We start from the raw sequence: 128,920 nt of genomic DNA, 5'->3' as shown, positions 1-128,920 counted from the left end.
GTAATAAATTACGCAGTTTACGTAGAGAGCTCAAATCAGTTTCCAAATTGGGACTTCTCATCCTTATTCCTGTTAGGACTTGCATAATATGTATGTATTCCCTTTAGGCTCCCTTTACACAATGCCCTGTTGGGTCGGTAAGGTATTTTGAAAAAATTAAATGAATAAATAAATAAATGTGTTAGTAAAAACTAGCCAAAACCGTTTCAGGGTCCCTTTAAACAAGGATGTAAAAAGAAGTGAAGGAATGAAAGAAAAGGCTGAAAGAGAGAAAATACGAAGATGTAGGCAGAGAGGGAGAGAGAGAGAAAGCGAGAAAGGCGACTGCAGATTTCCCCTGGGCGGATCAGCCCAAAGTGCCGTCTACGTGTAGCCGGGGCCAAAGGGGTGTGTTGCCTCGGCCGGAGGGCGTTAGAGTTGCAATCACCCGACGTCGGCTGAACCCCCAGGATCCCCTTTTCTCCAGACACGGCAAAGCCACGCATAGCTAGGCACGGTAGAAGACAAAACTCCCCGTTAGCTCGAGTCCATAGTGTCGCTACACACCAAACGCCTGCTTGCACAGATGCCCCTTCGGGGTACAAAAAAAAAAACAATAATTCATCACATATGTACAGTGAACAAAATCTCCCGTGATAACCATCATGTCAAACATGAAGAAGCGATGCACAGGCGAGAAAAAAAATAAAACTTTTACATAACATGATTTTGCACTACCACCTACTTAATGCATACATCACATCATTTACTGCAGAGAATCAAGCGTCAAAACACTAAAATCTACCTGCCACATGAAATTGTTATGATTCTGAACACTCAATCAGATTGATTATGAAAAAGAGCCAGAACTCATGACTTTTTACGTTGAAAATATTCTACGTTTTTATTCGAAATTTTGTAAAGTTTCATAATTCCTTACAGCCTCTGCTAAACCATTCCAGTCTTTTATGATTCTAAGAAAATAAGAGTATGCGTATGTGTTTACCCGAGATTCGGGCATTCGAAAGTTGCTGCGGTAGTCACTTCGTGGGTGTTGGACATGTCATGAAACTAGGTACTTTGCTAGACTTTTGACCACCTCGGGTTCTTAGCGTGAACTCAAATCTGAGCACGTGGGCCTACAACACTTCCGCCTCCATCAGAAAAGCAGCCGCTGCAGCCGGGATTCAATCCCGCAACCTCCGGGTTTAGCAGCCGAGTACCATAGCCACTAGACCACCGCGGCGGCGCTGGACAGCCCAAATAAGACGTGGGCCTAGTCCTATTAAGGCCATGTTTGTGATCTACTGTCCCGACACCTTGGCATGCACATTTCTGACTCCGAAATCCCAGGTGGTTGAAATTTCCGTAGCCCCATACAAAGGCGTCCCTCATAATCATATCGCGGTTTTAGGACGTTCAACACCACAAATCAGTCAACATTTTTGAATGAACATTTCTGATCATGAACAAAAAAGCTTACGTTTACTGCGCAGAAAGCGATAGCGTTTGCGAAATCGATTCACCACAAGCTGGGGGCAAGCAATCTTTTGAGTCGGCACGTGGTGATACTCCTAGCGCTTCATAGCTACGTCTGTATTGTTGCTTCTCAGGAAATGCCTCTTCTCTCTTTTTGAAATGTGCGCAGCGTCCTTAATAAACGCGTCGAACTGTCTTCTGCTATTGGTTCCTGTTGCGCGGATATTGTTGGTCTGACAGAAACTTGGCTTTCTGCCAAATTAACAAAATAAGAAAATCTTGGATTGTGAGGAGCGCTATAAATTTCACCGATGCGACCATGTTTACCGGTCTGACGGGGGTGTTCTGCTGGTGGTTGCTGATAAGCTTGCTTCTCACATTATTCCGGTTATGTCTTCACTTGAAGTTGTTTGTGTGCACGTGTTTAGTGATTATTGTAAAATAATACTTTGTATTTGCTATTCGTCACCAACAGTATCATCATCTTTTCGCAATGACCAGCATGATGTTGTTATTCAGCTGTTAGTCAGGTACCCAAGATCACCTTCGTTCGTTCTTGGCGATTTGAACTTTCCCGAAACATGTGGGATTGATGATTGATTTGTGGGGTTTAACGTCCCAAAACCACTATTTGATTATGAGAGACGCCGTAGTGGAGGGCTCCGGAAATTTTGACCACCTGGGGTTCTTTAACGTGCACCCAAATCTGAGTACAGACAACATGTGGGAAAGAGACCCGGTTACAGTAAAGCACAACTTAATTAAAAGTAGCGAATTTTTATTTCCTTGCCGCAGTTTTAACTTTATTCCGCTTGTTAACTCTCCCACTTGCGTTACTCCCACTTCCGCTGGTGTATTAGATTTAGTACTCACTACTACACCAGATCTAGGTTCACCCCTTACTCGTCTACCGTGAATTAGTGGCCAGTGTATAATTACTTTAAAGTAAAAGCACAAGTTTACATCAAGAAATCAAAGAAAATATTCAAGACTATAGCCAAGCAGACTTCGATAAAATGAATGCAGAGGTCCAATCTTTTGCTGACCTATTCTTCACTGGTTTCGAGCAGCGATCAGTTGAAGAGAACTGGTTAGCACAGAGAAATAAACTGCTGGCTCTAATTGACCGATTTGTACCTAAGAGGACAGTTTCATCTAACCAACGTTCTCAGTGGCTCAATAGCACGCTTAACGTCATGCGCAATAAAAAGAAGCAGCTATCCAGGCGCGCAAAATCAACATCCAAAAGAGACCATTATTTTCCTATCAGACATGTACCACAAAATTCCGTACTGTGCTTTCGAAAGCCAAAAAAGTATTTTTCAATGAAACTCTTCCTTCGCTTCTGTGCTCTAATCCACGTAAGTTTTGGATCATCATTAGGGGAACTAAAACGTGAGATATCCAGTTAATCCAGTCAGACGTTGCAGTCGCTCCTAGCGAGTGCTGCAATGTTCTAAGTACTATCTTTTCGGCGCACTTTCGTAACAGCACCCCCATTTTGTATCCTCCTTCAATGAGTGCCAGTTTCTTGCCAATGGACCCCAATATCATTGACGCAGTTGGTGTCGAAATACTTGTTGTAATTTTGAAAGTGTCATCATCAGCTGGCCCAGATTGCATTTCGTCAAAAATTTTGAAGTGTTACCAAGTCTATTTTTCTTTATTTTTGTCAAAATTTTTCAAACGGTCATTACAGACGTCCCCGCTGCCATCCGACTGGAAAGCTGGAAAGGTGGTCTCTGTGCATATATCTGGTGATGTACATTCCCACAATAACTACCAGCCCATATCGTTGACATCGATTCTAGTAAAAATCTTTGAGCATGTCATATACTCACACCTCGTTAAATTTCTAGAACCTAATTCCTTCTTTAGCAATTATCAGCATGGCTTCCGAAAAACAGTGTCATGCAAAACACAATTGCTGTGTTTTACTAACGACTTGTTGATTAGCGCAGATCTTTAATTTGACACTGATTGCATATTCTCGGATTTTGCAAAAAACTTTTGACTCTGTTTGACATGAACTACTCATTTTCAAACTTACTCAGCTGAACATCGACCCCAATGTATTTACATGAATTAAAGAATCCCTCTCTATCCGCAGTCATTGCGTGACAGCTAACCAATTTTGTTCACCTAATTCCGCAGTAACAGCTGGTATACTGCAAGAATCCATTTTAGGCCCGTTAGTTTTCCTAATTTACATTAACGATGTTTTTTCTTGCGTTTTCTCCTCTACTTTCCTACTCTTCGCAGATGACTGTGTCCATTACCAGAAAATAACCAGTAATGTGGATCATCTTAACCTTCACTGTGACCTAGATCACATATTCGCATGGTGTAACACATGGTTCATGACACTTATTATATCAAAATGCAAGAGCATGCAAGTTTCACGTCGCACTACCACTCACTGTCTGCATACTTGTTCAGTCAATAACATTCCATTACCATCTGTGGACACTTATAAATATCTTGGTGTTCACATATCTTCTAATCTTTCCTAGAATAAACACTCGCAATATGTGAATAACAACGCTAACCGCATCCTTGGTTATCTGTGTTATAACTTTTATTCTGCTCCTTCGTCACTCAAGTCAACATTGTATAAAACATTGGTCAGATCGAAATAAGGGTAAACATGCGCCATGTGGGCCGACACTTATGCCATTATTATTCGATCTGTCGAAGCCACTCTAAATCGCGCGGCACGTTTCATTTTATTGAATTATTCAGGTCATTCCAGTGCCGCTTCCATGAAGAGCACCTGAAGCCTGCCTGACCTTTTATTGCACCCAAAATTGTTATGCCTTGACCTTTTTCACAAAATCTATCATTATAACAGCGATTTGAAGGACATCCTTTTTCATCCACCTCGGTTCATATCACCAAGGGCCGACTGTCGCTTTAAAGTTGGCTTACCCTACTGTCGCACGAGACTGTATGATGATTCATTTGTGCCAAGGACAAGTACCGCCTGGAACAACCTTCCCGCCTTCCTCGCCTCTATAACGGACCTAAAGGACTTCAAGGACCCTTACATATTGCCCTGTAAATGTTTTCCCCGTTTTTTTCTTTTTTTAACTGCACTTGCAATTATTTACACCACTTCTTTCTGTAGTGCCTTCGTACTTTGAAAGTACTTTATTGAATAAACAAATAAATAAATCTTATCACCACCGAAACACGTCATTTTTATGCATCGCTGACTGAACCTCCTAGCGTTATCGGTGGTGTTCGTGTGAGCTAGAGAATAAGCTTGACTATACGTGGGGATAAATTTCTGGGGCATTTGAGTTATGACTACAGAGTCAAACCACGCCATTTTGATAGTTTTGCTGTGCAGCTAGTAGTCCCCCCAGACATTCATTTGCTGTGTGAAAGGTATTTATCTGAGAAATTTACAGGTCTTCTTTTAGTCTGAAATTTATGATCTCACACATTTATCAGCTGGATTATATAAAAATTATTATTTTACATTTTAGGGGTTTCTCTGGTCGGCTGTTTTCCCCGGATATTGCACAGGTTTCCATCAAAAACATGGCCTTTTTGTCGACTGGTAGCTCGTCACGCAGTATTTCCAAGAAGTGTGACAAGTAAAAGCTGCCAAAACAAAACAAAAGAATACATATGGTCTCGAAAGTGTGCGCCAAAAGGATATCGACGATTGGGGCCCTTTGGCGTTTCCGCTTTTCGTTCGATCAGCTAGTTTACCCTCGTAAACGAGGCAAGTTCTCCACGCAAATAGACAGATGATTTTGGCGGTACCATGGTTGAACCAAATGAAGCGTAGTAAAAGAGTGGACTTATTTCAACACTCTTTTGGTGCACACTAGAAGCACATTTTCAGTGTACCCACTACGCCATAAATGATAATTTTGTGCAGTTGCGAGGCCCGAACTAATGAAAATTATGGCATATGTGCAACAACTATGCCATTTTTCGTCATTCTTCGAAAAAGCATGGTACCTGCTACACGCTTGCAAGGAATTGCGTAAATTTTTAAACCTGTGACTGACGATGATGTTTTACGACGATGAAGTGGCTGATGTTTTATTGCGATAGCAAACTTATATGGACACTGTCGGTTGAACTTCACTGCTGGCGTAAGCGTCGCCGTCATTAACCATATATGTATACGTATCGAAATATATCAAAACGCAAGAAAGGAAAATAATGAAGGAAAATACTTCGGCGCGTGGAATGAATGGCCTGACTACGGCAGGATTCTGAATAATTCAGCCTCCTGAAGCGCAAACTTCCAAAACAATGCTTGAACAAAGACGGCATCATGCAAGGAGCCTGCCTTGCTTCTCTGATCACATATTTTCATAAGCGCTGTGCTATTGGATTATGACATTTGGTTCCTTTGAATCCGTAAAGTGCACGAAACTGGCTCAGTTCTTGGTTTGAAACAAATTTCTAAGCCCATGTAGCTAATTATATTTAACCTATTCCATTTCGGTAGTCATTGAAGAGGAAATTTGAGAGTATGTACGTGCTAGTGAATCCTTATGAGAGCTTGTTTTGGTTCTGGTTTACCTAATTTAGAAAAAAAAACTCCTCATGCAGCTTTCTTAATTGGCCCAGAAGTGGCCGTTGGTGCTTATCTAGGATGACAACATCTGCCACATTGAAACCCAAGTTTTCCACCTCCGCGAATCCATCTTCCCCCACTGGAATGCCATAGGAGGCAATTTCACACATGTGTGAGCATAAGTCTTTTTGCTTCAGATGCATCGATTTCGTTGTCGGCACGCCATGGTCCACTTTCAAGTTGGAAAATTTGAAACTCTGCAGCGAACGGTGCCTTTAAGCGATAGACTTGCATATATTTCGGAAATAACTGTGGCATTCTGCAATAGGTGTTAACTACTGGTGTTTGGCTCCTTATTGAACGTGCCCGTACTGCTTCAGTGGGCCATGTTCAGTAGTAAAGCAAGTGTAATGATTAATAAACTGCCCTTTCAGAATATTATCATGGGGTACAGAACCGTGTAGTAAGATTAAAATATGCCAAATGGTCATGATCGATCATGTCAGCAAATGCGGTATCTAGAATGCACTTAAGAGGTAGGTATACTTCCCAGTGTCCATTGCGTGTAGGGATAGTATCTCTGCAAATACAAAAAAAGTGTTTGTACTGGCAACTTCTGAGAAGCTGTACCCTTGCATGAATTCGGCGTACTCAGGAACGACCTCACAACTTCTTCCGGTATGTTCTCTTTGTTGCGAAGAGGAAATGTGAATGTGCAATTGCGATCGACGTCTAAGTATCCAATTACCCTAGCATTATACAGGCCTTGCTTATAGGGCTCTGATACATCTTGGCAGCCCCCTAAATCACATCGTTGAAGTCCAATGGCAACTACACTGTCACATCAAAATACGCAAGTCTATGAGTGGAGATTTATTGTTGACAACATATAGAGCTACGATCAAGTACTTACTTACCTGAGCGTTAACGTTGTTCTCGCTTTCGCCGGGGCGTCTGCATCAGCTGTGCCCGCACCCGACACACGAACCCTGCAGCATCGTCTTGGGCGCAGCCAAGTTACCTGCCGAAAATACGCACGAACCAATGAACGTGCAGCTTCCGAGAGCCTCGTGAGGGCACCTGGCACAGTGCATTGTGCGCGGAGTCTATCCGCTCGTCTTTGTAAACTCGGCGCCTGGTATCGTCGCCGTCGCCCGATTTCAGAGGAACGCGCTTTTTTGAGCGCTCATTTTTGAAACCTGCGAAGATGTCTCCGCAATCCTTCTGGACAACTTGCAGATATAATCATGCCGTCTACAAAAGCCATCCTTAAGACCTTTATGTCCTGCCTCATGAAGGAAAGTTGCGGATCTAGTTTCTCAGACAACACATCTAACTAGTTAAACAGCAATGGTGAAGGTGTGTCACCTTGACGTATTGCAGCTGCCGAGTTAAGTAGTAGGCTCTTGCTCTGAAACGTTAGCACAGCTGAGGACACATCATCAAAGTCAGAGATGTAATAAACAAACCGCATGCCCTTTTTTCCTCTTTGGTCGCCGCTGTAGTGGCAGATGCACCATTTTATTAATTTTCAGTTAGGGACATGATGCCATGCAGAGAGGGCATTGCTGCTTCCTTGCCTCATCAACCACTGTAGCAAGCAACGTGATATTATTTGCCCGAATGAAAGCTTGCTGCAGCTGATATAGGTCTATCTGCCACAGGAGTCGATAAAATACAGCTCATAGAGAAGTCGCACAATGTTGTGCAAGATAGTGAATTGGCGATGGTCAGAGGGTTGTGAGGTGCTTACGACATCATACATAAGTCTGGTGCTTGCTGGCATAACAATACCAGCAACCATTTCTCCAACATCCATGGGTATAACTAAGACTACCATCGGCACTCCACAGATTTTTCCCCCAGGAATTCTTCAGGTTCCGAGACTGAGCTAGATAAGAGCCAATGCCGCTTTCATCTCGGCCACTGTGATGAGCATTTGTGGGTTAAACTTAGTTGAGGGTGGTCGACTTCGGACAAAATGGTTGCCATCTGCCTCGCTTCCACTATCCGTCTTCAGTGTATTAGAAAACCTGGAGTGTTCCTGACACACTATTTTGGTGATCCGTTAGGGATATTGTGAGCAGATCGGGTTTCTGCCTTTTTGAAGAGGTGCTGCGCCTCCGCCCACTCTCTGTTCTTCCTCTGATAGTTACTCTCGGCTTGGGGCACTCAGGTACTCGGCAGACTAGTCGGTGATCGTGAGAAAAAACATGCTATGTGTAGTCGTTCGCAGACTGCGTCACTGTATGACCAAGAAAGCATTTGGTTACCTTCCCAGTCTTGCTGCTAGGAAGGACTTTGGATGTGGTTGCTGTGTAAAAGCTCCCTCTTCGCCTACTCTCTTCTGTAACGATCCGTTGGTCTCTTTTGTAGTGTGCACCTCTTCGCCTTCGTCTGCAGTGTTCCTGTGGGTCAGCTGCCATTGCACAGCTCGCACAACTCTCCGCATATCTACAGGCTCCTTCACCATGTCTCCCTAGCCGTAGGCCCGGCGATGAGATTTTATGGCATCAAACGTTCTTTGCTGCAGACGCTCCACCAACATCTAATTTACGTTGTGCATCATCTGTCTATATAGCTTCGCCTTAAAGTTTTCCATAATGTAGTTTTCCTCTCATGCCAATTTCCGTATGCATTTCGACGTTTATATCGGCATCATTTGCCTCCAGATTATTCTGCCAGTAGTGCAACCAATGTGAATTCTGTCTTGAAGGCTCGACTGCACTCGGGACACATTTCATGTTCCTTTGCTCTTTGCACAACTGCCCCCCCCCCACCTATCTATGAGCCTCTGTCCCACAACAACTCTACTATGCACCAACAGCAATTCATCTTAATGTCTCTCGTACATACTATCACTTAGAACATCACTTTTCCTGGACTGGCAACTATGGTTCTCTGTTCCGCCACATCGCTGCTTGTGACGTGCATCCAATTGAGATATCTACACAACCATTTTTCTATATTGGCCATGACCTGCTAGGCTCTCTTCCTATGTCAATCTTGTCAACTTTGGGCAATCTTGATCTTAAAAGATTATGTCACGTGTCTTGATTGATTGATATGTGGGGTTTAACGTCCCAAAACCACTATATGATTATGAGAGACGCCGTAGTGGAGGGCTCCGGAAATTAAGACCACCTGGGGTTCTTTAACGTGCACCCAAATCTGAGCACACGGGCCTACAACATTTCCGCCTCCAAAAAGAGAGATTGGAAAGGCAGTCGCCTTTCCAATCTCTCTTTTTGACTTTTTACCTTCCTCTCTTTCCTCGCTGTCCTTCCTCCTAGTCTCAACAATTACTTTTCATTTTTCGTAGGTTGCTTGCGTTAACCTTTTGCAAATAGCCAACCTTGGTCAATGTGCATTCAGTTATAAGAGCGATGTGAGACTGGCGTGAGCATGTTTTCAGAGCCTCGAGTCTTGTAGCATTCCCATATCGGGCTTCATAGTGGGTGACCACCACCGCTGCAAAATTCAGTCTCAATATCGTACGTCGAGCATTCCTTTTACTTAAAAATCGTGCCGCTCTAAAGCTAGTGGGTACCGATGAATTTTCTCTTTGAGCCATTCCCAAGAAATATTTTCCCACTATCATGTTGGCCATAGTGGGAAACCTAACAAAACAGCTGGAACTGTGTCACCCTCCATAGTATCCCGATCACTGACAGCCACCTTAGGAGTTCGTTATCAAGTCACATAAATGGTCACTGGAGACCTCCTTTTTGAACTTCATGATAAGGAACACTTTAAAAAACTATAGAGTCTGCTTTTGGTGACATCTTTATAACAGCAACACCGCACCTACTCATGAACTCTGCACGTGGAGTTGTATTGGACACAGATCTCCTTGACTCATCAAAAACAGAACTCTTCGAAGGCTGGAAAAATCAGAAATATACAAACACCAAACGAATTGTCATCCGTAGATACAACAAAGAAAGTGCAACAAAACACCATCTACTTGCATTTGCTACCACCTCACTATTACCAGCAATAGAGACCGGCTACACAAAGGCATTTGTCCATCCATATATTCCGAACCCCCACCGATGCTTTCCATGCCAACGATTTGTCTGTGACTCTCAGCGCTGCTGGGGCTGACCCACATGTGCAAAATGTACAACGAAAGGCCACATTGCGTGAACTGCGACGAAGACCATGTGGCGTACTCGCATTCCAATACGCATTGAATCAAAGAAAAATAGATCATTGTCCTGAAGGCCTCGAAAACATCTAATTTATAGAAGCGCGCTCAAGGTGTCCCGCTTTTTATTGCACAATCTATGCTGAAGCGGCGCGTCAGCGCGCAGCGTGGCAGCAGCTATCGCCACCGGCGCAGCCCACGCACATTGAGGGGTCTTTGGGGTTACCTGCCTCCAGGGCGGCAGTAGCTAATGGCGAATTCCATAGAGAGAGCAGGAGCACTTAAAAGCATGCTGAAAGTGCTCTCTTCATAGCCGGCGTGTTTCGGTGGTCGAAAAGGTGCAGGAGCACTGTCATCCATTGGAAAAGCGAGATTGCTTTTGCTGTGCCGAGAGCAGCCAGAAGCCGTTTGTAGTGCTTTCGTCTGAAAAGCGGAGTAGGCGGAGTACCACGAATCACTAGGCCCTTGATCGTCACAGTTTCCGAATTTTTTTCCAGCAGGCGAGCGCGGTGGCAATGGTAGCAAACATGTGTGATTTGACACCGCTGTTTTGTACGGGTGGCTACACTGATAGCTGGACGTCTTCCGAACGGGTCATTGCACAAACATACTAGGTATTAGAGAATGACGAAAATAAGGCTGTGCATTTTCACGCGTATTTTGCTGCTGCCCCACACTGAATATGCCGGGGCTTTGAATGTTTCAGCCACATGGTCTTCCCACTCATTACTCCTTCAACTGCCCTCCGGGAGCACAACGCATTCCAGTGTCAGTTGGAGTGGCCCTGCTCTCAGTGCTCTGCTCCTCAATCTTTACTGCCCTGCCCCTCTACTTCTTTTCCCTCGATAGAATTCGCCATAAGTCTGCTGTACCCAAACAGCAACCAAGCTGGCCTACCACAGGGTTACCGACTTGAAGTCGATTATTAAGGCCATCCTGCGCCACCCACCGCGAAAACGCAGAAACATCAAAAGTCCCGGCGGTTGCTGACCACTCCAGCTCATTGCTAGTTCTTGTAGCAGCAGGCAGGGTTTGGGACCAAAATAAAGCGCCATCGGTCACCGGGCCGAAGGGCAACAAAGGATCGTCCTCCGAGGCGAGACTTTCACAAAAAGTTTTTCATTCGCAGGAGCGCATGTCCGGCACTTCGGTAAATGCGATGGACACTCTGCCTAGTGTGCCGGTGCAACATGAAAGGACTGCTGAGAAACCTTGACGATGTCCAGGAACTAGTACACAAACACTCGCCAGAAGTGCTGTGTGTACAAGAAACACATTTAAGACCAAAAATACAAACTTACTATGGCATAATGTTGTATTTCAAAAGAACTGGGATGATGCTTGGGCGTCATCTGGTGGCGTAGCCATTATTGGTAACGAAGGAGTCGTACGCTCAAACTTATCTATTTAAACTTGTATGGGGGCAGTGACTGTTGAAGCCGTCCTTATGAATACGAGCATCGCCATCGGTTCTCTCTACATAACGGTATCATGGTATCAGCTACAAAAGCATGAATTACAGGCTCTTTTATCGAGCTTTTAGAACCTTATCTGGTATTTGGAGACTTCAGTGCACGTAGTATTTTATGAGGTGACCATCTCTGCAGTACATGAGAACGTCTAATCAAATAGCTTTTTTCTCATCCGGTGCGTGTGCCGTGATTCGTAAAAAGAAAACTTACTATAGCCTGGCAAACAATACCTAGTCGTCCGTATATGTCAGCATCATATCGTCAACTTTTATACCTCTACTATACTGCAAAGGTATTATGAATATTTATGAAAGTGAGCAGTTTTCTGTTATACTGAGTACACGTTTAGGTTATGAAGGTCCAGAACAATTTCTCGGATGGCAGATAGGCCAGGCCGACTGGAAAACATGTCGAAAAACTACTTGCATAGGCTGGACAGATATGTGTGACTTAAGCATAAACGCAGCTGTCGAGTACTTTACAGCTTCCCTTATTGATGCTACCACAAAGTGTATGCCACAAACTAGATTGTCTTCCAAACGACGCGTCTTTTGGTGGAACAGTGAAGCAAAGTAAAGCATGGAGGTTCATTCGCAACTCACGGACAGCCTAAAATCTTGACAGCTTGAAGAAAATTAGGTCTCAATGCAGAAGAACGCGCAGACAGATGAGAAGGGAGAGCCGGCATAAGTTTTTATCCGAAATCGATTCATACACACAAGAAGCGAGAGCTGGGAACATGGTCGATAAGGTAGCACGACAGCAATTTCATTCACTTCCATTTGGGAACACACATAAAGACAGCTTGGATGATCAGCTGACCTCTCTCAGCACACAATTCGAACAGGTCTACAGCTCGTCACATCACACCGTATTATTACAACGTTTTGAAAGAATGATCGAAAAATAGAAGCTTAAGGTCAAATCCACAAAACATGAAGCATATCATAAACGTTTAGTCTTTGCTGAGCTACAGCTATCTTTAACTTCTTGCAACAACTTTCCCCCAGGCCCGGGGCGTGTTCTTTATGAATTATTAAAACGCCAGGTCTCTGAAGCTCAAAAAGTCCTTCTCATTGTTCATAATATCGTTTGGTTTTGCGGCGAGGCCCCGTTTGCCTGGGAAAAGCCATCATTCTCTCTACTTTAAAGCAAGAAAAAGATACGTCTTCCGCTGCCAGTTACAAGTCATTCGCACTGATAATGTCCTGTGCAAACTTTTAGGAAGGATGATTAACCCTCTGCTTCTACACGTTTTAGAAAAAAAATATACTGGACCTATACCCGTGCAGATTTCGCAAAAGTAGGTCTACTACTGACTACTTGTTACGAACGAAGGCGCAAATTTGTGATTCTTTTGTCAATAATGATTTTTTTATTTTGATGCTTCTCGATATAGAAAAGCCTTGCGACACTACCTGGCACTTCGGTATACTGCAAGACCTCTAACACTTAGTTCTCCGAGGTAAAATGATGACCATGATTGAAAGTTGTGTGTCCAGCTACACTTTCCGAGTCCGAGTTCATCTTGTCATGAACGTTTGTCCAGGGACTGGAGTGCCGCAAGGTGGTGTGTCGAGTTGCACAATTTTTATAGTAAAACTTATTATACTACATTCTTAAATTCCACCCAACAGGGTTCTTTGCACATAAGTCAACGACGGTCACATCAGTTTCAAATCCTGCAATCTCGCAATGTGTGATTGGCAGCTTCAACTTGGTTTGAATAGGGTTACGAAATGTGCAGCCGAGAATCCGTTCACTCTTAACCCGCAAAAGAGCACATGCGTTTTCTTTATAAAAAAAGAGAGGTCTCTATACCCATCCGAACATTCGACCTTCGTGGCGTACAAATAGCTGTGAAAACTGAACACAAAACTTTAGGCATGATTTTAGATACAAAATTGAGACTAGTATCCCGCATAAACATCCTAAAACATATGCCAGAAAGCTATAAGTGTACTAAAAGTGTTGTCGTGAACATCATAAGGTGCCATAGACTGATGGACGATCGTCCATCAGTCTATGGCACCAAGCGGTTTCAAAATGTTTGATCCAGTCCATAAGTTGTACATCCGTCTCTTTACGAATATTTTTCGTACTAGCCCCGTAAACGTCTGTACTAAGAATCAATCGAGGGGTCGTTGCAGCTGCCGAGAACTTACATGTCTTTTGCGTATCACCTCAGAGTGAACGCACACAAGAAGCATGCCTCACACTCCACAATCAATGACTTGGCAAGTTCCACCCGGTTTCATAACCATCTTTCGTTTCAGTAGCCCTGCTCACTTCTTGTGAGAGGCGTCGCTGCGGAAACTGAAATGCCACCTTGATCGGTGTCTGATGGCTCGAGCGGCACATCTGCCACTTCGGCAATGACAGAAGATAGAATGTGCTAAATACTTTGTGGAAGTTACGAAACACGCACCTGTGGCTTATATATTCGCTTCAACACAAGTAGAACTGTGCCTACTTTTTTACAGATGTCTCAAAATCACACGCTTCTGTGTCGTACGCAGTAGTCCACCCATCTTTTTCTGATGCGAGCTTACTGCACTTTGGTACAAGCATCTTCACCGCAGGAGCTTACGCGTTCTTTGTGGCTGTTAAAAAAAATCAAAAAATTTAAATTGCAAAAGACAGTAATCTACACAGATTCATTGGGTATGATAAAAGCTCTAAAAAATCTTTAGAAAACACAAAAACCCCGTCTTTGTTTTGCTTCACTCAATAATACGCACAGTATAAACACTCAAACAACAAGTGATAATGTGCCGGGTGCAAGAACAACGCAAGACCCAAGGTAATGTGACGGTGAACCAGCTAGATGAATTCGTTCACGAAAACACTGCCAATACATCCTTAGCCATCCCCACGCCTGACCTCAAGCCTTTTCTCAAAGGACAGCTCAGAGCCCATTGGCAAAGCAGATGGGACACCCAAATTGAATATAAACTACACATTATCAAGCCGCACCAAGGTCACTGGCCGCCAGTATCGAAGTCACGCCACGCAGACGTAACACTCAAGAGGCAGAGATTTGGACACACGCACAGTACATATTCACATTTTTTGTTCGGTGGTGATCCACCTTCGCGCGTGAGATGTGGTGAACCACTCACCATTCTCCACATTTTAATTTAGTGCCAGGAATTACACACCTGAAGATAAGCACTTCGCGTAACTTTACCGAGAACAAATACCAATTCATCCATCTATACTCACTGGCAGGGATCTACTTTTTCGTCATCAGTCCCTATTAGCGTTTTTAAAGGATGTTGCTAGTTTTAATGTCATTTACCTTGGTAATCTATTGCACGACCCACTAAATAGAGGTCGTTGCTGTGGATGATAGATTACAAAGTGCCTGTCTCGCGGCCCTTGGAGACAAGGGCATTGAGAGACATTCGTGCTGCATTATCTTTCCGTATTCTCATTATCAGAACTAGTAGCCACTCAATTTCTCTGTACACATCTGACGTCGCTCTCATAATTATATTACCTTTATGTTTTACCCACCGTTAGGGCGAAGGATATTAGTCCCCTATACAGCCAGTCATTACACCCATTACCAGCATCATCTGTCTAATATACTGCCGCTCTTAGGCCATTACATGGTCTTGCGTCAATAAACATCGTATTCCGTAATCATCACCATCATCCCTCAGCAGCTGTTTACCTACCAAGGCAGGTACTTCTTGTCACATGTCGGGGAATGCATTCGCCATGCCTGCTCTACTGATCACAAGCCTACCGATGCTCAACATCGACTGATGGAAGGACTTGGCGATCATCTGAGCTATATGCCTACTCAAATTCTCGCAATGTACGTTTCACCAGATTGCTGTGACTAGGACAGCGCATTCCAATTTGGCACGCTCAAGTCAAATCTACTCGATATATAACAACAGGTTGTTCACTATTTTATTTGTTATCTGGCTGAGATACTGAGTTACCACTCGGCATGATCCTTCATTCGTCTGCACCCTTTTGCACTGAAAACGTGCCATAACCTGAATGTTTTACCGCATATAGCTTTTCAGCTTTGCCGTTACGAACTATACCTTTTGTGTGAATATAAAAAACGATTGTTACTATAGCCGGCATCGAAGCATTCACTTCACGCTAGGACCTCTGGCACTGCTCTGGTCATCATGCCACCTTCGTGTAATCGGAGACGATTCTTTCCTATTGTTATAATGCATTAGGCCAACTCACCAGGGAGAGTTGACATCAAAGCCTAGGCTCTAGATAAATTTGCTTCAGGTGGACGTTGTGCACGTTTTGATATTGTACACATATTGCTCTGCTAGTTTCTCCAAGAAATGGGAAGTGACGAGACGGCACTTACACTGTGGCAAAGTGATGCTACGGTGTGATATTGACGTAAACCAGGGCTGGGATTTTCAAAGATGAACATGAGTAGGCATGAGGTGCTCACATATGAGGTTCAATAATATTAATTTGTGGATGTATGCACTGTCGTAAATATTGATTGAATGCACATCTTGTTTCTATCTGAGTATAGAATGTTTAAACATAAATGCAAGCATGTGCTGTTTGAAAATGCCAAATATTCATTTCTGCTTAGGACTGTCTGAAGCAAATCAATAGACTATAAAATTATAATATTATCTGGGATGTGACGTCCCGAAATTACGATATGATTCTGAGTACGCCGTAGTGGAGAGCTCCGGAACGTTCAACGATCTGGTGTTTGACCTGCACTCACATGACACAGCACACGTGCCTCTACCGTTTTGGCTGCATTGAAATGCGACCGCATCTGCCGGAATCTCTCCCGCGACCTTCTGGTCAGCAGCCGAGCACTGTGGTAACTATTCCACCGATGTGGACGATTATAAAAGTAAGGACTCCTCTTAACAGCACGTCGAGTGCTTGTGGTTAAATATATGAGACTTTTCCATTCCTTCTAAACGATGAGGAGTATTGCAATAGTATGATTTTATTATTCTTGTACATACTTGTGTCGACATGCTCTTCTCTTTTCACAACTTTCTTCCTAATGGGCTATTTCAAAAAAGCTGTTTTTTTATTTACAAGCTTTTGGGCAGTCTAAACTTCTTGTAAAAGTGTGTTTTTTTCAGTACACTAAAACGCCCAAAAACATTGTTCTTTGTGTCTTCTTCAGAGTACGCGTTAATTTTTTTGTTGTCACGTGTGACAGGACTTCTAGAGAATAAGTAACCTGTGATTGAAGGCATGTGCAACTGGGCATGAGCCAGTGTTAAATGCATGACAGAGAAGCAGAACAACAAGCAAGAAATAAATTGTCGACAAAAAACCAGTACTTGTTTCCCGCATTTCAACAAGTTTAAGACTCTATCTAATAAACTAAAGCCACTGACACTGCAGACAGCCTGCCAATATCAAAGAACACTTGATGGCTATAAACTTCGTTTCAGTCAAGCCAATAGTTGAACGTCACAAAATGCGGAAGTGTATTCGAATATGTCTTTACAAATCATCAAAACGTGTTCACGAACCCTAGGCTTGCCTTTGGCAAAGATGATAGCCATGACCAATGTCGAAAACAAACGCAATGCGATTCAACGCTTTTCCCTAAACAGCACACCGAACCTTGCGTTTCCTTGATGGATTTTAAAAATGATGTAAAAGTCTAGCATAGGCATATATCTATCAAGTGTTTTTCAAAAGAGCTCGCTCACTCGCCATTTTACGAAGTCGACAGCCATGCGAGGCTTACGATAATTGCAGGTGCCATTATATTTAGCGGAAGACGAGTGCGCATTCACCATGCTTTGGAAGCACGCTTCCACTCGTTTACAGCCCAACCAAACACCAAACATTTACACATGTGCAGGAGCAGCGATAGTCCTAAGTGTTATAGTTTTAATCGGCGGCGATTCACTGAGATTGGACAGCTGACACTCAATCACTGAATTCGTCGGCACTGCTTGAACTCAGCAGGAAACCACGTCGCACTGGTGTCACTAACGGTCTCTTACCGTGTCGGTATCGTTGCGAAGTGGCCCCTCAAGAACATTTGCAACCGTAGTTTCCACGCCCGTTGAGAATTTATTGTTTGCTTAACTGCGACGGCCATTAGGCGTAGCTGCAGGAAGTGAACGAGTGGAAATGAGAGCACTATATCTCGAGGGATCGCAACGCATCCCCCGTCTACGAACGACGCGTTTAACAGTTGCTTGCTTACGCGAACCAATGGTCTGTCAAGCTGCATCAAGAACTTCAGCCATCCGCCTTGTTAGTATGTGTAAGGCATTTTTGATTACGTGGTGTAAGTCGATTTCAATCAGGTACGTGTCTTCAAACGTCCCACTTCGGGTTTTTTATCTTGTCACACAAAACTCTTAAAATTGAAAATTAAATTGTGACATTGATTTATTACGTACCTGCTCGATATGTGGAGTTTACCATTCCAAAACCACCATACGAATATGAGAGATGACATAGTGGAGGGCTCCGGGAATTTCGACCACCGGGGTTCCTTAACGTGCACCCGAATCTGAGCACACGAGCCTACAGCGCTTTTGCCTCCATCGAGAATGCAGCAGCCGCAGCCGGGATTCAATCCTGCGAGCTACGGATCAAAAGCCGAGCTCCTTAACCACTAGTCCATTGTGTCGGGGCAATGCGTGCCTGAGATGTAGTGGTCAGTGTCATGAAACGCCTTTCACTCGGAGATTAAGGAGTAATTTTGAACTAGAGGGAGTTTTTAGAGGTAATGAGTCCCAGAACACCCAAACTAGGATAGGTTTTGTTTACTGTACACTCGTGAAAATTACATGAGCAGCTGAAAGTTTCCATAGTATAGCTTATATAAACGCAATCACGTGGGAGCTTAAAATTGAGAGTGAAAAGGTTGGTGCAGATCGTCAAGACATTCGTTCTCATCGCTTAGCACGAGAAGTAAGGGCTAAAAACAATTACACTAGTGGTTTTAATTTCATTAAAAAACAAACTACATTGTAGTTCATCTGCATATTTTACGAGTTATTTGTCAAAGTTGCACTAGCTGCTGCAGGAGACATTAAGCAAAATCTTCTCACGAGAAAGCACTTAAGTTCACGACATTAACCAAAATATTGCCACACAAAAAATGTTAACACAGATATTGAGATGTTAGTATACTTCAAATATGTAAATTTGTCTTTTAAGCACTCACATGTAAATATGAATCCGTGCACCCCAATTTCTATGTACTCCTGACCCAATCAACCCCCGCGTCACAAGCAGTGATGTTTATACCACGTGAAAGCTTTACTGAGAGCAGTATTTGCAGAAGACAAAAACAGATATCCATTAGAACTGTTTCCATAGTGCTCCAGCTGACATGGCTTATTTATTAATAATAAATAACATTTGCCCCAAAGAGTCGATGCCTGGTCTCGCATGTCATGTTCACATGAAGGCTGATGTAGCGCATGGGAAAACAAATGTAAAGAAAATAAATTTATTTGCTGACTATCTGTACTGGTACTTAAGACTGTAACCGCGAAGTTGTTGTGATGCTGCATGAAGTTTCTTCAATTAACCTCAACTTGCTTTTGTAGTCAGATGAAGTGCCGAAGTGCTGAGAGGCTTAGCACATTTACAGCCGAAAATTTTGTTGCGTCCGATGCGGAGTTCTGAACACTGGCACATCCCCCGACCGCGAACAAATTACGGACTCCAAATGCTAAGGCATTCTGTTCCCAATATACTAAATAAGTTCAAGCTCACAGAACAGCAATTGCGTCTCCTTTCAAGTAGTGATATATTAAACCTGTTTGTATAAGTAGCTATAAACCCAGAAAAATTACACCCAGTACTTGTAAATGCATGAAATTTTAAGTGTACCCCTTTCTGTTATAGCGTCTTATTTTGGTTGCCTTTTTTCCCAAAAATTGTTTGTTTGTAAACACCCAAGTGTGCACCTATTCTGTACTTCATAAACAACCACTAGAATGTTATTTTCTTTTCTTTTTTCTTTCAATCATACGTGAGCACTGTATGGAGTTTGGTGTGCCATTGTTTCTGTTGCCTTGTACAAATGGGAGGTGGGGCTAGTGAAGCTGCTATAGCGCAGCTTTTTTCCTACTTTCCATGCCACAATTGTTTCTTGTTTGTGTAAATCACGGTGTATCGTTGTGGTGAAATAAATTTCAACTTTCAACTTTCAACTTTCAAGTCATGCAAGGAAAGCGTGAAACGAAACTACATGGTGAGCGAGCGAGAAAATTATGGCGTCTCCCGCTAAAGGAAACCATGTGTGGATGCGAAGCAGTAGGTAGATGGTGAACGGCACCAACAGAAGCTCGTCTGCGTCGCCTTAAAGAGGTGAACTAACATTCAGAACTTCTGCACTCTTAGAAAAAAATGACAGTAAGTATTAGGTAAATTAATGTATTTACTAGTTTTGAGCGTATTTTACTACCTTTGCGGTATACTTTTACTATTGAGCTGCTAGTACAGCTTGTGCCTTTTGCTTACTAACCATAAAAACTGCCTTAGCGTTTTTAAGTAACCACTAAGCCACCTATGTTGTCAGAGTTTTGGTAGATGCCACAGTACATTTAGCCGCAATCGTGACACTGCAGAAAAAGTTAGGCAGAGTGTATCATGATTGACTACCTTCAAATATAAGTTTCGGGCTACGTGATGGCACACACATAAATTATTGGAAGGGCACACGATGATGCACAAACAACATCGATAATCGTCTAAACTTTATGGCTGATAACCAATAAACGATATGCAATACCAAATCAGGCTGATCATTGCTCTTCATGTTGCTGCGTTAAGGTGGTGCGGTAGGTTACGTGATAAATGTCAGTTTTAACATAATTTAGAAGCGGCTGCAAGTATTCCCATAAAGTCGCACATGCTCACGAATAATGCTACTGGATATAAAGTGATACATTTTTATAACTTCGTGACCTATCCTTCCTATGGCCCACTCCCAAATGTTAGGGCTGGTTTACTTAACTAATGTATCTATGTCCTGCAACCACCAAAAAATAGTAATGATAATCAGCTCGGTTTTTGTAGCTACACGTAGGTCCTTTCTGAACTAAAACAAATAGGACATCCTTAGGTAGTTACTCTAAAAAAAATAAAAAAACTGCATTCAGAAAGGCACAGAGGTTATGTATTGCCCTGTAATTTTTAACAGCTTCACTTTTGTTTCCACCTTGCTGTATCTCATGCATGCGAAGTTTTATCTGAATGAAATCAGTACTTTTTGAGAAAAGGTACGTTGAAGTTTAAAAAGGCAATAAAATATCATTTCAGACAAACGAAGTTTTATGTGCGCCTACTGCTTCCGCCAAAGAGCGTGTGGCGCATTTTGACACGGCATATAAACTGCTTGGTGTGGCCCCTTGACGTCGAGTGTTCAAAGGTTTGTTCCTCATAGTGCAGTATATTTTCTTCTGTCAAAACTTGAAATTTGACTTTGGGGGGTTTACTCTGCCACACTTCTACACTTCGGCTATTTCTGAGACTTCAACTTTATGCATTAGCGCCTTGGTTTTCGATTGTGATTTGTTCAAATGGGTTCACATAGTGATCTGATCATATGCTTACATACTCATATGTGACTATGCTAATATGAACAAATGAAGTATTATATAAATATTTGATTCTTTATTTCAGCATTTACTTACAAGAAATGCTAGGACAGGGGCAAAAAAGCCGCTATTATAGTTGCTTGACGAAGGCCCCTGCCCCTAAATAATTCGGAAGGACACAAAACACGTACTCAAAAACTGAAATGCACCGATATACAGATTATCTTTCGAGGGAAAAAATAATCAAATTATTAAAACACTGAAATGTGTGTTGCAAATTGACAGCACAATGAAAAGTTTCATTTTTTCTTTACCCAGAAGACACTTTTTTAGTGAACAGTTCCCAACGTTTACAAACACAGTCATAGAAAATATGCATAATAGTGAAACCACACAGGCTTTCAAGTACATGAGAGCATATAGCAAGGCTTTCACACACACAACAAAAATAATAGATATACCATCCCTAAGAAACAAGAAAGGAAAAGCAAGCACGTATGTGGCATAAAAGTACATAAAGCCGCACGGCTAAGAAAATACTGCTTTAACATTCGACGTGAAGTAGTATTTAAATTAATGTTTTCCACCTCAAGATTGTTAAGCAGTAATGATATACGGTACGATAGACGGTCTCTTTCATGATTGGTTCACGAAAAGGAGACAGCTCAAATTTCACGCTCTCTGATGTCATAGTTGAGTTGATGTGGTTTGTTTAACTTACATAGATGAATAAATGCACCATGGCCTCGTTTAACGCTTTCTTTATACTTCATGGCAAGACTAATGCTAACGAAATGGGAGAACATTGAACTGAGCAAATATTGGACTTGTATGGCTGTCATAAGGAACACACGCAACATCCCGTAATGCTTTTTTGCAGCATAAATAATGCCCTGCAATTCTTTTTTGACGTAGTTCCCCATACTAAATTACAATAATTAGCATGAGAGATAAATATTGTATTATACAACACTAGCCGTATTTTTGATAGAAGAACATCCCGAAGCCTACACAGTGCCCCGCATGTTTCGCCATACATGTTGCAACGCGTTCAATGTGTTTGTCCCACAATAAGTGCTGATCAAAGATTACACCTAACGTTTTAACGTCAGCCGTGACTTTCATTCGTTCTGATCGATAGATTATGTTTAGATTATGATTCACGGTTTTTTGGGTTGGTGCGAAAAGAACAGCTATTGTTTTTTTTTACAATTAACCTGCAAATAATTTGCTTTGCTCCAGAAATACAGCGTTTCGAGAACAGAGTTAGCTTGTTGGGATAAATTATCAGTACTACGCGACTGGAAGAAAAAAACTAGTGTCATCTGTGTATATTATATAATATGGCAAGCTGCTTATGTTCACTAAATATTTTATATAGATGTTGAACAGTACGGGTCCTAATATGCTTCCTTGAGGAACACCAGCTTCCAGCTTCAGCGGGTCTGAGTATTCACCCGAGATGCAAACGCATTGTTTTCTGTCCATCAGGTAAGACCTGAGAAGATTCAGTGGTAATCCACGGAATCCATAATGTTCTAGCTTTTTTAGTAAAGTAACACGGTTAATCCTGTCAAAGGCTTTGAAAGAATCAACAAATACACCCAATGTTAATGTTTTCTCTTCAAAGCCATTAAACATAAATCCTTCCGTGGTAATAGAGCCAATACCGTCGATAGGCCCTTACGGAGCCCAAAATGGTATGGAGTTAATAGCCGATATTTTTCACAAAATGAGAGAACCTTTTTACAAATAATCTTTTCCAAACCTTTTGAAATGAAAGGGAGCACTGACACCGGCCGATAATTCAACATATAATTTCGGTCACCTAATTTGAACAACGCAGTTACCTTTGCTTGTTACATTTTTTTCGCGAACACACCAGTAGAAATGCAAATATTGAATACGTGCCGAAGTGCATGTACTAAAAAATCTAGTGCAATTTTAATTGGTTTAATCTGCAGACCATCAATGTCCCTTGCCTTACTGTTCTTTAGAGATATGAAAGCAGAGTAAACTTCTTCAGGTGTCGTGGGCTCAAAAAATGCCGTGTGTAGATTGGGCGCTCCCATGTAATGAAGAGCGTCTGTACTGTGAGCGCTAAATTCTAAACTTGTAAAGTGTTCATTGAAGTGGTTTGCTAATTGAACACCCTTTAGCTGCTTCCCACTTTCACTAACTTTGAGCTCTTCATTGCTTTTGCTTTGATTTAGAAGTTTATTAGGTGCCCGACAAACAAAATCACCCTTGCAGTGCGTATCACTAAGCAGTTTTTCCATGTATATCTTTTTTGCATCTTGAATAAACTTAGTTACAAACTTACGGTATTTTTTAAAAGCAGAAAGATCATCCGGGCTTCTCGAGCACACGAAGTGGCTATACAACTCGTTTTTCTTACGAATTAGCTTTCAATATTCATTTGTTAATCAAGGTTTGCATAGCTTTATTGATGTTTTATCATTGTTAACTTAAAACAACTATTGTATGATGACGCTGATGATCATCATCATCATCAGCAGCAGCAGCATGACTGCATTTACTCCAGTACAAAGTCATCTCCAATGCTCTACCAGTCAACTGCGTTGTGTGCTTGCTGCAGCCATTTTATACCAACAAACTTCTTAATCTGATCTGCCCATCTAACTTTCTGGCTTCATTTTGATCCGCTTGCCCTTTCTGGGAATCCAGTTAGTTTCCCTAATGACCCGTGGTTATCCTGTCTAAGCGCTACATGCCCGGTCCATGTCTATTTTTTCTGCTTGATTTCAACAATGATATCCTTAAATGGACACTAAAATCAGCTATTAAGTCGACGCTGATTGTTGAAATGGTGGTCCGGAAACCTCGTAGTATTACTTTTGTGCCAAGAAAGAGCCTATTTTGAAACGAAATCAAGTTTTAGTGCTCAGAATCGGGTTAGCGCACTTCAAATTACCCGCTTCAAGAAACGAACCGACCAGACCGTCTCATGGCACTGTTGCCGTGCAGAACGTTCACCGGTTTTACTGCGCTAGTAGCAGCAGACCAAAAGCAGCTGGAGCCGCAGCAGCAGCAATGGCCATGGATCAATTTCCCATCATTGCCTTCGAGATTGCAGACGCTTTTGTTTCAAGTGCGCCCCGCTAGATGTCACCACCTCTCCTGTGTAACCACGCGAACATTTATTTTGGAACCACTCACGCCATTCCACATAGTAACGTTCGGCGGTTCTTTGTTCCATGAATAAAAAAAACATACAAGCAGCATTTTATTGCGTGTCTTATTGGAAGGAACGTTCTTCATTAAGTGCAGTTAGATCGATTACTTGCGAGTAATTGTAGGCAGTCCATGTGATGTCATCGAGATCATTTTGATAATGTTGCACTGCGGCACTTGTGTTCTCGTTCATTTACTTTAATTTCTCTGTAAGCAGCGCACTGATGTTGATAAAAATGACGTTTTAATGTTCTCATACAATGAGCTTTCACTCTGACGTAAATTATTATTTGACTTTAGTGGCCCTTTCACCCCGGCTTATTCCCTGATATACTCTGCACTGTTGTCTCTTAAGGTTAGACCTACCATTTTCTTTTCCATCACTGGCTGCGCGGTCCTCAATTGAGGATGAACTCTCTTTTTAAGTCTCCGGGTCTCTGCTTCGTAGCAAAGTACCGGAACATAGAGCTGTTATATACCTTCCTCTTGAGGGATAGTGGCAATATACCTGTCATGATTTGGAGTGCTTGCCAATTGTGCCTCACCTCATTCTCATTCTTCTAGTAACTTTAATCTCGTGGTTTGGCTCCACGGTTATTACCTGTCCTAAGTAGACATAGTCTTTAAGATTTCTAGTGCACTATTACCTATATCGAAGTGCTGTTCTCTTCCGAGGTTGTTGTACATTACTTTCGTTTTGCGAAGAATAACCAAAGAATAACTTTAAGACCTACCATTCAGCTCTCCTTGGGGAACTCCATAACTTTGAGTTACAATCGTGCGCTGAGTTACTCAGCAATGCAAAGTCATCTGCAAATCGCAGGTTACTAAGGTACTCTCCATTAACTCTTATCCCTAACTGTTCCCAATCTAGGCTTCTGAAAACCTCCTGTAAGCATGCTGTAAATACCATTGGGGAGATTGTATCCCTCTCCTTTTTACTTTGCTATATGGTCCCCAACTCGACGTCAAAATGATGACGCAAGCCTCCATTTCCCTCATTCGCTGTTCACTTCCTCTCGTCTTCGTGACCTTTGTGGACCGCTCACTTTTTGACGTCACCGACAGACCGCCTCCGTCCGGAGGATTTGGAATTTGTATATAATTGCACCACAGTACTGCTACTGAAATCGGACTTTCCGTTTACCGGGTACAGGTTCACCCAAATAAACAGTTAAATTCCAACGCAAAGTCTCCTGTCTTCGGCCATGTCACGACCCCGTGACACATGGTGGAGGTGCTGACATCTGGTGGAGCTGCAGAACCATATTGTCACGACCCCGTGACAATATGGTTCTGGAAGCTCAACGCTTAATGGCTGTAATTCTTGCTTACTAAGTTTGCGCTGAGGAGGTATACAAAGAGAGCAAATTGTGACTGGTTTGTTCAAGATAACAGCTTCGAAGGCTAGTGCCTCAGCAGATGTCTGAAGTTGTAAATGTGTACAAGCAGGTCCTGGATGCACAACAATGGCAACACCACCGGCTGAAGCGACTGCATCATTCTGACCCTTTCGAAATATAACTTACTGGTGTAGAAACTTTGTGTGCTTCGGTTTTAGGCGTGTCTCTTGCACACACAACACTTTGGTGTATTTTTTGAATATTGTCGAGCTATTTCCATCAGTGCACGCTGTGACGTTCCACTGTTATATTTGCGTCATTTTAAAGTTCTGTCGTGGTGTGTGTACAAAAAATGCTGCCTTAAAGGCCAACTCTGGCAATTTTTTGAGGTCAATGGCTCTGAATGAAATTTTCTGGGTACGTTTCTTTGCACATTTTCGTCATTTATGCCAAATTACAGTTTTGATAGATGAACTGATTGTTCACAAATGAATTTTAAAGATTGCCTCAAAAAGCTCACCTCGCTTGCCAGAATTATAGGCAACCCTGTCTCTGTGATTTCACGTTTAGCCTGTCAACAGAAGTGGCGCAGCCGAAAGCATCGCTACTTTGACCGCTACAGCGTTTATTGTGCGGCCACAACGCAACAGCGGCGATGTTTGCCACAGGTGTAGCACAGGAAAGCTTTCTTCCTCCCCCTGTGCTCTTTGGGCAGTCTGGCTTTCACAGTCTGACTTCGTAGTCTGACTTTCACAGTTTTCATACTCCGCACTGGCGGGACTCCGGTTTTCACCTAATTGTACGGCATAAGCAGACACGGCGCTTGGTTTGGTTTCGGTTTCGGTATTGCTTTTTCTTGCCTATTAAAATTTATTTTCAGATTTCCTTAGCATTCCAGCTATTGGGCTCAACAGAAGAGTGTCTCAGGAACATAGAAACAACATTACCTTGACATGGTCGAAAAATCACCGAAGTTGGCCTTTAAGTTACAAAGTACTTAGTAGGCCCTGTAATGGGTAGTACTTGTTATAGTGCGCTCCAAAGAGCTGCGCCTCTCCTTCGGCATCTCGGACGCCGGAGGAGTGGGACTTGTATCCATCACCTCTAGTGAGGTAGCGGATGGTGCCTGTTGGGCAGACACGTTCACGGTGGTTTTGGGCCTCATGGCGCTTGCAGTGGCCCGGGGTCTGGCCGACTGGGGAGTCTGCTAGCTCTGTTTGTCAGGTGGTGGAGCAGTACTGGCTGCTCTAGCCGGGGGCACTTGTGCTTTGGCGGTGATTTTTATTTATTTATCATCCGTTAACCTTCATTTTATCGATCTCATGTCGTAAACGAGAATAGGTCACAGAAATGTTTGAATAGCTCGGCAGAACACGATTTGTTGTTCAAAATACACGTACAGCCAAATCTTATGGCGAGAATTATTCAAATATCTGGGAAAGAGGACCATGTGAACAAGTTTCCTTAACAGGGACCAAGGATAAGTGTGAAAAAGCTCAACAATTATACAATAAGGTGCAGGGACACTACTTTAGGTAGCTCGCGATAGTCTGTTAAATACGTTTGCTTGCCCTTTTATTTCAGATTTGAAAGTATTAGACATGTATATCAGAACAATGCGCAGACTTTCCACATACGGTAAGAGGCCAAATTAAACTCCAACAAGGTAACCTTGATTTGATCACACAGAATAAACAGGCATTACTAAGTGTTTTGATAGAGGAATGCTTGATAGCGCCTAGATGTCTGACAAATGGTTAATATGGCGTTCCTAACGATGTTTCGGATCAGTTTAGTTCATACATTTTACACGTAATGCATTGAAATACTTTGGCTGTATTTGAAAGTCCCACTCCAGTTTGACCCTGATTGTTGCCTGAAAATGGGTCGATAAGCTATTCATGCTTTGCGCAGTGATAATGTGAGCACACACCTTGCCCGAGAACATCCCACAAGGAGCGCAGACGTTTTGCTTACGGGTAGCGAGCTTCGAATATGAGTTGATATCGCGGACGTTGCTTGATGACATGCAAACGAACGCAAGTGGTTCTAACATAATATTTCTAGGCAGTTACTTTGTGTTTGTACGCTATAGTGTCGTTTCTGAATGGCAGCGTCTTTGAGACTGAAGGTGGTTCAGAGTGCGAGTAGCCTTGAATGTACAGTCAACCACAAAAATTTACAGACCACGCGAGTGCTTGCCAAACTGCCTGTTCGTGCCACCTAGCGGTACGCCATCTGCCGTCGACCAAATTTCTGGGCCGGAAACGGGTCATCTTCTTATTTCCTGGCCTTTCACTTTTCTGCTGACGCATAGCGAATTGTTAGTTTGAGGTCGATGGGATGCGACGTAACCTCGTCGATGTGACGTCGTGATACATCGACGAGGTGGTACTGGTGTTATTGAACTAAGGTGATGCCGCCAAGAACACGATGGAGGCCATCCGCAGCCAGCACACAGAAAGGAGCAGTCATTGAAAGCCGTGGTCTACGTAGAAGACGTTTGTCGAGCGACAGCAGTCACCTCCCGGAGTAGGCGCATGAAGTGCCAGGCTTCGCTGTTGCGGCTGACGCTTCGAGGAAGTACAAGGAGTCGTAATTCAATATACAATCACCGGCCGAATATACAATTGACGACAATAAAAAATGCTGTAAATATGACTGTCCCTAGTCGCATAGTGCGAAAAAGTTTTCTAGGGAGAGTTTCAGTTCTACCCACTCTCCTACGGACATTATTTCCATAGGTTTTTATTCATACAACTCAAAAAGTGCATGTTGTGGCAAAGGGGGGGGGGGGCAAAACACTAGTAAAAATGCCTCTTGGCTGCAGCACTGAAATTTTTCCACAAACATTGTTTCAACGCCTTTAGACAAAAATGTCCCTAAATTCAAGTACGACAACATTTAGTTTACCGGTATGTTAATGCAAGTAAAAAGCCCATAGTCTGTCATTAAATTGTACAGAACGTTCAAATGACGTTTAAAAAGACAACGTTCATTGCTGCGAGGGCCTTTCAATATTTGAAAACATGTCAGCTGAATTCCGCAAGCAAAAGGTACGAGATACCTATGTCTTGTAGAGTATCTAAATTGAATAAATGCATCATAAAATGTTTTACTAATCTTCAGATATACTTTTTAAATACGTCTCAAAACAAGAATAGGGTACTGAAGAATACTTATAAATTACTATCGTAGAGTTCTGGCACTGCGGTAATGCCGAGCCCGGCCCAGACTGCAGCTATGGTATTCCCGAAGGTAACAAAAACACTCATCGTGATATAAATTTACCCCCTTCACTTCGCTTGAGGTTCATATAACTTTTCTTTCCCAATAACGGGCTGCGTCACAGACCCAATCATCTCCGTCACTGCCATAGAACCATTTTTTATGGTGAACCACTTCTGCCTGCCCAAATATGAACTCTGTTTTTATTTTCCTTGCCACCCACGTTCATCCAATCATAAGCAGAACGCCCCGTGTGAGCGGTGGTAGCTTTAAGGTCCTAAGCGATGGCTGTGGAAAGTTAAATTTGCAGTATAAGCCTCGTCACCTCCTCATTCTGGAGAGGAAGCAAGAAGTTGGCGGAAAGTACTACGGCGACGCGTCCGTTCGCGTTCACGCCGCAATTGACACGGCGGCAATCCGCTTCACCCTCCTCCAGAAAGTGCACGTGGACGCTCTGGAGCAAAAAGACTTCGGCCGGTAGAAAACGGATTTAGGCGCCCCCAGTTATCATCACTGACGGCATCCGCAATGACCGTCTGGAAAGATAAGCGGCTGTAAAATGTTATTGGACCCGCCCTAAAAGCAAATGCCAGCGCGTTGCGCCGGCAGTGTAGCGACGCGTAGCTTTCCTTTTTTTTTTGCTGGGTGCGAGGGTTTTTTCTTGCTCAGTACGAAGAGTAACACCACGTTCAGTGTGGTGTCACGACTGTATAAGCCAGCCCCGGATGATCATATAAACGTAAATGCCGCGACGCGATCACATGCGGGAATCGCGGTAGTATTGTCGGGGCAACGTACTGACGAGGGAAAAAGCTTGCGCACAAGCTCCACCCAATGAGACAGCGTTTGCTGAGGAAGAAACAAGGTGATGTCGTCGGCGGGATGATGGGTGAGAAGGGGTCATGAGTGACGTCAGCTGAGGGCACGACGTCTATTTATAAAATCCGCAATCCACCCGTCCGGCACTGAGCTGTTCGGGCAGAGACAATTCACACCAGAATAACGGGATACCGAAGGTATTGCGGAAACGCCGCCTGGTAAGCATCGTACGTACTTGTCTGGCGTGCGTGTTAAGTGTATCATTCGTCGGTAAATGATTTGGCTCTCCTATCAGATATGTCAATTCGCATACTGTTGCGAATCCCACTCTTGAACAAGGCACCAATACGTGACTCTCGCGAGCAGCCCTGCTGCGGAACTTTGTGAACTTGCCTAGGTGCTTAGAGATTAATAATTACTCCCTTGGCTCCACAGCGCTCAGTGACTGTGGGGCGCCGAATTGCGGAAGCTGTTAGTGTAGCCTCGAAAGCATTATCGACTATAGTGGGAAAATTGCAATTATTGAACCCTAACTTCAAAACATGTTTGGGGCATCCAAAGACCAGTAAAGGTTTTGTCATGTACGCACCACAAACGCTTCAACGACAAGACGCTGAAGCGTGCGTTGCAATCTCATTAAGTTCACATGAAACTAATTTAGTGCATGCATGTTTACTAAATCATTCTCGAACGCAAGCGTGAGCAACTGCCATGCTGCAATGACTATGCCAGCTTTGCTGCAGAGAATTTGGTGGCATGTGTGTTTCGCAGCTGGGGCCGTGGCTTTGCGGTAGTAAATGTATGCATACGCTGGTATGGTGGGTGAGCCTTCCGATCCATACCTCCGGGTGCACAGCAAGAAGAAAAATGAGCGATTACCACCAGAGCATTTTTACGCGATATAACCAGTCGTACGGTTCCTTTGTGCATTACTGTTCAAAGTATCAGCAGGAGAAGCAAGGTAAACCCCCAATTGTTCCTCGGCCTTAGGCTTTTCGAGCAGTCACCGCTCGGGCGCAGTGTATAAGGCTTTAACAGTATGCTTAACATTTGAGAACCCTTATTATTGCGGTGCACTGATCACAAAGTGTAAAAGCAGATATATGATTAATTCATTGCGCATTTCGGAAAACAGACTAAGAATTACTGATTTGAATGTAGGGAGCCAGCGTGTTTTTCGTCTGCGCTTGCGCTGTGCAGAGTGAACGCCTCGAGATGTTCTCGTTGGCCGACGCACTCGAACCAACTACAAATATTTTCACATTACTAGCACCAGAATGGCGTGAAATCAGGCGATCAGTTCGGAAATAGAAATTTCGGACTAGTCTTACGTCATTAGAAACCATCCCATGCATATACAACGTGTTCTTTTTTTATATGCGCATTTTTCAGTTCAAATTCAATGAGAATCACGCTGCACTCAATTTAGCACACTTACCGTATGCCTAACAGAAATATTTTTCCGCAACTAAAATCACTTTAAGGAGACTAACAAAAAAAGCTATTTCATTGCGTCCGAATAGTTGAATTGTTGGCAGCAACTTGCCACGGTGGTCTAGTGGCTGACGCACTCAGCTGCTCAACCGCAGATCGAGGGATCGAATCTCAGCTATAGCAGCTGAATTTTCAATAAAGCCAAAAATGCTTTTACGCCCATAAGCATATATTTAGCTGCACGTTAAAATACCCAGGTGGTTGCAATTTCCGGAGCCCTCCACAACTGCGTCACTCAATGTGGTTTCGGGTCATAGAACCCCAACAATTGTTAAAAACTGGTGGCAGCTGCTTGCACCTAATTGTTGTAGAGCGCGTCAACTTGGCATGCCAATTTTTATTCTGAAAGTTGCGAGTTACTGGAGATATTCATGAGCAAACTTTAAGGGTGATATCTATACTGACAACTCGTGGCGTGGAGGTAAATTGGCCTCTGTTACGTCAAACCGGAAATAAATGTGAAGTGAAAGTGGCAAAACTTCAATGAAGCCATGCCATCTCCGCATCTTTTATCTTATTGTTGAAAGATAAAACTTTTGTGTCTCGTGCTTATGCGTTTCATTCGAGTTGAGTGCAAGAAAATCACAATATCAACATTTCCTGCCTCTGTGCAACATGAACATCATGCAAAGCCACGGCAGCGCCTCTTGTAGAGAGGCAAAAGAGCGGTTCGCTACTGTGTACTTTTAGGAAAGAAACGGACGAGCACCACACGTCACTCCTATAGAAAAGGCTCTCTACTGGTGAATTTCCGAATGCTTGCCAATTTTCTCGACCATATTGGCTTCAGAGAGCCTTGATTCAAGTTTTACCAATTTCTTGCCACCTGTCGTCCCAGTGAATCGAAACAAAGAGGTGGCATTTCCTGCCCTCTGGATTTGATAAGTTTTGATTTCACCTGTAAAATCGAATGACAAAGCACCCGCATTCTGTGCAATTATCATTATCAAGGTGTAATAGGTCACGCTAGTTTTCTAACTTGATGCCAGCTGCTCCCACGTTGGGGCCGAAAGGCCTTAAACCTTCGTCCATCTTGCTGGCCCATCGGAATGTAATGCGGAACTTCAATGAGATAGTTGCACCCATATATATATATATATATATATATATATATATATATATATATATATATATATATATATTGTGTAAATGATGAGGCTCAAAGACAACGCCCGTTCGCTGGACTAGATGTTCTTTATCAGACTTCGTTCTCTTTCTCCTCTAGCCGGGTATCGCCCATGCGTGAGAGCACTGCTTTTGTCACCATTACGCTCGGCCACGCTACGTCTTGCGTTGAAACTAAGGTGATGATGGCTCTGGTGGGTGCCATTGACGTTGTCGTGCCGGTCCTTGCGTCTTGCTTTGAAAGTTGGGAGACAATGGCTCTGGTGGACGCCATTGCCTGTTTTGCAATGGTCGTCGTTGTCCCGCAGGTCCTGAGCCCTGAGTTGCCATTACCGTTACTGGCGGACGGTATTGGCTGTGTCTGTGGAGTATTTCTCCTGGACATCTTGACTCGACTTGTGGGGCTGTCAAACATTTTGGTGAGTGACCTTGGCTGGCTATCTAATGGTGGCCGCAGCACGCTTAGCAGGCAATGCAGTTGGCACAGTTTGAGGCACTGGTATTCATTGCCGTGGGCGTTCTGGACAGGCTGCGATGCCCAGCCATCATAATTTGACAGAGCAGACTCTGCAGTGCCATCTCTGCCTCCTCTTCTTCTCCGGCCGCGAGGAATTAACATGTTTCTTGGTGGTTCTGTACCACGGTGTCCTCAGAGGATAACGCAACCATAGCTATCCATCACGCTTCAGACACGAGAGACGTACGAAAACATCGCCTCACTGCTCCGTTCAAGCTGGTCGCCGTCTGGCCGATCCGTGTCTGATTCCTGCTTGACGCAGACAGCCTCCTCGCGATCCGCACGCCATTCCGATGGTCTCGAAGTCATATTGCATTGCCCGTGATCATAAGTAGGGCTGTACGTGAGGAGACTGAAAGAGCTAACCTTGACTTCACCTGCTTGCGGCGCATCGCTACCGTTGACCAGGGCGCGATTGACAGATACCGATAAAACAGTCATATTCTCCGATAATATGCCTTCGGCAGCCATAGAATAATAAAGTGAACCACTTGCACAGTCGGCCGATCACTGCCGTATAGTAGGCAAATCCCCCCCGCACGTGATCACAGAGTCTGCTCTCCCCGCTGTACACTTGTGAACGTAGTCTTCCGACTGGGGAATCCCCAGAAGAGAAAATTCTCGGTGTTAAGCAGCGGAGCTTTACTCGTCCACCATATATGGTGAGCTGAACTTCACTAGACAGAGGGTAATCAGCTCCTAAAACCATGTAAGCATGCAAATCTTCGACGTTGGGAACTGCGGCAAGGAACTTACTTCCGGCTTCGGTTTGTATGTGCAAGTCCAGCGCACCGACAGGCATAGCGTTCCCTTCGACACCAAGCAAGGGTGTCTAGGACCAAGACTGGAGGGAGAGTGGGGCATAGTGTCGATGCAGTGCAGTACGTGAAACTCCTGTTTGTATGACTGCCGTAAGCTCGCTGATTCTGTCGACGAGGACTTGTGCCGTAGGAAGCGTCCACCTTGGGTATTGGGCAACACGATGTCGTGCATGTGTTGGTGCCACGTTGTCGATGTAGATGCCGAGCATCGGTGAGAGAACATTTTGCTGGACTGGTTGTGGAAGCAATTAGAGTCTGGTTTTCATGTGTGGTACGAATTCGGATTATCCTGTCAGTGAGCTGAGCTGTTTAGCTGTAGTCTCGAGAATGAGCCCCTTCTTACCTTCACTCTGGTTGGGCGCGCATTTGTGTCACATCTCGGCACCACCACGAAGGTGGGCGATGGCTACCTGCCATTTATAATTTTTGGGTCAGTCAAGTCTCGAACCGAGGATATTGATAGTCGCCACTCACATATCGGCGTAATCTTGGAAGACTCGAAACTCCGGTACTTCCGAAAGAGCGGTATATGGGGAGGTACACATACACATGGAAGGGGTGGACAGACCTACGCCTTTAGGAGCTTCACCCCTAAATAACACAAGAGATCCAACCGTATTGCACCTGATCAGCCACCCCATCATCGTAGCGCATGCGTGACACTGCAGAGAAGAACAGGACACTCCATTAATTGAGCCTCTCGCCGTTTCAGCAGTTCAGAGCGCTGGTTTGCACATACGCTATGATGGTTACTAGTCGCCAACTCACACAAATATCTACGTTCCTCAAATTTCGACCCGACGATAATGTGTTGCTTTTCGTTAGAGGTATTCCATGAATATTAGAAGTCATATCTACCTAATTTGGCAGAGCGCACCGTTGGACCACTCTGCAATCTATGAACATTGAAAGAATAAGCATCATAACTGACGAACACAAAATGAGGAGCGCAAACAAGACAGCCACTACTCACAACTGTTTATTGTTGTTATACCCACCAAGTTTAATTATCTATAATTTTTGGTGAGGCACATGTGTGACATCACCATGGAAACTGATGTAAAATCTCTTGATTTACTATAGTTGCTTTTCACTATCTTTCAATGCGATGTCACGCATGTGCAACACCATGAGTGTATCTAGTTATACTCGTTGGTGTAATAACAATAAACAGTTGTCAGTAGCGGCTGTCTTGTATCCACTCTTCTTTTTGTGTTGATCAAATTTCGCACTTATTGTTTCAGTGTTCATATAGCCGTATCGCGTGGATACGGAACATTCTACTTCTATGGCTAAACGTTTCATGCTAGTTTTGAGTGTGCAACAGTAATAGCTTCCACTCGTGAGTACGATGGCTTCAATTGTCTTCTCCCACGTTCCTCAAACTACTGTCTATATAAAACTTCCAATTAACCCTGAATCGCTTTTATATTCGTAATAATCACTAATACAATTAAAATATCTTGGTTTTGTGCGTTCTTTACAGACCACTTCTTCTATAGCTTTATATATGAGGCAAAGAGTCTGGTCAGCATTCTTGCATACCTCTTCCCCAAACGCCCTCGAAGGGGCAGTTGAACCCACATTCGCTTAGCGCTAATCTTCGTATTAAATGCCACAATATGACATTTCGAGATGTGCTCCACATATATTCGTTTTGACATAGAGTGGGGTGTTCTCCGCACGTTCTCCTGTCCCCGGTTATTATAGCCACCCAGCCACTCTCTGCCTGGTACTTCTGCTAGTTCTTGAACGACCGAGCATATGCCTCCTGACCAGGGGCAAATGCTCTCGTGTCAGTGCTACGAGTCTCTTAGGCAGGCTACTGCTGAGGGTAAAGGATGCGAAATCTGTTTTACAGGGCTGTAGGCCCATGTGCTCAGATTTGGGAGCAAGGTTATAAACCACAGTTAGTAGAAATTTAGGAGCCCTTCACTCCGGTATCGCTCACAATGTTATGGTGATTTCGGGATGCCAAATCCGACATATTCATCAGTCAATTATGCTTTTGCAGTGGGCTACACAGGGCACACAAAAAGCATCAACTAGGGTATTGTGCGGCCATAGCGTATGGTCGTTCAACTCTATACAAACCAACCGTTTTTGGATGGACGTTATGCAAGCTTTCAGAAAAAATTTAAAATAATAGAGGAGTTTACACCTGCAGCAACTTTCCAGTACTGTAACAAATGGACACTTATTGTTTAGGTTTTCAGACGTATACTTTCCGTGAAATTTCAAGAGGCGTTTTATTGTATTTTAGTCGGTATCTACAAGAAGCAATATCCCGCGGCTTCTTGTATGAAGGCAGTAGATGAATTGCTTGGCACGAAACTAACTGACCTATATAGAACGAGCATACGATGTGACTTCTTTTTTAGTATGATCTCTACTACTACTGTCGCATTCTAGGAAACTTGGAATTATTATCATTAGCCTGACTGTGCCCACTGCAGCGTAAATGCTTCTGCCATGTTCCTCCAATTAATTAGGTCTTACGCTTTCTGCCACCACACCCATAGCTGACACTTCATCTCATCTGCCCAGCTACTTTTCGCTTTCCCTCTCATGGACTTGCTCTGTCTTGAAATCTAGTTAGTCACCTTTCATGTCCGGCGGTTACACCAAAAATGCACTACGTGCCTGACCAATGTCCATTTCTACATCTTGATGTCAATCATGACATCCTTAACGCCCATTTTTTCCCTGACCTACTCTCAACTCTGCGTATCTTAAATAGGTCGTGCAACACAATTGGAGAACGTCTTTTTCATAGATTTTCCCGGTTCTGTGGAATATGCTGAAATCATTGTGCAAGTAGCAACGCCGACATCAAAGCTGTTATACTTTTATTTACTGGACAAAGTACGATCATTTTGAACGATGGCGTCACACGTCGGCTATTGTTGACATGGGCAAAGAGGTCACGTCGTGTGACAGTGACCACAAAGACCATTTGTTTTTGATTGGCTTAGCGCCTAAGTAGAGTGCAATATCGATATGGTGGTAGGTAGGTGGCGCGAGTGAATGTCATAAACAATAAAAACGCTTTTTATAGTTTCTGAAACAAAAATAAATTCTCTAAATAATGTATTCTCACAGCAACGCCAACGACCACTCGTCGAAAAACGCACCAAAACCACCATCTGATTATGAGAGACGCCGTAGTGGAGGGTTCCAGAAATTTCAACCACCTGAGATTATATAAGCATTTTCGCCTCCACTGAAAACGCAGCTGTCTCAGCCGCGCACGTCAGGAACTAAAGTGAAAACGCATGCAGCGTTTTTAGCGAGCTAAGAATGCGACGTGAACCAGACGTAGGCATTGCCATTGAATGCATCTTGCCTACAATCTACAAAGTGTGCCCGCCTAAAGCGTGTACACGTTATACAGTGTGTATTCTACACATTATACCGGTTGGAGTATATGCTACGCGACACTCGTGGTTCGACTCGACATGACAAGAACGCACTCAAAAAAGAGCAGTACGAGGGTACTGCGTGAAGGCCACCGTGAGGCACCACTTCTAATATGTTTTCTCTGTGCTTTTATGGGACACGTAAGGTTATAAAAAACGCCCTTTAAAGCCAGCGGGAGAATTAAATACGAAAGAAATTGTTTCTCGTCGTTTTGTGCTTGAGTTTTCAACTTTGAGGACTGATAATTTCACTTTTCGTGGACAAATCTTCAACATTTTGTTCCATTTGTCTCCGCAATTCATTACTACATGAATTCCGTAGTTACATAATACAGTCGCCAAAGTATCATAGGGCCCTTTAAATTCACCCCCACCTTGTTCATTTCCATCACTCGCTGCGTCGTTCTCAATTGAAGTTGAACGCTCTTTGCAAGCCTCCAGCTTTCTGCTGCATAGTAGAGTACCAGTAACGCACACCTGCTATATACCTTCCTCTTGAGGAATAGCGGTATACTACAAGACATGGTTGGAGAATATATGCCGAATGTGCTCCATGCCATTGTTATTCTGTCATTTTGCTCTCATGGTTTCACTCCGCGGTTACTACCTGTCCTAAGTAGACATACTTATTTACAACTTCCGTTTCCTCACCACCCACTGCAATACGCTGTTTATTTGTGTACACTGTTCCATAATACCTTACCTTTAAGCATATTATTTTCTGAACGTCCCATTTGCTTGAAGTGTTCAGTTCGGTAATCATGAACGGTATATGTAATGTCAAAACGCTCATTGTGTTACGCTAAGAACTGCAGTCTTGCCGAGTGCTGTTAAAGAAAGAGAATGACTGACTTACACAGGATAAGTGGCATCGTGCAACGATAATGTAAAAAAAATATCACATAGCGACGTTCACTGAACATTTTTTTAAACGACAACATAAGAACAGCATTCGAATGACGAATCGGAATGAAATACAAACGTTAATGTGGCAACTGGCATATAGTTGCAACGTAGAGTAAAAACAAAGTCTAAGGAATGTGTTGCAAACATTTACCACGCAGCATTCTTTGACTCATGTTACAGTGATTTTAGTAGGATAGTAGTGTGTACGGCGTAAAAGGCGTGGAACCTTTTCGACAGGAATGTATATGGCTCTGCCAAAACAATTTGCGCTTGAGACGCGTAAACGTGAACTGCAAAAAGAATGAACCTAAATTTGGGGCAGATGTAACGGTAGGCCACAAATTGGGGAGTTTGAGGGTAAAAAGCGCTTTCAGCCGAGTAGCGTTCATGACCGGGCATCATAGTGAGTGCTTTTCTACACTCATCTAAAATCGCAGCCACACGCCGATGCAGATGGTAGTGTTTCTCGACGAAATTCTGGCTGCACCCACGTGCAGCCAGCAATGGCTGCTTCCCAGTTTTTTGTTTCGTGATCTACTCTTGACGCACCGCACCTTCTTACATTTCAGAGGTGTGTGAAGTCTGACACCTGGCTTCGTTGCGTACGTCCCGCATATCGGCACTGAGTATTGGCTTAGCATACAGGACGCGATCAAATACGTCGTTTGTAGTGCTCTGGAGTGCTCTCAAAAGCACACGCGTAGCGTGACGCCTTTCATATAATCGAATCGCAGCACCAAATAAATTCCTAAAGGTCTTTTTATACTCGCTTCAGCGGTGCTTGAGCAGACAACAAAGCTGATGCGATCACCGGTTCCTTCATAGTACATCATGCGGGCAACAGCGCCAGCTTTTACAGTGGTGGGCCGCGGCCTGAGTATCGCTCATTCGGATAAGTCATGGTGCCTATTCACGTATTCATTCATCAAAATCCATTCTGGTTTTCATGAGGCCCCTTAGTTATGCTTAATAATATATAGGGTTTTACAACTGGAAGAACGATAAGAATATGAAGAACTGCGAAGTTGAGAACTCCGGCTAATTCAGAGAATCTGGTGTTTCATAACGTGCACAACGCTGTAGTAATTCGCATGCATCAAAATGCGACCGCCGCAACCAGGATCGATACCATGACACGCGGACCTACAGGTACTAGGTTCTCCGTGCTCGTAGAAGCTCAGCCGTGCATCCTGAATCAAATGTCACACATCACCCCGTGAAGCACAATGGATCTGCAGGGTGCCCTAAACAGCTACGGACAGCAATAGAAAGTCACCATAACAGAGGTCTCCTTTTTGCTATGGAAAATGAATACCTCATTTTCGCTCTGTTCGTCTCGAGTTTTATTGCCATTTTTAAATGAGAAACATTTTTTTCCTTATTTGCAGGCAGTTTTACTGCGTCTATCTACGCATTTATTCACGGCTACTCACGCGCAAGTCACGGGATTAAATCCCGGCTGCGATGACTGCACTTTTGATGGAGGCAAAAATACTTAAATAACCCTAGGTGGTCGAAATTTCCGAAACCCTCCACTACGGCGTTTCTCATATTCATATGGCGGTCTTGGTACGTGAAACGTGAAACCCCACATCTATATGGGGCACATATGTGAATTTAAACGTGGGACTGGCGCTGACCGACACTCCCACGTTTAAATTACATATATACCCAATAAAATGGCTGGGAGGACAGCCACCGTGGTAGGTCAGTGGTAAAGCATCGAACATGTTTTGCGAAGGTCGCAGGTTCGGTTGCTGGCCGCGGCAAGTTATCTTTGCTTTTCACTCACTTTTCTTTCTTCACATTTACATTACAATTCGGTGTGATAACTTTCCCTTCCCATATATATATATATATATATATATATATATATATATATATATATATGTATATATGGGTTTGAAGATTGATAGGTATGGTACAATTTGTGATGGAAGCGAATAAGGCACACGTCCAAAGTGTAGCTTTCTGAAAGTATTGGCTAGGCAGCCAGACGCTTTATACGAAGGTAGATTTATATTGAAATCTATAGCACAATCAGATGTTCGGCGCATGGGAAATTACAAGTTGCAGACGCCTGGTGGACACAACAGTGCAAATAACAATGGCAAATTAATCGTCCAATATCTACAGAATGAATGATGATAAGTGGGTGATGCTCGAGAGGGGGAGATTATCATTAAACCGAAACTCTCTCGTCAAACTTTAACCCATTACATTATTAGAAAGACGAAAGACTGTGCGTATATTGTACAAATCAACTTTAATTTTGTTCTTGTTCATTAGTTGTTTCGTTTCTTCGTCGGTTCTTTTCATTTCTTTGTTGTCATGGCAGCTGGATTGCGAGGTCCCTTCATTACCACGGTTTTATGGTCGGTGAAATGAAGCGAGAGAGTTTTTGTACTGTCTGCAGTCAGAAGTTTGCAAACACTAAGTCCATGCACGTCCTTCAGATCCTGGAAGGTTGCATATGGATACATCTGAGTGCGTATTTGGAAAGCATGTGCTAGAAAATGCAGTCATTGGCAATGAGGTCCAATCATTCATCCGTCCATCCATCCGTCCATGCGTCTGTCCATGCGCTCGTCTGTCCATGCATCTGTCTGTCTGTCTGTCTGTCTGTCTGTCTGTCTGTCTGTCTGTCTGTTTGTCTGTCTGTCTGTCTGTCTGTCTGTTTGTCTGTTTGTCTGTCTGTCTGTCTGTTTGTCTGTCTGTCTGTCTGTCCGTCCATCCATTCATCCATCCGCCTGTCTGCCCATCCGTCTGTCAGTCACTGACACTTCGTGCCACCTACTGAGTTAGTCATACAACTAGGTTGTTACGAACCGGCCACAAAATACTTCTATGGACAGACCGACGGCTTTTGGAGCTTCGCCCCAAAGATGTCGTGTTGAGCGAAAAAACCACATTTCTGGCCAGTCAGATAACTCGAACCACAGCAAACACCACATTTGTTGGTACCGTACAAGAAACCTTCGCAAGAAGTTGATTATTTTTCATCACTGTGACTAAAGTGGGCAATGGTTTCGAAAAACAATTCGAGGCACAATTGCTGATGATTGTGATATATTCTAGGAGATATCTGTAGGCCAAGACATTTACTTAGACTTATCTACGACTCACTACTGCCCCAATGACAACCAAATTTGGCTGGAAAGCCTTTCTATTACTGTTATTTCATCCAGCCAGACAGATTTCTGTCAAATACGTTTGCTCTTATACTTATTCCTCCCTGGTATAGGCCTAAATGTAAGTATTTAAAATTTAAGTGGCATGGTATTACATTTGATGGTCTGTGATTTGGTTTGAGCGGGATAAAAAATGCGATATTACAGTTGCACCCTAGGGGTGCAGCACTGAGTGTGAGCAAATAAATTAAAACGGTATCTGAATTATGGCAAGTACCTCACTTCTTTAGTATCCAGATGATATGACCTAATAAAACGCTCACATTAGGAAATGTGGTCGCGGCAGTGAGATAGATGAATTTCGTGTTGTCTATCGCTTCAATGCAAGCCTAAGGAGAGAGAATGAACATCTATCATTATTTCAGGATTCCTTAGGTATTTGTGTATTGCACAACACAGTTATCCAGAGACTTTAACGGTAAGACGACATCACGTTCGAATGTATGTACCTTCTGCATATTTTTGAACACACCTGCTGATCGAAGCGCGGTTATTCTGCCGGAACCATGCAGCCCTCTTTACGAAACTTCCGCGCAACGAAAGACAGCCGGCGCGTTTCCTCTCCACATGAGCCGCATTCCCGGGCTTGCCTGGAACAACTTCACTCGCACATGAATACTACGACGTGTGAGCCAATGCTATGGTCATTGGACTTTGAGACCTCACGGACACGCCAATAGTGACCAAAAAATCACAAAGAGTGTATGTATAACTACTACCACAATGAAAAAGCCCAGTCCCCGAGTCAAGAAAGTGAAATATATAGTGAATGCAGCTTGATGTAGTAGTATGTATAAAATGTTATGGCACTAAGCTCCAGAAAACTACGTCGTTTCCCACTCGCGGTTTTTGTGTTCCTATTAGATTCAATTAACAATTGAATTACTATTCAGAAACAGCCGTGTGTATGAAATGTGAGTGTGAAAGCGCCAGGAGGTCAAACTAACTTGTAGTTGTCCACGTGGCGTGATTCACAAATATGCCACAGCTTTCTCTTGTAAATTCCAGAAAATATAGTTGGTCGTTATAGTTCAACGGAATGTCCATATCATTGATATTGTAGTAATGAACCTACGTAATATATTGCCAGGATAAGTTTCAAGGTTTCGTTAACATGACTTCAGCATTACTGCAAAACCTTTGAAAATTTATAAGAAGCAATTATTATTTTGGTTTCTCAGAAATCCAAACTAACCGAGAGCTTTGCAGTGACCATGCTAATATATTATACCTGCACAACAGCTCATCCATGCTTTCAAACGATAAGACGCCATGACCAATCTCATTATTAGACTGGTTGCGTGATTAAGCTGTAATCTGCGGTGCCACGGCAAGTGGACGTGTCAGGCTTACACTCAAGGTAATTAAGTGCAGCTGAATAAGGCAATAAAGAGAAACTGAAGATAGCTAGCGTCATCTTACTCAACGGAAGTGGGTGGAGGGGCTCGAGTGCGTGGATATTGCGAAATCGCAAGCTCTGTTCTTACAGCCACTTAATTTACTGCACTCTTGAAGCAAGAACATCACCCTATCTCCTCGTATTCGTCTGGCATCGAAGTTCAACGCATTCCTTTTGAGATCGTACAGATGCTCAGTTCAGGTGTTATGCACATGTACTAGCAACGTAAACGTAATGGTTCTATTTCTTTGGAAAAAGGCCACTGCGAATAGAACTTTTTCGAGGTTTTACTAGTCATGAACACAAGTCTTAGTGCTCTTCATACAAGCTGTTTCCTCTACAAGAGCCTAATTACTCCTGAAAGGAAGGATGTGTATTGTCAAATATGAAATTGTAGGAATAGGTGGCTATTTACCCGAGACGTTCTGCGACTGGTCATATTGTGATTATTATACTCTGTACTACCAACAACTTCAAGGAATGAGGTGACGGGTTTTTCTACAATACGTAAGTGTTCCAGGTTATTTGCCTGGCGCGTCTGGGAGGCACAACACTCTAATAATGGTGCTGCTTTTCTTAAAAGCCATCCGCTTATGACACCAGTGACTGAACCATGACTACGGCAAAGTCACATTACTCAGTGCTACTATCAGGGTTGTTTCATTGCTGTGTAGCCGACAAACACTGATCTCCTTCTCTCAACGAGTGAAAGAATGTTCCATTGTTTCTTTTAAAGATTTACCAGCGGGACTGCATTCCAATTGAATCCCTTCGGATTGCCCTGTACGTAACACTCCGTAATGTATATTCTTGAGTGTATCGTGAATGGGACGCTTACTTGATCACCTTTAATAAGTCAGAAATTTAGTGCACACTATAAACGACCTGTAGAAATAAACGTTTGTCCTTTTAGCCATGAAGCTGACCTGTGCACGTGATGCAAACACGGTGGTGTCAGCTTGTTCGCACAGACGGTGCAAAAATAGCTGGGCTGAAAAAGACAACAAAACCACCTTGCAACTCGTCAATGTTGTCATTGCCATAATAGTCAACGGTAGACATATTCGCATAATGAACAAGAATGGGCATTTTCAAGAATTCTGAACATGCCTGAAGTGTTTGATGATTTTATTGCCATACTTGTATATACAATGACTGCTTAAATAACTGATAGTCTCAAGGACAAAGAAATTTGCAGACGTTTTTTTCTAGGTGACCTATCAACGCATTGGCCTATATTCGAAGTCGGGGTGACCACGCTGTTTTGCGCGTGTTGTGTATTGCACCGCTTTGTCACCTCGTACATAAACTCAATACAACACGATTCGCATTGAGATAAAACTTCAGTGTTACTCCTCACTTTACTAGATTCAAGTCATGACTATAATTAGTTATTCAAGCTTAATATTGCTCACACGGCGCCATTCTTTAGTGATTATGGTGCTTGATTGCTCACCCAAAGTTGGCGGGATTGAATTCCGGCCGTGGTGACCGCATTTCAACGAAAGCTAAATGCTTGATGCCCGTGTGCTTAGCAAAACAACAAAGCAGAACACGTGACATGTCGGTATGTATTAATTGTTGCTGCAGAGAGGGCACTGAATACGAGGAGAAAGAGAGAACAACACCTGTATTCAAGTTTAAATGCTCGTTAAAGGGCAAAAATTTGCGATAGCCCTCCACATCGGCATCTGTCACTGTAATATAATTTTGGTACGTAAAACACCCATCATATAGTATTATCTTATGGTCACCGTCTCAATAACATCTTCGGGGTCGCGTGAGGTGAGACGTAGAGGACCTTGCATAAAATTGGGTTTTCCGCGGACAGCCGTTCGTAAGCGACCACGTATATGTTAAACAGACGTTATATGGCAAGAGCCTTATTGACAGATATTTCAATGTTTTAGCACTTACCAACATCGAAAATAATTTCGACATGAGCTTGTCATACTGGAGCTACTCAGAAACACCTGACTGTGTCTGTATCTCTTCGTCATTAGTCATTTAGAAAATGCGACTAATTGAGCTATTTGCACTTTAGTGAGAAACGAGACAAAAACAAGTAAAGATTTTCTCAAGTGCGAATAAGTACAGCACGCATAAGAATGCTACTAGGACCAACCCACGATTGCTTCTAGCCGAGCGTTACCTCTCGTTTTAAGAACTTCTCAGCAGTGAAAACAATACCGTCAAGTATACCCAGGAAAAATGTTTGGAGAGGTGCGCCTTAACTAATGCAAATTAGCGCTCAATCAGCCCACAATTTTGGCAATCAAGCTGTATACGGTATAGGTAATCATCTTAATATACCAACTACGGTATGCAACCACTTTTTTGGGTTAGATTCACACACATGTTGAGAATATAAATTTCTCGAGCAATTTTTGTATGGCAGACGTATTCTGTCAGTTGTACATAAAACATGTGATATTACTAATTATTATGTGGTCCATTGAAACATATCTGCAACTGTATACTTGCTACTGGAGTTTTTTCATAAGAATTGAAGATAGCTCGTGTTGCAGTGATTTTTAAGGGTGGTAATCACGATGATCTAAACAACTATAGACCAACTTTGGCACTGCCATTGTTCTCTAAAGTAGCTGAGTGCGTTATGTATAAGCGTTTTGTTAGTTTCCTGCTGGTTAAAATGCATTATTTTGGGTCAACAATATGGCTTCCAGAAAAATAGGGAAAATAAAATAGCGTCATTAGGAATCAAGAATACAATAATAACATTATCAGAAAAAAAAACATATCATCAGTATATTCTTGAATTTTTGTAAGGCCTTCGATTCTATAAAACATTAAAATTGCTTCGCAAGCTTCAAGTGTATGGAATTTGTGGGACAGCATTAGAACTTATGAATAGTTACCTAGAATCTTGATCGCAGTGCACATCCTTGCAAAGTCATAGTTCAGAAAAAAGCGCAAATAAAAATGGGGTACCACAGGATTCAATTTTGGGGCCATTACTGTTTCTCTTAATATATCAATGATACAGTAAACATTCCACTAGCATATAAATTGTAATGTGTGCAGATGACAAAATTTGATTGTTTTATGGTAGTCAACTCCAGGAACCAGAAATTACAGCAAGTTCTTAGTTGAACGAACTTCACCAATGGCTGAAAATTATTCAGTTTGACTTAAATGCGAAAAAAATGAAATTTACTTTTTTTGTTCTAAGAATAAAGAACTAAGCCATGCTGTGATGCTTCTTTACAACGGTTGCAACGAGAACATGTGATAAGCCGTTATTTTTTAGGTGTTACGATTCAGAAAAACCAAACCTGGATTAAGCACATAAATAAAGTTCAAAGTAAGGTTGCACGATCAGTTGGCCTACTACAACGAATTCGATGCTATCTACCCCTTAAGCTCGTCAGACAACTATACTTTTCTCTTGCACATTCTCATCTTAGCTCTGGTTCATTAGTATGGGGGAGCGGAAACAAAACCGACATTGAAAAACTGGCAGTACTACAACGTGGAGCTGTTCGTTTGCTAAAATTTCCAAAAGAATACATAGCGTCCTTCAAATTAATGGCGCGTTACAGTGTTCCTAACATAAGAAACTCTTACAGAGCAAATATCGGCATTCGAATATTTGAAGAGGTCGCTGCAAACTTTGAGGCTTTTTCAAACCAGTACCTCAGTCGAGAAAAAGGAGAATACAGTTTACACTGCAAATCAATGATAACTAAGGAACCGAGGACAAACTATGGTATGCAAACCATCGAGTATGCAACTATGTGTTTATGAAATATGTATCCTACCGTTGTTGATGTAGCCAGAAATTGTACTACGGCTCAAGAATTTGAACAATTATTGATGAACATGTTTCTTGAGTTGGACGCGAATGTGTTGTACAATTTTTAATGTAACATTCACTACAAAGTTAAAATGATATTCGGCGATTGCATCGTAATGTTAATATAGGTTATTGTTATTTGTATTAATATTTACCGCATTATTGATGTTTGTTGTTTTATTTCATTAGTGCTTATGTTCTTACTGCGACTAATTATTACTTTATGTTCATTACTGTCGTTACGTTATAACTATTATTGGTGATTACATGCTTTCTATAATATGATTGTGTCCTTGTTGATTCAGAATTTACAAAGTTGAATTGTTGTTTTCAAATCCGTTGCTTCTGCTGCCCCAGTGTGATAAGGCCTGGTCAGTAGGTTTGGATCTTCCTTTTGTCTTAACCCGCGGGCAAACCATGTTCTGTATGCTATGTATTTCTAGGCCTTATTCTGAGGTCCTTTTGTGTTGCTGTTACACCGAGTATTAACCAACTCCCCGAGTTCACCCACATTCGCCCCTGCTGCGGGTGCCCCTCTCTTTTTGCTGGCTTATGTGCTGTTTGCAAAGCGCTCAGATATCTCCCAATTGTACAAGAGAAAACAGTTGTTTTACTATTGTTATTTGGTGGTGAATTAAATCCCTAATATATGTGCAAGCTCACTGGCCCAAGCTTCACGAACACAAATAGGGATTCACTAACCAAAACGGAGCGAACACATGTTGGCTTATGCTGCTTCGATAAAACCTGCTAACGTCGAATGAGGCAGGTGTGCTACAAGCCAGAAACACTCTGGAGGGCTCGCGGTAGGATGGCTTAATGCATGGCCGCTACGTGGAGGTTTTCCTGTGACATATTTCTGACTCTAAATGCCTGTATCCGTCTCAGTGTGCGATTACATGTCATCAAAACCTGCGTATCTGTTTATACTCAAGAACATGCTCAGAGCAGCCCTTCAGGGGTAAGGAGTAGGGTTACTGTATATGCTACGTTTAGTAGGTAGCATACAGAGTAACTCTAGGAAGAGGTTCCTCGCCCCCCCCCCCCCCCTCTCTATCGTGTCAATCCATGGGGTTGACTGTGCCCCCTTGTCGTTCACTCTCCCCATATTATTAATTTATGATGTTGGATTTGCGCTTTCACCCCTTGCCCCCTTCCCTGTGCACGCCTATGTTTATTTCAAGAGTCATACGTTCTCCACTTGTACTGCTTCAAATACTACCGAGAAGCTGAGCTGATATAACAGCCTCTATTGCTTGGAGTGAGACTGAGGACAACCCAATGAATGGACAACAACGTATGATTTGATAGAACATCTAGCAAATTCATGGAAGGAAGAGTTGCCTTAAAAACACTTCACTGTAAGACATTCCAATGAGTGTCGAGGGCATGTGCTTCCAAGTATATGCCGAGAAATAATTACGGCTAGGGGCCACTTCTGGGTAGGGCGGCGCTGATATTCATTTTATGAGCCGTGGTTGTATGTGTAATGCATTACAGTAATGAAATGCGTGCATAATTCATCTCGTCAAGCTGATTTCAGCAGCGTTCTCATGATTTGTTTTTGCTGTTTGGTAAGCGGGCTTGATATATCAGGGAATTTCAAAGTATTTGTGTGGTCGCACGTTCGAAATTTTCACTGATCACTTGACATAAAGCGTCCGCCAAACTTATTGAATGCAAGTGGTTTCAAATTGAACTTCACACAGGAACAGAAAAAAATACACAAAGAAGGAATACATGCAGCGCTCTTCGAAATGTTTGTGCTTGTGTCATGGCCTCGGTCATACGAGCTGCTTCTAATAATCAACAAACAAGCCCACTCTACGACTCTGGTTTGTGTGCGTGCTTACTATGTGCTTTCATATCACTGTTGCCAAGTCACATTGCAGTAGCACTTGCGATTGGTCACGCTGATGGATTGTAGAGTCCTCCGCTGCCTAAACCTGAAATAGGACTGCTCTTTTTTTTCGCAGACTGAAGTACAGGAGCTATACCAGACACTACCATGAGCAAGAAAGAAGTGCAGAAGAAACAGAGGCAGGTGCCTTACTATAACATTATTGATGGTGAACCCCGAGGACCTTACTGTGACCCGGAGTGCTTAAGAAATGCTTTGAATTTCAAGCCTCGAGATGGTGACGTTATCCTAGTGGCCTACCCGAAATCGGGGTCACACTGGGTTCAACAAGTAATCCTACTAACACTCAACAAGGGTGAGTCAGCCACAGATTACTACGACCACATCGAGAAGGCCGCGTTCATGGAGATGAACGGAACACCCGAACTGCTGGATAAGATGCCTTCGCCAAGAATGATGCGTACCAACCTGCCGATCCTAAGTCGAAACTCATGCCACAAAAACGCCAAGTACGTCTACATGGCAAGGAACCCATGGGACTGTTCGGTGTCATTCTACCACCATGTCAAAGGCATCGCGAAGTTCCGCTTCGAAAATGGAAGTTTTGAGGATTTCCTTGATTGTTTTCTGGAGGGCAGCTTTGGATTCGGAGACTACTTCGATCACATTATGGCCGGTTACGAAATGAGAAACGAGCCAAACGTGTTCTTCAGTACATACGAACAATTCAAACAAGACACACCAGGCAGCATCAGAAAGCTCGCGTACTTCCTCGGGGAAGAGTACGGCAAACTGTTGGACAGAGACGAGGACATTTTTAAACAAGTCATGGAGAAGAGCAGTCCAGAGTTCATGAAAAAAATTATGGAGTTCGAGTCAACAGATTCTGCTGACGGAAAGCAGCAGGACGTGAAGGTGTTCAACTTTGTGCGCAAAGCCAAGGTGGGAGACTGGAAGCACTACTTTAACCGCGAGCTGCTGAAGAAGATGGCAGATAAGATCGAGGAAAAGACCAAGGGTTCGGACATCATGTCCCTCTGGAAGCAACCTACCGAACAAGACTTATGAGCGGTGACACGAATTTGTTTTTGTTTATTGAAGATTGAGGGGTGGTAAAATAAACATGTGATTGTAATAAAAGCTTTATTCCTGAATGAGATCCTTCCTAGAAATTGTTTACACTTGCTCACTATTCAGGTAAGTACAATCATTCCAATAGCAGATCTCATTTTGGTAACACTCAAAGCTTGGATGGAACAAGGATTAGCAGTCCAGATATCCCACTTGGCGGTAAAGTGTCGTAAAATCTTAGTTTTTCGTGCTTGAGAAATACCATGCAGGGGGTTTTCACACAATGCAATTTGTGAGCAGCTTAATATCAACATTTTGCAAACTCTTACGCATGCACACCTATATATATACACATTCATTGAATTGAAGCAACCACGGAATAACTAATCTTTACAGCAGCCACTTTTGATGACGTATACGTGCGCCGTTACCTCTTGTTTCCGTCACAGCTATGGTGCATTTTGATAATTTTTTTGTATGTGGATTTTTATCCTGAAACGAGTTTTGGTAGTGGAGCATTCTACCTGAAAGCCACGCAACTGCTTAAAACTTTTTCGCAAGATGCCCCATAAAAACATTGTGTATATGGCGAGTCATCGCACTAACGTTTACAGTACAAGCGCGGGAAAAGATTAAAGCAACACCAGGTGCCATGATATATAAATTACGTAATGAATGGGTGCTTCACTGTTTCCCGCCAATTTTATAGGATTCTTCTATAATTATTGATCACCATCAGCCAATTTCACCAAAGTGCGCAGAGGTGCAGAGGAGTGCAACGTGTATTTAGCAACGTAGTGGTTGTCTCGCTGCTTCGTTAAATATTCTTGAATATTACACAGTGTGTTATTAGCAACTATACTTGCAGAGGTCGTCTTAGGACAGTGTTAACTGACTGAATATGTCGCTCTTTCAAATAACGCTGTGATTGGGCGGGGGATTCCATGCTGGCCTCCTCACTATTTTATGTACATGAGTGCACACAACCGAATAAAACGGCGTTTTATGGTATTACCGGGGTTTACTTACAAAAGCAGCTGAATAGTAGATTCCTGCACGAAAGTCTAACGCCATCCAATTAGTACTTCTCCCTCCCAAGTATTCTCTCGTGCGTCAAAAAAGGAAACTCGAAAGAAGGTAAGCACTTTTGTTTGTGCAAGATTTGTTTTACGGCCTAAGCTGTTACGAGCTCACAAAAACAGGCAATTTCGGTGGCAACATTTTCCGCCAGTAGCCTGTGTGTTTTGCATCAGATGTGTACAACAAAAAATAAATAAACAAATAAAAGAGGGCAAAATGAACGAAATTTTGTGACTCCGTGAGTCAGCCAAGTTACTCTACCAGAGATCCACGTCAGTGCTTGAAAGTTCTTCAGGAAAAACCCCGTTCGTCATGTTGGGTGAGGGACCTATTTTATTGCCTGACATTAGAGTATAATTGCACCATGCTTCACACACCTCGTAATTGACGCAGAGAGTGGGCGGTTAGAACTTCCAACCCATTATAAGGAGTCTAGCCATAATTATACACCATCATCATTTGTAGCAGCAGTAGTATCAGTCAGAACTTCATCAAACATTGCAGCTCTGTAGGTGGGTGTTTTGCCTTGAAAACACTTCGCAAGAAGAGTGATGGTTCATGACGTGGTGGTCACCGCGCAAGTTTATTTGCAGTCGGCGTTTCAAGACAATGTACAATGGGCTCTATAACGCACACTTTTACAGCTTAGGCTGTGACTGTGTTGCGTGTTTTAGTACTGCATAATAACAAGGCTCGCAGCATCGACGACTTTAATCTATATGAATAATGATTGATTGATTGATTGATATGTGGGGTTTAACGTCCCAAAACCACTATATGATTATGGGAGACGCCGTAGTGGAGGGCTCCGGAAATTTAGACCACCTGGGGTTCTTTAACGTGCACCCAAATCTGAGCACACGGGCCTACAACATTTCCGCCTCCATCGGAAATGCAGCCGCCGCAGCCGGGATTCGAACCCGCGCCCTGCGGGTCAGCAGCCGAGTACCTTAGCCACTAGACCACCGCGGCGGGGCTAATCTATATGAATAAGATACTACAAATATTCTCTTTCTTTTAAACCTTGTCCTGTGTTTTTTGTAGTGTGCTCATTGTCGTGGTTTTTTTGCTTTCTTAAGCCAATTGCCATGCCAACATTAAACCAACAATTACTGCGTCGCATCACTGCCACAGAGTTTCGCTTGACATGGTAGAGCACCTGCGAATTTCATTCATGTTAGGTACAGTTAAAAAATTAAAAAATATTGACGCTCTCTTTAATCTTATCGAAATTCAGGCTTATAGTCTCGGCGAGATGCCAGCAAATGTGGCTGATGAAAATGTTAGCATTCCGTGATCCAAGTTTGACTGTGGTTGAGTAAAAGAAGTTTTAGGCGAAGGTTTTTGCGGCGTTTACTTAGAGACGGTCATCTTACAGTTATTTCAATATTAGCTGCAATGTTGATTTGATATTATTGTCCAGACTGTAGCGGCTCCAGTTTCAATGGAGGCGAAAGTGCTGTTGGCCCTTGTGCTGAGATTGGGGTGCATGTTGAAGAACACCATGTGGTCAAAATTTACGGAGCTCTCCAGTACGGCGTCTCTCATGCTGATATAATGGTTTTGGGACGTTAAACCTCGCATAATAATCGGACTGATCTTATCGCCTGAAAACATACCTAACAGCGGTTAATTGAATGTGTTCAAGAGCTCAATAGCATATATGACAGGATGGATTACGAAAAATGCAGGCGCATTCAAGTTGGAGGCTATGAGTGCTTTTTCTGCAGCTTTTCGAAATTCACTTACACGAGCTTGAGATAGCTGAGAACGATATCCCTTGAGCCCTGGATTTACGTACAATTATGTCAGTATTCTCATACATGACGCACCTTAATAGCGGACAATTACGCATTTTTACTAGTATTCAATTACATTTCTTTAGTTGAAGTCACACTGCTATCCAATCATCTTGCTGCGTCTGTTAGCAGCCTATCTAACTGGCGCCACGTAAGTCCAGCAGATATATTACAATAAAGTGGTGCGGGGCGGCAACATTAAGAAATAAATAAATGCGAATAAAGTGACCTGCCAGCCTCTCCTATGTATAGCAGCAGAAAGAACGATCCTACAACTCACTTATATATATATATATATATATATATATATATATATATATATATATATATATATATATATATATATATATACATATCTATATATATATATATATATATATATATATATATATATATATATATATATATATATATATATATATATATATAATTGCTACGGTATTAGCGTGGCTGTTAGTATGTATGTGCCGGGGATGTGCAACTGTGGAAGACGAGGTTGTCTAGTGCGGCCTGAGAACTCCATCTTTACCGCGACTACCTAATTTCATTCTCACCCTGTAAATAAATGCACCCATATTTTATTCAACCGTAACAGTTGTGTAGTGGAGGTGCTGGGTAATCAACTAAGCAACACGACGCTTCAAGCGCTTGATCTACGACAAAGCCGCCACGTTGCTAGACTGCCCCCGTTACCACTGGCAGCTGGCATGTCTCACGGCGAAGAAAGAAACCACATCGCGCAGCTTTGAACCTTCCATCTGTCCCAGCAGCAACGCTAGTGCCAGGTTCGCGCGCCACTGGTGCGCGTTTGCGTTAAGATCTGATAGTGCCTCGGACATTCGGTGGCAAATCTGGCGAGGATGTGGACGCCTGGCTCACACACTACAAACAGGTGAGCAACTACTACCAGTGGCACGTGGCGACTCAGCTGACCAATGTACAGTTTTTTTTAACAGACACAGCGCTCGTGTGTGTGAACCACGAAGATGCCCTTTAGTCAGAGGATGGCTTCGTTTCTAAAATAAGAACGTGCTTCAGAGACGCCGTAGCTTTGAGAAAGCAAGCGGAACAAACGTTACTGCAGAGAACTCAGATCCCAGGAGAGACGTGCACGACATATGTCGAGGCAATCTTGATGCTCTGCAAGATTGTCAACCCTTCTATGTCAGAGGTAGACAAAGTTGGCCACTTGTTGAAGGGCAGTGCCGAGGGTGTGTATCAGTTCCTCATCATCAAAGAGAGCTTTCACACGGTAACCGATGTCATAAGTCACTATCCCACATTCGAGGCCCTGAAGATCGACGTATCACTCCCAAGTTCGGTTGCCTACCGAATGTAACCACCGTGGCGAGTGTTGATGAATACACGCCGCTTGGTCTCGCATCGACAATACGCGAAATTGTTCGAGAAAATCTCTCTCGACACGCTCACTCGACGCCGTACGAAGCTACACCCGCGCCGCCTCCCTCTCGCCATCCCGTGTCGATAGCCGCAGCAGGTGTCGATGACTACAACTACAGGCCACCCTCACCACAGTGGTCACAGCGCAATAAATACAAGCTGCTGAGGTATGGCTGTTCTCCCGCCTCTGACCATAGTTCGACGCCTCCATCTGGCCGACTGCATCGATCACCTTCACCAGGAGGACGCCTGTCATTACCGCCGCCGCCGGCAAACCAGCCAGCGTGACCAATAGCGGTGAGGTCACACAAAATGATTTACCTTAAATGCTTCCGCCAGTTATATTGTCCAAGAACAAGATACGCGTGGAAATAGATAGCTTTCGTACAAGTGCTTTGGTGGACACTGGTGCTACGATATAGGTTAGGAGTATATCTTTCAAAAGTCTCGTTGGCCGCAAAGGTTTGTTTTCTTGTGGCGACTCAACAAGATTTTGTGGTGTTGGTGGGGAAGTATTTTATCCTGTTGGAGTTTGTGCCGTCAACGTCTTATTGGCAGGAAAGGTTTTCCCAACAGAGTTTCTTGTGCTGCAACGTCGTACCCACGATGTTATTCTTGAACTTGACTTTCACCAAGAATGTGGCGCTTTCGTCGACTGTGGAACCGGTGAACTTTCCGTCAGCGGTGACATTGTTTCTGCCCTCGTCAATGAGGCGCCGCAGGCCGTGAAGGACGCTCTGATTATTTAAAATGAGCTGACAGTACCACCATGGCCAATGAGGTGAGTTGCGGTATTCGCCCCAGTATTTGCCACATTTTTTGACGCCGTCGTTGAGCCTGCCATTGTTCAATGTGCTAAGAAAGGCATACACGTCCCTCGTTGTTTGGTATCTGTTGATGAAGGAGCAACTTTCCTCTGGGCACTTAACTGTTCGCCAATAACGGATGTGCTCCTTCGAGAAATTAGGCTTGGCATCTTCGATGATTCCACAGAAGATTCTATGGCAATCATTAACAACGATGGAAGCGAAAAAAGTACAATCTCCGGCAAGCACAGTCCCTCCTACGAGTCGCAGAACTTAGGAATCATTAGCGCCATTTTGCGGTCACATGATCAGCAGAAGTTACGCCATCTGTTGAGACGATATGCTTCTGTGTTTACTCTTTGCCCAGAGGAGAAGCCACTGCATTTACCATTTTTTCACGCTCCGCTCAGAAATGACACCAGCACTGCCCATTCGATCCGACAAAAACCTTACAGAGTGTCGTCATCAGAACGATTAGTTATTGAAGACCAGGTTCAGGAAATGCTCAAGGTTGTCATTGAAGAGTCGTGTAGCCCGTGAGCTGCACCGGTCATGCTTGTTAAAAATAAAGATGCCTGGAGGTTTTGCGTTGGTTACGGAAGGCTGAACGCCCTTACCAAAAAAGATGTATGTCCAATTATTAGTATTGACGATATTATTGACTGCTTCCACTCGGCTTCCCACTTTTCTCCAATAGACCTATGATCAGGATATTGGAAGATACCTATGCATCATTCAGACAAGCAGAAGACCACATTCGTGACGTCGTTACAACTTTGCAACGCCCACGTCAACTTTGCTAGATTATGTACACTGTCCTTTGTGGTCTTATATGAGAGGCGTGCTTATGCTACCTGGACAACGTCATCATTTTTGGGCGTACATTCGAAGAGCATAACGCCAATTTGAGCCTTTTTTTGGTCTGTCGGAAAGGCTGGCTTAATTTTGAACTCTGAGAAGTGCCGGTTTGGTGAATGACAAGCATTAGTCCTCGGTCATCTAGTTGACAAAGATGCTGTCAGGCCAGATCTCCGCGAAATTGAAGCAGTCAGCCAATTTAAACCACCCTAGACACTGCAGAAACTTCACAGCTTCTTGAGCTTATGTTCCTATTTTCGTCGCTTTGTGCCCCGATTCACAAACGTGGTACACCTATTGACGAGCTTGTTGCAAAAAGGCAGCCCATTCAAATGAACACTTGAATGTGATGCCGCATTTTTGAAACTGAAGCTTCTACTGACATCAGAGCGTATTCTTCGTCATTTCGATTCATCTGCTTTTACTTAAGTGCACAGTGACGCAAGTGGAATTGCCATAGGAGGTGTGCTTGTTCAGAATCATATTATTGCAGAACATGCCGTTGCTCATACAAGTCAATCTGTAAGCAAGGCCGAAATCAATTATACGGTGACAGAGCAAGAATGATTAGCGGCTGTATTCGCGTTAAGAAGTTTCGTTGTTACCTCTACGGCCATCCGTTTACGACTGTGACAGACCATCATTCATAATGTTGGCTTGTTACCCTCTGAGACCCTTCTGACCGCCTTGCACGATGGGCTTTACGCTTTCAGAAATTTGACTTCGGCATTCAGTACAGAACTGGACGACGTCAATCGGACGCTGATTGCCTTTCTCGCCTACCTATGACCACGACGGAAGACAGTGCAGATACCCTCTACATCTGTTTTTCTGTGGCCTCTCACACGTTTTCTGCCGCCAATATGCCAAGGTTCGATGCTGGCTCAATTGATGCGTTCAAAGCTCACACGTGAGAGGGCATGTGAGTTTCTTCACTCCACGTCACGCTTTTCGAAGTCAAAGGCAGATGAAGCACCTACGGCTTTGGCACGAATAGTCCTTGAATGCCGGGCAGCGACAATGAACAGTCATTTCTTGTTAAAAGGAAGGTTAGTCTAAAGGCAGCACATGGCATAGTTTTCTGCTTCTACTGAATCAGCAAGCAAACATGGGACGAAGTATTAGTTGTCGATATCTTTTGTTTTCTTGTATTTCTTCTTCTCAGGGGCTGGCACTTAAAGCTGCTTCAAGTTCATTGGTAATATTATTATTGTGGGCGTGGCGAATGACACTAAAATATTCTTTATCACCTATACAAAATTTTTGTCATGAAGCCAGGGAGCGTAGGCATTTCTAAGCTTCGAGAAATTATCCCTATGCTTTCAATTGTACACAGATCATGATGAAACTTTATTCAGAAGAGTTGATGCGGAAGAAGCACAATGGTGTAACAAAATTTTCATTCAAATAACCTATGTTTTGTGAAAGCCAATTCCTAATCAACACACGCTATTCTTTTCCATGTCAGAATGTGCGTGGACGGCCCTTCGGCCGTTGCGAACACTCCAACGCATTTGTCTATGGCGCCTCAACATTATTGACTTCAGCTGCGTCTCAAGCTTGGCCTGGCTAACGACCTTCCAAGTTGTCTTTTTTTTCTTGAACTCACCGTCCTAAAAGGCAGAGGAAAGGGACGCTGCTACAATGAATTCGGGCTCTAAATGAGTGCGCGTGCCCTTCCGGGCGCAACGAACGTCAAACAATAAAGCTCCCATCATCTTGAGTTAGCCGATGTACCGAGTTGTCTCGCGTAAACGTTCGAGTGGGAAGAGGGCTCCGGCTGTCGCCTCCGGCTGGTGTGTTTGGTGGCATCGCGAAGACTGGGGTCGTTGATCCCAGCTTCGCCACTTGGACAACTTCCGCCTCCTCGTCGTCAACGAAGATCCGTCTGCGGAAACGTCTCACGAACGAAAGCGTGCTTCACTGAAGCTTGTACAATTAGCGCTGTATGCATGACGCAATTTGTTCGCTTGCTCGGCTATTTACTGCAGGCCGCTTCTCTGTCCTGCATTTATGCAGGACGGAATGTTTTTTTTTTTTTATGCGGTGTGAGCTTACTCTGGCTGGGCGGGCCTAATATAAAGGACGTGAACAATGTGGAGTTTATGTCTTGTGGCATGGTTCATGAATTCAACAACGTCCTGCAACAACCTTTGAGATCAAGTTTAGTAAAACTTGTTGGGCTGGTTGCAACATGCTTACGGAAATGCATATTTATATTAAACGCGTAAACATCAAGGAAGCCCTCCACACAGAACACATAAAGGCTTCACGAAAAAATACTTTTATTCTCTGAAAAGTAGCGTCATAGGGTCCTGTAATGTTTCGTCCCAAAGCAACCACCATTTTTTTTCACATTCTACCTTCCACTGAAGTATAGACAACCTCTTCGCTCAATATAGCATAATTTGTTATAGTTATGTGATGGACCACTACGAGTAAGTCTGCTGTATGTTTATTAGTTATACGGTGCGCTTGCTCTCGCAAGAGTTATATAACTTTATTATGTAATGTTTAGGTAACACAACAACGTGCTTATAGTGAGCATTTATTATTTCCTCTTATTAAAACTTTTATATTGTGTTGTGTGGCCCCCCACACACAAAACTCCTGTTCGAGCCTCTGCGGTGTATATATACATATAATAGCCTCTGCGGTGTATATATGTAAAATAATATATAGCAATGATAACCATGTGCGAAGACCATCGCGTCCCACGCTCGTTCATGTACACTGTATTAAACGAATCACAAGAGCTTTTTTAGTCAAAAATGTTTAAAAAAGTAAACTCTCCTAATGCAGAAGAACAACAAATGTGTCTCGCACATTCTTCTAGTTAGTGTAATACGCTCTTATGTAATGCTAAACATTATGGTATTATTTCTCTTATCAAAAGCGACAATACAAAACGCAGGCTCACATTTGTAGCAACCTCACTGTGCAGGAACATGTAACAAAAGTTTGTTCTTTACAGAAAGTTTACGTTCCCTGACTACGTAATATTTACACCGGTCGTTTTGGCCAAAGCATATCCTTACTGAGCTGATTATCGTACACCGTGCCAACCTAATAGGTGGAGTACAACCATGCGTGCCTCTTCCAAGGTGCGTAGGGTGGAGGCGCATTCAAAATTTTAGTGCACATACCAGCCAAAATGCCCCCCCCCCCCAAAAAAAAGACAGATGCCACGAACCACGGGGATCGTTATGACAAGCATGCGGCGCGAAGGTGAGTGTGGTGTAATTTTTCATTGAGTTCAATGCTATGAAATGAAACTAAAAATATGTGCACCCCCTTTAGCGCCCCCTCCCCCAAGAAATTAAACGCAGACTCCACTGAAAATGCGAATTTCCGCTCCACTAGTCCTCGACGCTTCTAACGTCGCTGGTAGATTAATATGTCGCGCGCACTACAACGGACTGATCAATTTATTTAAAGGATATTTTCTGAGGCAAAAGGGTAAGAAAGATTCTTCGAGAATTTTGTGTTACGAAAACTATTATGGGTGGAGGTACAAATGTTATACCCGCACACATGCATTGAAAAATGGCCGCGCTCTTATGGCTGCGCCATCGCATTTGCAAAGACGTTGATTTCTCTGGACGACAAAATTTAATACTGTGATTTTCGTGGGCTCATTACTGTAACTTTGAGAAATTTTCTAATGCGCTGGTTTCTGTTAGCACCGCGTCTTCGTGGTCGTATACGCGTGTTTGCGCATAATGCATTTTTAGGGCGGCGGGCAGCAGGTGATTGCTTGCGTTGTGGCATTGAATGAAAGCGGTAGCGCGGTACACGATGTCTATTACACCGGTGTTTATGGAGTAAATTATGAGGAGGAATCAAAAAAGGAAGAAGGTCACAGAAAGCGGCTCTTATAGCCGCAGAAAGGTAGACAGATAAAAGATCAAGTCATCAACCTCCGTTCGCTAGGTGGTGGCACTTGCTCGCTGATCAAAGTTAACCTACATTTTCCGATGAAGGCCACTCAACTCCGCTATTTTCTTCGGCTCGGAAGCGCTAGTGCTACGATTCGCTAATATCTTCCTAAAGTTGCCCGTTTCCTGTCAATGTATTTACTTTTTGAAGTTTTTTTTCAGATACTGCAACTACGGAAGTAAAGAATTTGATATTTATTACAAAGCGAACCATTCACCTTGTTCTTACACCTAGCTGACGAACAAGAAAATACGCCGCTCTTTGAATAAGCAAAATATGTGCCTTCCGTCTAGAAAAGTTTTGTTCTTGGAACTGAAAGCGTGCCAAAATAAGCCGTAAAGATTTTCTGTTTTCCGATTCTCTGGATGAACTCAAGTGTCGGGCACTGAAGGCTCACCTGATCTCTCCACTGCTGCTTAAGTGCTTTACTGCGGTTGGAAGAAACGAACGCCACGATACGCAATTGAGGATATATGCAACGCAATAAGTATAATAACGATATCAGTAGAATTACAGCCTATTCTCTTCCACGTTACAACCAAAAACAAATAAAAAAACTTTACATCATCATATACCCTCGCAATTTCTACATCTTCACATAAGCACCCTGCCCCCTCTCACCACTTAACTCGCCCAAGCACTTCATTCGCCTTGGAGAACCGGAAGAAGGCGGAGAACCCTGAATTACGGTGAAGGAGCAATGCCGAAAATAATAAGCAAAAGAGAGTACACCGCGCAGCGATTGAAGCGCAGCTCCTCAGCCACAGCGACCGCAGTCGCTCCCACGACACCATGTCCAGCGGCCACGTCGGCGTACGCGCAGCGCTCCTGCTCGCTTTGACTGCACTGGCGCCCCTGCTGTGCATCGCTCATGACGCCAGTTGCAAAGACACGAGCGGGAAGTACGAGACGTCGTACACGTGTGAGGGATTCAAAGATCCGCACGACTTCGAGCGGCACCTCAACCACGGCCTCGTTCCTCACTCGTCGCGTGGACTGAGCTTCATCCTGCGCGACTCGCGTCCGCGCGACTTCCCCGTCGGCTGGCTGGAGGGCATCAATGCTACTCTTCTCGAGTTCCAGAACGTCACGCTCGCGTCACCCGAATCGTACGACGCGGTGCTGTCTGGGCTCGCAGGAGACGCGCTGCCATCCTCGGTGGAGCGTCTCGTATTCAGGTACGATGTGATCACGCGTCTTTGGCGCCACGCAAACACTCGCGTTCAATATTTGCGGTAACTTAGGGCCAGCGGTGCAAGTGGCCGCAGCCTTAAACGGCGGGGAAGTGTTTCTGAATCACCCCACTTATTATTTTCTGGTGAACTGCTCATATTTTTGTTGTCACTATTCAGTAAGGCTTTGTACAACAGACGCCGTGCTGCGTGAGCAATAATTGTGTAGCTAATCAGCAAGAAGTAGCGTAATCATCAAATTGTCAAGAAGCATGTGTAGGCATCATCAAATTACTTCTGACTGCACTATTTTGAAAAAACGTACTATTTGCGTGTTCACTTTTCTCCGGCTTGTAATTAAAGTGCCTCAATATAGTGAAAAAAAGAATCTTGGATCGGGGCTGTTCGTATATAGCTTGAAAAATTGATAAACACAACTCTGAAAAACACGTAAACAAGAAGAAAACTTTTGACAACCACACACACCGGGTTGTCAAAACCCAGCCTTAGTGGTCATCTAAGCCTCTCTTTTTGTGTGCGTGTCTTTCAAAGCTTCGTTCATGAAAAATTGCACGGGACTACGTCCGCACCTTCGCACAAAAGTAGCGCCTCAAATAAGCTTACTTGAAGGAACCGTTTCGCCTGTCTTCCGTTGCCATACACAAGCATTTAGCACTTCTTAGAGGTTAGAAGATGGGTGTACACTTGCGTCGAAATTGATTTCACTAAATGGTTAGTGATTATCAGTATACCGATAACGTAGCCAGGGGGTGGCACACCAGACCCGGGCTCACCCCCCTCCCTTATTTTTTTGCCATGGCATAGAGCGAGAAATTTACACTTCAGCGGAGTGCCCCCTTCCCTCCCTACCTGAAAAAAATGTTTGTCTACGCTCCTGTATTAGACAGATCTTACGGGTAACTGATCTCATTGGTACTGCAGCAGGAGGGCTGTTCTCATTACGCCCTTACGATGTCAGCGGCACATTCGTTCGGCCGGGCAACCGCGCAGATTATATATATATAAATAAAGAAATAAATAAATAAATAAATATATATATATATATATATATATATATATATATATATATATATATATATATATATATATATATATAATAGCCATCCCACAGTAAGCATATTACATTCAAGGTACAGATTTCTGGTGCACGCAACACACTGATCTCGCGTCACTTGTGATATTACGCGGGCTTTCGAGAAGTATGGGAAGTGACGCGTGGAATAAGTACGGTAAAAAGGTAGCACGAAATCGGTACGCTGTTTATAATAATATAGTTAGACTTTCTTTGAACAGGTCTACACACGATTCAATGACATTTTGGCAATTGCGTGAGCATTTGTACAGTTACCTATAGGTGTGAGTAACTAGTAAAGTTCATTATTAAAATGGTGGCGGCTGCTGTAGTCTACTAGTAATCATATAAAGTTAGTTTTGGCAACGCCGTTTCTCTTATTTAGAATCGATGCATCTCAGAGTCCGTGAGCATTTGTATAGTTAACTATAGGTGTGAATAACTAGTAAAGTTCATTGTTAAAAATGGTGGCGGCTGCTGCAGTCTACTAGTAATCTTATAAAGTTAGTTTTTGGCCACACCGTTTCTCTTATTTAGGATTGATGCATCTCAGGGTCCAGGTTTATCGGTTTTCACATCGTCACAGGCCATCATAAATGAGAAGAGAAAGCGCCACGTCGTATAGGAAGGAAGCGAAATACAACCGAGGGGGATTTACGAAGTGACGCACCGCATTAGTTTTGTCGCACACTCATGCGACAAGGCTTTGTGACATCGGCATTTCCTGTCCCGGTGTGCCATGTAGTCGAGGCATGCGCCTCAAAAAATGTCTCATGTGGTCCTTGTGTTCATCATACGAAGAAAACTTATCCTTCCGTTGTGCGAAAAAAAAAAGTTTTATTTTCCGTGGGTCGCTGCTCCAGCGTATGAGTCGAAGCCCGAACAGCTGGTCGCTTTCGTCGTCAAATTTCTTCCAGCATCATACACGCGTGTGTGCGGCAATCAATTGGTAAAGCCCGCCACTCCCTGCATGTTTACTAACAATGAAGAAGGTGACAGCTAGCCCAATAAAACATGCCCTAGGGAACTAACACCGGGCATGTAGTAAATAGAAGCACCTTGGGTCTGCTCAGCCATAGGGAAAATAACTTGGACGCAGGAGTTGCCTGCTAACGTTATTTGCCACCAACGTTTTTTACTTCAGATTTTCTTTCATTAGTTCGTTTGCTTTGCCCATTATTGTAATATAATACATTGCCAGGTCATCCTTAAATTGTCTTTAGACATGCGGCGTTCGATTTTTGCCTCATCGCTTTTCAAAATGAAACAACGGTTACCCGTACAAACCACCGGTTTTATGACCGATACCCCGTAGTGCGTAGGAGCCAAAAAGTAAGGGCACAAGCAAGCAAGGACAAGCTGCACCCCAACGCAGTTTTTCAGACTTCAGAGGAGTGTAAGCACCCTTGCCTGCATGCCAAGGTTCGGGCATGGTACCGACTTTGCCTCATCAAAAAAAAAAAAACTCTCAAAACACTGCATATTTTACCCCTCCTTAGCTTTTTTTGGGGGGGAAGGGCGGAGGGGGGAATCGTGCTGCGTGATACTTAGGACGCCCTGTATAGATACATGTTTCCGTGCAAAACAAGCTGCAGGTCTATCGTTGATCCTCTTTCCAGGATGATGATGCCATAATGTTCTTGGTGAGAAGGCCGAAACGTGGCACAAACGCACTATAACTTAATATTGAGGTAACAATGCTAATAAGCTTTTAGCGTGGCGATTTGGCAAACATGCATAATTTCTAAACCTCAGCGCCGAAAAACGAAGACAAAAGGAAGAGACGTAGATAACAAGAGCGCAAACTTCAAACCACGTTTATTCGAGAACACACATGAATATATATAAACTTAAACCACAGACATATCGCGCCTTCCTCTCTTACAGATAAAGTACTATCAAACATAATACAAAGACAATAAACGTATAGTCAGGAACTACACAGGTAAGCGTGCATGTGTAACTGCAGCGAAGAAACCTTACAAAATAACTTGCAAAAGCCCCCAAAAAACCCTAAAAACGAAAACTGAAACGTCCATAGCGCAGGATTATTTCGGTTAAACTAAGATGGATGGATATTTGGGGTTGATCTTGCCAAAACCACTATATGATTATAAGAGACACTGTGGTGGAGGGATCCGGAAATTTTGACCACCTGGGGTTCTTTGACGTGAGCCCAAATCTGAGCACACGGCCTCGTGAAACTAAGAAAATATATTCATCAGAAACGCGAATTCCTTATCGTGAATGAGTACAGACAGTTGACTCACGCACTTAGCGCCATGTTTTCGGGTGATGCAGGCGTCACCCATTTCACGGGTTACTTGCTCTTTGTGATAAAATAGCACTGCTGTTTGTTCGAACAGTGGAGTACAGCTAAATTGACGGTGATGTAAGGCCAAGTTTGAATGAGCTGTGGTGCTCGCATAAACAGATATTAGAACATCGCCCAGCTGGGCCCACGTAAATGTGTCTGCACGAGAAGGGGGTCTCGCATACCACTCTTATTGCAAAAGACACCAAACGAATGTCATGTCTCATGGTAGACTCGCCTTTTTAACCATCATTTTTACTCTCACGCTACTGCAGCCTCGGGCGAATTCCCTTCAGCCTATTTTTGGCTGAAAACACCACAATGGCACCAAATCGTGCCGCTACTCTCTTCAGCTGGGGGGACACTCCGTGATTGTAGGGAATTATCAAGAAAAACCTGCTTCCTTCACATCTTTCTGTCGGCGCCAGCTTACCACCTGCTCTTATGGTCTTTAGCAACCTTTCACTAACCGCAGCTATAACAGGATCAAGGTACCCTGCCTGTCGCAACTTGACTGCTTGCGCGGACCTGCTTTGGCTCATCAGGCGCGGCTAAGACTTTGATATTGCATAGCGGATGCAAGAGCTGGCTATGTCGTTTCTTAGAAGTCTAGAGTGACCAAACTGGTAGTCAAGCAAGCCCTTTTGTGACCGTGGTTTATATCGCCAGCGTATTCTACCAGGGCTTAATGCTAAATGGAGGTCTAAATACTACGAAGCATAGTTCCGGGATGCCTCCCCCGTGAACGTCAAACTTTGTCCTTGCTCCCTGAAAACTTCATTACGTCAATCATTTTTGTGAAGAAATCCCGCCTATTCACGAAACCAAGTAATCGTCAACATAACAAAACACTTTGACCACCAGATCAAAAAGACTATGCTGAATGGCCCTCTCCACCTTCGCTAAAAATACTGTACTCAGAATAAGGGCAACAAAAGAACCTATGCATACGAGAGATTTCTGTGCAGATACTTTCCCTCTCTATGTCACGAACGTCGTTTCCAGTTGAGGGGATCTTCGAGGCTTCAGAATCTCGAGGAACCTCTCAACTAACACACCTGAACGAGTGGTGAACGCATATTAATTCTCTTGATTACTAATACACTCCTTTACACTGTGCAAAAGAGGGGCTTGCGGTAAGCAGTGAAAATCTCTGATGTCGAGGCTTAATGTCCTTGACCCTCCTTTTTGAAATCTTTGTGCCAGAAAATGGAGACAGAAGGAGGAGACGTAGACAACATGAGCGCAAACTTGTTTTTGAATGATGTTTGATTGTACTTTATCTGTAAGAGAAGAAGGCGTGCGATTTCTGTGATTTGAGTTCAGATATATTCGTGTGTGTTCTCAAATAAACGTGGTTTTAAGTTTGCGCTCATGTTGTCTACGTCTTTACCTTTTGTCTCCGTTTTTTTTCCGCTAAGATTTTGAAGTTAAGCATTCAGAAATACCTCACATAGCCGCATATGTATTGACCTGAGATGGCAACAAGGTGAAAGTCATGTTCATCTTCATTATCTTCACTTTCCATGTACTAATATTTCCCCACCCTGAAAGATTTCTCTGCCTGATGTGATTTAGCGCACATTGTAGGCACCCGCTTTGTCCACCTCCCCTGATAATATAGCGCCTCCACGGTTGGCTCACTTTGCACCGAGCAACTATGTAATGTGGAGACGTCATCATGGTGATAACACGTAATGTGGCGTCACGACAACAATATGTGGTGATGTCAGCGCACGGTTATTTTTTTTCTTTGACGCCATCAGTATTAAAATTTAGCGTTTGATAAGGCATCCAAAACTTTCCTTTATTAGTGTGTTTTGGCTGCAGAGAGGCCTAAGTTATGTCCTTGCATAAACACGTTATACGCCACGTGTACCAATAAATTTAGCCACAGCTAAAAATCTTTCTGTGTAGATTTTATGACGATGGTAACAAATGCGCGTTCTGGCTACTACGTCGGGTAACACACAATTACTTTGTGTAATGTTAGTAGTATGAAATTACGTTTAATAAATTAACCTACTAACAAAGCGAAATTGTTGCGAGAAATGCTAATTAAACATTGTAGATAAGTATGTGACATGCCTGACAGGACAGTTGCTAAATCTGTATAATTATGAGTGGTTTTCTACTCATGGTGAGTACTCGCGAAATACATACGTTTTTTGCCTGTTTGTGCAACGTGATTGTAGTGCTCTGAGGGCTAACGACAACAGCATTTGGGGGGAATCGCTGCTCCATAAAACGCGACAGGGCAGCTACGATGGTAGTGGGCTGTGCAAACACGTACCTCTTGCTAGCGGCAGCAGAATGGGAAACCGCTGCGTCTGCTTGTCGCTGTCATAAACAGCTGCGAGCGAATCATGAGGCAGTTTTAGAATAGCGTACGCAAAGCTTTGCGTTAGCGGTTGCCATCACTGCGCATGCTTTGTAAGCCAACTTCTTGCGTGCTCCTGTCGGGTCTCCAATCACTAGGACTTTTACCTTTGCACATGCTATTCTAAAACTCGCTATATAATTTCTATCTGAGACATTATGTTGCACTGAAATCAGGGCACTCAAGTAGATGCCGCATGTCGTATTTTGTATTTTGCTGTGTAATTAGATGTCTTGCAAATCTTCACACAATTTTCAAAACAGAACTTTTCGCTTAACGCCATTTCTTAAAGGTACGTTTCTTTAATCTGAATGCGATAATGAAAAGATGGCTTCGGCAGACAGCCGTCTGGTCGGAAATAATCATTGAATGTAACTTAAGGATGTGGACTTTAAAGAAAATATGATTTATATAGGTTTTATATGTTTCCGCAGCAACAATGAGAGCTCTGTTCACAAAAAAAAAAAGCGAAGGGAAGAATAGCGTTGAACTTGACTTAAAGTACGTGAGATAAACATATTGCGTATGAGTGAAGAGAGAGGGGGAATGGCGAGGGGAGGGTGACTGCGATTCGTGAGGTTGAGCGTGTTCTTTTTTTCTTGTTGTCTGTACTTTGGCATTTCACATATAGTTTAGTGCCTCCTTGTTAGTGACGCCACGTGCATAGCCCGGGTGGCAATCAAAACTCTGATAATTAAAATGACAAATTAGCGTAACGCTACAATTTTAAACGCCAAAAAGTATGAAAAGCCGAAAATTTAATAAAATGCCGAAAAATCAGAATACCTAAACATCAAAATGACGAAACATTGAAAAGATAGCATCCTCTAAAAATAATAAAAAACTGAAGTTCCTTGGCAAGGTAAGCGTTCCGCCGGCCTTGCACATTGTGCACGCGCTTTCACCATCTTTACAAATAGCCATCTTCCTTTCAGTTATGGTTTAAGCCTTCGAAAACAGGGACAATATAGTCCATTTTTTACTGAATTTCATACCGATATATTACTATAGCAATGTCTCGCATGAAACAGAACGACTACACCGTCCCTTTTGGCCAGCGCAGATGCCATACGATCTTTACGTAACAATTGCTTGTTGCTTTGTGAGAGGCGGGATTGGCCTCTAATGGATCCCTGGAAATAGTTTTTGACTCTAGCGTTGTCCCTTTTATGGCGGTAATAAGAAGGGAGACGCTTAGGTGTTGTCTCGCCAGTCAATATCTCCCAATATTGGTTTCATGCCTCGACGGCTTTGTTGTCACACGGGAACCTATCCTGAGTTAGGATAAGCGCATTGTAAAGGGATGGCGGAAATATTGGTGAATATTGTATGATCACGACGGAGTTACCTCCAGCAATACCGCGGCGTGATTTCCCAAATAAGTAGTTGTCCTCGCACAATTGCATCAGGGCAGATGGTTCTTGTGGGTAGAGTGACTTCAAGAATGCATATGTATCTTGTAGACATAGTTGCCGTGCATCTGTGAGCAAGAGCAAAATGGCTGCAAGTGGCCTTACCTTGATGGCGAAGGAAAGGTTTTTTTTTTTGTAGTGCGAGGCAAAATATGCAGACAGGAAGGGTAGAGTGACAGGAAAAAGAACTATTCCTTCCTTTTTCTGTTTTTCGCCTCGCGTTACAAATATCTTTCTATATGCATCACAAGCAAGCCCACATTGCAACTCTCGTTGATGGCGAAGCCATCGTTCTCATTTTTGTAGAGCGCTAGCAGTCGTAGCTGCTGTACTGTATTGCATAATTATTCGCACAAGTGAAACAGCAACTCATGGACGTCTGACCTATTATTCAGCATCGACCAAATAACGTTCATTTCTGCCAGTTCAAACACTGAACCTACAGTGTTTAGGTTTAGTGGAAAACCCTTGTTTCACCATGTTTCGGCGTTTAAGTTTTTTGACATTTCGCTTCAGGGAATTTACTGACGTCAAGCCTTTTAATAACACGGTCTCTTCACTTTTGGCGTTTTCATAGGGACTCAGCTGGCCCCACACTTTCTCTTGTACCAGGCTTCCACATGTTCAGCGAAGCCGCCAGAGGACATTTCCTCTTACATCACAACACTGCGATGCAGTTTGAGCCATCGCTCGAAATTTCCGGATTCACCGATCTTTACATCATGGCATTTTATGCATGAAATTGCAGAAACCACACCAAGAAAGCATTACATTAGCAATTGACATTTTATATTCACTAGAGCGTGTCCTTAGCTAGTACATGATTACATGGGCCATGTCTACGTCATGCTTGCGCAGAACACGTGCCGAAGTCTCAATCAGTCCAGACACGTATGGTACGCTTGATCATAATGAACATTTTGGCGGAACTGCAGAAAGCTGTTCGAAATTGTGTGCCACGGACGTGACGAATGAATATTGACAACTACTTACGGCAGTTCTTGGCACACACGTTTAACGTCCTAAGAGTAGTAACCAAAGTTTGTACAAGTCCTACGGGCACGCTGCATCATAAAAGACACAATAGACATTTCATGTGCTGCAATGGGCGCTGATTTAAGGTGTAAATACCAGCCGGTGTACGCACTATTTTTAAATCAAAGTAAAGACAAGTATCGTCACATTATTTCATTCAGGAAGGGTGAATTTCTAATGTGTTATGCTTTAGCGGCAAATGGGATTGACCTTTACATCTTATTAGGATGCCTTCGAATGAATTCAAGCCTCTTTCGATTCATCCATGTAGCGCACGAATGCGTTTGGGACTGCAGCAAAGGACGAAAGTTCTCGATGTTCCGCACATTTCATTGCAAAACAATTCTTTTAGTAAAGAAACGTGAAGCTGGGTTTACGGTAGATAAAATTACGCCTATTGAAATCACGTCTAATGTCATAAAGCTAATCGAAAGAATTCTGCTCATTAGGATGACAATTGGTTGGACGAAAACATAATTTTAAGCTCGTGCCAATTAGATGCAGGCCTGGGTGCTTCATTCGGTGCGCCCATGTTTATTCGGATAGAAGGAAACAAGTAGCCTCTTCTAAGAAACAGGTTGCGGCTTTAGTAACTACAGATATTACGAAAGCTCTCGAGAGTGTGGGACACGTTGAACCAATAAACACGCCTACGCACGTACGTTTACCAAATTACTTCGTCACACGGGCTTCCTCCATTTTAAAAGACGGAGAATTTCATTGCTTTCAAGCTGGCGTGTATTTTTCAAATTTTAATAAAGCTAGAGGTCTCCCCTACTGTTCGGTAGTGTCACCATTAATATTTAAACTTTTACTGCACGCGATTCTTGCCAAACTTGACGTACAGGTGTATGTATACTCTGACATCACACTTTTCGCTGCATCAGCAAGTATACATACACTGTATCAGAAACTGCAAATATATATGAACGCTCTAGACACGTGGTTTGACGACATTAATATATCATTAAACATCTAGAAAGGATCAATCGTACTTTTCCCACTAAGTGTTCCTGTGAAGATTTCAGTACAGACAGAACGCTGTCCCACTGGTGGCTGACTGATTGATATGTGGGGTTAGAAATCCCAAAACCACCATATGATTATGAGAGACGCTGTAGTGGAGGACTCCAGAAATTTCGACATTCTTAGATTCTTAGGTGCACCAAAATCTTAGCACATGGGCCTACAGCAATTTCGACTTCATTGAAATTGCAGCCGCTGCAGCCGGTATTTTGTTCCGCTACAGGTAAAACACTTTTATTTCTAAGATAAGGTACTGCCCGTTTTATGGCGGATCCTCCGTGGTGGGTTGCGCCAGGCATCTAAGAGACAAGCTACGAAACAACCAAATTGGCTGCAATACCGATAATGAAGCCCAAAAGAGTAAACGCCCCATCATGTCTCGCACATAAATGGTTGCTCTTTCCGGAAGTGTGTGGTTAAATCCCGGTGCAACTTTGAACACTTTCACTGCTGAGTCAATGGTGGATTCAGGATGATACGTGCTTAAGAGGTGAATAAAATTTTTTTCTTTCCTAGCTTCAAAGAATTGATGAAGGAAAACATGGTGAGCTACGGTGCAATGGTGTAAATTAAAAACAGGGGCATACAGGCAAGGAATACAAGAGTTTGTCTTTGAGCCCAGGCCTTTAAAATCACTTTTCTGTGCTTTTTTTTAGTGACATGCACCTTAGACAACAGTTGGCTTTATGGGCGCATAATTCCACTGCAGGAATAATTGCTTGAAAAAAGAAAACATGCTGCATGGTTCATACTACCTACAAATAAGCGTGTTCGGTATGCTTTAAATGTATAATCGTCTATGGAGGGGTATTCAAAACTTCCCCCGCTGCCTTTCCGTGTAACCTTATGACCAAGGAACAGTCGACCCCCTTCCTCTAATGTACCATTTGAAAAAGAACGGGAACCCTAACAATTATTTCCTGAAGCTGAATGGAAGCGCACCAGCTTCTACACGAACTGCATTCGTGACAAATGGAAGCATCAGCAAGTAGAAGCGTACGCATTTGGGCTGGTTGGTTCATGTTCACAGAAGTTCACATTCATAACAGTGGTGAGGCATGTGTTAGCCTCCCTTCCATTTCCCTCCTTCCGAAGGAAATCAATTTTCTGTCAAACTAATTTTTTGGAATGCCTCTGCGCAGGCTCACATGCCGCTGCGTAGGCTGTTTTTTGCGATAGTGCTGTGGTATATATGTATGCTGACTGAAGAAATAAACATATTTGGTTGCTAGTCAGCGCCCTGTCCTGTTGTCCTTTCTTTTCTTGTCCCGTCTTTTTAGCGCTGTTTTTTTAACTTCTGTGGGCATCAGCAAGTGTTTTGTTGCAAGTTCAGCTCACTTACTAGGGTGAACGCTTCTTGCTTTTTCTGCATTGCATGCGACTGCCTAATCACTGTTCTTAAAAGATAGTAATCTCTTGTAAGTCATCAACATTAGTTTCATCACCTAGTATCGCTTAAGGATCCTTGGCAGGGCATTACTTAAGGCTGAGGGGAGGGACTCTAACGGTATTTAAGTTCATACACTCGTGACATTGTCACGAGTGTATGAACTTAAATTGAGTGCCATGTACCAGCTAGAAAAGAGAAAGACGGCTTTATCTTTCATGTTCGCCGAAAGAAAAACGGGTATAACAAGTCGGCACGAGGAAAAGAGTTTTGAAAAAAGATAACAAATAAAAGGAAGCTTCTGTATTGAAAGCATGACAATAATTTAAATGTTTATACGCCTATCAAAGTAGTGAATAAATATAAATTGCGGCACTGCCTAACTGTCTAATGTCATTGTGAACGAAAAGGAGCCAGAACACATCAACTGTGGTTGGAGACATTTAAGCAAAAGGCCAGTAGCTGAGCCAAGGGTGGGTTAAGATGTTCAAAGCCCCCCCCCCCCCCCCCCCCTCCCTACAACTTTTTTTCTGTCCTGCACCCCCCCCCCCCCCCGCCACTTACCCACCCTACTTTTTTTCGTCGCTTCGTGCTGACATGATATAGAAACTAAGAGCTGATACTATCACAATATCATTCCTGGGCGCTTTTACAATGACTAATTACTCCATAGCAAAAATTGTTTCGCCGTGTTTCTCAATCTCGGCCGCGAGTGTTTTCAGTTGGCTAGGCGTCTGGATTAGTGTTTCAGCGATGGTAACGCTTGTACCCGTCGGAACAGATGTTTTCTTCTCGATAATTTTCAAAACGCAGATGTCCATTTTATTGAAAAAAGCCAGGCATCGTTCCAAGGTCTGATAGAATACGTTGAAGCATAGTACAGGGTGACTCTCCGTGTGTTATGATATACTCAGGCCAGAGAATAATAAACCTCTATTTAACCTTCGCACGTTCTGCTAACATCTGAACACACACACACACACACACACACACACACACACACACACACACACACTCACACACACACACACACGTACGCACGCATGCACGCAAGCACGCACGGAATCACTCTGGCATGCTCTCAAGGTGATTTTAAGAAATATGTCTCATACTGTTCAACTTTTCGTCCTTACATGTAGCTGGACGAAAAGTAGCACATACTAATTTTACCAAAATTGTGTTTTGTTTTATTACCCGCTAGGATGATCCAGTCGTTATGGTGCTCCAATGCTGACCCGCATGCGTTGGGATTGGATTCCTCGCGTATTTTCAATGTAGGTGAAAACGCTTGAGGACCTTGCACTTTGATTTGAGTGCAAGTCAAAGAACCAATGTGGCGAAATTTCGGAAGTGCCCCACTGCGGCGTCTCTCGTAATCTTATTGTAGTTTTTGGATGTTAAACCTCACCTCATCGATTGGTTATTAACAACCATGTTCAGGGCTGATGTTAACAGATGTTTGGAAAATTTCAATCCAAGAAAGACTTTATTAAACGTTCTTCCTTGTTTTTGAACAGGCGCTTATGGTTGATACTAGACACACATTCAGCTGAAGACGCCTACGTTCCCGGTAAAAAAACAGAAAGAATATCTTCCGGGTGGATTTATATTTTATGGCGGATGTTAAGAGAGCGATGCAAAACAATATTTTTTTTGTTGTATTTCTCATTTACAACTTTAGGCGTCTCAGCAATGACAAAGAGCATTCCGCTTCACCTGTGCTCACGGGCAGAGTTGCCAGAATCTTTAGAAGACGGCGCACGTTTGGAAAGAATACCTCTGGGTGATCGGCAACCGCTTCCATAGCGGGGACGCTCAGCGTTTCTCACTTCTCTCGCTTTCATTTCGCAGCCCATACTGCTAAGTCTCCTTGCAATGGGGAGTTCACATAATGTTCGAGTAACGTCAGCACACTTCTCCGCAGTGGCAAGCGTAGGAGATTCGAAAATTTTTGTGGCAGAAGGGAAGAAAGCATCTTCAAGGTGTGGCGATGCCCTTTAAAGCGCTCATTGAACTGGGCCCGGATTCACAAAACTCACTTACGAAAACATTTTTGCGCAAGCGAAATTTTGTTGCGTAAGTCGATTCACGAAACGAAAAAACGTCGTAAGAGGCCATCGTTGTCACATCGGCCGCTGCAAATAAAGCGCGCTGTGACTGCCCGGGAACATGTCAGCGATGGTGATGCAGTTGCTATACTTGCTTACGTCACCGAAAAGTGCTCGTAAGTGGATTCACGAAGCGAAATTGTGCGTAAAAACAGCATGGCTGAGAGAAAATTCTAAGACTGGTCCGGACCACTCTTAGGAACAATGTGGCTACTTAGAACCTGCTGCCGCGGCGGTATAGTTTGGTGCCCTGGCTAATTTTGAGTTAATTCACGCCCACTAAGGGTTGCCTGATGACTGCTGGTGCGTTTTTATTTCTTTCGGCGCTTTGAGCTTCGCGTGTTGTTTCCCTTGTACGCAGTGGATGGTGTTGACAACCACCATCGTCAAATAAGTTCGAAGTCGCAGTAATTGAAGAATTCTATTGGGCATCAATGGCATAAAACTACGCATGTAAAAATGTGTGGTTGGATGAAAACCACTGTGATACGTGAATAGTCGGTGCATTCGAACGCGGCATGGCATAGGATCAACCTTATTTGTTATGTTGTTGTGTTGCGCCCCATCTCATCCAATTAAAAGTGCGACTCGAGATCCTTGCCTCATTGGTGGAAATTACCACCAAAGAGGTTAATGGGAGCACATTCTTTGCACGCTATTGGAAATAAAAATGAGAGGAAGTTTTCAGTGAGTGGTTCATAAAGTTTGTCCTCTAGTGTACTTTGATTTGCTCAAACTGTCCAATGGTTGCGATCTCTGAAACACAGCTGTCGATACACTTTGGGACGATCTGGAACAAAGCGTACTTTCTAAACCAAAGCGTATCAGGGGTGCGCGTGATTACGCATGGAACTACAAACAAATCATGCATCTTCACCTTCACTGTTCAGACACCGATATGGACTGTGATAATATGGCAAGCAATCGGAATGAAATGACCCCAGTAACTTTGTATGACACCGAAAATATGCAAACCCTCAGGATTCTGGAGCAAACCTTGGCTGCATTCATCCCTGCGTCAATTACCAGCCATTTAACTTGGCGCACGACCATCATTCAAAGGTAGAGCGAGCCACTGACATGTATTTTGTGCGACTCAGCGACCACTTGACCTGAGAATAATAGCGTTGCGAAGGCGAATCCCCTGTCGCATGCTCTGATCGAAGCAGACGACAAACGCGAGCAGACGACGGCTTGACCGACAGGCATAGCTTGTGATTGGTTGTGAAGCAATACCCTCAACATCAGCTCACTCCATGACGTTGCCAAAACACTTCTTTCATCTGGCATGCCTCTCCTGTTCGTCATATCACCCCCCTCGCACATAAGAGAAAATTTTTTTCACGCCGTGAAAATAGTGCAAGTACTTTCTAAGAGCTCTCTTATGTGCTGCGCAGTTGTCGAAAACAACATGGCGTCGTAAAGAGCATATCGGTCGGTGCCACTTTCAGCAAACGCTTCTCGCACGAGTTACTTCAGCGTTTGACCGGATGTGTTGTGATTACAGCAGCTCTTTCGGTGCGTGTAAGCAGTGCGGAAAGCTGTGGCAGTGCAATGGTGTACGGTGAAGCGCAGCGAAGCCTGTGCGTCGGTGTGGTTATCAAGCGGGGATCGGCGTCGATGTATCGACGGCAACTAGCACTCGAGAAGCCTGAAATGTGTGTTTGTGTGCCGGTAACAGTTCATTCGCTTGACTTTCCAGTCTCTCAGTTGGGTGCTGTGCGACATTTCGGATTGACAGCGTTTTGACACGTTACTTGAGTGACCCCAAGTATGTACGGAAACGTATGAACTACGCGCTCGGTTCTTCCTTCGCCACTAGTTAGCCCGTGCGCTTCTATTTACTTGAGAGCAATGTACTGTTCGGGAGTGAAACGATGTTCGTTGTGAACAGTGGTGCTGTGTTGACGTTCCAAGACTTGTGAACAAGCTGTGCTCGTGTGACCGAAAATTCAAAGACAGCGTTGATAACTGTTTTGCCCTGCGAAGTTGTGGTGGGGCAGCCTGGCGCTTTTGTTTGTTAAGTCGTCACTTCTCCTTTTTGTGATAACCATAGTCCTAGCGCTGTGATGTGATCAACCAAAACTGCGAGATGCTACATTCTGTTGTGGATCGTGTTACTTTGGAAGCGCGCCTAGACTGTTCTTCGGTAACAACTTGAGAGTTCTATGTGGCAGCGAGAGCCCGTGAACGTCAAGCTTCCCTCCGACCCCCAGACCTAGCACTGTGATGTGATCAACAAAAGCTGCGAGATGCTACATTCTGTTTGGATCGTGTTACTTTGGAAGCGCGCCTAGACTGTTCTTCGGTAACAACTTGAGAGTTCTATGTGGCAGCGAGAGCCCGTGAACGTCAAGCTTCCCTCCGGCCCCCAGAAAAAGCAAAGCTTTCACGCAAAGCTTTCCGGTGCCTTGCTTTGGATGAAGTTGCAAGCCAATATCGCCTAACTACAGGTTTCCGAGTTCGTCTGGCCATCGTTTGGCACGGCACTAGAGCCTTGACAACAGCCGGTCATGGCCAGTTCTTACACTTTATCAATGGACGTGCACTCCTGGCCAGCCCTTCATTGCTGTCATTGGCAGCTTCCAGTCTGCAGATGCCCTTTGCCTGTTGGCCGTACTTGGTTCCTCATGATACCGACGGCTACTAAATGCTGGCATCGGTGAGTTCACCTTGCAGAACTAAATTTCACCGGTACTATAATTCACGCAGTTCTATAAGGTGTGCAAGTTTTTAAGCCCATCAGATATCATGTTTTTCTATAATAAGTTGAAGCATGAAAAATTTACTACTACTGTTACATACATACACATATTATGGAGCAAATTGATAAAACGTCTTTTTGTGATTTGATACAAGTGAGCTCTTGTTTGATTAGGAGGTTGGGCCTGTCGATTGACAAAGTTTGATAGTTGGAAAGTTAATGTGAATTTATTTTTCAGGAGCCAGGTTGCACTTAAAAAATTTATGTTATTTTGGAAAATTAGTTCTATAGACGATTACCACTGCGGTAGTACTATACTTCAGTAGGACATATATATTGCGGTACGTAAATTTTACTTGAGGCTTCAGTTTATTTCAAAGTGATTATAGCAGATTTTCATCACTTTAACGAAGTGAAAGCTTTCTCAAATAAGTATTAGAAGTGAGTGCTTTTAATGATTGTTTTTAAATATATCGTTTTTGGCTCTTCACAGATCGCAGAGATTGGTTTTTTAAGGTCCTGTGATGCATCGGTTGCACATTCTGGCACATCAATCCTCATCATTACTTGGAGCACCTGTACAAAAATAGGAAGGACACGTTCTCCCTAACTGTGCATGTCTATGTCACTGCTGGGACTGTTATCATTCAGCGGATGTGGCGTGGAAGCATGCATGGCAGCCTCATCTGGAAGGACTGCGATCTGCTTGGGAGCTTCGAGGGCACAAAACTGCCTAACGGCTGGCTGCAAGGTTAGTTTTTATTTATTACATACGATTACGTGAACACCACTTACTGTGCACAAATTGAAAACCCAAGCATGGTTGCTTTCAGTGGATACCTGTATTATTCTTACACATAATTCTTATTCAACATTTATAAAACTAAATTGCAAGATAATTGAGAATGTTGAAAGCTGAAAGCCTGCAGCTTATGAATGAAACTCCAATAATCTGAGACGCAAAAGCTTGTGCTTTGAAACGAGCACAAATACTTTGATTCCTTATTGAGCTCTCGAGCTTGTGACTCCCTCTGTAGATCAAGTGCTCTTGAAGGAAATAGCAAGTGGGTGAAAATTGCCTGGCTGTTCACAACTTGCAAGGAGAAAGACCTATTGAACAAGCCTCAGACGACATAGGGCCAGTAACTGCATTTTTTACTTTATGTAGCCTTTTCTCTCTCAGTGATTTGGCTTGTTGTGTTTCAGCCAAACTTGTTCATCCCGATTGCATAGTGATAAATATTTTTCTACAAATTGTACCTGACCTAAGTATACATTGTTGATCTCTAAGGGTGACGTTCAGTGTGTTTCAAAGCCATGGCTTCTCATTTCTTTCTCTGTGGCTAGCCTATTTCAGCAGCAGAGCGATGCAGCTAGCACACATGCAATCCAAGTCATGGAGCGCTCCTTTCGTGTTCTGTGCCGGACACAGCATATCCATCCGGCAAGACACTGGTATCAACAATATAGGTGAGTGTCGGTGGCACCTGTAGGATCCCGTTGTGTTTGTTGCGTATGATTATTTCCCCTGATGAAGTGCATTTTTGAAAAATTTTCTTCATTTAGAATAATAAATGTCAGCAACAAGCACACTGATAATCCACAAGTTTTTTGTGTCTTCTAGACTGCCCATTTGCTCCTATATGCGGTATGGTGAGCTGGCTATGTTAAACAGCCCTAATGTTATGAACATTGGCTGTTGCGTTGTAATGCAGTCTAACTTGTGTTTCTTAGTGAACTTATTTGTGGTCTACTTCTCGCACCTAGTGTAAAGTCGAAATAAAAGAAACTCTATTGGCTTTTCATGCCTGTCAGAATTTTCATGCCTTCATCTATAACATTGTAGTTTTGCTCTTGTATCATATTAAATATATTTTCAGTCTTCACTGTTTGTGTGTGTGTGTGTTGAGGCTTGTCATTGGCTTCTGAAAATACAGTATCTGTAAATATGAGCATAGAATTGACAACTATACACTCTTGCATGTAGCATGGTTGTAACAATGATCTGTATTTTTCTAAGTTCCAGCAGTAACAAGGGGTTTGGTGCTCCACAATCATGTACAGTGTATCAAGAATAACCAGAGCACAGAAGACCAACAAGTATAAAGGGACTGCCATTGACTGTTCTCCTGCTCAAAGTTTACAACAGCAGAAAGAGCACATTGTGATGTCAGGAGCAGCTGCTGCCTAACTTCTTAGCAGTGCATTATTCAGCAGTTCATTTGCTTGTATTCGAAATTATTTAAATTTTTCATGGAAGATACCAAACTATGACACTTATTTAAAGGCTGCTGTAGTGTTAGTGGGCAAATATTTTTGAGCTGAAGTTTTTAACATGTGTGATAAGTGCCTGCGTGCCTCTATATTTACATGCCAGAAATCACAGCATCCATGGTCGCCAATGGTAACTGTGTTTGCATTCTTTGTAGTACAAGAAGTAAAGCCATGGATGCAGTAATCATGTACTTAGTCGATGTAATCCTTCAGTGTACACTCATTTGTATAGCACCAATGATGCCATGAGTTTATAAGTCTGGGAAGTGAATCTATGTGGATTATTTTATTTGGAAGGAAGAGGATCATCACTACTCCTAGTATATCTTGACAGTAGATTTCAGTGCTTGGATATTATTCCACTGCCTGTCCGTCCTTCAACAGTCTACTTATCTACTGTGTAAGTGTAACTTTTTCAATGCATACTTTGCTCGGATAGGTTTGTTCATAATGTAATGCAAGTGACTTATCATCTATGCAGCTCTACCCAGACTACAAATAAAAGTATTTATTTTTATATGTAGCTGTAGCATTTATTCACTTGTGTTTTTCTAGGTGCCTGTACAATTGTTTAGTCCTACAAAATTGCTGGTATACTCTAATATTGAATCTGGCATCTTAAAATTGTTCGTTAGTGGAAGTAAGACTGTGTTTACAACCAATATTACTATCCTCAGATGAACTGTGAAAACTCTGTGGAAATTTGTTTACATTTTTTGAACTTTGTGAAGGCAAATGTTGTTATGTTCTTTTATTGTGGTCCCTGTTTCTTGCAAATGACACATAATTACTTTGCAGTGGCATAGTATTAGTTGTTATTTTACACATATGTGCTGAGCAACATCGCAGTTGAGGCCAGCAGCAAGACATACATGCAGTGCACTGGAGCATCACCTCACATAGTGTACAGTCTTTGCCCACCAGTAAACTCAATATTTTTCAAGCAGACTAATAGACAGCTGTATGGGAATTGTGTTGATGTGCAAACTTTGAAGTCTTCTTGAGGAGTGTTTTTCATTATTTTTCTCCAAGTGAAGTAGCTACCCAAGGCCATAACTGGTGGGAATATGGTGGTTTTCTCTCTCCAAAAGCACTCCTACCAGTTGCCTCAATGTTAGCATGGGGTGAATTCACGAACTGGAAAAATAATTGGTCTTTGTTTTCTTGGCCAAAAGAGTCACTTCCACCGTTGAGCCACCACGACGCGCCAGAATAGAAACTTTTAGCTAAATAAAGTTGATTCTACTTTTGAGAAGTGTTTTGGGGAAAAGAAATGGCACCTATAGCTGTCAATATAAACACTGCTTGCACCAAGGAGCTTAGTAGCTTATAATTGTATTATTCATGTTTTGTCTAGAATTTACTCGTGCTGTGCCAACTTTCAGCCCAAGTGTCCTAACATGCTTTGTTAGTGGGTTGTCAATGAGCCAAGCTATGTAAATACACAGAGTGATACTGCAGACATGTACAAAATATTAATGCACAGCCCTTTTCTTTAGCATGACTCTCTCTCTCTTTTCATCCTTTTCGTACGTGTGATAACGTCTCTCGACTTCAAGACTCGTATACACGTCCCTTGCTTTGTTTGCGCACTCAAACGACGCTGGACGAAATATTCGCACCGTGTTTTGTGAAAAGCATTAGCACTGAGACACCTCCCGAGGAGTCTCCCTCATTTTACGTAGACATATACCTAAGCGTAAGCGTTTGCACGTTGTCAAGGGCTTTATTCTTGTGTTTTTTATCAAAAATGCTTGTCACTGGGCAGCAGCGGAAAACTATGCATCAAGCTTTTGCGAGATGGTTCGAGAAACACCGTGTTCAGACATAACAGTGCCGGTGGATTTCTCTCGTAAGTTACTTTCTGTAGTATATTCTAATTGAGTGTATAGAATTGTTGTTTTATAGCCATTCATTTTAATATTTACACCTGAGTGTATTTATGTATGTATGGGTGTACATATATATATGTGTGTTTGCATATATGTATGTATGTATGTATGTATGTATGTATGTATGTATGTATGTATGTATGTATGTATGTATGTATGTATGTATGTATGTATGTATGTATGTATGTATGTATGTATGTATGTATGTATGTATGTATCTTTTAAATAAGAATCCGTTTATCATTGGTGAGTAAGTTTGGTAATGATTTGGCTGAATTTGTTTCTTGTTATTTCTCTTTTGAGCCATTATACATTTGAATTTGTTTTGTTCTGCATAAAAATAAATGTACCTTACACAGAATATGTGTGTTCGAAGAAGTTGTTTCATTTACCAACCTACAGTCATGGGCAAGAAATTGGGTAAAATGGAACGAACCTGCGAAGACTAGTTTAGACATAGCTACTCAACATGGCATATCTCGTATACATTGCGTTGGTTGAATATGTCGATTTCAACCTTTCAGTTTTAATCAGAATAAGCAAGCTATCACACGTGGTTGTATATGTGTGTGATATTTATGCATACTGTGATACCAGTTCGCAATTACAATTAAGGTCACAAACCTAGTCAAGCTGAATACACAAATTTTGTCCATGCTCCTTTCATCTGCACTGGAACTGTTGTTAATAAAAAATAAACTTCAGTTTAGAAATTTATTCTAGTAACCAAAAGCAGGGTATCTTTTTATCACACAAATCAAATTGCCATTGCTTTGTTCCATTCTGGACAATAGGGGACCCCCTATGCAGAACTCGATTAACTGGTATAGTTCATTTTAACCATTGACAGCGACATTACACTGAAGACTGCAGCATGACAAATAGCGGGAGAGAAGACACAAACTAATCATTCTGTTTGCGTCAGCTCTAACTGTCCGTGCTCTTTGGTCTTGCTGCATGTGATGATGCCCACGAAATTAGCACGAAAGCGTGTCCCTACAAAGGCAGTCAACTTGGCTGCAAGCAGTCAGCTCACTGCATGTACAGATTTTCTTCAAAACACCGTGAAGACTGATTGCTGGTCGAATATCCAAACACGTGAAAAGTAATATACCAGGTATGATATTGGTATTTCAGCACTGGACACTTTTGCGATAAGAGAGGATGGAGGAGAAAATTATGAACCCTGAATTGTTTAATTTTTGAAGAAGCACAGTACAGCGCTTTTGGGTCAAAAGGGGAGTGAAAGAAGCAAGTGCGAAAGCCTACTTCTCAAAACATTAGTACCCGCCACCACGCATAATGTCAGGCTGGGCAACCTCTTGAAAAAAAAAAGTGCTCAGTGATTCTGCGAATTGAACCAAGTACCTCCTAGATTGTAGTTGAGCGCTGTAACCGCTCGTCCACTGCACCAGTGCTTGCATTCACCATATTGCTGATATATCGTCATTCCTTCGAATGAAGCCAAATGCAAAAACGTCCGGTGAAACTTTGTCAAAAATAGAAAAAATAGAATACGTTTGCCCAAGGTTACTAGAAGATAGGAACCGCCACGTATGACTGTATAACCGTGCGCTATTTATTCTTGTACATTACTGTCATGGCGTTGGAATAGCCGGCTCTAACGTAGGCTACCTTCTCATAGTTTGTCAAATATAAATAAGAAAATAAAAATATACATCGGCCTGTGACAACGCTCATCAACTATTATGAGTTCACTGTCACTAGTGTAAGTTTCACTAGATGAATGCTCAGTTTGCTTCCATTATCGTTATTTAGGAAAGTTTTGGCTCATTAACTCAACTCTCCTAATTAGCATTGATTCTCACATCTAAGGACAGTCGCACTTCATCTCGCTTTCTGAGTGGCTGTCACTCCCATATAACGCGTACTCCACTTTTTTATGCTCTCCGAGCATCTGACGCTGCTTTGCGGAGACTTTCCCTGACGTCGGCTGGGCCAGAAAATTGTCTTTATTATCTATTAATTTCAAGCTTTCGCGAAGCCGAAACGAGAGTCTCTCTCTCTCTCTCTTTTCATCCTTTTCGTACGTGTGATAACGTCTCTCGACTTCAAGACTCGTATACACGTCCCTTGCTTTGTTTGCGCACTCAAACGACGCTGGACGAAATATTCGCACCGTGTTTTGTGAAAAGCATTAGCACTGAGACACCTCCCGAGGAGTCTCCCTCATTTTACGTAGACATATACCTAAGCGTAAGCGTTTGCACGTTCTCGCATTCCGGCTTTATAAAAATGCTGCGGTGCATGGAACCAGCGAAATTGCGCTCACAATTTCATTTGATTACTGCTGTAATCTATTTCCACACAATTCGTCTGCAGGCACCAAAGTCGCTCATGCGTCTTGTAATAAGAATATTGTAACAAAGGCTACCTTGGACTATAGGTACAAAACACCCTAACGTTCACCATTATACCGTGCTAGATTGCACCGAATTAGTTAAGTAGCAGCGCAGCTTCAATGAAATGTAAGGTGACTGGTCGCGTTAAATAGGGGAAGACATTCGAGGCACATTTTCAAACATTGCATGCATCGATTTATGTGTGGTCTCATTTATGTGGTGCACCTGGAGTGTTGTTTACTTGTACTTGGCGAGATAGTGCATGGATTGCTCGGTAGCTTAAGGCCATCGAGCAATTATTTTTTTTTAGCTGCAGTCGGTGATTAAAGGCGAGTGCTTGGCTTTGCACAGCCCACCAAAACGTCTATTACAGCGTACGCGGCATCCCGTAAGCGCTGTAGCAGACGCTCGCGGAACTGAAACTTAGATGCAGCAAATCATTGGCTATCATCGTATACTCTCGATGCTAGACGCTTTGCGTGCTACCTTGATATTATCGGCACGCACATCTTTCCTTCCTTGTCGTTTCATCGGCTATCGTGTGTCCTCCTTGCCCTCTTAAGTGCCGAATAAGTTAAATTTATACCCGTGCTATAGTAATCCCTCCAGATAAGAGGATTTTTGGCTAAGATAATGCGTAGCCAAAGAGAAAGCTTTGTGAATTCGGCCCCTGGTCTCTTAAATAGTCTATAAAGGCCAAAATACTAAAAGCCTGAAGTGCTCTTCAACGCTAGCCAATGATACATTACTTCGATGAAGCCGCCTAGCTGTGACAAGCGGCTTTCTCATCTTCGCCAGTTGTGAAGTGTGCACTGAGAGCAGTGGCGCTTTTCGGGAAATAATCATCAAACGTTATACCGCACGGCGTTTTGGTGTGACCATCCAGTCTCATAAAAGGGCACTGATCAACCCAGGACATGAACTACCAGCAATACGTGTAGGCAACGTATTTCGGGGGGGAGGGGTGACTTCGCAATGATATTGGAAGCAACACGATCAGCAAAGTTCGGGCAGTGGCTCTTACTGCGAGAAACGAGAACGTTAGCGACAATACATGTCGGCTGGTAAAGTTTCACCTTAAACACTTTATTGATATGTGGGGTTTAACGTCCCAAAATCACCATATGTTTATGAGAGACGCCGCAGTGGAAGGCTCCGGAAATTTTGACCACCTAGGGTTCTTTAACGTGCACCCAAATCTGAGCACACGGGCCAGTGAGTCGCATCAGAATGCATCAGAAATTCCAGTGACTCGCATCAGAATGCCCAAAACACACCACCGACTGGCAAGAACGGTGCACAGTAGAGCGTAAGCAAAATAGTGTTGCATGAACTGGCAGTTCTTGTCAGACTTCACGCGTTCTGAGGAATGGAATATGGTTCGCTATGTTCTGAACAACTGCGAAATTTGTTTCTTCATCACTAGTGAACCGATCACTCGAGATTTTGTGTGGTATGAGGTTGCTCCTGTTCGCGCTGGTGTAATGGCTGGAAACATGAATGCAACAGCTACATTCTGCGGTGAAATATTCTGTGCAGTTCTGAATTTGTTGACGTAAAAGGAAATGTTGGCTGCACGCTTGCGAACAACAGAGGACACCTTGCCGCAAAGCTATCGTTTCAGGGAGCTTAGTGACGAAAGCTACAAAAAAAAAAACCGAGTACATTTTGTTCTTTTGCATGTATTTAGGCTTTTTAGGGCATATTACGCCGGGAACAAGATAGTTTTATGTGAGTAGGTATAGTCTGGTCACACGTGCACTTTATATCGAGGCCAAGAGAACATTTCTCAATAATATATACCTTGCCCTCGCAGATTGCACGATTTTCAACCTCTACATTTGGAGTACTTCATTGCTATCAAAAATCATATTGCAATGGAAAGTTTGCCCAAAAATCAACGTGTGCGAAATCGTGTTGCCAACGTGCAGCATAACTTACAGAAAAGTTACTTGCTGAGTATCGTAAGGATGCTCGGATGCGCGCAGTAAAGTAAGAAAATGTTGACTAAACGCTACCACTGCGTCAGGGCTGCTTGACATATGTAGCTTAACATAACAATCATTTTAATAGGCATGCAGTCATAGATGTTTATTTATTTATTTATCTATTATTTATTTATTTATTTATTTACTGATTTCAGTACCTTCAGGGCCCGAAGGCGTTACACAAGGGAGTGGGTAATAGTATACATAGAAATAGGAACAGTAAAAGTGAACAAAGAAAAATGCAGCTAAGAGTGAACATCCCATTAAACAGCAGCCTCAAAAGTAGTGACATCGGTCAATGGGACAACAGAGGAGGATAGGCGGTTCCATTCTTTCGAGGTAGGGGGAATAACAAAATCGTGAAAGAACTTGGTATGTGAAAAAAGGAATGTGTACTTTGTGGGGATGGTCACATCTATATAACATGTAGTGTGGTTTGGAAAGGTCTTGTTTTAGTTGTGCATTGTGGTAAGTTTTATAAAAAAAACAAGACGAGAGACTTTCTTACGCGAAAAAAGAAGTGGAAGGCCCAAAACTGTTTTCATAGATGATACGCTAGATGTACGTGCATAGTTTGAGAGGATGAAATGTGTACGCTGATTTTGGACGGATTCTAAGTTTTCAACTAGTCTGTTAATCCTGGAGTCCCGTACAGCACTCGCGTACTCAAGCTTAGAACGAACAAAGGTTTTATATAGAATAAGTTTAAGAGCTGAAGGTACCCTTAAAAAGTGTCTTCGTAGGTATCGAAGAGTGCGATTGGCATTCTTAAATACGTAGGTGACATGAGTGTGCCATGAGAAATTAGAGGTAAATTTCACTTCAAGATACTTGTAGCATAAAACACTTTCTAAAACACTATCGTTAATTAGGTATTCGGGAACGTCAATAGAACCAGGGGCGCGAGAAACTCGCATTACCTTGCATTTATTAGCATTAGGCCGCATGTTCCATCTAGTGCACCAGGAAAAAACTGCATTAAAATCTTGTTGCAGGAAATTAGCGTCAATATTAGTGCAAGCATTTCTATAATTAACACAATCACCAGCAAATAATTTATTTGATGATAGAATATAAATAGGCAGGTCATTGATATAAACAAGAAGGAGAAGAGGGCCGAAAACGGACCCCTGTGGCACACCAGAAATAACAGGAGACGCTTGTGAGTTGTTATTGTTGGTGGGGACAAACTGAGTTCGGTTATTGAGAAAGTATTCAATCCATTTTGATAGATTGCGGTCAATGTTTAATTTACTTCGCTTAAAACCGAGTAACTGGTGAGAAACAAGATCAAAAGCCTTAGAGAAGTCCAGGAATATACAATGATTAGTCCACTGTCCAATGCCGCTAAAAGTTCATGTGCAAACGAAACCATTTGAGTTTCACATGAAAATGTTTACGGAAGCCATGTTGACAGGGAGAGAAGAATAAATTTTTATCTAGAAAGGCTATGAGATGAGAATAAATTATGTGTTCTAAAAGCTTACAAGGTACACTGGTGAGGAATATCGGTCCGTAATTCAAAGCGGACTGTGCATCACCAGATTTAAATAATGGTACCACCTTGCCCAAGTTCCAGTCACGTGGTAACGAACAAGACTCTAATGACTGGGAAAACAGTTTGGACAAAAACATTGACGAATAAACATCCGTACTTTTCAAAAACTTTAGAGTGATGCCATCCACTCCGCTAAACGAAGACAAGTTCAGGCCACGAATTAGCTTCTGTACACCATCAAAATCAATAACAACGGGATCCATAACGGCGAAGTTATAATCAGTAATACAGGGAAAAGACACTGCTGATGATAAAAAAGATTTAGAAAATACAATATTGAGCACAGAACAACACTCAGAACTTGGAATTGGTACACCGTTGCGGTCACTTAAAGATATTTCATTCTGTTTATGACCACCCACGACATTCCAAAACTTTTTCGCGTTCTTTACAAGTTACGAGGGAAGTGTGTTCATATAAAACGTTTCCTTTGCTTTCTCGGCTGCCTCTTTACACTGCGTAGTACATTCACGATAAGCGCTTCATCGACCTGATTTCTTACTCTGTTTGGCTTTGTTAAACGCGCGCTTCTTCCTATTTAACAGGTGAGTCAACGAAGAGGTAAACCAGGGGGACCTATGTTTACCTGAGGTAGCATGCAGTGAGATGTACCTGTGAACCAAACTTGCGACTTTATCTTTAAAAATATTCCAGTTGGTTTCGACCGACCGTTCTTCAAATTTTAGCATGTAGTCGTCAAGGAACACACTCAGTATTGACAGTAAGCAATCCACACAGCATATAAACAAAACCTAAATGTTATTACGAATGTACAAAAATATGCTGCGTTTAGTTCTCATTCCTCGTTGTAAGCGTAACCGTGCCTGACTTGTGAAACGCACTTCGCCCAGAGGAGGACTATGGCATGTACGGAGAGTATAACAAATAACGATGTCTTCTACGATCAGGTGGGTCACCGCAATAATGCGTTCTCGAAGACTAGTCTATTCAATCGTGCAGTTAAAGGTCGTTGCTTCAAATTGTCACTGTACCAGCCGTTTACTGTATTTTATAGTACTTCTTACAGTACAGCCCCGCTGCGGTGGTCTAGTGGCGAATGTACTCGGCTGCTGACCTGCCGGTCGCGGGATCAAATCCCGGCGGCGGCGGCTGCATTTTCACTGAAGGGGTAAATGCTGTAGGCCTGGTGCTTGGATTTGGGTGCACGTTAAAAAAGCCCAGCTGGCCTAAATTTCCGGAGCTTTCCACTACGGTGTCTCTCATAATAATACGGTGGTTTTTTTTATTCAGATGCCCTAAAGGCCCCGAAGGGCATTACATAGGGGGGGGGGGGAGAACAATGTGTTGAGTACATTTCAATTCAAGAGCAAACACAGTCAAGAGCAGGCGTGTAACGAAAAATGGTAGAAAAGCAAACAAACAAACAAAAATAAATGGAAAAGAAATACAAAGCAAGTGCACATAGTACATGGTTCATGGCTCTGATAATAAAAATCGCTTCAAGTGGCTTACAAACAAATCGTGATTATGAATTGTGTCAATATCTTCTGGTAATCGATTCCAATGAAAGATGGCCAAGAACAACGGGGATTGACGAAAAAGATTAGTACGGGCAAACAAGGGGAGGACTTTGAAAGGGTGATTTACACGCGTAAAGTTCGATGGGCAGGTTTGATATGCGATGCAGCAAATGACGACGCACTATGATAGAGCCGGTGGAAGTGACACAGTAATGCTAGTATTCTTCGTTTTTCCAGGGAGGGCAGCTGTAGAGATTCTTCAAAGGCAGTTATGCTAGATGTGCGAGAATAATTCTTAGTAATAAGACGTGCTGCTTTATTTTGCAAGGCCTCCAGTCTGTTTGTTAAGTATGCCTGGTTTGGGTTCCAAATAATAGACGCGTAGTCGAGTTCGGATCGAACTAATGAAGTATAAGCTAAAAGTTTAGTTTACTGATTAGCTAAATACAAATTTCGTCTGATGAAGCCGAGTGTTTTACTTGCCTTGGAAATTATAGCATCAATGTGCTCATTCCACGTAAGGTTAGACGACAAATACACACCCAGATATTTGAGCGTAGAAACGTTTTCGATGGCTGTGTTATTAATACAATACGAATTTAGATGCATGTTAGTAGACCTAGTAAATGTCATAGCTTTTGTTTTGAAAGCACTTATTTGCATTTGCCAATTGTCGCACAGGTTAACAATATTATTCAGGTCGGTCTGTAAAGTATTAGAATCTTCAGAGGTGTTAATTTTTTTTGTAAATTACGCTATCGTCGGCGAATAACCGAACGTTAGAACTTATGTTATTGCCTATGTCATTAATATAAACCAAGAATAAAATTGGTTCCAGTACAGAGCCCTGAGGCACTCCTGATTTGACTTCGGTTAAGGGGGAATCGTGGTCGTTTACGGAAACGTATTGATAGCGCTTGGTTAAAAATGCTGCAATCCAATTGAGTACGCTGCTGTTTATTTTAAGCCGGGCAAGTTTCATCATTAGGCGTTTATGGGGTACTTTATCAAACGCTTTTGCAAAGTTGATAAATATGGCATCAATTTGGAATGACTCATGAACGGCCTGATGTAGGTCGGTTATAAGCTCAAATAATTGGGTTTCACACGAACGCCCTCGAAGAAATCTATGCTGATGAATATAAAAAAAGTTGTGCTTTGTAAGATACGTCATAACGGCTGATGATATGATATGTTCTAGAATTTTGCATGGTATGCTTGTTAAGGAGATCGGTATATAATTTGAAAGTTCTGATCTGTTGCCGGATTTAAATACGGGAACGACGCGTGCGATTTTCCAGTCATCCGGTATGATACCGGTGTCGAGTGACTGTTGAAAAATGGCGGCTAAGATACAAGCTATAATTGGTTTAGTCATTTTGAGCAGTTTTGGACAAATGCCATCGGGTCCTGGGGCGAAACTATCCGAAAGTCGATCTATGGCACATTCAATTTCTTCTGGTGTGATGGTAATGCCTCTCATAAAAGTCAAAATAGAAGCTGGGTGAAGTTCAAGTGGTAGTGGGCTTTCATCGGTGATTGATTGATATGTAGGGTTTAACGTCCCAAAACCACTATATGATTACTTTCATCGGTGAAAACAGAGATAAAAAAGAGTCAAGTTCAGTCGCAACCTCGGATGGTGAAAGTAATTCGCCTTCTTTGACTATATCTATACTCACTTGTGAGTTCCGTTTGGGATTGATCATATTTCAGAATTTTTTTGTATTATTTTTTAACATGCTGACAATACCATTATTATAGAATTTTTCTTTGGAATCTTGAATTGAAGATTTGCAGTTTTTTGATGCTTCGCGATAGCGTTCCCAATCACCATCCGAGTTAGAGGACTTGGCTTTTGAGTACGAGCGTTTCTTCTTATTTATTGCTCTTTTTACGTGTGACGTGAACCATGCGCTTTGAGCTGATGAAACAATTTCGACCTTGGGATGTGCTGATGCTTTAGTTCGACTAGTTTGTTTTTGACACAGATCCAGTTATCATTAACAGTGCGGTTACGCATTGTGCACAAAAATTCAACACAAAAATATGACAACTTTTGGAGGATAAGATCAACATTTGCGCGTGCGTAACTGTAGATAGTTTTCTTTGACTGCACAGGTTTGTTATTTTTTAATGCATATTCACAGTGGAGAACATTATGATCACTAATAGATTCCAAAACACGGACAGTCAATTTTCCCTGCTCGGTAGTTAATACCAGATCCTAAATGGCATCGCCATGTGTGCATTCACAAACTATTTGTTGCAAATGAAATAAAGAAAGCACATCTAAAAATTTCTTGCATTCGTTCTTTCTTGTACCGCCCAGAGGTGTGTAGGATTGCCAATCTATCGCAGGGTAATTAAAATCACCACCTAGAATAATTGGTGATGCTGGGTATTTGTCCTGCATAGCGTCTAAAGAATCATTTAAATTTTCCACAAATTCTTGAGGGTAATCGGGTGGGTGGTAAAACACCCCGACGACACAAGTTACAGAAGGGCACATTTCAATCAGAACCCACAGAATTTCTATATCGCAACTCGTGGGAACAATGCGAGCACGAAACGCATTTTTTATGGCCACTACTACTCCACCACCGCGTGCGGCCACTCGGTCTCTCCTGAATATCGTAAATGCTTTAGAGAGTGACAGTTTGGTATTGTTAATTTCGGGAGTCAACTATGTCTCTGTGCCCAGAACAATGTCTGCCGAACATGATTCTACAAATGCAAATAACTGATCTTGCTTTGGAAGCACACTACGAAATTTGCACACTAAAATTGATAAATTCTTTGCTGCCTTAACGGTTTCATGTCAGTCACCAATAGTATCATCTTCCCCTCCTGAATTATCCACTCTGTGTGAAGGTGGCATGCTTGACGTAGATTCTTCGTTCATTGGAAGACAGACTATCTCATTTTTTGCTGAGTCGAATGAATAACACTTGTTTCCAAGAAGCAGTTTATCAAAGACAACCCTGTACTTCTGATTTTGGGTGCGGTTCTCCCGAGCGAAGTCTCGCAGTTTTTTTCTCACAACTTGTAATCGTCGCGAGAAGTCTTCCTCAATCCATACGCGAGGTTCTTTTAACTTCTTTAGCTTAGAAGCGTTCGTTAGAATGTTGTTTTTATCTTTGTAGTTCAATTATTTTGTCACAATTGGGCGACTTTGTTCTGGTTTGGGCCGGCCCACCCTGTGCGCTCGCTCGATTTCTCCTGCCTGAATGCCTAATTGAGCAGACACGAATTCCGTAATCAAACGTTCCGTATCTGCCCATTTTTCATCTGGTTCCTCGGAAATGCCCTTGAAAATCAGGTTGTTTCTTCGCATTCGGTTATTTAAGTCGTCGACTACAAATTCGGTTTGTTCTGGTTGTTTAGTCTTAATGGTCTGCAGCTGTACCTGGGATTCTTGAACGGCTTCGTTAACACTGGTGACATCCTGACGCAGGTTGTCGATTGCGCTTAGTTTGCCTTCCACTACACTGAGCCGCCTTTTAATGTCGGTAACGTTCGTTTGAATGTCCTTCAGCTTTATTGACGTCTCCTTGTGAAATTTTTCATTTGTCTGTGATAGTTCTTTTAGGAAGGAAATAACTTGGTCTATTTTGTCTGGACCAGGATTGGTCTCAACATCTTCCGCGCAGATTATCAAATGGGCGACACAGAACAGCACCAAGAAACACCGTCCTCCGGAACGACAACAATCAGTGAGTAAGGCAGGCCGTAATCATACATGGGAACGTGACGTGTTCAATTTACAGCGAGCGAAGAAACAACCAATCCTCGCACGGTACGCAGACAGATCACAACCCATCATTCATTACACTTCACTTGGGATTTGCAGCAAGAAGTTTGGAAGTGTTAAATAAAGCACTAGGCTTTACACTCACCCAAAAACATGAAATTAGCGGTGTGAGCTGAGCCCTTCTCTGTAAATCCCGATGGCTCACTGACGATGACCCCTTAAGTAGACGATCGGCATGGGGGCGCTGCGTGCGATGTCGACCAGAGTCGTCTGCGGCGCAGGTTGCGGCGCAGATCACCAACGTGTGGGAGGACCAAGGATGTTAAACCCCACTTATCAATAAATCATTCTTACAGTACTTTTACTTACTCTCTTCACAACCTTATGCATAGGAGAGGGGGAATCTCATGGCTTGATATACATGTACGCCATCTGCTTAACCTACCGTCGATAGTGACGTCAAAAAGAAAAGCTGATACATGTGCCCCCCCCCCCCCCCCTTCTCGGTTCGGTGTGAATCCCCACGAACCAAACTGCAAGCTACGCTCCTGCAAACGGCGTACTTAGAGGCTCCCCAATTTTTTAAAATTTTTTTGGCAACAATTGCTATGGGAGGATGATTCTACTCTTTAGTGAGTGAAGGGCAATAGTTTATTATAAAATACGAGGCTGCAATATTGAAGGCGTTGAACGACGTTGCAGTTTGAATAGGTCGCGAGAAGTTGGGGTGAATGGAAGTAAAAGTGTACCAGGCAGGTGAGAAAAGTTGAGATATAACTCACGGTATTTTTTATTTTTTACACAGTAGTGCAAAAAAAGCAGGAAAGGATGGATATAAAAACACAAAAAACAAAAGATTTAAACTTTCTGTGTAGCAAGCGTGAAGATGATGCTCATGAATTGCACTCTGTGATTGTTCGAGGTATAAGCTGAGTCAGGAAAGTATGCATCTCACCCCTAAACGGGGAAGTAGGAGATATAATTCGTAGAGCGTCATGCGTGCGTGTGAACAAACCCCGCACAAAATGAGTCAGGTAGCAGGAGTTCGGGATGCTATTTCTGATGTCGATTGCTAACGATAACGCGTCGCAGAGACGAACATTTTGCAATTGAAAACAGATTCTTCGCTGAACGCAGTTTCGCTGGTTCTCAAATAATAAAAAAATTGTTCCATATTTTCCTTGCAGTGTAACACACTGCAAGGAAAATATGGAACAATTTACACTGCAAGGAAAATATATTGTCCTTGCAGTGTAACACATGGCCTCGATGCCTTCTTAGTTTACCAAGGCGGAGAAAACGTTTATTGACCAATAGCTAATGAGTAAAGGTGGGAGTGTCCCTTATTGCAGCAACGCCTAAACTAGTTGCTAACTGATGCAGTTATCAGATTCAAAGAGCGAAGTTGTGAGTCTTGCACACTATACATGAGCTAGTGATCTTCAGGGATCAGTGAACTGTTGCCAGTGTAACATGGCAAAGCCTACTGAAAAACACTCTGTATACCTCATTGAACTGTCTGACACTTTTGCAGAAATAAAGACTTCTGTGTGGTTAGTGATAGATGCCAGCTAATATGCATGACTTGCTGATGTTCATCAGGAAGAAAATAGCCAGATATGATGATGTTAAACGGCTTGTTTGCCTTTACAGTTACGGCAGCACGCTTCCAGCCAGCTGGGAGACCTTACAGAAGCTACCACGTCTGAAGACCCTCGGGCTGGTGAAAATGAGTGGTCTGAGGCTTGGCCGAGACTTCGGCCGCCTACCGCGCACTGTGCGGGGCGTAAGCGTGCTCCATTCGAGCGTCGAAAGCATTGAAGACGGTTGGCTTTCAGAGCTTCCATACCTAGAGTACGTCGTGATCCGGGATTCGAAGCTCGCACTCTTCTCCCGGAACATGCTACCCACCCCAGCGCTCAAACTGCGAAGCATCGACCTCGAGTAAGTACACCTGCCGCTACTGGGCGTCGAGGAGCCTACTTTAAAAATAGAAGATGAAAGGAAGCTATGTCTACAGCATATAGCAAGGAATATTTGGCAGGCAAACACTTATTTGAGTGAGAACCAAGAGAGAATTGCATTTCAAGTCATTTTAATTTGTGTCACGTGTGGTATTGGTCAATTATTATTTATGGGTGTTCATAATAACCTTCTTGGTTATTTTGTCAAGTTTTATTGTTTTATTTTGTAACTTATATTTCACTTCTTTATGTTGCCTCTTTCTATTCTTACTCGCACCTTCGGGTAATGTGCTCAAGAACTTTCAGCGAATCTGCTGAAAAACTTCCATCACCACAGAGCCTATCTTCCACATTCATTTCCCGCGAAGTACGTCTGCCCACTTGATTCACAGCCCAAATACACATATCCACCTCACACAGAGAGAGAAAGAGAAAGATATGTAATTCATTGAAGGTAAAGATGCAGTGTAAGCTCGTGAGCTCTTGCGTGGCACTTTGCGCCAAGAAATAAAGGAAAAGGTAAAAAGTCGGTGATGAATGTGACCAGGGGGAGAAAAAAGTTGCGTGTATCTACAATAACCCGAAACGTGATGGTTTCACTACAGTCTGGTGTCCAGTACTGTGCTCTTGAAAACATAACAGTTATGTTAAACAGATACCATAAACATATAAGCATATGTAGCAGTTGTTCAATTTGCGTTATGGCACACTTCTGAAAAAAATACCTTTTCACTTAGCATTGCCACACAAATCTTTGCCAGTGTTGAATATCATGACACCCAAAGTGCGCATTCATAAAATTGTTGCTCTGTTGCTTGACACATTTAGCAGCATTTACAGTTCAGGCAGTCTGCATGGTGGATGATGTTGCGTGGCGTTGGGTGAGCACAACGCCATGTAAATTCTTTGTAGCAAAGTGGGTTAGCTTCGCTTCATACTACTCTAGAGGCGAGATGTCAATTCGGAGCCTATTTCGCACAGATTGATGGGCCGACTGAGACGCCTAAGTGGTTGTGTAGCAAGGCGTGGGTTCAGACAAGTTGGTTCATACTTGAGGTGAAAAAGACGAGCACTATGCGACGGGAAGATAGACGAAAGAAAGCGTCTGTCCTGCGTGCCGCTTGGCTATGTCTCTGTTTAAAAGCGTTCGTGTGCTTCGCATTGGTTGTGTAGGATAACAACGTGTCGAGGTCACTTCGCGAGTATATTACTTCCATTCCGATGGAGGGGGGGGATTATGCACGGTGACTCTGGCTTACCATCATCGAGCTTGTTGCATGCCATGCCACAGTGTTCAGGAATACATTGTAGTGTATAATATCGTGCCCGGCTTGAGTGATGAACTGGCATTGAGGAATATGCGTAAGATACTATTTTTCATTTGCGTGGTGTTTGGCCCGACACTACTTACATTGCAATTCTACGAAACTTACAAGCATTTTCCTATGATCTCTGCAGTAGCATGAAGCACATGTGTCGTTTTTACACATTCGCAGTAGTGAAATGTCAAATCAATGCGTGAGCCTCTGTGGGTAACTTCTGTTCATTATAAGTTTGAGAAAATCAGCAAAAACTTTGTCATCAGGTCGACAAAAATTCGAAGTATGGTTTCGACGTGCTTCACATTCTTGCAACGTTTGAAGCCCCTCCCACTCTTTTTGAGTTTCTATTTTTTACCTTCGTGAATTCCGCATAGGCGATGTGAAGGAAGTACATGCTTCTCTACATTCACTTAGCGGGCGTACTTACGTGGGCGTGGTTACATGGAGATAGTGGCTCACATCTCTTTTTGAACAGATGTTGGAGGTTTCGGCCTTCAACTCTGCCTCATTCCACTTTCTTGTTATGTAATTTATTATGATCTCTTACGCTTATTAGTCAGCCATGGTACGCTAGCGGCTGAAGATGAGCGGTGAACAACACTTCATCCTCTCACTACTTTTACCTGTAGTTGCAGTGCTGGTTCATTTTTCTTTTCCTAAGAAATATCACTCAACCGGGGCCAGCATATCGTTCACCTTCCAACTCTTCGTTACCACTTCTCACTTTTTTTTTTCGAAACTAAACGTGTCGACGCGTGAGTTTCCTCGAGCATGAAGCTGCTCTTCGGCAGATTGGCATTTTTCTCAAGTACCAGTGACGACTTTCTTCTTTTCTCTAAGCTACAATGACCTGAGGGCCATTCCGGCTGGCTTCGGTGATGGCTTTCCGGCTCTGGCATTTCTGGACCTGGAGGGAAACAAGATCACCACCATTGAGGAGCGCCACCTCTCCGGTGTACTCAACGACACCAGCACTGTTGTACTGCTTGGAAGTAAGTCACCACGCGGCAGTTTTAAACCACAGGAGTGTCAACATTAAAACAAATTACGACCCGGTGATTAGATATTGTGCTGACAAAAAAAACGAGCCATCATCTGTTCTAACCGTCAGCGCTGTAGCGTTATACAAGTATTCTTTTGGTTTTAGGTCTGACAACACCGATATCTGCGTGCTTGACGCCATAGCGCAGTACGCCAAAAATTGTGCACAATTGTGTTCTTTCTGGTGATTCTAATCTAGGTAGCACGGCTTCATGAATTTCTCTGCCACTGAAATGGGACTTGTCTCTTATTTCTCGATAAAGAAACTTGTTTTTCTTGTTGTCTTCCAACGCAGCTAGCTCCCGGCACATAAGAAGTATTCAGCATTGTTGTCCTGCATTCAGACTTCAGCTATTCCAAAATGTAACGCAAAAGCACAAAAAGCTCTACAATCGTCACCTGGTGTCACACCGCAGAAACGTCTCGGCCCGCGAACGATGCCCGTTTTGCAGAGTGGTGCCATGTTGCGGCAGCTTTGGGCAGCTGGCAAAGTTGTCTTCTAGCGTGACTGTGAAGTTTCGTGACGGCACAGGGGGGCGCTGCGAAATGCCTTCTCTCCCCTCTCTTTTAAGAGGAACCAAGCACGCTTATGGGGTTGGCTCAAATATCTGGTACTTATCATGGTGTCTGCCGCCGGTGTCGTTTCGTAGGCGAAGTTATTCCATAAGTGCTCCTTGGCGTACATCAGTTTTGCCCGCTCTACCAAAGGTAATGCGCAATGTATTTTATAAACGTCATTAAAGTTAACGAACTAATGAATAATTGAAGCACAGTCACGAAATTGTTGTTTATTCTTAAGCCAAAAGCCTCTAGTAAGGCATCCGCGGGTCACATGCGACCTACAAACCGCGTGTTTGATACCCCTGTTCTGATACAACGCTGGTAAACTGCGCTCACAATGAAGGAGCACTATCACTGCAACTTTTCGCGCCCTCTACAATGATGAAGGCATAAACTCACAATTTCGCTTGCACATCAGTTCTCCAGAAGTCCGCTAGGTGGAACAAAGTTAGATATATAGATATGTGGGGTTTAACGTCCCAAAACCACCATATGATTATGAGAGACGCCGTAGAGGAGGGCTTATGTTACTTTCGGTTACTTATGTTACTTTCGTAGTGAAGCACACTGCGTGCTTTCAAAGACCTGTAAATGAAAGTGCACATGGTGCGCCGACGGTTCTTATTGCAATGAACCCCATTCATCGCAGTGTGGCGGTATTTTTGTAGGATTATTGTTTCGGAAATAGATATACTTAGCTTCTGTTTGGGACTTGTATCACTACACGTATTGAGAATTTGTTGGTCGTGTTGTTGGTTAGAAAGCACGGTGACTTTAGCACTAAAATCTTCGAACTCACGTGAGAGAAAGTGCCTGCCCTGTGTGTGAAATTTTTTTGTCTTTTTCAGCACTAAGCTCATCATGTTTGCTAACCCTACATGCAGAAGCTGTGGACATGCGAGGGTATTGTGAAAGGACAATAGTCGTGACAACCCCCTCTCCCTTTACGTCACGAATACCCACGCCCCTTATCATGTGTTTCAGTTAAACGCAGTATATATGCAGGCTTACTACGCTTAAGGTTCGATTGTTCGTGCAGGTTTAAGTTTTTTAAGGGTAATTTCTTTAGAGACAGCATTCTAAACCAAAGAGGATGCTTATCTCAACTGACGTTTAGGCAAGATATACAAGCCGGCTATTCGAAATAAAAAAGAGGAAATATCACATGTGAATTACTTGTATTTGCATAACTGGCACTATAATCAGTAGCCAGGAAGCAATTGTATTTTTAGCAATAGAAAACACGGCTGCGGCGGCTGCATTTTCAATGAAGCCTAAAATGCTGTAGGCCCGTGTGCTCACATTGCGTGCGCGTAATGAACCCCAAGTGGTAGAAATTTTTAGAACCCTCCTCTAGGGCGTCTCTCGTAACCATATAGTAATTTTGAGGCATTAAACCCTACATATAAATCAATCAAACATCAAGCAATAAGAAAGCATTCACGAGTGGCGATTTTCATAAAAAACATGAGAAACCGAATGTTTGTTGAAAGTTCACAACTATACTACCATGTCTGTAAACGCTTAGCCGCTGCCTTTGCGAAAAGTGCAATAATCTGCCACTCGCAAATCTCACCAAAAAAGTAAATATCTATAAAAAGAACAAACTAGGAAGACACGAAACAAAATTTTAAATAAACTTCTTGTTTTATTGTACTTGCGCCAACTTAAATATACCTTTTAGGTGTGATAACATATATATATATATATATATATATATATATATATATATATATATATATATATATATATATATATATATATATATGCGAGAAACAAATTCGATGGTTCCAGTAGGTAATGCAGTCAAAAAGAAAGACAGCACACCCACGAAACGCAATTTTCACTAGCGCCTGCCCTGTGCCCCGAGGCGCAGGCAGGCCTTTTTGCGGAACATTGCATATATGCAAAGATTTTCCCACGTTCGCCCACCATTCTTAAACGCTTGCAGAAGACTGAACCCCCCGAAGCATTTGTCGATTGTGTATGCCGAAAATTTTAGGTGTGTGTGTTTGTGTGTGTACGCAGAGATTGTTGAAAGTACCACGGTGTCTTTCGCAGAATACCACGGTGTTCATTTGTTTCGCTATTGAATGTACTGTTCTTGTTCGTTTGCACATTTTAGATAAATAAGTGGTTTATCAACCGATGTGAACGGCGTGAGTGAAGCAGAAGATACTGATCTTTGATAGAGAACATCTCGGATTAGATATCGTGAATGCTCAAAGTAGCCTTAGTCTAACTATAAACTTATTCTTCCGAATGGTGCAGACAACTGGCTTCACTGTGACTGCAAGCTGGGCCACCTTCGGCGCCACTCAGACCGCAGGCTGCGGGCTCGGTGCCACACCCCGGAAAAGCTGCGAGGACGCAGCATACAGAGCCTCACGGACATTGAACTGGGCTGCTGAAGGTGCTACACGCCTTCACTGGCTGCGGGTGCTTTCTCTTTACCTCTTGTTATGTACCAGATTCAAAGTCTATCCTGTCTATGCTTTCTGCGGTATTCGCTCCAAGAATTAAAGAAACAGACACATCCCCAAAGACGAGAGCCCACTTCGACTGCAGCAGTAAGAGCCACAAAGAAATAAAGCCTCTCCATGATCGATGATACCTTCGTCAAACCTTCTTGTACTAAACATCGGTCTCGTGCGCTTGGATGATGACGTCACAGCGTAGTTCACTCGGTGACAGGCGAAAAATGGAAGATGCGGTTTTTCCAAAACACCATTGCAGCCACTGTCTTTTGGCGTCAAAGGCAATGTTTCAGCTGCCATTCCGTAAGTGTCCACTTTGGTCATGTGATGTAGGATAAGGTGGCCTCATATGAGACATTGTCACTTTATGAGCAAAGTCTGAGGCTCCCGATGTCATCATAGTTCGATTAGAAGATGTCTAAATTGTCATACAAACACTCGGCGACCAATCAAGCGCGTACAGCGGCAAGCACTAAAAATGGTATTGTGCACGCCGTTTATTATAAACATTGACAGGCGTGCTGCACTCCAGTTTGGCAGCATTGGGCACGTCAAACTAACTGTTGTTCATGCTTTTTTTTTACGTCGATAATAGAGCCTTGCGTGATTAGGAGGTTTTCACGTGAGCACTGACTTGCCGTTTGTCCCGACGGCCTAGCCAGTGCATTTTTAAACTTAAAATCAAGACATTTCACTTTCTTCTCTCTATGGTTCTTCTTCTTTGCTTCTATTCTTATGGCTCCTACCCAATGGGCTGAGCCTTAGGTGAATTTTGTTTGGTGTTCCCTCGCAACACTTCTCGTATAAGCTAGTGATAGGAAATAAAAGAAATTTAATTTCTCAATATATGTATTTATACGCTTACAAAGATGATGAGTTTAGTTCAATATTTTTTTAATCTGACTGATAAATTCCTTCATGGCGTAGTAAACATCCACAAGACCGCAGCCCAGTGTAGAGGCGCCAAATAATGGAACAACTGATTCGGATATTTTCAGACCCAAGTTTCGAAGAGGTGACGCTATTAATCTTCTTCTCAATGACGTGTACCGGCGAAAGGATATAAAGTAATGACCTATTGTTTCCTCCTCCTCACAGAAGAGACACAGCTTGTCTTGATCTATGCAGGTAAAAACTGAGGGAGCTAACCCGGTAGCGAAATTTGGTTATAGTCACTTCCATTATACTTGACAGGGATAACTCACTGTTCCAGGTAAAAATTAGGCGCCTATATACTGTAGAAGCTGTCAAGACAAGGTCTGATAAGCGTTTTTTTAAATGTTGGCGTGCGGAATCGTGCAGTTTTAATGTATGCTGTTAGTGGGAAAACCAAAATGATGGCACCAAATGCTCCACCGTTGCTATTGTATCAGCACTTTCGTTTAAAAACAAACCCTTGTGTCTTGGCACCCAAATATATATATATATATATATATATATATATATATATATATATATATATATATATTGACATTGAAGGTGCGCTGAAACTAGTGTTCTGAAAAGCTTTAGAAGAGGCGTTTCACCAGATGCAGAGAGTGAAGAACACAGATAATGAGTCAGTGATAATTGCTACAACTGTAATTTAACTGATTATATTTTAGAGAGCTAATCTTATGGCCACAACTTCAGCTATTAAAACTGGGATAAGATCCGGCAGTCGTAAAGAAAAAGACCACTAAAGTTCAGGACAGAATATTCCTATGCCAGCATTTTCCCCAGTTTGCTATACATCTCTTGCAATAACCACGTTCGTTGGCAGATGATTTAGATGCTCTTGTAACAGTCAATTTGAAATTCCGTGAGGTATTACTTTGGCATGGTTCGGAAACATATCGTGGTATACAATTTCTGGGAATTTAGGTTGCATGGTCAAAGGACGCACATCACAAATTTGTACATTTAGAGATTCGAGTAATGCTTCTACAAATAAGATTTGTGGCATGTGGAATCAAGACCAGTGCTCGGAGAAGGAAAAATCGGGATTGAAGATTAAAACTATTTGGGAATGATTAGACAGTGTTTCGTAAAACCGTAAAAATCTGCACCATAAGTAGGTTGAATCAGCTTAACAGGGGTGGTGTGGTAGGTTCCAGGTATAATACTGTATTTTCTACACATTTTGGAAGGCCTAAGCACAGCTGTAAAGCCTGTCACTCTATAGGATTAGTGGCCGAAGCTGGTATGCTGGCGCACCGCAAAAAAGATCACAGCCGAATTCTAAAACCGGTCGTACGTACATTTTGTAGACCATAAAAAGTGCTTTCCTTCTCATACCTGATGTGCGGCTGCTCAGCCTGCGCAATGCACCCATTTCCCGTGCTCCTTGTGTTGTGATATATTCAATATGAGGTTACCAGTTTTGTTGTTCAGTATATATGACTCTGAGGTATTTACTTCGTCGCGATCAAATTAGTCGGCTTTTCATCTTCATCGACAATAGCACAATTCATATACAAGAAATACGTAGCTAAGCTGGAGCTTGGCAGCAATTCATTTGATCTAATGGCTTAGATGCAGAAATTATACGCGTTGTGTCATTATAGAAAAAGCACCAGGCCTGCGCGCCAGGCACAGTACAGTCGCAACGAAAGCTAGAGTATCAGCCTTTCAAGCATTTTATAAACACTCAATGGGTAACTGCTGCAATTACGCTCACTGGGTACTCACTAGAGCATTAGTATTCATTTTTTTGGGTAGTATACCGGCATTCGCTATGCTATCTTTCGTCAATCATCTGAAAAGCATAGTATCCGCTAAAATTTGCAAGGAATTTTGTACTAATTGTTCATGGAGTGACTGGCTGAAGACGACAAAAAATCATGCCTGAAGTGGGCATGCGTCAAAGTTATTAGGTTATCAAGAACAAACTTTTCTTATGCGTTAGAGCATTCAAGGACCAATTTGTTACGCTATTCGCATTCTGTGACGCCTGGTTGTTCCTTTGATGTTTTAAAACGCTTCATTACCCATATTAAGGCGTTTACTTCCACGACATCAAGCATGCCTAAGGCAAGTTTGCGATCAAGACCAAAGCACCGGTGTCGCTCAGGGGTAGAATACCGAGCTAGCACGTAGCGGACCTTGGCTGGAGCCCCATTGTGTCCTTAATGTATTTTACATAGTAAGTCTTTTTTACTCATTTTGTTCGATAGTGGTTATGGACATCGGTGGTGGCGGCAGCAGCGCAGGTGGCGGACAACTCGACGCAGCGCGTGACCAGAGTTGTGAACCCGTTACAGCTTTTGCTGTAAAAAAAAAATCAAAACGGCTGTTCCTCATGCAGGAGTGATTACGGCTCGAGGAACAGCAGAAACAATGATGTCAGTTTTTCTGAACCTCGCCTTCTCCAAAGAGGATTCTGCGCCGTGGTACTGTTGTAGTCTTTCATGGATGCTTGCGCGATAGCTTTCAGATCATGCCCTAGACGGTAAAGTTGAGATATAAATAAGCGCGAATGGCGCGGCGCGCTGTGTTATTTACATCTTGAGTTTGGTGCAATAAAAAGATTCTAGAACAGTTCTCGATTGTATAATAGATGGCTCTAGATACGTTTTTGTCAACATCCAGGTTACAATCACCTGAAAATGCGACACCACAGAGATTGGGAGTTTCGCATTGTTCACATTGCTTCCCATTACCACTTAACGTCGTGGTAACCATTGAAACGACTGCAATCGATACGGCTTAGCACTAGGGGGCGGGAAATGTCTGTATATCTGCCATGCAGGCGTTCTCGCATGCTGATACACAGTGGCAGCACCGCTTTCACCACTGGCGGCTGCCGGGCATACAACTGGAAATAACACGAACAGAACATTTCATCGATTACTTCATGGGTAAAGTTCTCGAATAGAGAGAAAAGCGAAAAGCCGAGAGGACGAAGGTTGCCGTGGAAGTCCTCCCTTTAACTCCGTGTGCAACTGGAATGCGCTCGTGCGTTAATTCAGGTCAGTTGGTCCCTTGGGCGATGCGGCCCTTCGCAAAATTTTGCTGAACATATTTATTTTGTTCTTGCGTTGTAAAGTGTTGCAAGTTAGGCGGACTGCTTTCTGAGAAGGACGACACTGAATCGGCACAAGGAAAATGATCTTTTTATTACCCGCTTTATATATACAGAGCAGAGACATTCACGTGGTGTGAAAGGGTCAATCAATAAAAGCAGTTTTAATTTACAGCTGACATATGGACACAATGAGCAAACAGTGAACCAAGAATATCCCAGCCACTGCAAAAATGATCAGCAACCACGAGTAGGAAATGTTGTATTTGACTTCTTATTACGGTGCACATAGCTTTCTTACAGAACTCTGGTACCAAATGAGACTGAAGTGCACAGGCATGGAGAGGCTGGAAACGATCAGAAGTTTTGCAAGAAAAAATTCCTCTGCAAATAGTATTTCGGCAAGTTGACTTGTCTTCGTCGGGGCAACTGCGCTATCTTGACGAAGAAATGTTCACTCGTCAAAACGCTGGCTTCAGCGAAATTTCCTGTAAATATTACTAGAAGTGCTTAGTGGGTTTGTGTGACACTAATAGAAGACTCGCAATTTCAAAACCGTAGCTACAAAAATTTCATAGCATAAAACAGCCTCTAAACACTTGTGATCAATTGAACTACATGCTCAACTAAAAAAAGCAAAAACTGTGTAACGGAGCCAACACAAACTCAAGCCTCCCAATAAACGCATTTTGCGACAGCAGCTGCAATGCCGCCCTCACCAATCAGTCTAGTGACACTGCACTTTTGTCAGTGCATTCACATTCGCTGAAAACTGGGTTTAGTGATGTGCTCATGGAAAATAAATACTAGCTCAAATAATGGGTTGAAATGCTTGTGCTCACCCGTTCACACTAAGAAACCCCAAATTTTTTTTTTCCTGAACAGGAATTACCCGATTTACCACGCCGCAGAGACACATCGAGATAGGTGTTGGCGCCCTTGAAGTGGTAAAAGACTACTTCTACTTAGGACAGGTAATAACCGCGGAGCTGAGCCACGGGATGTAAGTAAGTAAAAAATAAGAATAGGATGGCGAATATTTGGCAAGTATTCTAAAATCATGACTGGTAGACTTCCAATATCCCTCACGAGGAAGGTATATAACGGCTGCATCTTGCCGGTACTTATCTACAGAGCAGAAACCTGGACGCTCACAAAGAGGGTTCAGCCTAAATTGAGGACCACGCAGCGAGCGATGGAAAGGAAATTTATAGGTGTAACCTTAAATTACAGGAGAAGGCAATGAGGATGAGGAAACAAACCAGGGTTAATGATATCATACTTGAAATCAAGAAGAATAAATGTACATGGGCCACACATGTAGCGCGTAGGCAGGATAACCGCTAGTCGTTAAGGAGAACTGGCTGTATTACCGGAGCAGGTAAGCGAGATACAGGAAGACAGATAGTTAGGTGGGCAGAGGAGATGAGGAAGTTTGCGGGTATAAAGTGGCAGCAGCAAGCACAGGACCGAGTTTACTGGTGGAACATTGGAGAGGTCTTTGGCCTGCAGTGGACGTAGTCAGGCTTATGATGATAATGACGAAAGATGCGAACAACTTATGTTGCCTGATTGTGCCACCTTCGTCATGTGTATGGTTTACTTGCTCAGCGTAGCGTACAAGGTCTATTCAGATGAGTTGCATCAGAAGGGACAATCGGGCGAGTTGGTGCATCTCCATCCGAAACGAATATTTGCGCGACAAGAACAGGGACGGGAAAGAAATTAACATCTACAACACAAGCTACAGCACAAGCTGTAAGTCGTCTTTTCTTTCCCGTCCCTTTTCTTGCAGCGCTATTATTCGTTCAAGAAAGCTATTCAAATTGGTCATGAAAGTTTGGCGAAAAGCGCTTCAGAAGCTATAGGCAGCGACATCAGCATGGGAAGTTATAGGAGCTGCGATTGAAGCGTGATTGTGTGTGGAGCAAACACACACTGAGAATTAAAAAAAAAACAAGTTTTAGTCAATATCGCAGTACCTACAATGCTTTACAAATAACATAACTTTGCTCTAACAGTAATATGTAAGTGTAATGAGCAAATAGGTTCTGGCAGTTTTTTTACTATAACAAAAAATCTTTTTTCTAGTGACAACTGCCCACGCTACTATTCCTCAGTCGAGCCCTTGCACTAAAATGAAAGGCAGGCTCGTAAAATTCCTCTGCGATGACAAACCCCTCACGTGTTTAGTGTTCCGCAGTAGCTGGTGTTCTCTGCTCTGCGCGAAATTATGAGGTGCGTGCCCCGCCGCTGTGGTCTAGTGGCTAAGGTACTCGGCTGCTGACCCGCAGATCGCGGGATCGAATCCCGGCTGCGGCGGCTACATTTCCGATAGAGGCGGAAACGCCTACCTCACCGCGCTTTAAGAAGCCGGATCGCTGCTGCGGTAAATTGCATCCTTTTGTCTGCACAAAGAATTCGGCGTTGCTTGCATTCAATATAGTTAAAAAGATTAGTATTGATTCTAATGGAGTGTGTTTTCGCGTGCGTAGCATAAAATATGTGCTTCGGCGCCCACCGAGGCTGGTTCTTAAGAGTGGGTTGTAAATAACGCGTGTCTTTCATTTCTTACCCATTCGTTTTGTTCTGCCTGCAGTTTTCCTGCAATTTTAAGGATATGTACTGAAATTAGTTGTGTCCAATATAATTGTGGTAGTACGATTATCATATTGGCACTTTTGATCGTTGCAGGGCTCATCCTAGTGGAACTCAATTCGATCATGATGAATTCAATCATGAAGAAGAATAAAATCGCGTCCCATCCACACATGGTGGTTGAGCCTTCTGACTGCAGCGAAAAAATATGCATGGGATATTCGTTTCATTCACGGAGTTGTTGTCGGAGAGGACAGTTTAATAAAAGGCTGCTTTCTAGCGGCCACTTGACATAGTCTAGATATTGACGTTATCGTGTTTCAATCAGTAATTGTTTATCTTAAACTAGAACATAACGAAATTGAAATCGTGGACAGTTTCAAATTGCTCAGTCGTGCATCATAAGCTATACAATCTTGCATCACTGACCATATAATGCATATGTAAAACAAGCTTACTAAATCGGTGGGCTGCTCCCCTAAGCTAAAGCTTTGCCGAAACACAAGCTGCCTCGTTCCACCAACTATTCTAATTGGAAATTAGCCGCTGTTCAGGGGCCTAGCTAGGGGCCAGGAGGAGGGGCACACTAGGCACGTGCCCCCCCCCCCCCCCCCACACCCCGAAATTTTTTCCGCCAAAGCACAAAGAGCAAAAATGGCAATTTTAAGAGGGTGCCCCTCCCGAATTCAAGGTGGGGCCACCCTTGCCCCCACTCCCCGCCAAAAAAAAAAACAATTCTTGCTACGCGCCTGCTAGTGTTATTCTATTCCATGAACAACATCTAAGAATAAAAACAGTATACACAGACTGCAGAAGAAGGGAGTCCGGTTGATCTCCGTTGTATCTTTCACTGCCAATAACTCAAATTTATTTCAGAAGTAGAAGATTCAGGTTGTAGAAGTTATGTTTGAGCTTCGCGTAATCAATTGCCGCATATTATCAACGCAATGCTCAACCGAGTTCCTCAATACTGTTGCAGAACTAAAACAGCATGTCTCTAAACACATTTCCAATCTCCAGAACGAGCAATTTCATCTCGACTTCCTCCACCTTTCCCTTCCCCCATTTTGGCGTATTTCTTTTGTCATTTGACAATTATAAGTAAATATGTTTACAGCTTTCACATGAGTCTACATTATTACACTATTTGCATGTTATTTACGGGAGCTACGGATCCGTATTATGCTGTGGCATGAACGGACACAGACAAAGAACTCTAGGGACAAAGTTCTTTCGTATTCCTCGTAACAACAGGGAATTTTCTCCTTTTGACCACTATTTTAAGACGATGTCAATAAAACAGCTCGTGGATGCACTTTTTTAAAAAATGGGTGCTATGCACATATTTTTGGTAGTCAGACCGTGAAACGAAATGTGACATGTTATTATCTAATTTCTTGAGGTGGAAGGCTCGAGGAAAAATTGGTAGGAGGAATTACCTTTTACGAAAATCCCCGACACAATTGTACTGGACGTACCACAATTGCGGTGACCATTTCATAAAAAATGACTTCATGGACTCAGGAATGACATCACTGAAAAAGGCGGCTATTCCTACGGTTCAGCCTACTGGATACCGGGAATATCTGCACACTCATGGTATTGTTTATGATTCGTTTGTTCTGTAGTGAAACATGATATAAAGTCAGCTTCAATTTCTCGTGTTCTAGCTATGCTTCCCGAATACTACTATAGAACGTTTTCGATGCGAACCCAGATGTTATGATATTTTCTCGATGACATGTATAGTTCTTACAAAACCTCTTATACGCACATTTGCAGGCACTATGCACCCAGGCGCAGGTGCCACACGCATCGACTCAGTACTGGTTTCCTCCCTCTTCCTAAACAAGACTACTTCCAGCCATACCCTCCAATCACCGTGTGAGCTGCCACCAGTGAGAGTACACATGTCTTGTTATTTTTTCGCATATTTAGACGAACTATTCTAGGTATCAACTAGAACAACTTCACGAAAACGAGTTAGTTTCTCGGCACTCTGCAACATTAAACAAGACAGTTGCCTTTTAAAGTTATTCAATATTTTGCTGGTGAAATGTAACGAATACGTGCAACGTAATAAAATTTTAGTAATAGTTTAGCGAAGTACAAACGCCCCTACGAACAATATGACATTTGTGTCAGTGGTAAGGCGTGTATCGATGATGTACTGATTGTGCTTTCATTCACGGGGTATCGATGTTTGACACTGCGCCAAACAGATTGCACTTTATTTAGTCAAACTCACGTGCCTACAATTCGTATGCGTGCTAATGAAGGGCTAAATAAAGTTTGAATGAAGTATGCATTGAGTTTGAAGTAACGAACGCTACGTCGTTTGACTATACCAGTTGCTTCACCGTTGATTTAGAAAGCGCGAAGTCCCGGAACAGTATCGCAGCAGTCGCTCTGCCCAAACTATCCTCTGCATCTCCATGCCAGAACCCTGGTCTGAGATATGCCAGTCCCCTACAATCATCAAGACAGCAGTGCACGCCGAAGTTATTGCTGACGAACAACCTACATGTACAACTCTAAAAGTTTGAAGCAGAGTAACTTACTTCATACATTCCTCTGCTGTTGAGTAAAGCTGTAGATATAACTTAAGATGCGTGAGCTTTGCGAGTTTTTAGAACTCAAAGTTAGCTCGTGTAAATGACAGATTGTTAAACGACAATTTAGAGGGCTATCAAAGCCTCTGTGATTCATTGATTGACAGCTGTCATACATAAAAGAGCCAGAAATGATGAATATCAATAATACCACAATAGAATACACTCTACAAAAAAGAGACTAAAGAGAAGGTTCTTACATGCTAATTTCCTCCATGTACGTACTTAACATCTTTTGGAAAGCAGGCGCAAAAAAAAGAGTTACCATTTATTCACAGTCATAGAAGTTTGTATGGCACGCGTTGTGGCGACCGCCACCGTGCCCTCTTTTTATTTGCTTCTGTTCGCTGTTTTTGCGCTTTGCTTACTTGTGCAATGACGATCAAAATAGTCATAGAGTCGCCTGACCAATGTAAGAGCCTCACCGGTACTAGTCGCCTAACTCCCTAAAAGTGGTAGTGTGATGCTTCCTAAAAGCGTCTCGTAAAAGTCTCTTTTTAATCTTCATAAGAGGGTCAGGGGACTGTCTTGAACACTCTGACTCTGACTTACCTAGAATGTCACCCTGTCTCTTTAAAGGAAGCCATATACGTGGCAAGTCAGAACAATCCGAAAAGAGTCAGGTGTACTTTTTAGAGTGTAAGAATTATTGTGACCTACACTGCAAGTATGTTTAAAACAGGCCAATTGAGCACGAACGTGCGCTATTTTTCTTCCACGCCAGGAACCCCTAACTGCTTTTTCCTTGTTTGCATATGCAGACGCTGTTACCTCCACGCCCACGACGGCCACAAGATTTCGTATGAGCTGGGCAACTTCGTGCAGGTATGTATCCAAGTATTAACACACCTATATTATTACCCCGACAATAGCCATACGAAATAGGATGACGAATAGCTGGTACTAAAAAGCAGATACACGCACACGCACACGCACACGCACACGCACGCACACACACACACACACACACACACACACACACACACACACACACACACACACAAAGTACAATGTCATTGCGTATTCCGCGTCCACGTCCAGTCAAGCTGTTCAAACTTATTATGTTTCAACTAGCCCACCAACGTATTTTTATAAGCCATGCAACAATATTCACAATGAAAATATATTGTACACAGTTTTTACAAAATTTATTTATTTATTTGAGAACACTCCACAATGAATGCAGCTCATTCACACAAGCTCCGCGTTCTGCTGAGAGACGTCATCAGGCGGCTTCAAGTGAACGTGTCCAAGTATAAAAAATCAATATCAAGGCTGCGGAAAATGCACCGCAAGTTGCCTGCAACTTTTCAGAAGCTCTAGAGTGCATTCGGAGTCATGTAACAGATGAGGTATATCAACTGACTAGCTGTCACGCCAAAATGCACTCTAAGAGCCAAGAAAAAGTTTACTTTGTGGCTAAAAAGATTTGCTTTGCACTTGTACTTTTGCAGTCCACAAGCCTACCGCTTTTTATCTTCATATATGACATGGCCCTCGCACTGTTCCTTGACACATTGGCTGACGAACGTTAAAATGAGCCTCGGTAATATTCCTGGAATACTTCCGACGCTACGCTCTAAAACGAAGTCTTGGAACGAGCGTCATTGGGTATACTTTCTCATTTTTTGATGAAATATTGCAGAAATGCTTGCCTATGATGTTACAAATAATGTGGTCCAAGATTTTAAAGATGACGGAATGGAAAGGACATCAATAGCGGACAGGGAACTCGTTTTCCTTCTTTCTTTTATAGAGAATATCAAGAAAATGGGTAAACCTACTAACTATATATCTGCGAATGCGTCTATTACTTTTCTTGCTAAATGCCGCCTCCTTGTTACTTCTATCGAGGAACCTAAAAAAATTTTCATTACTGTGAAAGCTGGAATTTGTGACCAGGGCCGTACTAACAACAACCTCGCGAACTCACAGAGTGTGTCGATTGCTACTCCATACTTTCTTCTCAATAATGAGCGTGTTTAATTTATATTCGATATTATACACCTCATCGAAACTACCCGCAACAGTTTAGAAGCATACAGGCTCCAAATTGAAAACAGAACTTCAGATTGGTCACACCATGAAGCTCTGTCAGTCAACACAAGAGCTGGGACTGTGGCTGGCTGCGAAACTCACAGAGCGCCATATATTTTCGAAGCCATTCAGTCCAACGAAATTAGGCAAGAAAGTAAAAGTTTTCAGTGCCTCTGTTGTATCACTTTGATTGCTATTGTGTTTTACCAAACAGCTCCCTCCAGAGGCCATGACAACAGTCAAATTTTGTGAGCGCATGAACAACCTGTTCGACTGCTTAAACAGCTCACCGTGAAAAATACTGGGCAGAAAATGCGACACGCAATCTGTAAAGGCCACGTTCAGTTGACGTAGTGTCTGGAAAGTTAGACATTGTGGATATTTCAGTAGCATTTTGAATGAAGACGTCAAGCACAGAGAGTCATTGCATGACAGGCTACAATAAGGGCCATTGTTATGCTATGAAAAGCCTTTACCAGAAATTATGATGTTTTTCAGTTCACGCGTCGGCTCCAGCAGGATTCTTTAAAAATATTGGTCGGTCACATCAGGCAGAAGCATGGATGCAACAAAAATTTTTACAAGTCGCAGTTCACGTCTGTACTGAAGCACATTATTGTCAGGAGGCTATTCAAGGTATCTGCATCTGCAAATACCGAGAGCGATGAATGTGAGCTCATACACGAGGTGCCACCAATTTCACTGAAAAATGAAACCTTCGGAGACTGTCTGCCTTGTTGCCCCGGTTGACTTGTCTATTGCAGACGTAATCACCCATTTAGATGCAAAACAACACTCCCGCGAAATAGAGGAGTCTGCTTGCTGCTACGTTGCTAGCTTCTTCATTTTGCACTTCCTAATCACCGCAAAGGAACGTTACAGCTGCTGTGATATTCTGAAAGGTGCTAGTTGTAACTTGGACAAACTGCATAATTGTTTCATGTTGAAAGCGTACAACAATATAGGTAAAAATTTTGGAAAACTGGTAGTGCTTTCTTAAAGAGCATTTGCATTTATACAGTTGCTGGAGAATCCATTCTTTTCTTCTACTGAAAGAAAAATGTCTCGCGTACAGCGAATCTGTGGTACACTGTATGAGCTCACGAAAGATGTGGGAGATCTTCCTTTTTTTTCAGTGGAGTGCAGTGAAAAGTTTTTGAAATTTTTCTGCAGGATTCGGCTATTATAGCATGTGCGCTTTATCAATAGAAGCTTAGAGAGCATTTGTTTCAAGACATTAATGTCTTGCATGGAGCTCGACCAATTTAAAGCCTGCTTACTCGTTTTTTTATCTCACCAAGTGCGGATAAAAGCACAGCAGGACTGATATATATAGAAAAGTATTAAAGAATACTCATATTAAAATACACGTGCTGTAGATCTAGGATACACAAATATACTAAGATGTATTTGTATTTAGCAATGAGTCAAACCTGAGATGAATTGAAGCAAGTGAAAAAGGTTATCACTGCATCAGGGTAGGGGAATGTTTCTCATTGCTTCCAAGATGTGGAAGCTCCTTAAAAACATTCATCATGTGCAGCATAATATTGTCAATACTATAACAGCAACGTGAAAGTTGCGACTCAAGCATATCACTGTAATCACTACTGAACACCTGTGAATTTAGAAATGTATGCATTTATCTCATACACAAGACCTGTGTTCTTGAAAAGGTTGTTTATTAAACTGTGATTAATAAGTGCACTTTCTCAGTAGGCTATCTCAATACTCTTGCATTGCAATGTTTACCATCTCTGAAACACTATTTTTTCCTAATTATTCACTCTTATAGTCACCCGGGTAATTGACTACATCTATTGTTTCTATCATTCGCTTTGCTATAGGTTGCAAAACTTGTAAAGGTGTCGACTTGCAGGCATGAACGCAATCCCATTGGAGAGAGTTTTTTTGCCATCTTCAAGAAAACGAACAATTATGAAGTTATGAGATACTCGTTGTTGGCGATTTGGCTTCATTTTTTATGTGTCAGTACAAGCTCGTTTATGGATGTTTTACACATTGTCTAGTGTTTTACAAAAGCTTTTTCTTATAACCCATTTTCATGAGTGTATGCTTGCTTTGTGATACTGTCAAATTTGTTCTGTTTGGATTACTGAATAACCCCAGACTGATGTAGAGGAATAGCGCGAGGACCATGCGTGTCTTTTTTTCGTCGTCGTCATCCTTGAGATAATCGCCTTCTATCAAAAGTGCATTCTTGTTGTTGTGACGCCATGATGTGTGTTCCGAGGAGGAGGAATAAACTTTATTATAAGAAACTAGCAGGTTTAGGTGACCGGGCCTAGGCCTGCCATAAGGAGCCGTCAAGGGCTTGCCTCGACGCCACCTCACGGGCGTGCTGGGTTGCCAAAGCTTGGTCGCCAAAAGCGGGGCGCCGCAGAGCCTCATGCAGCTTCATGTTTGGATCTTTTAACAGACCGAGCCTCATGTAGAGGACTATCGCAATATCACGGGGACCATATGTGCCTTTCCTCACTTTTTATTGTGTCCAACCATTGGCAATACAATCGCTTCCATTTCTCACACGGGTGTTTTATACCACATATGTGGAGCGTCTCAGTGTTTTTCCGATGGTTTTTCACGTAGGCTTCAGCGCAATTCTCTTCAAATTTCTCGGTCTACTTTGTGATGTGTTGCAACTCAGCAACCGTGCGCTGATGCCTATTCTTGTTTCTTTTTTCATGTAAACGAGCAAAAAATGGATTTTTGGTGTGAAAACAATGCTTCCTGTTGTGTGTCATTCAAAAGAACAGCGAAAACGTGAGCACAAAAACAACAAAATCTTTGACGACATAATGTTATGCTATTCGAATGAGCGAATTCCGTTTTTCATGGTACACCGACAATCTTGGGTATTGTTTTTTTAGTAAAAAGTTGTGATCTGTTAGTTTAAACGCGTGTTTATGCGAAAAACATAACACGAAAGCTTGACGAAAGACAATGTAGTTAAACACGTAGGCAGCTAGATAAATTATATGGAAAAGCACTGCTGTCAAAATCGAAACCAAAACAGAGCTAAACCAGGCGTCCCGAATTTCGGAGGACAAAATTGAAGGTCTGACCAGCGGCTGGTTGCCCTGGTAGCAGTCCTGTAGCTGGGCCGCAAGACTCAACGGCAACGTTGGCTCTATGAGTAACTATATTTATCTGTGATTATAAAACACTACTTTGTGACGATGCACAATCCCATGACCTACAGTACTCCTGACCTGCCTATATAGCACGGCTTCAATGAGAGCGTGTGTCCCCGCTGCTGTTTAAGTTCGCGCCATAAGTGGTGCTACCTTTAACCTGTTCATCTGCTGCCATTTGGACGGTACTCTAGTAAAAATGTCTAAATTCAGTGAAGAACTCTGTTTCTGCAAAGTTCGACGCGAGGTATAGCAGGCTATTCAGTTTGATAAACTAGTTATAACATGCTGGTTGACCAACGTGAGAAGCCGTAGAGTTGAATAGGGTAGGACGGCATTGTGTTCTCCTAAGCGTCCGTTCAAATAACAAAAGAGAATTCTGAATAACTGTTCATATACTTATTTCCACAGTGTTTTGTATTATTGTTTAATACCCACAGAATAGGAGGGCTTCGTCGGCCGAAAAATCACCTCGATCACTGCAACTGACGACAGCGAACAGGGGCTCACTAGCCATTTTCGTAGGAAGTGCAAAACTACACAAAGCTACAACAAGAATAAAGGACACTACGCAAAAGGAATCCTTGCTAAGTAGCCCGATCTACTTTGTTATGCTGACTAGCGGCATGCGGCACGTAGGTTACACCCCTAGCAGCAGAAGGTATAAACCAGAGCGTGGGGTCTAAAAGGAAACATCTAACAGGCCAACATTACAGTAGGTTGCGCAAATACCAATGCTGCTTCACCAGGGCAGTGAAAATTGCCATTCTATTCATGGAATGCGATATTCGCTCGCACGCTAGACGAACACCTGTTGTCCTGGGGTGGTACCAAAACGTGGCGGCGCATTGCGGACACGTACAGGGGGTGCCATCAAATGAGGACTGATAGAGTACTGTATATGCTATGTTTACGCTAGATTGACACGCGGGGGTAAAATCTCACTCCTTCATGCGATTAGTTTAATCCGGTGCAGCAGCGATGGCATCCCATGCACACAGCCAGAGCTACGCTCACGGAATCTTCGTGCATACTTTCAACTCCTATGCTTATGCAGCGCGCTTATGCGACCCAAAAAACCACCCACCTCTTCCAATGTCACAAAAACACATTCGGCAACACATCACAGTAAACACATTCGGCAATGATAAAACACTTGGCTTTTAAGTCGTTAGCCTGCTTTCTAGCCACGCCAATCGTAACAATGTTGACAGATTTGACGCTGAATCCTCTCAATCGAGGCAGACGACCATCAAATGGACCTGATCGAAATAGCGGTGACGCATTTTCATCCGTGCCGCGAGCGGACGAGAGCGCATGAAGTGAGCACTTCAAGTTTATATGACGCGCACGTCACGTGATGCACCGTCTGCTGCCAAAATTCTTCATCCGCTTTCTTGTGTGAATGCACCTATAGGTTGTAGAGTGGTGCCACTGTTTTCCGGGCACCGCTCGCGCCGCCTTCCGGTGTTCAGCGCCCCTTTTCACCCAGCGTCATCACACGGTCATGGGTTGTTTATTTGCACTTCGGAGAAGCCAACGCTACGTGTTCGACGCCGATGCTTCGCTGATTCCGGGCAGATCAAGTGCGGTTGACATTCGCTGTTGTTGGTATTGTCACCGCACTTCGTCGGTGCTGTAGCCATGTTGCCTGTTCATTGCGAGAAATGTGGTAGCACGTGCATTTTGCGTTGAATTGCACCACTTACAGCCCATGCGATTACACGCGGAATCAGGAGGGAAGGAAAAAAAAACTCTTGGTGATGGTCGCCGGCAGGTTGATATTTGGTGCTTTGTGGCTCAAAGGCCATTTGATGGCGAAAGAGCACCAGATCATGGGACAGGAAATGTGGACAATTCAATTAGTGGCTTTAAAAGGACCTTCAAATTCTTCGCGCTAAGGCAGGTAAAATATATAAGTAATAAAATTATGACCATGCCGTGAAAATTGTGGCGTTAATTGATGACAAAAGTTTGTCATAATGAAAGCCATGGTGGACATATATGGCGTTAGCACAAGTGCCTTTATTGTTCACACCCTTGCGTCCAAGGGCCGTGAGAAAGGTGCTTTGTTCAGTGTAGTCCCCGCAGTGGAGACCTCTCCAGAGAGGTCTTCTTACGGAATGCGCGGGTATATCACATGAAAGGTACAAAGTTCTGTCAAAACAGCCAACAACAATTTATGTTTGAGAAGTGATTCCCTGTTGACGGAAATTGCAGGATGAAGTGGTATCTGCTTTCGGTAAGGTAATGGAAAGAGTTGTTTTCTCAGCTGGTCTAATTGTTTACACTGGACTAAAATGTTAAATACGGTGAGTGATTCTTAATATCTATCACTCAAAGGTGGATCGCCAGCAGATAGAAGAAAGGAATGTGTAGTGTATGTATGTCCTGTTCTTAACCTTGTAAACCTTACTTTTGAGTGGCGTGATTTCGATACTGGCAGCCAGTGATCAAGTTGCGGGTTGATGACGTGCAATTTATTACCAGTGTCTGTGTCTCATGTGCTCTGCTAATAACACCTGAGGTTATTTTTAGAAACGGTTTCAAGTGGAAAGTAGGAACTGGTATTCATGTATTGGTAGTGATTTTGCTGGCAGATTCAGCTAGCTGGTACACCAGAACGTTGCCTTGCATTACGCGGTGTTCTGGCACCCAGCAGGTTACAACATGCTGCTCAAATGAGTAGACTGTGCTTAAGAGCGAATAAAACAAGACAATAACAGGGTTTTTGTGTTTTTCAAGAGTTTTTATAGCTTGTACTACGCTTAGGTAATCCGTGTTTATTATTGCCTTCTGAAGTTTTATTTTTTAATTGTGTCTAACAGCCACAAGTATCGCATAAGCTTCGCCGGTGAAAATGCTTGACAATATCAGAGGGCGGAATGCCGGCTTCCGAAAAGGATTGGCAGACGGGTGCGTACTAGACAGATGTTCTGGTCTTTGAAGCATACGTAAAAAACTCAGGAAATGTGTATTTCTGATGTAGTTTTAGGAAGTATGTCTGAATATGTGCAATTGATGCGTGCTTCGTAACCTCCAAGAAAGACACGTCGCAATTTATCGCCTGCCACAGCCACGGTGGCAGGCAAACTGTGGTAGCCATCAAACAGTGTTCAAGTGGCACACCGGTTTCTTTCGCTATAGGCCCCTGCCACGGAGTAAGTGAGGCTGTCTCATAGAAACACATTTCTCAAACACAACAAGGCTTGATATGTCATTAATTGTGGAATGTGAAGAATGTTCCTTGTCTGTGTTCACTTGAAGATAATATTTAAGACATGTAACATCTCTAGAGGCGGAGCGACCATTCGTTCAATTCCATGTACAGGCTTTCCACGGGGATAGTGCGAAAAGCACCTGTAGAGAGGCGGAAGCGTAGATGACGAACAGAATCAAGCGTTTTAAGAGCAGTAGGTGTGAGAGACTGATGTGCTATTGCCCCACAGTCTAGGTAGTACGTGTGAGGCGTGTATACGAATTGATCAGACACTTCTTGTCACTTTCCCTCGTAGTGCGTGAAACCTTTTTGCACAATCATGGCTTTAAGCACTTGTTTTTTAATTCCTTGATTGTAATTTGAAGGTTAGCTAAGCGTTCAAGATTAGGCCTAAGAATGTGTGTTCAGTATTAACAAATAGACGTTGCCCATGCAGCTGAGTATTGGGTTGGAAATGAATGCCTGTTTTCCTAGAGAACAAAACACACTTTCTTTTCTGTGCATTCAGTCAGAACCCGTTTTCTTTTGCCCAATTGGAGACTTTGTTCAAACGAAGCTGAACCTGCCACTCACACATGGTCAGATTGCAAGACACAAAACCAAGCTTAACGTCATCGACATATGTAGAGTAAAACATACTTTGAGGCATGGACAAGAGCAAATAAATCATTTTGATAATAATAAGTGTGTAGCTAAGTGCACCACCTTGCGGCACTCCTGTTTATTGGACAAATGTTTGGGAAAGAACGCTGCCCACTCGGACAAGGAAGGTCTAATCCGACAATTAACTTACCATGAATGTAAACATTATGCCACGCACGCCAAGGTGCAACAGGTCTCCTAATATTTCAACGCACCATGTTGTACCGTAAGCCTCTTCGATATCAACGAACACAGAGAAAAAATATTGTTCGTGGACGAAAGCGTCTCTGATTTGTGCCTCGATACAAATAAGGTGGTCGGTGGTGAATCTACTTTCTCAAAACTTGCACTGCAATGGGTAGAGCAAATTGCTTGTTATGAGGAATTGTACAAGTCGACAGATTATCACTTTTTCGAGAAGTTTGCACAAGCAGCTTGTAAGTGCAATAGTCCCATAACTCAAAACTAAAGAAGGGCCCTTAACGTCTTTCCTAATGAAAATAAAAATAGCCTCTTTCTATGTGCTAGACATAGCTCCGGAACACCAGATAGCATTGTGCAAATGAAGTAAGGTTTTTCGCGTTTCCATTGGTAGGTTTTTCAAAATATCGCACAACACTGAATCAGAACGAGGGTCGGAATTACGTGGCAGTTTCGCGATGTTTGGAGCTCAGCGAAGCTGAAAGCTTGGTTGTATACTTCGTGTTTTGTACATGTGCGTTCTAGTTTCTGCTTCTCCATTCTTTGTTTGTATTTTTGGAAAGGATCAGGAAAACTTCAGGAGCTGAACAACCGTTCAAGTTGTGCGCCGAAGAAGTTCGTCTGATCTTCCAAGCTGTCACCATGTGTGTTCACGAGTGGGAGTGAGTGTACTGGTCTCCCTGCCAGCCTACTTACCATGTTACCGACTTTAGCCTCCTGTGTACACCAGTTGATCCCTGTTAAGAACTTGTGCCAACTATTAAAGACTGGAATTCATGTTTTTCAAGACGGTGGTGTTGAGGTATGATCATAGAGCAGATGGTGAAGAGTTTGTTTTAGACGAACTGCTCACGCAGCCACCGCCTCGAGGGAACTTTGAAGGAATAAGTGCGTACATCCTATCCCTTAAGTAACTATAACAGCTACACCTCCGGGTGATGGCGCGGCAGCATCTCTGTCCTTTCGGAAGATTGCGTTGTTGCGTAGCAAGCTTGTGTGTGTTCGTTTTAAGAATGTCTCTTGTATACACAGCACTCTTGGATTGTGTTCTTTTAGGAATTCTTGTAGGTCATCGAGGTTTTGAAGAAGGCCTCGATTGTTCTACTGCAATATTCTGTCGGCATATTAAGAAACGAAGCTGCTGTGCATACAGAAAGAATCCTGCGTTGAAGTGAACTTGTCGATTCAGGTGGCAGAATTGCCATCGGGCCCCATTATTGGCTTTTTATTTGTCTTCGCGGGCTCCAAGGAGCCTCACTACTCTCTCGGCACCAGGAGTACCGTTGTAACTACGGTCTCCTCGGAGGCACTGGGTGCTCGAACGTGCGAGCTTGTGGTTCAGATTTTAGGCTTCGTCTCGTGATGTGAGGCCTTGCAACCAGATGAACATGGAGTCTCCGGTCTCGATTCGCTATGAAGCGGGTTAGACGGAACTACTGCCACCTTGGGGGCAGGCGCGAGAGCCAATAGCTCGCTCTGCGCTGGCCGAAGCAGTAGCGAGGGCTGATGTGACTGGTGTGAAGGGCTGGTGTGAAGAAGAGTCTCACCACAAAGTGGTGAGACTCTTCTTGCTTCTTTAATGTGATGCTTTCTTTAGGCTTCAATGTGATGATCTCTTTTTCTTTTTTCCAAACTAAATAGGACCGTGAGTATGCGGCATGATTTCCGCCACAGTTCACACAGTGTCACGGTTCTTTGCATTTGTCGGAATTGTGGCCAGACCATCCACACTGTGCACAAGTTTGGTGGCCAAGAAAACTTGGCGAGCCACGACGATACCTCTGTTATTTAAAACAACGAGGTATGTATGGCCTGTTCGATGTCTTTGTGCACCCAGTTTGAGTAGTTTCTGGCAGATTATTGGAAGCGAACGAGAGTATTAGTAGTTTTGTTGGTGTTTCCTTGTTGTCTGTTCTGGTGATGATCCTTTGTACATTGGTCACATTCCGACTCTTCCACCCGTACAGAGGTTTCGCTTTTTTAGGTCTAGCAAATCAGCGTCAGATACCACTCTACGAGTTGTGTTTATTGATCTGTGTGGTGTTACAGTGATCGGAGTATGACCAAAAGTTGAAAGATTGTGTACCTTCTCAAGCTGTTCTTTTTCGCGATCTTCGCGGAGGAGGTCTCCGTTGGCCATTTTGATAACTTTGTACCCGGCCCAAAGACTCTCTGTAAGACACATAGCTACTACAATGGAGGATACAGTTCTGTCTTGCTTGTCACTTTAATCACTATGTTTGACATGAAAATGGGGGAAGTTTTTTAATGGTTGAAAAATCTAAAGTCTTCGGTGCGTACGCGCTTTAAGGCGGTATGAATACTTAACGGAGGAAAAGCTCTATGCTTGCCTGTTTAATTTTTTTCAGAAGCGTTGGCGCCACCCATCACGGAGTCCAACGAAGAGAAAGTGAAAGTTTTACGGATGCTGAAAAGTTGCACACGCGAGCCGTACAACGCTACCATAACCCAATGTGCCTAGGCCAATGTAGGCTATTTCCAGAGTGTTAACCCTAGTGGTCAGGAAGCTTGGAAGTAAACGGAAGAGAGTAGAAGACAGGACAGATAGATAAAAGTTGGAGATGAAGACGAAGATGTAGGGAGAGAAAGATAGGAAAAGGCAAATGCGGATTCCCCTGGGTGGGTCAGCCCAGTGGTGCCATCTTCGTGGAGCCGGGGCCAAAGGGGTATGTCGCCTCTGCCCGGGGCCTTAAAGGTCCAATTAACCGGAATCGGCTCAATCCCAGGATTCCTTTACCCGGAAATGGCTCAAACACCCATGACTAGGCATGGGAGAGGTCAAAGCCCCACATTAGCTCGGGTCCGTGGTGTCGCTACCCAGCAAACACCTGCTTTCACACACGCCCCTGTGGGGCTGGCCTTCGGCAGGAATTTTACTGGTGTGGTGCAAACCGTTTTTGCTTTGCAGCTTTTGGAGAGAGAGAACAACGATGTAGCTGGGGCAAGGTCAAGTTCTGTTGTGGTTCAAGAGGGGCAAGTGCCCCTTTTGTGCCCCCCCTACTCACGTACATACGCCAGGCTTCCTTTCATCTATCCACGGCACTGCAAAATTTGCTTTGCGTAACCCACGGACGCAGTAGTGAATACGTTATACACGCAGAAATAGTCAGCAAGTATGGGCTTCATACGTCCAAATTGGTGTGACGTGTAAACGGCTAAAAATAAAGGGAGAATTTAAATTAGAAGTTTTGAGTCGGCAAGGCGTTGCTTCCTGCGCGTTAATTTATAGCTGCTTTCGAACCTTAAGCGAAAAGAATGTTGGATGCGACAGGGCTGTTAAACAACAATTCACGGCAACTGCCGTGACCCAGAATTGTAATGCGAGCGTAACATGATAGCGGCGCTAAACACGGGCGTCGCACGGCCACTCTCGATCGCTATTCAGCTCGATTGAGTTGAAGACCCAAATGCCATAGATATATGGCAAGCCGTCAGCGTCTCATAAAAGACGAAGATGTTGTGCCGCAGCTACTCAACGTGTTCGAGCCAGCACGAGAGAAGAAGACAATAGCAAGAACGACAGCGTTTGTGGATATCCATGCCAGAGTAAGGATAAATAAAATATGTAGAAAACAAAACGCTGTACGTCTTCCTGCAAGTGGTGACTCGGACTTCGAACGGCAACGTGCACCTATTCGTCCTTTCGCCAATGCACCCATTGTCACGACCAACTCTGCTTCTTCAGCCCCGTTTATATAGACTGACCATGGACACCACATTCAAGAGCGACGCCTCGCCAAATCCCACAGTACCTGACCCTGTCGTCACTACCATGAGGCTACCGGAGTTTTAGCAGGCGGACTCTGAACTCTGGCTTCTGAGCGTCGAGCCACTTTTCCGACGACACCGGGTAACGTCGCAAACAGCAAGGGACGATTACGTCATCAGCGCTTTACCATCTGTCGTCATCGTCATCGTAAGAGACATTCTGCGTTCTCCACCTCCTGACAACCTTTACGACAACCTTAAAGAGGAGGTCATACGCTGGACAACTGAGTCGGAACAGCGTAGACTGCAGCAGCTACTCAACTCGGAAGAATCTGGTGACCGAACGCCTACGCAGCTTCTGCATCGCATGCGACACCTGATTGGGGACCACTTTGCTGCATTGGACGCATCCATCCTACGAGTACTCTTCTTACAGTGACTGCCACAGCAGGTGCGGATGATTTTGAGTGTATCGTCTACAGAAACCCTCGACTCGCTAGCACGAATGGCTGACAAGATTATGGATATCCGTGCGCCGTTCATGTCTGCGATCAAGAGACAACGTGAATCTACCCTCTCTGCACTGGTCCGCGATGACCGCTTGGACCACCTTCTTTAACTAACGAAGAGCTCAACCGTAAGGTGGATCAGTTGGCCACTGATATGAGCGCGCTCAAGGTAGACCACTGCCGCAACGCCTCACGACAACGGTGCCTAAGCCGCCAAAGATTGCCAAGTCTGCCTTTGAGCATGTGCTGGTACCACCACAAATTTGGAGCTCGAGCTCGTCAGTGCCAACAGCCGTGCCAGTTTGCGGAAAATGCACGGGCCACATGCTGACAGCGACCAGTGCTCCAGGCGACCCGACATACAGCCGCCTATTCCACGTCACGGATCGCGTCACCAAAGTCCGCTACCTCATTGACACAGGTGCCGAAGTGTGTGTTGTTCCTCTTACGTCAATGGTTCGCGGTCAATGGTTCGACCATGCGAACCTACGAACAGAAGTCTGTTACGCTTGACATCGGCCTGAGACGCACGTTTCAGTGGATCTTCTTAATCGCCGACGTGCGTTTACCCATCATCGGTGCAGATTTTCTTTCGCATTTTAAGCTTGTGGTAGACCTACGACATAACCGTCTCAAGGATTCTGAGACCCTTATCACAGTTCAGGGCATGGCATCAATGTTGCAACTCTTGAGTCTCGAGCAAGCACATGCCAAAGTTTCCCCGCCTTGGTCTACTTTTCTGCAAATATTTTTCGACCTCTCTCTTGCTCTATCTCTTGAAAATCCGATACGCCACAGCTTCACTCATCACATAGTGAGAGTAGGAGCGCCGGTGTTTGTACATGCTTCTGGGCTCGCCCCTGACCACTACAAGATTGCACGCCAAGAATTCGAGCACATGCTTAAACTCGGATACGTCCGCCCCTCTTCCGGTGCCTGGTCGGCACCGCTTCACATATTTTCCAAGTCGTCAGGTGACTGAAGACCAGGCGGTGACTACCGCGCTCTCTACCAAGTGATGGTATCGGACCACTATCTGATACCGCACACACAGGACTTCACGGCATTGCTACATGATTCCACCATATTTAGCAAAATCGACTTAGTAAAGGCATACCACCAAATACCTGTCCAGCCTTCTGACATACCGAAGACTGCCATAATGACACCTTTTGGCATGCTTGAATACACTCGTATGCTTTTCGGTCTACGAAACGCCGCACAGACCTTTCAATGGTTCGTGGACCAGGTACTCCGTGGTTTGTCCCATTGACATCGACGACATCCTTGTCTTCAGCACCACTGCAGAAGATCACGAACTTCACCTGCGTCAGATTTTAAAACGACTCTGCAAATACGGACTACTCATCAAGGAACCAAAGAGAGAGTTCGGCGTTTCCTCAATGAACTTTCTTGGACATCACGTAGATTCGCGTGGGATCTCTCCACCGGCCACGCGTGTTGAAGCTATATTGCAGTCTCCACGACTAACAATTACGAAGAAACTACGTGCATTCCTCGGGCTTGCCGACATTTACCAGCGGTTTATTCCTCACTACGCTGCCATCTTGCAACCACTCCACGCACTTTTATCCGATCAAACGAAGCCCAACGCTTCTATCTTCTGGGCGGGCGATGCAGAATCAGCTTTCAGTTCCCCCAAGAAAGCTCTGGCTAGCGCAACGCTCCTCGGGCATCCAAAGAGCGACGCCATCACGTCACTCACAGTGGACGCCTCGGACGTCGCCATAGCAGCAGTCCCCTATTGCAAAAACCAGCGCCATGCCTGATTGTAGGCCCCGTATGGCGCTGGTACCATACGGTATGTTGTAACCGAAATGTCGTAAAATGCAGGTATTTGATTGCTTTGCACGAGGCAAAATGTTGCTAACATAAGGTATACTAGTTTACAGAAGGCTAGGCATTTCACGTGAGTTGGCCTTGTTTTGTTGTGAATTTGCAGCTTAACATGATGTTCAAGAAAATGCTTCTACGAAGCCACTGAGACAGTGTCTTCATGACGAGGAAGTACATAAATTTTAATCTTATACGACAAAGTGTAGAGCAAAAAATTAAGCCTGACCTATTCTAATAAATTGAGAAATTTCCCTTAAGGCAAATGCACGAAACTAGATCAAGTTTGTTTTGATGCTTTAAATTTAGAAAGAGAAATCTGATAGAGTGATCAGCACTTGTTGAGCTAACTACTAACCAAAAAATTGGGCAGTCAACTGTTGCACTTCTTGAATTAACAAAGGTGGTGTAGCCAAATAGAAGAGACGCATAGATAGCAATTACCAAGAAAACAGTTCACAGGCTATAGCAAATTATGGGATGGTACAATATCGGTGGTCAACGCATGGCATTAATGCTGAGTAGCAATGTTTATTTTGCCTCAGGAGTGAAATATGGACACAAAGATAGAAAGCAAGTCCATAAAGATTTGTTTTTTGATTGAAGAAACAATTTGTTCTCTGAAAATGTTTGAACATATGCCAAATCAACATGGAAATAAAACCATGCTTCTAAGTGATTATAATATGTACTCCAGCTCTACACAACAAAATATAACAAATCTACTCAGACGTATCGCCTCCTAGGTGAGTGGCATCTTTAATGTGCACTGGCACCAAACGTGTAGAGGTGACAGAATTCACTGATTGTCTCGTATGTGTCCACTCATCCGGATGGAGGCCGTGATTGTTGTTGCACGCTGGCTGGTCACGATCGTCTAACCACGACTCGACAAGGTTTCTCTTCCGTCTCTTTTGTTCCTGAGCCAGCGTCATTGAATTACGAAATTCGAAGGCATGCCCAATTTTCAAGCAGTGTTTGATGAGTTTTGTCTGCGAATGCGTGATTGCTGAGAATGCGTAATGAAGGTACAATGAGGCTTGAAAATTGTTTTAATTCCCAGTTGACAAAGTGCTATTTGAAAGAGTCTGAAAAAAATTCCACGTAAGGTACAAAAACAATGTGTTTTGTGTTTTCTCGCGGTACACTCCTTGTTCCCTTTTGCATGTGTTTCTGGGTGTCATTGATAAACCTGTTCGGATAATGGTTCCGTTACAATTCACCAACCATGTTTTCCATCTATATGACAGCAAGTGCAGATCAGTGATGTACGCGACACCACATGCATGACTGAAATAGGCTGGAAGCGACCAACAGGGCTCAAAGAGCACAAAGCAGACATTGCAAAAGCCATCCATGCCACGCATTATAGGACAAAACTCGTCAAACAGTGCTCGACGACGGGACATGCCTTTGACTTCAGTAATGCGACAACGCTAGCTCGGGAACAAAAGCGGGGGAAGAGAAATCTTCTCGAGTCATGATTCATTAGTGTGACAAGTTGGCGCGCGACAACAACCGCAGCCACAAACTAATCGACATACCAGACAAGCAGCAAACTGTGTAACCTCCGCTAATTCGGTGCCAGGGCATACTGAGGATGCCAGCTGCATAATTGGCGAAACTTCTATGTAGTTTTGCTATATTTTGCTGTGGTAAGTATAAGTCTAAATTTTTATTCAAGAACTGTCCTGTCTTTTGGAACATTTTTACATCTGTTCCTTAGTTATAGCTCTGCTGCATAGTGTGGTGTACCAAAAAACGTGCTGATAATTTTGATTCGATGTTTTGGATGAATTTTTTTATTTTTGTTTAGGGTACATATCCACGTGCCGGAAGAAGAAAATGAGCGGCAGAATTTCATCTTAGTTTGCCACCAATGCATCTTATGAGGAGTAACAGAAAGGAATACTATGCTGTGAGTGCAATCTGTTTGGTAAGCACCAAAATATATGGAAATTTTAAACTACTAACAATATACTTTGTGCATCATTTATATTAATAAACTTAACGAACATTGCCACCCTGAAAATAACTAGGTAGAGAGAATATGTTTGAGCTTAAGAACTGAAATAAAACTGTAAATGAGCTCGAAATGTTAATTATTTGCCATTATTATAGAGTAAAGAGCCAATAATTCAGCTCAATATAGCTTCACAATTGTCATCTCTGCACAATTTAAATTTCCTCACTGCTGTGTTTTTTCTCTGCTGGATTGTTATATGGCTTTCTGTCAGTCCTGGCACAGCTTTCATAGGATGTTGCAGACAGATTTTGTCAGCCGATTCTCTGCATTTTTTAGAGAAGTGTTCCCATTTAAATATTATGTTTGCTTGATAAGCTATTAGTAAAAGTCTAATCACTATTTTCACATGATGCAGGCTCTCATTGTCAACTGATTGTCTCGCATCAAGACTTGTTCCACGGTCGTCAAAGCCATTACCCTGCAATTGCTGTTTGCTGACATCGTCGACAATGTGCCCCTCTTGGACGTACCCTGACCTGCCGAACTGGTTCACTCAAGTCAAACCACAATGGCAAAGTCTTGAGCAAGGACTGGCAACTCCAACATGCTGCTCAGTTTGCATACGTGAACTCCACTGGGCATGTGAACTTGCTGGCGGTATGGCTATTAATTGCTTCTCTAACGATGATGCAGGTTGGTGTCAAATTGTCATTCTACTCTAAAAGATTGCATTTCCTGTGCCTGCTGCTGTGCCTGTACCCACAAGTATGATTGTACGTGTATCCGTAGTTGACATTTATGGCGTTATATTTTTGTGAGAAATAGGGTACTCGGCCACAATACTCGTTCTGTATACCTTCAAAAAATCAACTTCCTTCCCGACGACTGCCGCAAACAAGTGAAAGTACTTTGCCACTTTTCCAAAGATGCGCATAACCACTCGCTACAAAGTATCAACTTGGAAGCTGAATTCACTGCAAATCCAAAAAAGTTGAAATGCTAAAATTAGTGGCACACACAACACAAGAGATGCATATATGAAAAATACTAGACAGTTATGCAGAGCAGTGCATAACAATCTAAAGATAACTTGAGCTCACCTCTAGATACAAAGTAATAAAATCTGGACTGAATGAACAAGAATAATTGTGTCAAGGCAGTTTATTCATCCAATGAACAAAAGGACAAAAACTTGGTAATGAACTGAACAGAAAATAGTTGCATGCCTTGGGTGTTTGTTTCGTGATTAATAATTCTCACTTGGTTGTGGCTGGGAGGTCACTGTTTTGCGCGGATTACACAGAGCAGTTGCTCCACTGATCGCGTTTCGCTTTTTCTGACCGGGTGTCAGGTACCTTAACTTTCAAAGGCGTATTTTCATGTAATCAATCGGCCACATTTAATGAGCCGCTTTTCACTGAATGCGTGTTAGGCAGTAATCATGAAGTTCAGTTGCTTTCAAACTGATAAGCTTCTTTTGATGTGCAACATGTTTTGCTACACAGATAACGGCAGGTTTTTCGGTTTTTATAATAACAAGCTCTTGTTTTGAAGCTTTTAAGCTCCGTCGAATCAAGCTGTGCCTGAGTGGGATGGCTACATGGCATGCAAATGGCTATATGACATGCATAGTGTAAACAGCCAGCAGATAGGTTGAATAAAATGTGATTTGCTTTGACAGAAGTCAGTAATTTATTAGAAAGCTTTTTTCTAGACATTATCCATGGCATCGAAAAATTGGGTGAACATATAAAGAGACAACCATGAGAAGAATGTGCATCAAGCAGCTTGTGCTCAATACACCAAAAGTGACATTTGTATCAAGAAAGAAACTGGCATAAATATGTTGCCTCCTTTTGAAATTAATTTTGTTCATAAGTTCTTGACATTTTGAAAATGTAGACAGAAGGGATGCTGAAAAAATTACGTGTCTACTTTCGTTATGGCATGCTTTTGTGTTTGCCATCACTCTCAAACGCAGGATGACATGTCTGAGACTTTTAAATCTTCTGCTCTCTAAACCTGATTTTCAGTCCTTTTTTTGTTAGTAGAACTTTCATTGAGTAGTAATCGCATATTTTAAAACAAAAATTATCATCCTTCTTGCCTAATAAATCACCTTCTTGTGAAATAGATAACTAAATTTGAAAGATTGGTCCTAACCTCTGCAAGTCATCCTCTGCAAATTTCTCAGGCCCCTCAGATAGTGCGTCATTGAAATGAGTGCAGCAGCAGCTTCGACTCCTTTTCAAATAATATTCAGCCTTAAATCCCGCCGCGCGCGGTGGTCTAGTGGCCAAGGTAATCGGCAGCGGACCCGCAGATCGGAGGATCGAATCTCAGCTGCGGCAGCTGCATTTATGATGGAGACAAAAATGCTGTAGGCCCATGTGCTCATAATTGGGTGCAGGTTTAAAAGCCCAGGTGGTCAAAATTTTCGGAGTTCTCCACTTCGGTGTCTCTCATAGTCATATGGGCGTTTTGAGACTTTAAACGCCACATATCAATCAATATTCAGCTCTGACAGAGAAGAACGGCAAGAAGGTGACACTTCTTGATGATAAACTGAATGTAGGTGGCGTGTTCTATAAGAGGGATGAGGACAAAAACGATTAAACAGATTTGAGAGAATTTACGCGCGATAGCGCAGAAGCAAGGAGTGGAACGCAGCCAGAACACATCAACTGCCTTATGAAACGATGCACGCGCGGGACCTAAATATCTTTAGAACTTCTTAATGGTAATTATTGTAGCATCGAGAACAAAAGAAGTGAAGACGAGTGCCTCCGTCTTAGCCAAGATCACGATAATAAGGGAAATATGGCTGAATGATGGCGTGCCAGACGAAGTAACAGTTGACAAGTTCCATCATATTTTCTTGCGCGGTGATAAGTCATAAGCCGCTGGGGACAGGCGCTTACACTGTGTGCGGTCTACCGACTTCCGTCATAGCACCCTGAAATCTTGGTAACCTTATCAGATTACATGTCGACAAACTTTAGCATAACACTAATTATGACAAGGTATTTTAATTCGCCATCAGCCAATTGAACTTGCATCACTACATTTGACTTGCTCGACAATGCATTACAATATATAGTGCAGGCAAAGCACTTAGTTGAAGTTGTTCAATAACTTGTTCAATAAAGACCCAGTATTGTGGGCGGTATAATACTGGGTCTTATATTTGTCAGCAGAAGCATTGCTGATTATTCTGTTCGTGTAGAGGAGGTTATATCGAAGCATGAGTAGGTTTTTTTTTTCTTCCACCACAAATAACTGCTTGAGGACTCGGCCAAGGACCAAAACTTTTACCAATTAAATCAGACAAATGATGAGGCGATTCTCGACGGGCTGTGCAAACTTGAAGATAACTTGTGAGACCAAGATGCTTTCACTTTGGGGAATAGGTTTTAAGCAACTGCTCAAAATTGCATTGAACCTTCGGTTCTTATGATGCGTATCAGGTCAAATTGCCAGAACTCCTGAGCTTATCTGAACATCGTTCATTATAAGCGCAAAATTATTGGACAAAAAAGGATAGCGAATCGCTTCGTCAACTTCTGGAAAAAATATCTTGACACTACTTTGCAAATTTTTACAAAAACTAATCCTCAATAGTTCTGGCGTGTTCTCTGCTCAAAAACAAATCCACAAAATAAAAGAAGCGGGTGTGCAGTTTATTGAGCCTAGTGGCACGCATGTCTTTCTAAATGAATGCTGTCATTCCGTATTCTCCACAGCTGAAAGCGGCGTCCGGTCACTTGGGCCTTCAGATTTGGGCGATAGCATTATATTTACTGAGGGTGCGTTCAGATTTTC

At 43.0% G+C, this 128,920-nt stretch overlaps 2 protein-coding genes across 3 annotated transcripts; both read left to right on the top strand.

Annotated features, from left to right (window-relative positions):
* The first annotated feature begins 29,831 nt into the window (after window positions 1-29,831).
* Window positions 29,832-49,466, top strand: LOC119160861 (amine sulfotransferase). 2 transcript variants are annotated; one of them, XM_037413130.2, is made up of 2 exons: window positions 29,832-29,980; window positions 48,428-49,466. In XM_037413130.2, the coding sequence occupies exon 2, from the start codon at window positions 48,460-48,462 to the stop codon at window positions 49,378-49,380; it is 921 nt and encodes a 306-aa protein (XP_037269027.1). In that variant the 5' UTR covers window positions 29,832-29,980; window positions 48,428-48,459; the 3' UTR covers window positions 49,381-49,466. The 2 variants fall into 2 exon arrangements, with proteins under 2 accessions (XP_037269027.1, XP_037269028.1); XM_037413131.2 differs by lacking the exon at window positions 29,832-29,980 and adding an exon at window positions 32,690-32,800.
* Window positions 49,467-60,027: 10,561 nt separating this feature from the next.
* Window positions 60,028-98,706, top strand: LOC119160863 (uncharacterized). The gene is made up of 4 exons (XM_037413132.2): window positions 60,028-60,444; window positions 92,861-93,151; window positions 95,334-95,485; window positions 98,367-98,706. Exons 1-4 carry the CDS (start codon window positions 60,059-60,061, stop codon window positions 98,504-98,506), a joined length of 969 nt encoding a protein of 322 aa, XP_037269029.1. The 5' UTR covers window positions 60,028-60,058; the 3' UTR covers window positions 98,507-98,706.
* Window positions 98,707-128,920: the final 30,214 nt, after the last annotated feature.

Source organism: Rhipicephalus microplus, chromosome X (assembly GCF_043290135.1).
Source record: "Rhipicephalus microplus isolate Deutch F79 chromosome X, USDA_Rmic, whole genome shotgun sequence".
Taxonomy (NCBI): domain Eukaryota; kingdom Metazoa; phylum Arthropoda; class Arachnida; order Ixodida; family Ixodidae; genus Rhipicephalus; species Rhipicephalus microplus.
The sequence above is the reverse complement of the archived record's forward strand: the minus strand, read 5'-3'. Positions and strand labels throughout refer to the sequence as shown.

Excerpts from the sequence above, each read along its gene's own strand:
- LOC119160863 (XM_037413132.2), top strand. The coding sequence starts at position 60,059 with ATGTCCAGCGGCCACGTCGGCGTACGCGCAGCGCTCCTGCTCGCTTTG. Across the intron at positions 60,445-92,860 it reads GTGGAGCGTCTCGTATTCAG|TTACGGCAGCACGCTTCCAG; the intron begins GTACGATGTGAT and ends TTGCCTTTACAG. Across the intron at positions 93,152-95,333 it reads CTGCGAAGCATCGACCTCGA|CTACAATGACCTGAGGGCCA; the intron begins GTAAGTACACCT and ends CTTTTCTCTAAG.
- LOC119160861 (XM_037413130.2), top strand. The coding sequence starts at position 48,460 with ATGAGCAAGAAAGAAGTGCAGAAGAAACAGAGGCAGGTGCCTTACTAT.